At 37.8% G+C, this 142976-nt stretch overlaps 6 protein-coding genes and 1 long non-coding RNA gene across 12 annotated transcripts; 5 read left to right on the top strand and 2 right to left on the bottom strand.

The window, feature by feature from the left end:
• Positions 1–14816: 14816 nt before the first annotated feature.
• LOC120478268 (uncharacterized) lies at positions 14817–18824 on the top strand. The gene is made up of 4 exons (XR_016146697.1): positions 14817–14945; positions 15731–15877; positions 16326–16448; positions 18596–18824. It is a non-coding gene; the product is annotated as an uncharacterized LOC120478268 (long non-coding RNA).
• Positions 18825–29991: 11167 nt separating this feature from the next.
• Positions 29992–39712, top strand: ywhaqb (tyrosine 3-monooxygenase/tryptophan 5-monooxygenase activation protein, theta polypeptide b). The gene is made up of 6 exons (XM_039668185.2): positions 29992–30116; positions 31450–31841; positions 37389–37512; positions 38448–38611; positions 38702–38797; positions 39425–39712. The coding sequence occupies exons 2-6, from the start codon at positions 31548–31550 to the stop codon at positions 39482–39484; spliced, it is 738 nt and encodes a 245-aa protein (XP_039524119.1). The 5' UTR covers positions 29992–30116; positions 31450–31547; the 3' UTR covers positions 39485–39712.
• A 2556-nt stretch (positions 39713–42268) lies between these two features.
• Positions 42269–53411, top strand: gcfc2 (GC-rich sequence DNA-binding factor 2). 4 transcript variants are annotated; one of them, XM_039668147.2, is made up of 18 exons: positions 42269–42622; positions 42704–42802; positions 42899–43051; positions 43463–43693; positions 43781–43878; positions 43988–44121; positions 45287–45470; positions 45892–46015; positions 46178–46238; positions 46440–46522; positions 46825–47024; positions 51515–51659; positions 51928–52049; positions 52151–52227; positions 52348–52414; positions 52679–52825; positions 52904–53043; positions 53200–53411. In XM_039668147.2, exons 1-18 carry the CDS (start codon positions 42343–42345, stop codon positions 53309–53311), a joined length of 2457 nt encoding a protein of 818 aa, XP_039524081.2. In that variant the 5' UTR covers positions 42269–42342; the 3' UTR covers positions 53312–53411. The 4 variants fall into 4 exon arrangements, with proteins under 4 accessions (XP_039524081.2, XP_039524089.2, XP_039524099.2 ...); XM_039668155.2 differs by having other exon boundaries at positions 42710–42802; XM_039668165.2 differs by having other exon boundaries at positions 42270–42622; positions 44018–44121.
• On the top strand, positions 53025–80087 carry eva1ab (eva-1 homolog A, regulator of programmed cell death b). 3 transcript variants are annotated; one of them, XM_089120440.1, is made up of 5 exons: positions 62358–62768; positions 65763–65874; positions 74254–74302; positions 76019–76149; positions 78235–80087. In XM_089120440.1, exons 4-5 carry the CDS (start codon positions 76059–76061, stop codon positions 78603–78605), a joined length of 462 nt encoding a protein of 153 aa, XP_088976566.1. In that variant the 5' UTR covers positions 62358–62768; positions 65763–65874; positions 74254–74302; positions 76019–76058; the 3' UTR covers positions 78606–80087. The 3 variants fall into 3 exon arrangements, with proteins under 3 accessions (XP_088976567.1, XP_088976566.1, XP_039524036.2); XM_089120441.1 differs by lacking the exons at positions 62358–62768; positions 65763–65874 and adding an exon at positions 53025–53043; XM_039668102.2 differs by lacking the exon at positions 65763–65874.
• A 365-nt stretch (positions 80088–80452) lies between these two features.
• xkr5b (XK related 5b) lies at positions 80453–86427 on the bottom strand. The gene is made up of 7 exons (XM_089120442.1): positions 86114–86427; positions 85597–85786; positions 84375–84547; positions 83276–83488; positions 82937–83106; positions 82267–82378; positions 80453–81775 (listed from the first exon to the last, which is right to left on the bottom strand). Exons 1-7 carry the CDS (start codon positions 86202–86204, stop codon positions 81027–81029), a joined length of 1698 nt encoding a protein of 565 aa, XP_088976568.1. The 5' UTR covers positions 86205–86427; the 3' UTR covers positions 80453–81026.
• A 973-nt stretch (positions 86428–87400) lies between these two features.
• On the top strand, positions 87401–91886 carry ctsba (cathepsin Ba). Its single transcript, XM_039668058.2, has 10 exons — positions 87401–87538; positions 88864–88987; positions 89128–89213; positions 89419–89533; positions 89627–89742; positions 90141–90226; positions 90304–90450; positions 90979–91095; positions 91175–91303; positions 91422–91886. Exons 2-10 carry the CDS (start codon positions 88865–88867, stop codon positions 91493–91495), a joined length of 993 nt encoding a protein of 330 aa, XP_039523992.1. The 5' UTR covers positions 87401–87538; position 88864; the 3' UTR covers positions 91496–91886.
• A 649-nt stretch (positions 91887–92535) lies between these two features.
• On the bottom strand, positions 92536–95212 carry cgref1 (cell growth regulator with EF-hand domain 1). Its single transcript, XM_039668080.2, has 6 exons — positions 95036–95212; positions 94637–94751; positions 94328–94387; positions 93812–93885; positions 93125–93249; positions 92536–93044 (listed from the first exon to the last, which is right to left on the bottom strand). The coding sequence occupies exons 1-6, from the start codon at positions 95064–95066 to the stop codon at positions 92670–92672; spliced, it is 780 nt and encodes a 259-aa protein (XP_039524014.2). The 5' UTR covers positions 95067–95212; the 3' UTR covers positions 92536–92669.
• Between the last annotated feature and the right edge of the window lie 47764 nt (positions 95213–142976).

Genomic DNA, 142976 nt, shown 5'->3' on the forward strand with positions numbered 1-142976 from the left:
TCATTCAAAAGGCAACTGTCAAACCTAATTTAGTTAGTGCTGCTTGTTCATTTTGAGATAGATAACATATTAATGTAAAATATTGTATTATTAAAATATTTGATGTTATTAACACAACATTAACATCTGCCCTCCTGTGGCTAGCGTTTATGGAAGCTTGTTACTGCCATGGAATAAAAAAAAGAAATAAGTGCTTAGCAATCGCCAAATAAAGTCAAAATCTCTAGATATAGACTCGCAATTCTGTGAAAAAAAGAATAGCAATTTTCTCAGAATTGCACATTATAGTATTAGAATTGTGAGAAATAAACTTGCAAGTGATTTTAAACCATTCAAGCGTAATAAGATAGTAGCCACTTTCGCACTTGAATTGACAAAAAACTGTCAAAATGCCCATTTTTGGTCAGTATATTCATAATCAAACTCTTAAATGAGTTAAAAAGTCTTAGATTAACGTAAAGAGTTGTGAGAAAATTGAATGCGTGTCCAATTCACGTCATGTGCGTCAGGTCTTAAAGGGGTAGTGTACCCCAAAATTAAAATTCTGTTATTGATTACACTCGTGTATTTTGGGGTCCAAAACCCATAAGACGTTCAATCGTCTTGGGAACACAAATAAAAGATCTTTCTGTCCCTCCACTGACAGCTACGCAACTACCACTTTGACAATTCAAAAACTTTGTAAAGAGATTGTACAATTAATCTACATGAATTGAGCGGTTTATTCCAAATTTATATTGTCACTTTATATGACGAACAGATTGAATTTAGTCTTTTATTCACATATAAATTAGAGCCCGACCGAAAAAGGCCGATACCGATACAAATATTTGTTGGTTTTAAAATCCGATATTCCGATATATCGGCCGATATTTTTTTTTTTTTCAGAAATGTATTTTAGTTTTAACTAAAATAATATGATAATACATTTTTAAAAGAAACTTGTTTCTTTTATTGTGACAACAGAACAGAGGAACATCAAAATATATTAAAGTTCTGAAAAATATAATAATAATTAGTCCCTACATTGCCTTATAAGCTAACTGCAACCTGGATCAGCCGGTTGCAGGATGTGTGTCGCGTTATACACGAGTATTGCCAACAGGGACGGTGTAGAGTCCCCTCTGGTGGATACAACTCCAACACTCATGACATGGTTGAAGCGTGTTTCGTCCATTTTTATTTTGTTTTTGAAATATTCATTTATCGGCCATTATAACTACCGATAGTTTGGAAAATGCCTAATATCGGCCGATAATATCGGCCTGCCGATAAATCGGTCTGCCTCTAATATAATTATTAATCAATTCACACATCAGTTATGGTAAACGGAAGTTCAAGTTTGCTTGACGTGTGAGAACCAATTTCATTTTCATGAGCCTCCTCATAACCAATGAGGTTTGTTCTCGCACGGCAAGCAAGTACGGTTGAGCTTTTGTTTATGTTCGCTGATCAGTGTTTATATGCGAATAAAAGACTAAATTAAATCTGTTCATATAATATAAAGCGATCAAGTCTCATTAGAAAATTTTGACTAAACTGCTAAATTATAGGATGTGCTATACCTGCCTGTCATATACCTCACGCAGACATCAATTCCTTTTTAATTGATTATTAATTTGTTTAATTAATTTTTTCTACGTTTCAAATGATTTTTAAACGGCAAGCACAAACTATGCAAAAGCGGCTGCCCTTCCAGCCCTACTGACTCAGTGTCAAAATTCGCTCACTGATTAATTATAATTATCGCAATTAATTACTATTTGCATTATGGTAATAATGTGTGTACTGTAGACATATTAAAATGCAATTTATAATTTGCTTTTAGTATAGATATATATACACTGTATATACGTTTTGTATTTGTATTTTATAAAAGTAGAGATTGTACTTGGCAGTTCTTTCATTAAGAGCAATCTCTAATGTCCTAAAATCCTGTTTGTACTCAATAAAGAGACGTGATTTTAGACATGAAACTAACTTAATAACGATTTATTGTCTTGCTCATAGAAAAACAACTGAACCAACACCCATTGAAGAACACCCTACAAAACTATGCATTCAAAGAAAATCCTTAAAAGCCTGGAGCAAAATTATAGTCAATCAGGTTTTTTGTTTTAAACACAATTATTTTTTTTATGTTGTTTCAAATAGATCTGCAAATGTGTAGTATTTATTTATATGTGATAGTATCTAACCATTTTTGTCAGATGGATTCCTTGTGTAAACATGTAATCTGTGAACTAAATGAATATTGTATGTGGAATAAACTATATTATATTGAAAGCATCAACAAGGAAGTACAGTAACAGCAGTCATAATACCCATCGCTAGAATTGAACAGAATTAGATCTGCTTGAATAAGAGTTCATTTGCATAGAGCTAAGTGACAAACAGAGTATGTAAACTTCAGCACAAGCTTATGTATCCCTCTAGATTTTGGTCACAAGTGAAAATGAGGACAGTAAAGATCATGCAGGAAGTGTTTGAAAAATAATAACAAAATAAATATATATTCTTGAGAATATATATATATATAGGATGACACAAAATATAAAACATGTACACAAATATTTTTAAATATAATACTTTGAAATTATACACTGAAATTATATTGATTAAGATCATGGATTTGCTTGAGTATATTTGTAGTTCCCTCAGGATGTGGTGCGTGATTCCTTTCTGTTTGTGTTCTCTCTCCTAACTCCTATACTCTTGACAGTTATTTGCCAACTTCAGTCATAAGTCTCAATAAAGAGCACCAGGATGTGAGGGTAATAAGATGCAAATGCAGACCACCTTTCAGACTTGCCAGGACTCATCCTGACTGCATTATCTAGAGTCTAGCGTTTCTCCGATAAAGTAGTTTACTGATCTTCATTACATCCAAGCCACATCCTATTTGCACACAGTAACGGCTGCTCTCCTCTTCATTCCCAATTGACCAGCTACTGCCTCGAGACAAAAGTGGAATGTTAAGTAAATAAAATAGAAATACTGAAGGATCTCCATGATGTGCTGAAATTGACATACCCAAACAACTAACTGCTTTTTGCGTTTTCCCAATAAACAGACTTGCGGTGAAGGTTGCTGGGATAAGCTCTGGTGTTTTGGAGAAACTATTAGGAAGATGTTATCAAGCTGTCTTTTGTGCTTACAGTGCAAACACAGCGAGAGGGTGAGGGTAGCGTAGGCCCGTATGATGAACCCACCAACCTCTATCCCAGTCCTTTCATTTCTGATATATATCCTTGAGGTCAGCAGAAAGGTCGGGTTTTGGGAAATCAGCAGACTTATTTTTGCGGATTTAAAAATGGCTTGCTAGCCTCAGTTCAATTGACATTATTATTTATATATATATATATATATATAACTTGCCTATTAGTGCTGTTAAATTGATTAATCATGATTAATGCATCTAACATAAAAGTTTGTGTTTATATGTTTGTGTGTGTAGGCTATTATCATATACAGTATGTTTTTGATATCCCAGAACTAAGATGATGCGGGCGGTTGACTTACGGAAGCCTGTAAGCTTTAAACTTGATGTTCTCACTTAAAACATTCCCTCTCCAAGCTCGCAAATACGTTACTGCTCGTGAAAGTAAATATTTGTCCGTTTGTTTCGCTTAATTTCAATAAGTGATAACCTTACGATATTCTGCAGTATTTTTATTGTCATATTAAATTATATGAAAATAATGTCTATGTGACATTCGTTTGTGTTTCTATGCTGTAGCCTATATTAAGTTTGAATTAGCCGCTACTTGGACGGTCACTATAGCAACACATCTCAATTCTCACAATTAAGCCTTTGTGCATTCCGCGTCCTCGTCGGTGGATTCGTATTTTAATTTATTTTTTTAATAATTTAGCTAACAGATCATCACTGACTAGTTGTTACAGCTGGACTTTCTATCTGGAGGCATACAAAACTCAAAACTTTTTTTTTTTCTCGAAGTAGGCCTAGGCTATTATTTGAAATCCAAATAATGACCAATAGGCCTATAATTTACATAGATAACTTCAGTTTCATGTCACAACATGCAGGCTGACAGTAAATGTTGACTTGTGGTTATATTCAAAGTTTTGTCCAGGTTTGGTAAAATAGCTAATTTGTGCAACAGGTGGGATGTTGTCCGTTGTGAAGATGTTGTAAGACACCTGATTGACTTGAGGTTGCAACTGTCAAGACTGAAAAACTGACCCTTTCCCCACAAGTTTCACTCACTTATCATTTTCTTTCCTTGTGTTTATTCTAGCAGTTAAAATATGCAGGTTGAAACATGCTTGAAGCACAGAGCAATGCTTCAGCATGCCCATCCTGAAAAAAAAAGAAAAAAAGAAAAAGAAAAAGACATCCGGGGCATTTGATAAGCAGAAACACAAAGCCTCAAAAAAAAAAATAATTCTCATAGGGAAACTGCAAACTGCATGACACTGTCCTTTATTTTTTCTTACCAAGGTAATTGCAGAGTGACAAAACTCATAACTAAAGCAAACAGCAGTCAGACTTGTGTAGTTTGTTTTAAAGTTGTATTTAATATGTTCATATATTTTGCATATTGTATATTGTCTCAGAAGACGCAATAGTTCTCAGTTGAAATATTAACTTTGTCTCATGAAAAGAAATCATTGGGATAAATATGACACAATTGTTTTCATGCAGTGAGAGTATATTAAATTGATTGAATTGAACATTGTTTGATCTGGGAAGAATTGGATGAGGAAAGTTTGAGTTCATGAAAACCTTTGAATACATGTCATGAGTGATCATAGTAAATATGCTGGGTCACTCAGGTTTGATGTTTACTGGTTGCTTCAACAGGAACCAAACAGGAATGCTGATTAACAAAACTGTCTGCATTCCAGTTAGTTCCAGCACTCAAACGAAGCCTCAGAAAAATCACTTTTAAGATGTTGAATTAGTTGGTATGCCACTTTCACCTGTGACATTGATAGTAGCTTAATTGAAATAAGACTTAGGGCCCTATTTTAACGATCTGAAACGCAAGTGTAAAAGCGCAAAGCGCAAGTAACTTTGTGGGCGGGTCCCGGCGCTGTTGCTATTTTCCCGGCGGGATAAATGCCTCTTGTGCCTGGCGCAAATCTAAAAGGGGTTGGTCTGGAGTAGTTTCATTATTCATAGGTGTGGTTTGGGCGTAACATGAAATCAGAGTGCCATCCAACATACCCTTTAAGAACAGGTGCGCATGTTGCATTACGGATTGTTATTATAACGGCGGGTTTGCCAGGCGTGCGTCAGGAGCGTTCACAGCCGATGAGACCGACGTTCTTGTCAGGGCAGTGAAAGACAGAGAAGTGACGGTGTATGGGGATGGGAGAAACCCTCGCACATCAGCGTCGGTTAAACATTAGCCTGTATGTATCTTGCCAACGCATTCTCACCCCAAGGCGTCACCTTTGATCATGCCATCAATATTTGACGTTTTAGGCGCCCTTTAGCGTCACTTACATTACGCGATCCTACGGCGTCCTCTAACTGACGCTAAAGGAAAGCGTCAGTTAGAGGACGCGGTTAGTTTTAGGTCTGGGGTGGGGGTAGGGTACACGCGATCCTAGGGCATCATCTAACTGACGTTAAAGGGCGCCTAAAGCGTCAGATATTGAAGCATGGTCAAATGCTTCCCAAGGCGTCAGTTAGGTGACGCCTTGGGGGTAAGAATGGGCTGATCTTGCCACTATTGGGCAAACAGGTCTGATCCTTTAGTACTACAATTAGCCTTAAAAATGGGTAACAAGTTTTTTTCATCTTCATGTACACCGCAATGATTTCCCTCATGTGTTAATATTTTTCCTTGTTATAATGTATGATTTGCAAAAATAAAAACTGCTGCATCTGTGTTGATGAGAGAATCAAAGCACGTTGTGCACCCGCTACATTATGACCAAGTATGCGCGCTTAAAATAGCCATTATGAACAACGCGCAACGTGCCACTGACTTTAGACCAGTTTTTTTTTTTGTTTTTTTTTTTTTGATCAGTGGCGCAATTGTTTTCTGGAACTGTAAAATAGCACTAGGGAATGTTTGCGCCGAAATACGCCTCCTTTTTGCGCCGATCCGCCCAGGGAGCGCAAGTTCATTTCCTAGTTTACCAAAAATCCTGTTTTGCGCACGTGCATTATAATGCATTATTCAGATGTTGTATTTCAAGACATGCATTTTTCAGGTTTGTGTATGCTTAAAACGATCTTGTGTAGGATAGAACTAATTTCTTACGCATCTCATCCCCCGCATCGGGTGCTAATTACAAAATGTAATTTTTGTGCTAGTAACAGAGGCTTGAGCCATTGATATTAATGCAGTTATTAGAGAGAGAGAGAAAGAGAGATTAAGTGTATGCGAGTGTGCGTTCTATAAAATATTTCAGATTCGGATGATTTTAAGCAAAATAGTTTAACAACTTAAGTGAAAAAATATTTACACTTAAGTTGACAAAACCACTTGAAGGCAAGCCTGCAAGGTTAGCAAAAAAGAAAAGTGTAACGACTACACTCATCGATGGATAGGCTACTTTTCTATACGTGCAGGAGGCCAGGGAATGGATACGTCATTATCGAAAATGGCGGAGAACAGTAACGCAAGTGTTTTCAAATGTGAGTATTAGAAACCAAAACATGGTTCCTTGTGTTAAAATCGCATTTGTTGAACTACAGTAAACTGTTGAATTGTTGAAGGTGTAAAGATGCTAGATAGTAGTATATTTGTGATCTTGCTGTGAAAACACGGTTTATTATGTATAGCTAACAGAGGAGCACCAAGCACATGTAGGCCTATGTCTCCAAAGTGGATTTACATACATTCTAAACCATATCTTAAAGACATTTACTAAAGACATTTACTCTATTTAACATCTGGTGTCTATATGTGTGCAGAATTCACTGTTGTCAACACTGCTTACATTTGATAACTGTAAGTCAAGTAAATAAACAAATGTACATTAAGACTCTTAAACATTCATTTTTGGATTTTACTGCAAAAAAAATTAATGCTGTTTTATAAGAGAAGCCTTGGTCAATCGCGCGCAACACATTCAGTTTACTGCACTTCTCATTCATGGTATCCGCAAACAGTGATTGACTGTTTTTGCACTTTAGCTGACAAATAAACACATTTTTAGGTCCAGGAATCACAAAAAACGAGAAAACATTGTTCATTGACATACACTACTACCAAGATTATACTAATACAATTGCAAAGTTTCACAGAATGTTGCATGGATGAATAATCCCTCTCACCTTTGTTTTCAGGTTATAAGACAGGGAAGCGTGACACACACACACACACACACACACACACCTATGGATAGTCACAGTAGTAGCATGCACGCACACACAAAACTGCACGTCCATGTCGAAACACACATAAATCTATGCTCCAGCAATAACAGATGACATGAGTGCAAAATGAGAAGAGCAAATTTCATGAGCCATGCTATGAAATGATCCCAGATCGTCAAGTAGCATTTCTCTTTCCTTCTTTACGACACGCTACTGCTTTTGACACGGCAAAGATTTTCACAAGATGACACCTGATGCTCACAGGTTCAGGGACAGGAGCTTGACACGAGAAGAACCTTTAAAAGAGCAAGTTAACACATGTGTATGTCACACCCAGAGCTTTCCACTCGAAACAACAGCGTTTAAACCTTCATTAGAGTGAAACGCATTGTGAATGTGGCCGTTATTAAGGGCGGTTTACACTTACATTGTGAACGACTGAGATTAGGACCTGTAGAACAACCTCGAACTACAGAGGTAAAACATGCTTCTCCGCCATACCCGGTTAGGCTTCTTTTACAGCACTGTCAAGTTTTCAGCTGTACAGAGATTTCAGATTTCAAAGTCAATCGTATAAGAAAGCACTTTTTTGACATTTTCGGGTTATTTAGTATTCGGTTCTGTAGACTACAACACAAATAAAGTGGCATTAAAACTTTTCTATTATACTATGAGCGATAGTGCAGAATGAGTTAAATACTCAGACAGGTGTGAAAGACAGATGGAAAGAAAAACAAACAGGAAGAAAAACGGTCGGTTTAGTGCACCGATAGGCCTACGCAGACAGTCAGTCAATCAGATGTTCAGTTTGTTTGTGTGATGGAGGTAACATTCACGCTCTGCAGCAGCAAGCACTGGGGCAGGTAGGAACAGGCAGGTTTCACTTGAGTCCAAGCCAAAGCCTTTACACTGAAATTATTAGTCACCTCAGTCTAAGAACCATGAACAGCCCTCACACACATCTGTCTCCCATTACAATGCGCTCTGCCGCCCGTGTTAGTGTCGCAAGTGTAAAGGTCTGTCAATGAGGTAATGACAGAAAACACGTTTTTATACAAAGCTTTGCAGAAAGCTGCTAACCCCTCATTTATCATATAATGAGAATTAAAAATGAGAATAAAAGCTGAAAAAAAAAATATATAAGAAAAACAAAATATTAAATTATCAAGATTATTATTATAGTACTAGTTGTATATAAATTATTTAATACAATAATTTATTCACTGTACTTTGCAACGTCAAAATGAAAAGAGTAAAAAATCTTGGGGAAAAAATCTTAAACTGACCCCAAAAAGTATTTGGACAATTTAGCCTTATTTTAAAAAATAAAAAGTAGTATCTTTGTGTTATAATAAAACAATTTTAAAAGGGTTTTTTTTAAATATATTTTTTGTTGTTGTTAATATTATTACAGTTTAAAATAAAGAAATACTGTTTAAAATCATAGATCATCAAAAGGCACAAGAAGATTTTTTCTCTCTCTCTTATTCTGTATATTTTGCCCTTTTCCTACACTTGTCACTGCACTCTAAACAATGCAGGGCTGTTTGAGCCTAAATTTGGGTAAAATATGGACAAACCCAAATGTTGGGTTAAAAATTTTAACCCAACTTCAACTTTCCGTTTCAACTATAATTTTTTTTAAATTGCATTTTAACACAACATTTGGGTTTGTCCATATTTGACCCAAATTTGGTTTTAAACAACCCTGCATTTTTTAGAGTGTGCTTTTCTGCCACCACAATGGTTTAGTGACGTAAATGTGACGTCTGTTCCCAAATAGTCTATTAAATTACACTGGATAAAACACTGCCCTTCAATCAAGACTGTTCATCCTGTCCTATGACTACTTGCTTTCATCATGTTGAAATGTTGATCTTCCCTCTGTCATTTCGCTGTGAAAACGAAGGCTGTTGGTTATTTCTACATTTGGCATCATTGATTTCCCTTTTATCCTGAAAAGTGGCTCAGTTTTGATGAAACACCACATGTTCCTGTTCCTTTAGATACCATTCTCCACCCACAATCAAATTTAGATTTGATCTGATCATGATAGCATCTCCCACATGATACTTGTTAATCCAAAAACAAAACCACATTTACTTTCAAAATATTGTTTTTGAACTATCTCAAGTGGGGGATTGTGTGGCTTGGAAGTGTCAGTTGTAGACTGGAACTATGTCTTGGCACACAAAAATTACAGCAAATTACTGGGAAATCTATTTCCATAACACTCCCATTCTGTTTTTTGTTTTTTTTTCTTTTTGTTTTTTAAACAATGGGCCTTAGTCATTATATAAATACTAGTTTACATTGTACAAAAAAAAAACATTTTAAATACTTCATTGTTTAGGATAATTTACTTACAAAGATGACCGTTTTACACGGAAATCTGCATGTTTGTTTCAGACTGATCTTCTGGGGAATAACCTAATTTAAGCTTTTCTTGAAATGACCAATAGATGCTTTGTGAGTCACCTTGAACAATAAACCACCTCATCATCTAATTTTTCCTCATGCTTTATTGAAATGACATGCTTTAATTTATTATCCAGGGGTTTGGCACAACTAATAAGCCTTGCAAGTGTGTCATCAATCAAAACATGAGAAATTGCACTCTTGACTCAAAGTTACTGGGAATTCCAGCTAGATTCTGGACTAAACCTGTATTTGTTCTTAGAGAGTTTTTAACCCAAACACAGATCATTTGCTCAAAACAGCTGCCAGAGGACCAGCTAATGTTCACTGAGTGAGTGAAGTGAGATATTGTGTTGTGATTAGGGTTGGGTATCGAGAATCGAGTATCGATTGGAACCGAGACTAACTTTTCGTTTTTCCCGGAATCGTTCAAAAGTAAAAATTTCGATTCCTAGTTTCGATATTCACAGTCCGCCGAGCGGAAGAAGAAACCGCTGAACAACACCAACGAAGAAGCGTCTACCGGAAGTGTTGGCATAACCACGCGAGTCGAACATGAGTACCTTACGTCGACGATCCAAAGTGTGGCTTCACTTTTCTAAAAATAACGAAATCTCGGAAAAATGCAAAATTTGTGACAAAAGGAGTATTTTTACAGAAGGAGTATTTCCTTCAGAAAGGCCGTTGGTTAGCAAGGTTAGCTAAACTTTTTTGACCGTGCCTCTTAAAAGAATCGGAATCGAGAATCGTTAGGAACCGGAATCGAAACAAGGAATCGGAATCTGAATCAGAATCGTTCAAATTCAAACGATACCCAACCCTAGTTGTGATTGTGGACTTGAAGAGGATTTCACAGTGTCAGATAAACTCAGAGCAAGACGACTCCCTATGAAAACCATTCCAGTTTCAGTTGAACCTTAGCCAGATCTTTTAGACAAAGGGGAAAAGGCAGCGTTCAGGGTATTACTGCAAGGCAAGAGTAGGCTAATCCAATGATTAACACCACTCACAGACACAATCATTCGAAGCAAATGCTGTAAATCCATATTGATTTGAAAGGCAAATGTGTATTCGGTTACGTTAAAAGCAAATTGTCCATTTAAATTAGACAGATTTAGACTCAAACTCTTTGCAGTAGGCCTACATATCAATTATCACATGTCTAAATGCCTTTAGATTGGCATTGTGATTTGGTGAAAATCTCTCTTGACACTATGACAACAAAAACTTGTTTTTGGATTCCACCAGCTTCACTCACTCCTCCCACTCGTTCACAGTCCCCATAGTTTTAATCACCATCACATGCACCTCCTCAGTTCACCTCCCTATATTCAACTCCTCTTCACACACTCATTGTCTCGTCTCGTCTCCACAGACTATCACGCTACCTAGGCTACCCGAGTTCCAGCCATCGATCACCTGCTAACCTTCACACGGATGTTCAGTCCAGGGCGAACTGGCCATCTGGAGCACTGGGTCCGGGACTTTTCCCGGTGGGCCGCTGTCCAATGTGTTCCGCTACACAAATATATTAAAAAAATGACAGAAATCATAACATTACATTTCTTTTCTACGCAAATCGATCACGCGGGCGAAGCCGATAAGGAATGTGTTTCGTGTGCATACATGTGAGTGTATTGCCCTCCTAGTCCAGTCATTTTAAGCCAAAATGGTGGTCAACCTTGAACAAACTGATTTTGTATCCTCAATATGTCCTGAGTAAGGGAACCAAACACCCCCCCCCCCCTCCCCCCGAAGAATCCAATTAGGGGAAGGTTTAGAAATATATCCCATTCATTTGTCTGCCCTATTCATTCTTTTTCTCACGTGAAAACGGTAAAAAAAAAATTACCTTTAGATATCATCTTGAAAATCAAGTTGATTACTTACATCAAGACAAACAAAAAATGTATTACAAGTTTTTTGCAATTGTTTGTTAACATGGGGAAATGGTGCAGAATCTAATTACATGTGCTAATTTGCATAAATAAGCAAACAGATCTAAACATTGGGTATATAGTGAAAATGTCTTTTATTGACATAGTAAACTATTTAATTTTAAGGTCTGAACAGAAGTCATTTAGGCTACCCATTAACATTAATGCAGGAAGAAGTACTTTAGAAAGCAGCCTTTGTGAATTATTATTGCAGAGATGGGGTTTGGGAATGGGGCAGTGGCAGGGGCGGGTCCACGTGGTGGCCAGGGGGGGCACCGGCCCCCCCTGAAATTCGATTGGCCACCCCAGGTGCCCCCCCTATAAGATGTCTTGTGATTTGTTCATTTTACGGCCAATCAGTTTATAGACTCTACGGAGGTTTGTGATTCAAAGAAGTGCAGCGCCAGAGAAACAACGGTCAACATATTACTAATGCTGCTGCGTTGCGTAGTGTGGGTGGAAAGTGAACGTGTTCCCCGGGCTGGTCATGTTAGCGCGGAGGTACCTGTGCATCCCGGCAACGTCAGTCCCCTCATCAGAGCGGCGTTTTCAGCGGCTGGACTGAAGCATTTGTTTACACTCGACGCATCCGCAAGCACGCGCAGTCTGCAGAGACTCGCGCTCACGCGCTGAAGTGGCAGGCGAAAGTGTAAACAAGGCTTGAGGGTCACCATACAGGTTGCGGTCGCGTCTGACCCCAGATCATGTCATCAACATGCTTATCTTTCTCAACAAAAATCAGTAGACTGGAGCAGAAGTTGTATGCGAGTTATTTTTTATGAAGCTTAAAGTAGCCCATAGAAAGTAGCCTAGCCTAATTGATTGTCAGGTAGGCTAATCTCTCTCACCCTTTCTCGACTCAGTGCCTTGATTGAGTTCATGTTGACAAAACCTGTCAGATCTAAATGTTATTATGTTTTTGGTTAAGTTATTTTTATTATTATTTATTATTTTGGAACAAACGAGGGTCTCACGAGGGCCAACTCGCAGCTGCAGGTTCAGTTGCCTTAGAGCACCGCCGCGCATATCTTCAAATTTAACCTAAACGAACGCCCAGTTTAACTGCCACAAGTTGATCATCTTGTAATAAAGATCTAATCGAGGAAAAACACGCTTTATTTTTGTATTTTCATGGCATTTTTAATTTATAAAAAGTGAAATATAATAAATTTGAATAAAAAAATATTAATGATTAATCGATAGTCGATCGTTAATTCTTCCGACGATCGACTAAGAAAATTTAATCGAATGGCCATCCCTAGTTCAGTCAAAGTTTAATAAAACACAATAAAAGTATAATACACTGGGCGCTATCAAACAAATTAATAAACACTGTCATGGTGATTTTGCATATTTTGTAACAGTTTATTTTGTGACAGTGAGTGACCACATTATAATAATTGTCTGGTGACACGTACGTTACTTGTTAATGCATGAGAGTAAGTCAGTTAGATAGTCAGTTAAATTGTCCTAACTTAGTAATTTATACGTGAAATGACATGGATGCATTCTGTACATTTCATTCACAATTTGAATTGTTTTTGTTGATATTGAGAATAACAGACAAACATAAGTGTTTTTTTTTAAGGCAGGGAAGAGAGCAGTGCCAAGCCATGAAAAGAAGTAAAGATATAGGGAGTTTCTTTCAAAGAAAAAACAAAAACAAAACAAGTGTAGAGGCAGAAGCAACTAAAGAAAATGTCAGGCAGCAAGAAAAAATTGTCACTGGAACAGAATCAGCCAGCAAGGAATCAACAGGCCAGGCAGACAGTGATTAATTATTATTATTATGTGAAAGAGATTGTGAATAAAACTACTGTATATTGTAATGGCAAAACTAATTAAAAGAAAATAGTTGACCTTGTTTCTGCTTCTGGGGTTTTAAAATTGCTCATTATTAAAATTGCTTTTATTTGATAAACTTATTAGTTTTATAAAAACACTAAAAATAATAAACACTGGCTCTCAAATTGAACTTAATGGATATATACAGGGATGCCAAAAAACTAAATTAATCAAAAATGTGCTTTATTACTACATTTGTTTACAAGTAACTTTATTCAAGTTAAAAAAAATAATACAATCAATAGGATTTACGTAATATACTGTAGAATTTAGCTTTTTTTTTTTTTGGTCACTGGTGGCCACCCCATTTGGAGGCAGTGCCCCAGCATGGCCCCCCCACTAAAAATGCTCTAGACACGCCCCTGGGCAGTGGGACTGTTTCTGGGGATGAGTTTGAGGGAAGAACAGGAGACATGGGTAAGGAGAATGCAGAAGACAAAAGGTAGGTAAAATAAAAAGTGTCTGGATCAAAAAGATCTAATTATAGCTACACAATGCACTCAATGCCCAAAGCCCATCTTTGCAATAATAATTAATAAAGGCTGGTTTCTAAAATACTTCTTTCTGTAGCCTATTAATGTTCATGGGTTGCCTAAATGGGTTCCATTCAGACCTTAACATTAAGTCCTTTACTGTTAGGCTATATGCGTTTAATAAAATAAGTACAGGAAAAATACACATCTTTACAAAAAAGACGCACGTCTGTGTGCGTATTGGCCACTTAAAAAATGACTTTTGTCTTGTCATTACTGGGTTAATCTCAGCACCTCTGTGGATGTGAATGTACGGTTTCTTAAAGAAAACCAGTCTGACCTGCCCTGTGTTAACCTCTAAACTAGTCTTACTGCCCATCCCATGCTCCTCAAGATCTAAATCAATGCAATTCAAAAGAGACCTGGATTGTTTCTTCAACTGTGAGATTGCTGAAACAACAACCTTTTTGCATTTATGATCACTCACCTATAAACGGGAACAACGGTGGCAAATTTATTCTCCTTCATGCTCATTAAATTTCACCGTATAAAACATATATAATATATTAAGCATGCATAAGTGGCCAAGAGTTTTACCTGCTACACTGTAAAAACGAACTTTTTGGTGTAGTAATATATATTAAATGAATCATCATAAATTTTACTTAATAAAATTAAAATTCAATGTGAACTAGAATTTTCTAAGTAAAATTTTAAATATCTACGCGTTTAATTCATGTAATAAATTAACTGGTTGGAAAGAGTAAATCTTATTATATATTTGCTTGTAATATTTAAACGTTTTATAGTCACTTCACATAAACATAGTAATTTTAAGTAAATTTTAATCGAAAAGCATAGCGCGTTTGAATCCGCACATGCGTGTTTGGACAAGACAGTCTAACTGCGCACTTTGGATCTGAGACGAATTGGCGGGCTGCTGCGTGGCTGCTTTCTGTCGTGTTTGAGGTAAGTTTGTCTTTCTGTTTTACATTTAATACATGGGTCTGTGTGGGTTTTGATTGATGATTCTTGTTTATTTGACTCAATAAACATTAATGCTCATCTTATAACATGGCCTCATCATAGTGCAACGCGTGTCGGTTATCCACGTTAACCCTTTCACTTCCTACATTTAATCGGAAAAGTTTTCAGTAGTTTTATAGATTCACAAAGCACTGTTTTTCATGTAAAAATGTCCAACTAAGTAGAAATTAGTAGACAATATTTACCGTTTTAACTGCTAACTAGCTAAAATTGGGCCTTAAATGAACAATTTAATGTCAACCGCTCTCCTGCTGAAGTAACGTTATACTGTTGACTGGAAAAGTTTGAATGCTCTTGCTGAAAATTGCTCAGGATGGAACGTAAAGCTATTTTTTTTTTTAAATCGCACTAAATCGTGCATTAATGAGGTCTCAAAATAAGCAGGGCTGCGTTTCTAAAAGCATCCTGCGGCTGCGTTAAGTTTATTGCAGAGAGTGGCAATCATGGGCAATATTAATATTGGCAACAGTAATTGATTTAGCACATGAAAAAATAAATAAACTTGAAATATACTAAACTCAAAGTTAAAATTGAATTGCCAAATTAGTGTTTCTCTTTTGGATTTGCACATTACAAAAGAAAGTACTGGATTGTTCACTCCACTGTTGATATCTACAGTCCTTGTACATAATTAACCCTTGCTCCCTGCATCAGTCTATTTAACCAAATTTCTGCTGTTGTTCTCTTGAATCATTTTGTCACATTAGATCAAGGAGGAATTCAGGAGAATCGATCATGGGGCAGAGATTCATGTTCAGACTTGACCAATGCACATCAAGACTTATTGCCCTGATGAAGGCCATGGGAGGTGTTGTGGGGACCAACTGAGGCCATTTCTGGACAAACTGAGTCAGGTGTGTTTGATCAAAAGTGTGCTTGTTCACATTTTTTTAAATAAGATATACTTAATTATACTTAATATACTTAATGTATTTCTCATACATGCATGTACATTTATTGTATAGCTTTTAATACAATATAGATTGCATTAAAGTAGCTTTACTGTATTAAACAGACAAAAGTCAAAAGTTCTGAAATTTCAGTAATTAGAATTTTAGTCATAAATTACAACTTAAATTTCAAATATTAAGAATCTGTAGTGAAGATGATAGAGTTTCAGCGACAGTTCTGCTTTGGCCAAAATGCAAGGCAGACAGGAACAGGAAGTAGAGTCACTTTGCTCTAAGTACTCAAATCAGTGTTCCTTGCGCATTAATGCTTTTGTGTTCTCACTTGATTTAATTGAGTTCATTGTGTATGAATAAAAGGTTGTGTAATGGTACAATATAAATCTGTTCACAGACACAAAGCCTTGAGATGGGAATCAGTTATCCGCAGCCTCATTCTCTACTTTGACGATAAAGAAGATGATAAACTGTGTTTTGAAGATGAACAGAGTTCTGACGGGCTCGGGACGACATGAGGGTGAGTCATTAATGACATCATTTTCATTTTCACAATCACGAAACGTCGCCATGGAAATAATAAGGAGATATATTTTAAAATGAAAGTCGCACACTGGGTGGTCAGCTAGAATATTTTAAAGTTGCGTGTGAAAGGTTAAACAGTCAAATTTATTTCACAGAAAACTGCACTCCAGTTTATAGCACCCTAAAAAGGATAGTTCACCCAAAAATAAAAATTGTCATTGTTTACATTGTGTAAACATTGTTTACACTCAAGTTGTTCCAAACCGTTGTGAGTTTATTTCTTCTGATGAACACAAACAAAGATATTTTAAAAGAATGTTGGTAATCAAATGACGGTAGCCATTGACTTCCATAGTAGATTTCTAATGGCTACAGTCAACTGTTTGATATCCCATTTTCTTCAAAATAAAATGTATGTATGATATACCGTCCTTGTCCAGAAAAGGTAATACAGACATCATCAAAGTAGTCATGCAGTGACTGCAGTGGCTCAATTTTAAGTTTATAAAGCGGCGAGAATACTTTTTGTGCGCAAACATAATGACTTTATTCCACTATTCATTTCCTTCTCTGTGGGCTTCTCTACAGAGTCTTTTTACGTAGTATAACTGCGTAGCACATCTGTGTTGTACGTCACATGACCAGTGTCGGCCAATAGTGAGTTAACGTGGTGACGTGCAGGACAGACACGCTGCGCTATTACACTACATGAAAAAACTCAAGGCCCAGAGAGAAGGAAATGAATAGTGGAATAAAGCCGTTATTTTATTTTAATTTTTGCACTCAAAAACTATTCTCGTCCATTGATAAATTTAAGATTGAGCCACTGTAGTCATTTGGACTATATTAACGGTGTCTTTAAAGGACAAGTTCGGTATTTTACAATTAAAGCCCTGTTTTAAGATCGTCCCTGATGAAATAGAATAGTTAAGATTGTTTTTTAGACAGATGCTCCGGTCACGAGAATTTTTGGATTCTGTGTTAGCACCCCCCCACCTTTATAATGAAAGCATAGGTGCACTCGAACAATCATTCATTAAAACGCATAAAACTTTAGTTTACAAAGACGTGAAACTCACCGAGTGGTCTGGGGTGTTCACTGATATGCTCACACAAAAATCGCTGCAAAAGATGCTTTCCAACAGGTTTTATCGTAGTTTTTGTCCAAGTCCATTTTCTTCCTGTTTTCGGTCGAACTAGATAACTAAGGATCGCGCACGCAAACTCGAACTAGATAACTAAGGATCGCGCACGCAAACTCGAACTAGATAACTAAGGATCGCGCACGCAAACTCGAACTAGATAACTAAGGATCGCGCACGCAAACTCGAACTAGATAACTAAGGATCGCGCACGCAAACTCGAACTAGATAACTAAGGATCGCGCACGCAAACTCGAACTAGATAACTAAGGATCGCGCACGCAAACTCGAACTAGATAACTAAGGATCGCGCACGCAAACTCGAACTAGATAACTAAGGATCGCGCACGCAAACTCGAACTAGATAACTAAGGATCGCGCACGCAAACTCGAACTAGATAACTAAGGATCGCGCACGCAAACTCGAACTAGATAACTAAGGATCGCGCACGCAAACTCGAACTAGATAACTAAGGATCGCGCACGCAAACTCGAACTAGATAACTAAGGATCGCGCACGCAAACTCGAACTAGATAACTAAGGATCGCGCACGCAAACTCGACAATTGACTACTGTGGATTTCGACCAAAAACAGGAAGAAAATGGACTTGGACAAAAACTACGATAAAACCTGTTGGAAAGCATCTTTTACAGCGATTTTTGTGCGAGCATATCAGTGAACACCCCAGACCACTCGGTGAGTTTCACGTCTTTGTAAACTAAAGTTTTATGCGTTTTAATGAATGATTGTTCGAGTGGACCTATGCTTTCATTATAAAGGTGGGGGGGTGCTAACACAGAATCCAAAAATTCTCGTGACAGAAACATCTGTCTAAAAAACAATCTTAACTATTCTATTTCATCAGGGACGATCTTAAAACAGGGCTTTAATTGTAAAATACCGAACTTGTCCTTTAATGCAAGTCAAATAAAATAATTTAAGCCATTATATTTTTGTTTCTCAAAAGAATTATATTTTTTCTTCTAAATTGTATGCAGGAGGACAGCGGCAGTGACATCACTCAGCACAGCATTAAAATACTGGTCGTTCGTGGTGCAGATGGAGAAGATCCAATCGATGTATCCATCCTTTTAGAAGGGAAGGAAATGCTGGAAGCAGCAATACCGTAAAGACAGTTTTACTGAATGCACCTGTGTCAAGAGATGACTGAATGTCCATTCTTGTATGAACATTTTTGATGACTGAAAAATAAACTGTTTAATTGAATTTTAGTTGTGTGATTTGTGAAAAATATTGAGAAAATGATTATTTATTTATGTTCATGATTATTTATAAAAAAAGAAATTATCAATGTTTAAATGTTTAAATATGTAGTAAATGAAAATCTCAACAAAAAAACTTAAGTAATATCTACTTATTTTACTTCATTAAATGGTAAGATTTACTTAAAAATTTCATAAAAGCAAGCTTCCTAATTTAAAAACAATAAATAAACTTTACTTAATTACTTTAAATAGATATAGCTTCTAAATGAAATGTAAATGGGTATTTTTTACTTAATTTCTTCATGAGAGTTTTGTTCAATACTAAGTAGATTTTACTTGATAATGGCACGCGAGTTGTACTTAATATTATAGCAGTAAAATTTACTTAAAATTTACTTGTGCAAATTGTTACGAGGATTTTATTAAGTAAATCTTACAAGTAGTTTTTTTCAGTGTATGTGACTACCGCATAGGAGAGATTGTTTGGTGCCAGTTGTGATTGTGATAATTGTCATTGCCATTAAAGTGAAATAACTAAACATAAACATGCAAGCTTGATAAAAAATTATCCTTCTAAGAAAATTTCAGATGGCACTTAGGCTTTTATTATCATAAAACGTATTAATACTTATTTTTATTTTCGGTTGTTACAAATGTTCTTATTATGTTTAAAATTGTAAAAAGGTAAAATGTAACATTTTTATTATGGATTATTTTGGAACATGATATGCTTAAGTAGGCTATCAGGTTTATTAGGCAAGGAATGATTTGAACTCTTGACCACAAGGGGGCAGCATTGACCTATTCCTGTTGTAATTGAGCGTCATCAAACGTACACGGAACTGCTTTCGTGACAATTTTTGTACTAAAATATCTAATGTTAGAACAACAATTCAAATATAGTATTGCTTACTCTTTAAAATATAAATTACATCACAGATTATAAATATCCTATGTTCACATTCTTAGTCAGTTAGCGTTTATGTGTGAATTTTATCTTCAGAAATTGGTCATTGACCTCAAAAAAACGTTAATGATTGAGGCAATGTTTTGACTATACAACACTAACACGACTTCAGTCTCGTCTAATGACCGTTGTTCCTCTTTACTCACAGCTATGTTTTATTCAAATGATCCCCTTCATCCAGTGTTTATGGAAATCACTGAGTGCTGAGGCTGTAGATGTGTGGTTTGATAAACTCTTACTCCCACCTCACCTTTACTTACAACGATTTTGCATGTTTTGAAGGCACATGACAAGATAAAAACATGAGCAGATTGTAAGCTACCTATGAATATGTTATGATAATAAGTCTCTAATTTGGTCTCTTCATGCTCTCTGTAGGTTTTCTCTCTGTATGGCCTTTTATCTTTCATGTGCATCTGCTTACATGTGTGTGTCAGGCACCTATTCACAAAAGAGACCTGCTCTTCTCCCGAAAAACTGCTATTGTGTTACTGTACTGTATGTATTTATATATCTACTCTCTACACTACAGTGTGTGTGTGGTTCATATATATCCATGTTATGATTACAAAACGTTCCTTGAAAGATGGCTGTATATCTGATATCCTTGTGGGGCCATTTTTTGGTCCTCAAGAGGAAAACAGTTTATAAATAATGAACAGAGCAATTCCAAAAGTGTCCTCGCACCATTGGTGCTTAATACTATTTAATTAATACTAAATAATGTTTTCTGTGAGGGTTGTGTTTATGGCTTAAGGTTAAAAGTACAGTATAAAAAATAAAATTATATAATAACAAGTTATAATAACAAGACCATTTTGCAAGATGTAAACAAAACTGGTCCAGAAGCACTTCCTGTTTCAGTTTTTTAACACTACATAAAAGATGGGATAAAATACAACCAACAGAACATATAAAACTGAATCAAAAAGTTAAACAAACGTCTTTAAGATTTTTTTCTTAACATGTGAAATAAGGAAAACAGTTACAAACTGAAACAGGAAGTGTTTCTGGACCAGTGTTGTTTACATCTTGCAAAATGGTATATAATATTTTGTTGTTTCCTCATGTGCTGTTGTAATCTTATTAGTTTTTTCATTTATTTATTTCTATTTGTTTAACTCCGTACTAGTTCCAGTGACTGTCGCTTTCCATAGGGACTCCGGATCTCGCACGTGGATTCATCATATTTAGGGATGCTTGGCATCAAAAATCACTGAAAAAAATATTTTAAAAGTTTAAAGGCTATCCTAACTATTCACAATTATAGAGTTAGTTGTATTTGATTATTTTAATTATGCATTATTCTTCCCTCTTTTTCAGAGAACAAATGTGCAAATGTTTTTTGGTTGTGACCCATCAGATAAGGACATTTATTCCATTCACCTTTTTCATCCGGACACCCATACACACACACTACATTTACCGAAACAGTTTTCCCATTTTTCCTCACTGATTTTCTCAGTGGACTTGTTATTAGTTTCAGCCCACATTCGGTCCCAGCATATTGGTAACCATGGAGACAAGCGAATCGTGTTAATAACAGAGGATTTGCTGTTTGAAATGCATTACTGTCTTCCATTATTGTAGTCGCAGTGTGTAACTTAATTACACTACGATGTCACAAATCTCAAACAGAGATTAAAGCAGCAGTTTAATAGCCATCACTAATATATTGCTGTCAAATGTATTCTTACCATAATGTCGAACTGATTTCAGCTTAAACAATTTGAATTTTACTACTCAGTTACTTTCAGTTAAACTGAAAAGATACAGCAGCCATCAGTGCATTTCATTTTTGTGGAAATCGTCTCATTCGCTGCATTACAAATAGATTCATGAAATGAATGATATATTGTAGGGATTTGTAACAGACGTAATGTAACCTCTGGTGTTAGAGAGAGACATACCGGTAGTCACAAATCATTCACTCGGTGTATTTATATGTGTGTGTGGAACAAGTGAACTCAACAGTGATTCATGGAAAGACATAAGTAACGTCTTCTTGAACCATGCTGTTTATTAAACCAAATCCCCATGACAACAGCAACATCCAAATGAGATGGACCTTTATAAAGTGTGCTTTATATCACAGAGCATTTGAGAGGATGAATATACAAATATGCTGTTGTTGTTGTTTTTTTTTTTTGTTTGTTTTTTCGTATCACCCCTGATATGACAAATTACGGTACCTTTTACTGAAACCATCTGCAAGGGCTTCACTTAAGTTTAGCTGAGTGAAATTTGTCCAGAGACCAAAAGCAACTTTCTTTAGGGTGTCAGTGTGCAAAGCATACCCTGGAGCATGTTTGCTTGATTATTTCATAATGTAATAAACAAACATGGTGGTTTTGTCCTGTGCATTAAATCTCTACATGTCACAACAAAAGGAAGTGTAGGTTGTCCTGGAGGATTGCTATAGAAACCACGAGGGTGGTGTTTTGCGCATAACAAGAAAAGCGTAGGGAGAAATGCAGAGAGGTGCGCAGGCCTTCAAAGAGTGAGATTATACACTCTAAAAAATGCTGGGTTGTTTTAACCCAACTTTGGGTCAAATATGGACTAACCCAGCCGTTGGGTTAAATTTTTACATTACATTTTTAACCCAACATTTCGGGTTTGTCCATATTTGACCCAAAATTGGGTTAAAACGACCCAGCATTTTTTAGAGTGTAGTGAGAAAGGACTCCGAGATGGCATATAGTCATTTCTTATTCTCTCATTTTTAAATATGAACTCAGCTCTGGCTAAATGTACGATTCAATAAAATGACAGAAATAATGCAATAAATAAAAACGCAACACTACACGATGAACAGAACCTGATTTCACTAAGTGTAACATCTTCCAGGATCAACATTTTTGTTGATGCTGGAACAGCTACATTCCAATTAACCAATCAGATTTGAAGTTTACAGTTTATGTTAAGTTTAGGCTTACAACCAGGGTTAAGGTGACGCATTAGTGTTTATCAGCTATCATTTCCCTCTAATTTTAGGGCGATATATAGGATGGGTTCGGTGTCAGTGTAATACTGCACACATCAAGAGGTTTACTTTTGGTTTGCTTTTCTCTATTCCATATAAAATCCTATATGAACCTGTACATTATGGAGGCATAATAACAATTTACAAAACTGTAAATTTTAGTATGATTGATTTACCATTACACTTTTTTTGCTATTTTTTTTATAGATTTTGTTTTTATACATGTACATTTTTAACTTAATTATGTTTTGTTTTAACTACTTTTTTATGCCTATATAATTTTAGTTTTATTGTAGTTTATAGTTTTAGTTTTAGCTAAGTGCTTCAACTTTAACTAAACAAAAATTAGCTAAATTGAAACAAACACAAATTGCCTTTATATATATATTCTTTATAATAATAGGCAATAATACTTTCCTTTTGATGAGGTTTGTCATGGAGATCAGTGATAATAATCAGCATCAAAGATACGAACTGAACCCTCAGAGGTCCAAGAATAAAACTCAAATTCAAAATAACCTTCATTCGCCTCTGTCCCTAAGTTTCATGAATAATACTGTAAAGCTTTTGTTCACCAAAAATAAATAAATAGTAAATACACACATAAATTCAACGCTTGGCCTAATTCAACTTTACCTGTGTGACCTCAGTGATCTTTCAGATCTGGAGGCAAAACAAAGTGACTCAGCAGAACTGTAATTACATTTGTCTTGCAGTCTGAGAGAGAGAGAGAAAGAGAGAGAGAGAGAGAGAGAGAGAGACCAATTCAATCAATCTAGGTTGAGAGCTCAGTGGCAGTGCATGATGTACAATTCCCAGCATGACATCACCCGTTGGTCAGAAGAGCAATTAATTAATTATAGAATAATTTTCAGGTAATCAGGGATGTAGGAAGTTTTGAAATATATATATATATTATATATATATATATATATATATATATATATATATATATATATATATATATGTATGTTTGGGATTGTACATACCAACATTGCTTAATAGACAAAATATATATGCTATATACTTAACAGACACTTTGATATATAAAATTCATTAACCACAATTTATTTTAGGATTTCAGAAATTGTAATCATTGTAGAGTTTGATAATTTTGTTATATTTATAATGATTAATTAAGATAACTTTTAAGTTGAGGCCGTCTAGCAGGGAGCAGAGTGAACAGAACAATTATAACAGACTTCTGAAAGGATCAAGGGAGGATTAAAAAAACATAAAGGAGTGTAACAGGGCTGTCTAGGGCCCCCCAATTTTATGTTAGGGGGACAAGCACCCCCAGAACGCTATTTCAACCGAGAGGGACACAAACACCCCCCTCAGCCCCTCCCTGGAATGAAAGTTCAACAGAGGGGGACCCCGACCCATTTCATACTCCGAAACCAACCCCCCACGCACCCAACCAAGTGGGACACAAACACACAGATACCCCAGCCAGTGTTGTAGTACTCAAGACTCGGACTCGGTCTCGAGACCATATTTTAATGGTCTTGGTCTCGTCATGGACTCGTGTCCATTTGGACTCGGAATTGACTCGTACTCGAACATTTTTTTTTTTAGGACTCGAAATTATTCCCGAGTCCACTCGAGTTCAATTAAAAATATTTTTCATGATTATTAATGTATGTTAATAAAATATTTCTTTAAATGGATTGACACCACCTACTATGTGGCCTTTTTACCCTAAACTGATCATATTTTTTAAACTAAGTAAATTCAGTAAAAAAAAAAAAAAAAAAAAAAAAAGGATTTCTCTAAGTAAATAAAAGTAAATTAGGTAATCAACCCTCACTGGTCTCGGTCTCGACTCGGACTCGACCGTCTCTGGTCTCGGACTCGACTCGGACTCGACTCTCTATGGACTCGGTCTTGACTCGGACTCGACTCTCTCTGGTCTCGGTGTCGACTCGGACTCGAGTGAGGTGGTCTCGACTACAACACTGACCCCAGCTACAGCCCTGGAGATTTTACAGCCACACCTGTTACCTTGCTGCTGTTCACCCTCACTGAAGCCAGCACAGAAGCCATCACTGAATCCCTTTAATGTGAATTTAATAGGTGGGTGTGCCCTCTCTTGCACTCCGAGTTCTCTTGAGTCAACGGCACCTCAGCCAGTGGCTCTCCGCCATAAGGCACACCCTAAATGTGCCACTCCTTTACTACAGTCAGTGCCCCGCATTCCCTCGCATGAAGTAGGTCACCTAAGGTTGCTATTCAGCAATGAGTGGACACAAGTTTTACAGATGACCCTAGAAAGCACACAGCAGCACACTAAAACTACTCAGAACACCATGCAGAAGACATTAGCAACAGCCTGGCAAGAACCACTCGCATACTTCATAAAATGACAAGAAAAAATTGTTTACTATATTTTTTCTCTTTATAGCAAAGAATGAACAAATGTTTTGATTTGCAAACAAAATCTCTCTAAAAAATAATGTAATGTGTTCTATATTTAGTATTTATGTTCTCAGATTAAACGAGTTGCTATGAAACCATGAAGTATATTGTCCTGCAGTTGCTTAGCATTGTTGCTGACACAGCAGTACAACAGTGTTTCCTCAGAGGAAGACATTCGCACAGCACGTACACGTGTGTAGTTTACGTAATTCAGTCGTGACCTTTGGCACGAGAGTTTGGAAGAAAGTAAGTATAATAAAGGAGGTGGGAAGGCTAAGGAGGAAGAGATAAAGTGAAAAGGGACAAAAGCACTTCGTCCCACACATGAGAGTTGTGCAGTGAAATCTACAGCAGCTAGTAGGAGGACACCCACTTCTTACATAACAGCTCTCCACCTCCACACTGCACAGAGAGCAGAGATTATTGCCTCACACAAGTTATACGTCCTCCTAACCGCTCTGTCTGTCTACGGCTTGGAAACAAGAACTTGCTTTGCTTTGCTTACAACAGCTGTGTTAATTAAGTTGTTTAGAGACACAATAATCTTAATTCAGGCATGACCATGTTCTCTCTTTATCCTGAATCACAGTGGGAAACTCTGAACCCCCTGGGGAATTTGATTAAAAATAACAATAATCTTATTTATTTCTCAAAATTCAAAGGGATTCTACTTAACATTGCTTAATAGAAAAAAAAAAAAAAACGTTGTGCTTACATGTTTCTCTTTAGTCTATTTCTCATGTCCTTCTCATCTCTTCATCCCAAATAGAGGTGATACACATCCATGGAAACAGTGCAAAAATATATCCATGATAAATAAGAGACTATAGTGAAGCCCTTGGTTGTGACTCAGTCTAAGCAGGTCTGAACAAGGCAAAAATACCACTGACGCTAATATCACACCTTAAACACCAAAACACCAACTTTCACAAAAACCTAGCTTGTGCAAGGCTGAGAAAGAGATTTCCTATCAATGGATAGGATCAGGGCTGCCAACTGAGTTCAGCTTGAAATGAGAATTAGGGCGGGGGTGGGGGTGGTATTGATGCATATTTCATGATTTAATTCATAAGCTTGCAATCCCATATCAATTGATTATAGTGTAATAGTGTATATTTTTAACAATATTTTATTGACATTGAATTACTTTTCTGAGGTTTGCAAGCAGTTTTATCCGTTGTCGAAACACTGATTGAGTGATACATTTCATTATGTTGTAGATAATGTAGGCTACTGGTTCTTTCAACATACCTTCTTGTGTTCATTCATGTTTATTTGGTGCTGAAACTCAGTAAAGAGGAAGATCAGTTCACGTGCTACTTGAACTGAGGCGATACATACAGCGATCTGTCTCGACACATTAGAGCGCCAAAATGGTATTGTTTACACTTAGTAGTAAAACTTTAAAAAAAATTGTAAGCTGAGGCTTTTACATCAAAAGTAACCTACTGTGTCTTGTCTGTCAGTGCATGTCCTCTTTGCCTCGCCAAGTATCGTAACAGAATCTCAAAACGATCGTATTTGGAAGAAAATGATCTTGCACGATGAATGTAGCTTTCATGAGGCTCACACTCTCGCTCTCTGCCATGCTCTCTCATCTTCACTTTTCACACAATGAGTATAGAAGCACTATGGTGACCTCCGATTGAAGCGTCACAAAATTCAGAAATTATCGTACATTATGGGTTTTTTTCATTATTCATCATACAGAAGTCAAAATGATCGTACAAATACGATAATTATAGAATATGGATGGCTAAATGCATGAGAGTTGGCAGGATTCGTAGGCTATAGTGTGCAGTAAATCCCAGGGAATGAAAGACCAGAATGACTTAAATGCAAAGGAACCATAAGGACTAAGCTTAAGACAGAGCAAACACACACCGACTGACACACACATGCATTTTACACATGTGATTGTGTGGTTAAGGTCCTTTGAGCATTCTGCACTTTAGTGTGTGAATTATTTATAGAGCAGGGCTCATTTCAAGAATGCAAGTGCAATGCAGAGAAATGCTTTTTTTTTTTTTTTTTTTTTGCATAGCAACACACAATCTTTAAATGTAATTAGCAATTAAAGGATAATCAGGGCTAGCTGCTAGCTTCAAAAGGAAAGTCATTTAAAACCAGGAAAATTGTTACAATTTGATAAGATATTAAGAGAAGCAAGAAAAAAACAAATAAATAAAAGAATATACATTTGAACTGTGCACAATTCAAAATAAGAAAAGTCAAATGCAAATTAAATAGTAAGAAAGTAGATACTGTAGACTCAATTTTGAATTGATTGTAGCATTAACAAATGACGCAAGAAAAAGAAAAGAAAGGATCTCTTTGTTTCTGTGTTAATGCTGTGTAGTAGTAGATCCAATGTTACATTCTCACTGACAATGATAACAATGGTGAAAGGACAGAAAATTAGAGTGCCAAGGGCCAATTACACCCCCCTCACTCCTACACACTCACACACAGCCATGCAGAGTACGAAATACACCCTCGTCTCATTCAATCAGGTTGCCTACACAACTCCCCGAGCCCACCCACCTACGTAACTGCTACATCCCCCCCAGTCTCCTCATTTACAGTGGGAAAGCAATAAGATAATCAGTTCTCCAGGTTTGAGCACTTTCAGCAAGGCCTTTGATGTATCCACTGAGACAAGGTTATTGTATTTTTCATATGGTAATTAGAACAGAATCTAATTTCAGTAAAGATGGATGAATGTGTTGAACCAGTGCCTGCTTGTTAAACGGATCATGTTGTTACTGTGAAAATGTTGTTTAATAGGGTTGGAGGGAATTTGGACAGGGTAAGCTCAACACTGACCATTTGTTTGAGCTTTTACTTGCAGCTAGGCGTTTTTGCTTATGGGTGGGCGGATTGTTCGCTTCATGTGAAACAGCTCTTTTAACACCTTCTTGCTACTGTACTGTGTATGGCTCTCTTAAGACCACAGGCTACATTGAAAGCCAGTCTCGATTTTAACTGAACACACCTTCTGCAGGCTGGACCAGTCCTCAACCACCATGGTCTTTGAGGGAATAGTCAGTACAGTCAGAAAATCTTTTTTGTCCATCTGTTTTCTTATTAGCGTTCTGTTTAGGACTTTTTTATATGTTGGCGAATGTCTTTGTTCCTCTCTGACAGACCTCTGACGCCACATATTGATTCCCTGCAGGCGGTGTGACCTGTGAGCCACAGTGACAGCACCATCCTGACAGACTGCTCAATGCTGCATTTTGACCCAATATCAAAACAGATTTCAGTCATATTCAAAATTTTAGTTTCTGGTAAAAATGAGTTGATGGTTTAATGCACACTTATACATATATAGTCCATGAAATAATATTTTAAAAAGTCAAACAAACATTAATAGCCCTTTTTTACACGTTACCAGGTTGTATCTAATTCTGCATGACATGACTTGCATGCTGGAGTTTAACACATCACCATTCAACTTAGATTAAACAAGCGTTCTCCTCTTTGAGCTGAGCCTGGTCTTCGCTTTGCAGATTCTGGTTTAAAGCCAAGTGGGGCGTGAGGTGTCTGAGTACATCTAAAATTCCTATGGTTTAAATATCTGATAAATTACCCGTTTCATTTAATTTTTGATTGTACTGAATTGGCTTTCATCAATTATTTCCTCATTTTGGCAAAAAAGAAGCATGTTTTACTAACTACAGACACTTATGGATTATTGAGTGCTTAAATGGATGACTATTTTAACCTGTTCAGACAAAGCTAAGATGTTAGAATTTGTCATTCATTCAGCCCCACCCTATTACACTGATTGTTACCTCACAGGAAATCGACTGTGGAGAATAAAACATGCTTCAACAAAGTTAGAATGCCCATTGCGGAAACTAAGGGAACTATTGGCCCTAGCCTATAAGTGACTTCTTTCAAAAACATAAAATAATTAACCCATCCCCCCCCCCCCCAGACCCCTTGTAACACAACAGCCCCCCCCCCCGCCCTCCATTTTTGAAATTTACGTATCCGTAATAATATGGTAACAGACAAAATATCTGTTTCAGACTGTTATTTTTTGTTATTTCATTGCAACGTTCTGTTATGTCAATGACTGTCTTGGTTTGAAGGATGTCACTTAATGAATTTGCTACCATTTTAATAAAACATTGCATCATTAATATTTTTTAAAAGTAGCCTACCAGTTTTATAGTAGCAAAAAATCACTCCTTGCTCTATTGTGATTAAAGCCGTAGTTAATGTTGCAATTATGACCTTGTAATGATGTCCTTTAGCCATGTCTGTATTCTCAATGTGCACTGGCTTCTTGTACCTTCTTGTTTATTTCTACATGCTATGCTTATTATTATTGTGTTCAGAAATATGTCCTTCTCTTTGAATCTGTGCTGGAATTTCAGCATCTTTTCTTATCATGGAGCTATACTACATTATTTCAAACCCCCAAACACACCTTGTTTCAACTCAACTGGCCCTTTGAAGAAGCAAAGCAATTATCTTTCCAATATGATTAATTAGAGAGATGGTATTTGGGTCTCAGTAGGTAGGCTAGATCTGCTGTTGATGCATCCAGTTCCCAATCATGATGCTGATGGTGATGCTGGGGATGAGTAGGAGGGGGGATCACCATAGCAATAGTGACGTCATCCCCCGTGCTCTAATTGGAGGAAACCCCGTGGCTACAAGTCAGAGTCTACGGGTCAACCGAACCTATTTGCTTCGGCCCGCCTCCATTCCCCGCGCTAAATTGCTATTGGATGATCATTTGAAGAATTACGCGTTATAGTGGCGAAGCGCGGCATCTGATTGGTTGACAGGCGGGATTAGCGACGTCCTACGGTAACACTTTCGATTGTCTTTCTCTACTACATTTTTTCCCTAACCATCCAAGCTCAAAGGCTATCAATCCGTTGGAGTCAACCGTTGATCGAGAGGTGAGATGCAATCTGATAGATTTAAGGTGTTATGTTTATTTAATATACAAGTTTAGATTCTTAAATATATTTTTTATTGTTGCATTAGACGGCGTAATCTGTATAACCGCGCTGCTCGGTTGATAGGCAGGAGGGGCTGCCAAACTGCGTCCATATCGATCAGGGGGGAAATGTTGATTTGCTTATTACTATGTAGTAAACATTTATTTCCCTTTGATGTGCGATACTTGTAGTCGCAGATTGAAAATTTGTTGTTCAAAATTATAACATGGATTGGACAAGATGAGACCCATCGCTGTTGAAGGCGGGTCGTCACATCGCTACAATGGATTTTCAACAAAAAAAAAAAATGTAGCTGATTTACATCATCTTTGAGATGATTTACATCGAGCTGTATTGGTAGTGTAAACTAATATTTATGTTGATATGATATGCATATCTGACGGTTGAAATTGTCAAAATAACGCTTTGTATAACGAGCAGTAACCTCATTGCTACGGAAATCAGCAGGCTGGATTTCATTGATTCATATTGACTCGGTATGATTGTGATCAGTAAGTTAGCCTATATTGAACTGCGATGTCCTACTTTGTGTATTTGAAATCGGGTCCACTTTCGAGATATGTATGGCATATATGCACGATATTTTAGTGAACAGGGCAGGGCTATACGGATCACACTGACACAGATGTGTTAAGTCGCATACACACACACACACACACACACCCTGCCCTTGTCTCCAAACCTAGTGAGCTGCCTATCTAGATAGCATCTGTCGGAACGCGCCTAGAAATGCTGTCTGTTTTCGTGGGCTGCTCACTTTTAAGACGCATCCATTAATCTCGGCTGATATCCGTGTTTTTAGTCGGTGTGTTGAGAATGAACGTGTAAAATTCCCACGGAAGATCATTGGTTGCGATTTTGTCTCATTTCAGTGATTTGAATCTTTTGAATCATTCATCAAAAAAAGATTTGTTCACTGATTCTTTCTATCAGTTGCATTGTATCGCCTGTAGGTGGCGAAAAAAAAATGGCGTGTTTTGACGTGATATGAACGAGAACCGATTCTGTTATTCAGTCATTCAGTTCATTGTTAGACATCTTCTGATCTCCTAACATGGACTTGTTCAGTAAAGGGTGTATTTGTTGATGATATGCTGCTACACTTCTTGTACTCAAATGCTATTTGCTTGTGCTACAGCTAAAGCACTCACACACTTCAAAGAGGGAGAGCTTTCAATGTATAGAAGTGAAAAGAATGACTCGTTCACGTAAATGATTCTCTAATCAATATATGGACTGGAGTGTGACTGTCATTATCTTTCCTCCTCAGCGCCTCTAGGGATTAAGCAGCGGTTCATTCCCCTCCTTTGATCAGTCGAGTGTCCCATAGACCTAGAAACACTCACAGACTTAAAGAAAAGCAGCAGGATGGACAGAACAGAGCTCATCCAAAAGGCGAAGCTGGCCGAGCAGGCCGAGCGCTATGACGATATGGCAGCCTGTATGAAGTTGGTGACTGAAGCTGGGACCGAGCTGTCTAACGAGGAGAGAAACCTGCTATCCGTCGCCTATAAGAACGTGGTGGGTGCCCGGAGGTCTGCCTGGAGGGTCATCTCCAGCATCGAGCAGAAGACTGAAGGAAACGACAAGAAACTGCAGATGGTGAAGGAATACCGGGAGAAAGTGGAGTCCGAATTGCGAGACATCTGCAACGATGTGTTGGTGAGTATGCATGTCCATACAATGCAAAAACATTGTGTGACGTTTTTAAATACAATAATTTGTGGTATCAATGGATGATGAAAGGAAACCCAACACACAATGAAGAATGCAAATGTCTATAATAGGGCTCAAGTCTCAAGCTCTATTGAGACTTGAGATTTATAGAGCCCATTACAACTACACTGTAGACCAAAGGACTGTAGAGACAGTATAATACAAATATATATAAAAAATACATAAAATATTAAAGCACAAAACGCTCGCTTAATCAAAATCAATCACGATATGGCTCACGATATGCAATTTTGCAGTTTAAATAATTAAATATATACCAATGATATACTCAACAAATGAGAGGGCTTCTTCAAAGGCTCCATTGCTGCTATTTAGAAATTTTACTTCACATTTTAACAGTGGATTATTGTTTCACTTTAATCTTCAATGTTATGGATATATTGCACTGCACACCAACGACCAAAATAATTTACAATTTTGAATAGAATCTGTACCACTAAGTAGTATTTGACGAATTAATCACACAAGCAAAGTGCCTTTGTTCTGAATATTAGCACTGCTGTGATTCAGTCATAGACATATCTGTATATATCAGAATATGTGTTCCTCTGTAGACCACATATGTGCAATACACACAACATGTCAGAGAATATGTCCTCTTTTCTGAAGGAACAGCAGCCCAGTTTTGGCTCTCGCTGGAGACGATGGTTTCTATATTAAGGGGAGCATGCACAGTCTTGCACGACGAGAGTCACTATCTCGTTATTTTTATATCTAGCTTATGTAGTGTTAAGTCCAATTAGAAGGTGTGCAGTTTGTATTTTAATACCTTTTTGTAAAGCAAACCTCTCTTGATGTAATTGACATGAATATAATAACAAGTGTTTCCTGCTAGACACTTCCCACAGAGGGAAGCGTTTATTTATACATTCAAATCATATGCCTGGCTTTGTCTTTGCCTTGTCCACAGAGAAATGAGATGATCAAAGGTCAGAGGTGGGTGTGTGTGAAGGTGTGTTCAGGTGCAGTTTAGTAACGCTGTCTGCTGGGTAATAGTGATTTGTGCAGTTCCTCATTCTCAATGCTTGTGCTTCTGGTAGAACAATTCAGCCTCATCCTCTCAGACACTTTGTTTCTTTAAATAAATACAATGTTTAACATTGCCTGAAGGAGGTTTGTTCTAAAAATGGAAGCTGTGGTTTATTTTCTCATTGCCTGTGCTGAAATGGTAGGACGAGGCTGCTATTGTGCAACAGAAAAAGTGGTGTATTCATTAAAAAGACCCTGTTTTATATATGCAGTGGTCAACCAAAATGTGTTGTTTTTTTGTTTTCAATGGCAGATGCTAAAACTAGAGGCGGGGGTTTATAAATACATGATCTAGGGGGTTTATAAATACATGATAAAATTTAGTGACAACATGTAAGATATAGACAAATTAGCGGATTTTAATTATATTTGATGTGTTAGATAAATATTGGTCAATATTGGCTATTAATGTGATTAACCGAGCACGTTGTGTCCGAGCCCAGCCCGGCTCGACACATTAACTGTAATTATGAGCCTGAGCTGGATTTAAACTTGGCCATTTTTTAATACGTGGGTCATTATTATAACTGACGCTCTTAACTACTTTCTATGCTATTTTCTTCCACCCGCAACATGTATGTTTTGGCTCCCGCTCCCGCCCGTCCATTTCTGTACCTTCAAATACTTTCAAGTTAGCCTATGTGTCGCCACCATACACATCAGCGTAAATGCTCCCGATAAATGATTTGTTATTAAAGCATTAACACACAAACCACACTGTTATAACATAAAAACTAGCAGGCTAACTTACGGTCATGCATGGTTTGGCAGAACTGATGTCAGCTGCTAAAAAGCTGACATCAGTTCATTGTAATCTCACACACCTCTGTTATTATCAATTAATCTTTTATGATTTCTACACTTTGTTTGTTATAATTAGAGGATTTGCCAGCATACAGAATTCATCACTGAACAAAAAGTCCGTTTTGAGCGAGCGGGGAAGTCTATCGTAATGCTTCTGATTGGCCATTGCGTTCTAGAAATCAACACATGTCTCTGATTGGCTACATCGTGCAACGCTGCAAACATGTTGTAAATAGAAACTCTGGCCTGTAAATTATTTCGGTTTTGTTTTAGTTGTTCTTGTTGCTTTTCTGCAACAGATGAATAAAAATGTATTAGTTTTTATGTTTTATTCATAGATATTTCTATATTTAGTTTGCGTGAGTCCCGCGAATCGTTTTAATCTCCCTCAACCCGCACACACAGAGTGAGTGCATTACCGCCCGCGCTTCCTCGTATGACATCATCACCCAGTTACTTTAAAAAAACTATTATTTTAACACATTTTAAGACAGAAAATTTAAAATAAATACATATTGAGCACTTTAATTTTGACATGAATTGTTTAACCTGCAATTTACAGCTTAAGGTTAAACTTTTAAAACTTTAATTGTATAATAACACATTTTAATGAATGCTTCAGCCAATCTAAAAATGAATAACCATGCTTCTTACTCTTCTGAATGTTGTGATGGCTAAATTCACTTGTAGATTTTAAAGGGCTCCTATTTATGCCCTTTTATGAAGCCCTTTTTTGGGGTTTACTAGAATATATTTTCATGCTTTATTGTTCAAAAATGTATTATTTTTCACATATTTTACATTATTACAGCTCCTCTCTCCGCAGTCTGGTTGAACTCATAATTTTCGATGAAGCCCCTCCTTCCAAAATATGAAATGTGCTGTGATTGGTTAGCTGGCCCGTGTGTTGTGATTGGCAGCGCTTAGGGCGTGTTCAGAAATTGTCACGCCTTTTTATAATCGCTAGCTCTAATCCTAAATATTAATGATGGTGGTCAATTTCAAACTATTTCAAGCCTCGATTCAGACCCTGACCATTTTAACTAACAACAGATTTCACTGGACGTTTCAGAGTTGTATGTTTTTTTTATTGTTGGAAAACTATGGTAATACAAACAGTAATCAATAACAAAATCATGGATTATTTTCCTAAGGGATGGTGAACAACAGTCTTACACAAACAAGAGCTTGCAAAAGCTAAAGTAACCTACATCAGTACTGTAGTCTTGGTTAACAGGCTAGCAGAGGCAAAGCTTTGCCCTTCGTTTACATCATAACTAGTGGTCAAACCGATATTGTTTTTTTTAATAGCCAATGCTGTAATGAAGCCGGTATATATTTATTTGAATTAATATTTCATAAATTAGTTAAATATTTTACATTAAAATACTAAAGTTAAGTATTGCTCAATAACATGTATTTATAAAATAGGGTGAATTTCCATTTTATTCCTACATTTTAATATCAGCCAATTATCAATTTTCTTTTAATATCTAAAAAAAAAATTGAAGATTGTGCTCCCTGAAAGCGAAAGTAGCCGGTCACTGTAGTTTCCTTCTAGTAAGTCAGTGGGGCTGTTATCAGTGTTTTTTTCTGTAGTCAAGTCTAAATCCATGTGATTGGTGAACTGTGTTTGTGTAGTGAGTCATGGCCAGTTTCTGTGCATGATTTAGTGAGAACTCAAGCTTAATTTCCCAGCTTGTCTGAGATGGCTAAGGGTGTGTCTGTGACTCATCTCACTGTTGAATCTGCTCTGGGATCAAGGATGTTCCACACCCCCACCTGTCCAGACAGCCTGCCACATGCTGCCAGCTCTCGTACTCCCAGTAGGGTGAACTAGGCTCAATGAACAAGTGCTTCCAGCATTTATCATTCATTTATATTTGTCACAACATCAGGGGAATGTTATAAAGATGTTCACCTGTGTGTGGACATGATCAACAATTAAAAATATTTGGAGTCTGACAGTAAATTTGTAACAATAAGCATGCAGACTGTAGCAGGGATGGATTTAGAAACAATTTCTCAGAAAGAGTTTTTTAGATTCCTGACCGTTACTGTTTCCACACTAAAACACAGCATGCTAAATGATAAGAGACGTGTGTTCCGTGTGCAGTCTGTGCACGTGTGATATATAAAATCGGCATGTCGATTGTGTGAAAATCGTCCGATTCCGATCACCAGCCGATCAATCGGTGGCGGTGCATCTCTAATTCTAATATGTCGTTTCTAATGTAGAAACCGGATGAATGGAAATTAAAAAACAAACAGAAAATAAATATTTTGTAAGTTTTTACTGTCTTTTAATCAACTTTATTTAGTCCTCGCTGAATACGTTTTTAATGATTTATCTTCCTAAAAAAACCAAGCCCAAAATTTTAAACTAATTTAAGTCCATACGTATAAATTAGTCTCAAAATGAGATTTCAAGTCTGGATGCTCAGCTTTGTGCTATTTTGTGACATCTGTTTGTAGTCTTTTCAAATGCTGTTATATTTTAGGTCAGAAACAGGATTCTAGGATAGCACTGACCTTGTTTCTCTGGATTGGTCATCAAGACTGCCGTCTCTTTGCTGAGAATCCTTGACAAGTGTGAAGAATGAAAAAAATGCTCTGGCAGGCCTTTCACCTCAGGCAAGCATGAAGAAACAGGCCCTCATGCCGGAGAATGTTTCTTACGCTATTGGTTTTGTCTGTTTTTACATTTTAGGGTGCAGTTTGTACTATTTAAAGCCAAAAAAAATGATTTGCATGCCTTCAGTTTAAAGGGATAGTTCATCCACAAAAAAATGTCGTTCTGCACCTGTGTGACTTTTTGTTCAGTGGAACATAAAAGAAGCAATGAAAAACTACAATAGAAGTCAATGGGGTCCAAAATGCTGGACTTTCATTGTATGGCCAAAAACATGTTTACTTGTTACCATAGAAGAAATTAATTCAAGTTTAGCATGACATGAGGGTGAGTAAATGATGGCTTTTTATTTTTGAGTGTGCTATCCCTTTGATCACTAAGAGAGCAATGAAATGTTGGACTATCCTAGATTTAATCAAACCTCCTAGCAGTTTCACTGTGTGCTGATCTGAAGCTGGGCTGATATGTTTCCTAATGATTTCTGTGTTGTAACACTGTCTGTGAGGGACAGAAGTGTGGGAGGAAGCAGAGAAAAAATAAGCTCTCGTTGCATTTTCTGACCTGATCTTACCATAGCGTGGTAAGGCGTGGGTCATACCTCATGATGTTGTGTTGGCCTTTCTGTGGTAATCTGTCTCATCCTTGCTATGGTGGTTAATCTGGTATTTACCCGTGCCTTAAGCTGTTGCTTTCACTGACACAGATTACTTCTGAAGCAGTCTAAGATGGATGGGAAGATCCAGCAGAAGTGCTAGCCTCTGAGACTCAGATTAAGTTTAAATCTGGACTAAAATTGTTTGGAGTGAAATCCCTTAAAACTGTGTTAACGGTACTAACAGGACGATGAGCTGATACTTAGCCTGTATTTGGTGGTTTGTGGATGTTTATTGGGGTCTTGGAGAAATGACAGAAATAAACGACATGAAGAAAGTGTCTAAACATGGTCTCTAGCTAAGCCTTCATGCCTTTCCATAGGTTCATTTCTTTCATTTACTCTTCTTCTTCAGGAGCTGCTGAACAAATATTTAATTGAGAATTCCACAAATCCCGAGAGCAAAGTCTTCTACCTGAAGATGAAGGGCGACTACTACAGATACCTTGCTGAAGTCGCCTCAGGAGATGACAAGAAAGGTAAGAATGCATGGCTGTTAGTTTTGTGGATTTTACAAACATGTTTGCAGAAAATGTAGGACTGGACTTTCCTTGGTATGACGCAACTGGAAACATCGAAACAAGGGGAAGTTTGTCTCGTGTCTTGAGTCATCCGCTCAATACAAATGCTCATTTCTTTCCTTTTTTTTCTTTTCTTCTTTAAATTTCATATATTATAATTTTTTGGATGGCCTGGTTTTAGGCTTCTTTTTGCAGCTTTGTAGGCCTGAACGGTAAAATATATATGTATGTATATATATATATATATATATTAGGGCTGTGCAAAAGTTCATTGCGATTAAAATCCAAAATAAAAGTCTGTGTTTACATAATATATTTGTGTGTGCTGTATATAATTATGCTGTATATATAAATACACACACATGCATGTATATATTTAAGAAAATGTGTTATTCATATATAAAATATTTATATAATATAGATTATGTATTTATAAATGTATACAGAATTTAAGCGCAAATAATTCTTAAATATATACATGCATGCATAGGTATTTATATATACAAAATAATTATATACAGCACACACAAATATATTATGTAAACAGACTTTTATTTTGGATGCGATTAATCACAATGAACTTTTGCACAGCCCTAATATATATATATATATATATATATATATATATACATTTACAATATTTGTAGTAATATGTAATAAATTAGCAATGTTGTTTTAGTTTGTTAAAAAGGTAGAATTTATGAAGCTAACGTAACTCCATGAATTGATAATATGCAAAATACTGCAGATTTTACACTGAAGCCATTCAAAAATGGTAAAAGCAGCACTGGCCTGAAACTTCATATTATTGTTGAGCCCTACTTTGACATTATTGTATCCAATATGCATTGCATGACTAACCATTTACTTTTTTTTCTTTCTTTTTTTTACAGCAACCATAGAAAACTCTCAGGATGCTTACCAGAAAGCATTTGATATAAGCAAGACAGAGATGCAGCCAACACACCCCATTCGTCTGGGTCTGGCCCTAAACTTTTCTGTCTTTTTCTACGAGATCCTTAACTCTCCAGATAAGGCCTGCGCCCTTGCTAAACAGGTACGTTTTTAAATTACAACGTTCACTGTATATCCATTACAGATGTGGATATTTTGTCATCTTTAACAATGTGTTTTTGTACATATTTAGGCATTTGATGAGGCCATAGCAGAGCTTGATACGCTGAACGAAGAGTCTTACAAAGACAGCACTCTTATCATGCAGCTACTGAGAGACAACCTCACAGTAAGTAACAGCAGAGCCATTTTATTTCCTCACAGGTGTGGGATAGTGAGCATAGAGGCATCGCAAATAGTTTTTAAAATGTATAGAGGCTTTGAAATTGCTTATTTGTTTTAATAGAGTTGAGAAATACCGTAAAATGTCAAAACGGAGAGAGATGTGATTTAAGAGATCAAAATAAATCCCTCTGTTCACAATCCTGTAAACTGACCGAGTCTCTTCAGAACATTTACTAAACCACTCAATTCATAAAGATTAATTTTACGATCTCTTTATGAACTCTTTGAAGTGTCAAAGTGGTAGTTGAATAGACAGTCAATGGAGGGACAGAAAGCTCTTGGATTTCATCAAAAAGATCTTCACTTGTGTTCCAAAAATGAACAAAATGTCTGGAATGACATGAGGGAGAGTAATTAATGCCAGAATTTTAATTTTTGAAAGTTTTGCACTACAATCGGTTGCTTTTCATGCCTTCAGTCAACAAAACACATAGATGAAACTGGTTGATGCAAATGTGATACAACAGTTAAAAGAACTTGAAGTAAATATAAACTATTGTAGTATATAAGTAATACTAAAATAACATGGATTGTGTTCTGACCCTGGTATATAATTATTTTCTTCCACCAGTTATGGACATCTGACAACGCACCAGATGAGGGAGAAGGAGGCGAGGGAGGAGAGAACTAATCTACACACTCCTTCAGCAAAGAAAACAACCTTTTTACACATCTCCTTTCCTTTATCACTCCATGTCAGAATTCCTCCAGTAAAGATCAAACCCATGATTAATGAAGAGCTGTTTATGAAAAAAAAAAAGAGAAAAAATCATTTAGTCTTTTCACAAGTGCAGCTTTTGGACAAGAAAAGAAAGATATTTGGGGAGAAACCCTGTTCCCTTAGTTTGTTTGTCTTGGCCTTCCATAATGTGCAGTTTCTGCTGTAGAAAAGTATGACTAGTGTCATTTTATACAAACATAATCTTAAAGTAATAGTTAACGGAAAATAAATTAATGAATAAATTAAAAATAAGGACATGCATTTCATCACAGCTAAGTCTGAGACTAAAAAGTAATTGCAGGGATATTAAAAGCATTTAGATAACTGTTGTCATATACACCTACTGTATCTTGTACTTTAACACTCTTACCTGTTTCACCTCAGCACTACCACGGGTTGTGCACTTCCACTGAAAGCGGTGGTCAGTCACGCTTTAGATAGTTCAATATGGAAATGTAACAACAACAAAAAAAAAAAGACGTTTGTTGAAATGGCGTGCAGTTCAGATTTTACTTGGAAATATTAGCATCTGCAGTGGTATGTAGTATCTGACGGTCCTCAGTTTATAAACTGTTTAATTATATATTTACAGTTTTTCACTTGATTTTGGTCTGTTTAGTGTTCCCTTTGCTTTTTATGGAAATCGAAATCATCCATAGAAATTAAAACCATTTGTAAGATGACTTAGGGCATATTTTATTTTATTTTATTTGTTTAGTAATGCTATGTTAAAAGTGAAACTGTGCATTTAGCAGTACTCAACTAGCATGCAGACCAGTTCTGACACGATCTGTGGCACAATGTGGTAATATGGTCTTGATGGTTTGATGCACGTATTAATGGCCCACTCTAGAAATTGATTTCACGTAACGCATGTTAAGAACGATAGAAGTCCAGAAACGAGTATCTTTCTTCTGACTGCTAGCGTTGAATTTGTGTTGTTGGCAAATAACATTGCCTGTGTATGTCCGGAACACTGGACTGGGAATCAATGCCATATTGCCAATATTAAAGTTCTGTTTAGTACTTTTCAATGCATTGTGCACAGGTGTGTGTGGTTGTCCGGAGAGTGTCATTATAGTTTGGACCACTATTACCTTGTTTCTCCTTTTTGTCTTTTTTTTTTTATTGTGTATGTGATTGATTTTTTTTTCTCTCTCTCTCTCCCATGGATTTTAGTCTCACAAAAGCCTTGTGAAAATGTTTTATGCCCTATGTATGTTATGTAACATGCTTAAAAATTACATTTTATAAACCAATTTGCTGTCCTGTGTTTTTTTTTAATTTTATTTTCTATAATTACTTTATCTTAAATAGTGGATAATCTTCACTTTGGAGATTTATAATCGAGAATTAAACTACTGTATCTCCAATTATTAGGTTTTGAGTCAAAAGTGTATCTACATGTGTTTTGCTTGTTCTGGGTTTGAATGTTGGTTTCAAACATATTCTAGTGCCCATGTGTTACGCTGTATTGTGCTGGGGCACTGGAATTAAAGCTGGAGATGCTGGATAAGCTTATTAAGAAGGCAGGCTTTGTTGTTGGAATGGATCTGGATATTATTGAGGCTGTTGTTGAGAGAAGAATAACGTCCAAACTGCTGGCCATTACGAACAATACCTCACACCACTTCCAAGACATCCATGTTGGAATGAAGTTCATTCAGCAATCGATTGATCCAGCCCTGGTGCATCAGAGACTGCTACAGGAGGTCATTTATGCTTACTGTTGTGAGACTTTACAATTCATCTATCATATGTAACCTTTTACGCTAGGAACTGGTATCTGCTCATCTCATACTTAATGCAGTAAATTCAATTTATTACATTTTACTGTTATTTTTTCAATACTTCCAACAAATATGTGCAATAATGATTGTTTCTTAAATCATGAATATTGTTTTATAGGGTCTTAGCATAATTACAATACACAATAATATATATTTAATTTAAATACCTCATATTTAAATAATTTATATTTTTAAATTGTATAGGGTATTTATTTGTTTTGGGTTTATATTGTAGTCTGTTGTCCTGGTTTTTTTTTTTTATATATACAAAAGTCAGTGAAGGCTTGATCTGAACTTTTCGATTGATGGTTTTTTTTCGATTGAAAGTTGTCAGACATTTTAGATTTTCTATAGTTTGTTTAATTACATTTATTTTTTAATTTTTTTTTTTTGGGGGGGGGGGCTATGTTTCACATTTTCTGATTGGGTTTATGAATTGTTTTTCTGTTTAAAATTTTATAGAGAGCAAGCTATTTACCTCATATAGTCACGACGATATAGTCATAAAGAACTTAAAGAATCTGGAAAAAAATACAGAATGTTAATTCCTAGTTCATTTAAGCTAAAGTTTTAATCAAATAACACTACAGTAGGATGACCTATTTGTTAGTATAAAGCCTAGTTTCAATACAGTGACACACAGTAACGTAATTAGGCCTATTACACAAAGAATCCTCAGTTGGTTATCTAAGTTTTTTGATCCCAAATAAGGCAGCAAAGTTTTCCAGTTTTGGGTGAGCAGCGGCTTATAGGCTGAAGAAAACAGCCTATGAAATTCTATTTCAAATAGAAACAATCAAAAATCAGGTCAGAGACATTTACCATGTATGTGCCAACTTTTACAACACAAATTAAATATGGCTTTCTTTATACAGATACATGACTTTTATTATGTAATGTTTTTAAACGTTGACCAGGAAGTACAAAATACGTCACTACAAAACGGTGATTTCACGTTCACGTTGGATTGTATTTAAAATGTTTAATAAAAAGCCGCGCAGAAATTTCAGGCAAAGAAAAAATGAATCCAGTGATGAAGATGAGAATGAAAAGCTCGGCGGTGTTGACGATAGAATGGAAACGGAGAAAGCAGATTCAAAAGCAAATTTACCGCGAGGAAGGATTTCAGGTAGTTCAAAGGCTCGCGAGTGTGACTCCAGTGATGGTGAGGAGCCCTCTGTCACCGGACTCCAGTCCAGAGACATAAAACACCAGTCGAAGAGCAAAAAAACACTCAGCTTCTTTGACGATAAAGACGGTGAACATTTTACTATAACCAGTCATATGCTCTTATATGGTAAATAGATTCGTTTTAACGAATAAACCTTACTCTCTTAAGTTACAGCCACTGAGGGAAGTTTTAAAGTAAAACGGTCAGTCAATAGAGAAGTTGTGTTCCAGGCGCGGAATAAAGAGGATGCTCCTGTACCATTACAAGGTACTGTAACTGAAATAACTACTTAGGTCTGATCTGAAGACATAATTTTCATCTGCCAGTGAATGTTATGGTCCATAACACTTTATCTGTTTTCAGTTAAGAAGAATAAGGATGTCAGTTTGCAATCTGACAGTGATGCCGATTCTTCTGTGGAAGAAATACCCCCTGACAGTGATGATGATGATGATGATGATGATGCAAGCTCTTCTGCCATGTCAAGTTCATCTTGTTCTTCAAAACCACAAAGAGGTTCTGTCTTCACCTAAATCATTTGCCTAAGGAACCAGTTAACTATCTGAACAAAACAGATTAAATACAATAAGCATAACGTTTTGTTTTTTTAATTAAATTAATGCACTATATTATTTCATTAATATTTTGAGAGGATCTCATGGTATCTCTGAATTAGCCACCATTTATTTCTATATAAATTCAACACAATATTAAGGAGATAATATTTTCCCCATTTACTTCATATTGTGGCCTTTTTGGGGCCATTTAGCCTTAAAGGAGTAGTTCACTTTAAAATTTCACTTTCTATTGCAATTGTCTACAGGGGAACTTTAAAACCCTGAGGACCACCCGAGGTTTAAAGCGATGGTTTACCAAACTATGAAAAATCTGTTATTGTTTACTCATTGTTAATTTGTATTGTTGCAGTCATCATTCCTGATGCTAGAAATATCCGTGCTGCCAAAGAGAAAAGGAGAAATGCCAGAGGCCAGCAAGATTACATCTCACTGGATTCACCCCACACTCCTGGAAGCCTACAGGAAGAAGATCCGAGCAATGAAGAACAAGACAGTGACAATGATCTAGATGATCATGAGCGCAGAATCGAGTTTGCACCCAAACCCAAGACTCTCAGAGAGCGAATGGCTGAGAAGATGGGTGAGAATCTTGTGTTACTTGTGTATATTAAATCACTGCTAAAGTAGTTTGGAGAGAGATGAAATGTTCTGGGTTTGTGCTCTGTAGGAAGTGATAGTGACGAGAGTTTTTCTGATAGCCAGGAGGAGGAAGACCAGCAGATGTGGGAAGAGCAACAGATTGGAAAAGGAGTCAAAAGACACCAAGTGAGACCTGACACTGTGACAGATTTTAATAATCTTAAGCCTTTTTGGATAGTATTTAACTTAATATTAATAGTGTGGATAATATTTAACTTAATATTAACTTCCATAGTGTTTCAAGGACCTTTCCTTGTATTCTCAGAAGGATTGGCAGGCTCCTAGACCAGCCCGACAGAAGAAAATGGACATCCCTGAAAAGCTACCACCAATCAGAATTGATGTCATTAAGAAGAGAATCATTGGAAAGTAAGCTGCTGTTATGCATTCCTTATAGATGTTTTTAATTAATAATATATAAAAACATTTAACATTCATAAAACATTCTTAAAATATGAATATTAACTATACTACTGTTTTGGTCAGTAAGATTTATTTATTTTTGAAGAATAAATTAAAACTTTTGAGCAAGGATGCACTGATCAAAATTGAGAGTAAAAATGTAGCGTTAAAAAAGTTTTATATTTCAAATGAATGCTTTTCTTTTAAACTTTCTATTCATGAAAAATCTTGGGGGGAAAATTTATCATGGTTTCCAGAAGAAATCAAGCAGTATAACTGTTTTCAACATTGATAATACTACGAGATATTTCTTGAGTAGCAAATCAGCATATTAGAATAATTTCAGAATGAAGTATCAAGTGACACTGAAGACTGTAGTAATAACTAACTGCTGAAAATTCAGCTTTACCATCACAGGAATAATTTCAAATAGAAATGTCTTTTTTTTTTCTTTTTTTTTTTGGTGCATTCACACCGGGCATGAATACCGTGTCAAATTTGGCGCCTACCGTAGTTATACGCTTGAACACTTTGGCGCGCATAAAAAAACAAAAGTTTGAAGCAAAATTTACGCGAGCATCTTTTTACATTTGGCGTTTGGCATTTGGCGGGCATCTTTTTACAAGACGGCTGATGTTGATCGACCATTCATCAAGAGAGTCACTGCTCTGTATTTGAAATGGAGAGTAGAACAGTGGCGTAGGGATCATCGTTGCCGTATTTGGGTACACCGAATCCTTCTAAGGCGAATCGAGTTTGGAGAGTTTCACCATTTGCTCCAGGAGCTGCGCCTGGATGAGGGGCCGCTTTTAGCCGTACTTCTGTCAGTCCCGCGGCCAGTTTGATGACTTGTTGTCGCGCATCGGAGCAACCATCACCCTCACCCACCTAATCTGTCATTTATTTTGTTTTGATGATAAATGGAGCCAGCCTCTAAAAGTGATTAACCTGTCCTGTGTTTTTTTTTTTTTTTGATTTTTAAAAAAAAAAAAATTCTCTCTCGCACAACACTGTCCTGACACGATCTAAATGCAGCCTCTAGAACATTAGAAAAAATCATACTAACTTACTAATCTTACTAACTTGAATGGCAGTATACAGTATATAATTGATATAAAAAATCTCACTGCAGGTTGGAATCGCTTAAGGAGGTGCACAGGGCGCGAGAGGCAGAGCTGAGGAGGATGCAGCTGGATGTGGAAATGGCCAAGAGCACTTTAGAGAGCCTCGAAAACCACCCCGCAGATGAGCAGCTCCGATTCTACCGTACCATGAACGCTTTCTCACAGAACCTACTGGAATGCCTGTCTGAGAAGGTAGGCAAAGTTTATTGTTACTAAATGAAGTATGTATGTAATACAGAATAGTTATATACAATTTAGATGCTCCACGGATTTAATGGTGAAAGGGCTATGACACACCAAGCCAATGGTCAGCCAACGTTGGGCCATTGGTGGGCGTCCTTCGGGCTAGTTTTTGCTGTGTGCAAAAAGTGAGTGCAGCTAGTGAGTGCAGTTCACTTCGTGTATACATGCAGGAGCCATCTTTGGACAAGCCGAACCACGAATGCCATTCATACAATTCGCTGAACTTCATTGAGTTCAGCTCACTTGGCACGTCGTTCGTGGCTCCTGCTCCATGCGAGGGCAACAACAAAATCAGCTTTCGTCACCTCTAGGTCTTTGATGCCGACTTGGGGTGTGTCAGAGCCTTTAAGTAGATTGTTTTATTTTTCAGATGGCTTTAATAAACTCTGTTGAGCTGGACATGCACAGTCTCTATATTGACCAGGCGGAGGCGCTGTTGAGTCAGAGAAGAGAAGCACTACTGGAGGAATCCTCACAGATTCAAAAATTAACCTGTAAGATTACAACTGTTTTTTAGTTTCATTGCGAAATTATTATGTAGAGGAGGCCTCACATCTTATACCCTCCTTTATTTTTATAATGATCATAACTTCCATCAATCACAGCACTGAATGCACATTCATTCAATAATATTGTGTATTGTGGATGTCTCGTAGATAACACTGATTCACACAGCAATGGTGACGCAACTGCAGACTCTAGCACCACTCAGCAGAGGTGAGATGGATTATAATGTATGCACTTTCACCATTACTGAATGTTATTGCTGTAAACACTGGATATACTTAGCCTGACATTATGAGTCTTTATAGATTACAGCCTTTCGAGGCTTTCTGAGATGCTTATAATCTTTAAATTACCGTTGTCAAAGTCATTTATCATTGGGTTTTCTATTCTCTATGTGTTTTCATGTCTAAGCTTGTCCTATGAAGACATTGGGTGCGTACCTTGTGACTGGGAACCAACAGTAGAGCAGGAGGCAGAGCTACAAAGTAAAAGAGGTGTGAGAAGCTTTATTGAAGCACAAATAAAATCATTTTTAGTCACCATGAAATGAAAATGGACAATTCTTTTTTTTTATTGTTATTCCTGTATTTATTATAAATTATATATCCATGCACATGTAATTTTTATTCAAAATAGCTAATTCACCCCACCTACTCCCCCCAACACAGGAGGAAAGTCTATCCGTTTAATGCTGACTTTGAACAGTGGTGTCAGAGCCTAGAAATGCAGAGATCACATCCAATACTTGTGTTTATATGAAATATGTACGCCATCTATAACTTTGATTCAATTTCAGATGATCTACTGAAAAAGGCCCAGGAAGTGTTTGCAGATGTTCAGACAGACTTCTGGGACGTGAAAAAAATCCTCTCCAGATTTAATGAGTGGCGCGTCTCCTTCCAAGAGTCTTACAGTAATGCCTACATTGGCCTGTGCCTCCCTAAGCTCCTGGCACCCCTGATCCGACACCAGCTCATTGGCTGGAATCCTCTTCAGGTGAGCTATGGTTATTTTGACTTTCCACCTGATTATTTTGTGCTACATTCAAATCAGCTTGAAATGATATGCTGTGTTTGGATCTGAAACAACCGGTTTTTCATCCATAAGAAATTGTGGATCAGGACAAACTCAGCATTTGACAGTATGAGTAGTGATTAAGTATGCTGCTTATTGTCAAATATTGCATTTTTACAGCTTACAGCACATATCATGTGTATTTGTATCAGCACGTATTTTTAGTTATTATTTTACAAGACAGATTTCTCAGACTGCATTGTAGATTTGAAGGTGTGTATTCAGCAACTTGTACGTCAAACAAATTAAATTATGGTACTGAATAAAATTGAATTTGTCCTTACAAATTGAATTTGTTCTTACAATTGAAATTGATTTTGTTCTTACATATATTTCTTCATTAAATTACTAGTTTATTAGGGCCCGAGCACTAACAGTGCGAGGACCCTATTGAAACTGTTAGAATTATTTTTTTTTTTCTTTTTTCTGCAAAGTAAGCGCCATTTTCGGGGCCGCAACATGCTCAAAAACTCACCAAATTTGGCACGCATGTCAGGAGTGGTGAAAAATTTCGTATTTTGTGGGTTTCGCGGATGGGCGTGGCAAAATGGCACGCTAGCGCCACCTAGAAAATTGGAAAAAACTAGCCCCTCGTCCACGTTCAACCTACATGCACGAAATTTGGTGGGGACATGTATCATATCAAGACGCACAAAAAAGCCTCAAGAACCCATACCATAAACTCGACAGGAAGTCTGCCATTTTGAATTTGGCGGCCATTTTTGGACGATTTACACACTCCGTACTTTATCGAACTCCTCCTAGGGATTTAGTCGGATCGACTTCAAATTTCTGCTGTGCCTTCTAAAGGCATTGACGATGTAAAGTTGTGCTCTCTGCGCGTTTTCATCGATGGCCGTGTCCATGGCGTCGATGATTCGCCATGAAACAGGAAGTTGTAGTAACTTGGCTGTAAATGCCCAGATCTGCACGAAATTTAACACATTTGACAAGTTTCCCGCCCTGAACAAATCTACATGCCGATATTCACCCACAGTCATAGCGCCACCTAGTGGCAACAGGAAGTGACCTTTAACGAAGCAGCCCCCGCCACACTTTTGACCGACATGTACGCAAATTCTGTGGTACATCTACCATGTCCAGACGCACAGAAAAGTCTCTTGGAGCAATGCCCTAAACTCAACAGGAAGTCAGCCATTTCTATTTTTACCACCATTTTTGGATGATTTACTCATTACGTACTTTAACGAACTCCTCCTAGGGATTTAGTCGGACCGACTTGACATTTCTGCTGTGCCTTCTAAAGGCATTGACGATGTAAAGTTGTGCTATTTGCGCATTTTCGTCGATGGGCGTGTCCGTGGCGTTGATGATTTGACATGAAACAGGAAGTTGTATTAACTTGGCTGTAAATGCCCCGATCTGCACGAAATTTTACTCATTTCACAAGAGTCCCGCTCTGAACAAATCTAAATGCAGACATTCACCCACAGTCATAGCGCCACCTGCTGGCAACAGGAAGTGACCTTTAACGAAGCAGCCCCCACCACATGTTTGACCGACATGTACGAAATTTATGTGGTACATCTACCGTGTCCAGACGCACAGAAAAGTCTCTTACAGCGATGCACTAAACTCAACAGGAAGTCGGCCATTTCTAATTTTACAGCCATTTTTGGATGATTTACTCATTACGTACTTTAAATAACTCCTCCTTGGGATTTAGTCGGATTGACTTCACATTTCTGCTGTGCGTTCTAAAGGTATTGACGATGTAAAGTTGTGCTATCTGCGCGTTTTCGTCCATGGGCGTGTTCGTGCCGTCGATGATTCGCCATGAAACAGGAAGTTCTAGTAACTTGGCTGTAAATGCCCAGATCTGCACAAAATTTTACACATTTGACAAGAGTCCCGCTCTGAACAAATCTACATGCCGACATTCACCCACAATCATAGTGCCACCTGCTGGCAACAGGAAGTGACCTTTAATGAAGCAGCGTAGCAAATTCACAGCCGCACTGGCTGAGCTGCAAAATATGCAACGCGGCCGCCTCACACCCCGACGTGCTACAGGTGCGAGGGCCCGCCCATCGCTGCTTGCAGCTTTATTTTTTTTTTCTTTTTTCTGCAAAGTAAGCGCCATTTTCGGGGCCGCAACATGCTCAAAAACTCACCAAATTTGGCACGCATGTCAGGACTGGTGAAAAATTTTGTATTTTGTGGGTTTCGCGGATGGGCGTGGCAAAATGGCACGCTAGCGCCACCTAGAAAATTGGAAAAAATTAGCCTCTCGTCCACGTTCAACCTACATGCATAAAATTTGGTGGGGACGTGTATCATATCAAGACGCACAAAAAAGCCTCAAGAACCCATACCATAAACTCGACAGGAAGTCCGCCATTTTGAATTTGGCGGCCATTTTTGGACGATTTACACACTCCGTACTTTAACGAACTCCTCCTAGGGATTTAGTCGGATCGACTTCAAATTTCTGCTGTGCCTTCTAAAGGCATTGACGATGTAAAGTTGTGCTCTCTGCGCGTTTTCATCGATGGGCATGTCAGTGGCGTCGATGATTCGCCATGAAACAGGAAGTTGTAATAACTTGGCTGTTAATGCCCAGATCTGCACGAAATTTGACACATTTGACAAGAGTTCCGCCCTGAACAAATCTACATGCCGACATTCACCCACAGTCATAGCGCCACCTAGTGGCAACAGGAAGTGTCCTTTAACGAAGCAGCCCCCGCCGCTTGTTTGACCGACATGTACGAAATTTCTGTGGTACATCTACCATGACCAGACGTACAAAAAAGCGTCAAGAACCCATACCCTAAACTTGACAGGAAGTCCGCCATTTTGAATTTGGCGACCGATTTGGGACGATTTACACACTCCGTACTTTAACGAACTCCTCCTAGGGATTTAGTCGGATCGACTTCAAATTTCTGCTGTACCTTTTCTAAAGGCATTGACGATGTAAAGTTGTGCTATCTGCATGTTTTCGCCGATGGGCGTGTCCGTGGCGTCGATGATTCGCCATGGAACAGGAAGTTGTAGTAACTTGGCTGTAAATGCCCAGATCTACACGAAATTTTACACATTTGACAAGAGTCCCGCCCTGAACAAATCTACATGCCGACATTCACCCACAGTCATAGCGCCACCTAGTGGCAACAGGAAGTGTCCTTTAACGAAGCAGCCGCCGTCGCATGTTTGAGCGACATGTACGAAATTTCTGTGGTCCATCTACCGTGTCCAGACGCACAAAAAAGTCTCTTGGAGCAATGCCCTAAACTCAACAGGAAGTCGGCCATTTCGAATTTTACCGCCATTTTTGGATGATTTACTCATTACGTACTTTAACTAACTCCTCCTAGGGATTTAGTCAGATCGATTTCAATTTTCTGCTGTGCCTTTTAAAGGCATTGACGATGTAAAGTTGTGCTATCTGCGGGTTTCGACCATGGGCGTGTCTGTAGCGTCGAAGATTCACCATGAAACAGGAAGTTGTAGTAACTTGGCTGTAAATGCCCAGATCTGCACGAAATTGTACACATTTGACAAGAGTCCCGCCCTGAACAAATCTACATGCCGACATTCACCCACAGTCATAGCGCCACCTAGTGGCAACAGGAAGTGACCTTTAACGAAGCAGCGAAAAATTTCACAGCTGCACCGGCTGAGCCGCAGAATATGCAACGCGGCCGCCTCACACCCCAACGCGCTACAGGTGCGAGGGCCCGCCCATCGCTGCTTGCAGCTTTAATTATATTAGCTTTTTAACATTAACATACAAAATTACATTACAGATTATTAGAACTGCAGTGCTGTGCAATGTCAACACTAAAAGCTGTGTCACCAATTATACTGGAATTGACGATAACCATGATAGTAAAAAAATGAAATCCTGATATTGTGTTAATAACACTATATTACTGTACTGTACAAAAATATTATAAATAATCCAGCATCAGTAACTATCTGACTGACAATATAGCAGATGGAGGTATTGCAACTTAACGTTGGTTTCTAGCCGTCACAAACTGTAGCTACAATATCCGCACAGAATCATGTTTGAGGAGAGGACACGGAAAAGCAGGACACTCTACCTGCATTTATTTCAAAGTTTCTATAGATAATTTGATAATATTATTATGAATTCTTGTGGCTATGGTAATCGCCTAGTGAAAATCTGCTATTGTGATAGCCCTAATACCAACTGACCATTTAAATCAACGAATGTTTACACATGCAAAAATTGTTTAATGAAATGACACTTATTTCCAGAACTCTATTCCGTCCTAAGATTTGATTTAGATTGTCGATTGGCAAAGATTGACATTTCTTTTAATGACCTTTAAATGTTCACTATTTTTATATATGTCTCTCGTTGACGTCTTGCTACTCATGTTATACCTAACATATTTTAAAAAATTTTTGTAATGTAGGCAGATGGTGATGACTTTGAGGCATTGCCGTGGTATTCTGCTGTGGAGAAATTCTGTCACGGTCTGGGTTTTGAGGAATCTGAGAACATGGATAAGACGACACTGCCCACCATAATTGAGAAGACGATCCTCTCTAAAGTTCAAGGCGAGTCATTTGCACATATTTACGCCAACATTTTTATAATTCCCACCAATCTGCATGCATTTACATTGAGTTTGAAAACAGAATATTTCAGAGAATATTTTAATATCAAGCTTTTGATTATAATTTACTATTAAAGGGTTACTTTTGCTGACAAATAAATGTGACGTTGCACTTTAAGCAGATTAGAATGTCTTGCTTTCACTGTACGATTCGTTTGGAAGATCAGAACTAATTATCTCATTAAAATATTGCTTGATGTTCTTGGCAGGTTTCGTGGAGCTGGTCTGGGACCCTTTGTCAACGCAGCAGTCTCAAACCCTCACGACATTGTGCAAGAGAATACAGGATGATTATTCTGTATTTGATGGTGAACAAAGCAAACCTGTCAAGGTGTTGAGCTATGATGCATTAACACTCTGTATGGATCAAAACGAATATAACTATGGATGTCATGTCAGTAAGTATAATGAACCTGTGATTTCATCCTGCAGGCCTTTGTTGAAGCAGTTATTCAAAGGTTAAGGAGTTCAGTTGATAATGACGTCTTTGTCCCACTGTACCCAAAAAAGTAAGTTCTATCTTGATTTGTTTGTTTTTTATATTTTATTTGATCATAATTTAAAAGGTTGATGTGTTTTTTAAGATTACATTACATTTGTGTGTGAAAGACATGGTGACTTTGTGTTAGGTTTTTAGATGATAAGAGGTCACCACAGTTCCAGTTTCAGAACAAGCAGTTTTGGTCAGCAGTGAAGGTTTGACATTTCACTTCTGGTCTTGATGAATGTTCATATCATCTTTTTGTACATTAAAGTTCAAATGTTTGGGGCAGGTAAGATCTTGAATGTGTCCTTGCTGAAAAAAAAAAAAACTATTCATTTCTTTTCTTTTTTTCTTACTGACCCCAAACTTTTGAATGGTAGAGTATGTGGTCATGTTAATTAAACTAATATTTAGAGTAAATTGTTTCATTGTGACATGCTGATTGTTTGAAGATTTATTTATTTATTTTTTTTCAGTTGCTTGGTAACATGGCATTATGGGATGGTTTGATTCCTGAACATTTTCTAAAAGAGCTAATGTTGGAGAAACTTCTTGGCCGTTACTTGATGATAACCATTCTTAACATATCTGATCCGAAACACACCATCCAGAAATGCAAAAAGGTGCATAAAGTTACATCAATCTAATTTTATGGTTACTTCTTAGGTAGTTATAAAACTAACTTCTATCTTTCGAAAAAGATTGCAGATGGTTTTCCAAACTCATGGTTTATTGATGTGAACGCTGGATCGTCACTACCTCAGCTGCAGAACTTCAGCAAACATCTTCTTCAGACCGCTCATGCGATATTCAGGGACAACAGTGACTCCAGCAACACACGGTATGTAATGTACAGTAGTGTGTGTGCAGTTATTTACACTTCTTCTCACTATATTTATGCTATTAAATACTAAATCATAATTTGTAGTAAAATGACTCCAATTATTCTTATTTTATAATAGATCTAATACTAGTTTCCCCTCTTTTTTTTTTTTAGAGCACTTTTATCTGATGTGCTGTTTGTCCTTAAGAACATTAAGGCACATGACGGTATTAGGACAATAACAGAAAAATATCAATGTGAGGATCTGTTAAAAGCTCTCCATTAGCAGCCATCTTGTGTCTGCAGAAGGTTTTATATGTTTTTAATTTGCAAAGTCAGTTTTGATATGTGTATGTATAGTGAATAAAATGTTTTATTTTGGCCCACATGGTTTTGATTTTCCTTACCTTGGTTGGAACTGTCATTTACTTCTGTCCAAATAATGAACTATTATTGTTTTTACTATTCCACAATAGTTATTTTTCTGAAACAATAGGCCTATATGGTACTCATTGTACATAGATCCCAATAGAGGTGTTTAAGCCAGCATTTTTAGATCCAAGACTATTTTAAAGACTTAGTCAAAGACGTACCATGCAGAGTCACCATGAACGGTGATTTAGGTTCCATTAATATGATTCTTTTTAAAAGATTTCCTGTTGTGAAGTAACTCCAAAAAAAAATACTCTCGCAGATTTCTGAATCTGAGAAGCTATCCAACTGATGTTTCCCCAATTGCAAACCTATTTTTCCACCAGTTTATTTGCATCTGTACAGAGGTCCATGTTTCAGTGATGTAATTAGTGGTGCTATATCAGTTTTACATTTTCCTGGTTGGAGAAGCCGTTTGACTTGGATGTACGTCACAATAGGGAAGAAAAGACTATCATGTCTTCCATTTCATACCGAATTTTAACAAATTGATAATACGCTGGCATTGATGCAAGTTTTGCATGGGCAAGTATCCAGAAAATATATAAGCCTGGTTGTATTTTATAGTTGTTGTTTTTTTTTTTTATTTCTCAGTAGAGACTCAATAAATAGGCTTATTCTTTTGTTGTGGCTTGTTTTCCCCTGTGCATGTTTCAGTTTATGAGGATGACAGATGATGAGCATTACTGGTAAACCAAACAATGACATTTATTTTATTAATGAATGGATCCTCAGAGACAACTTGCATATCCAGTAGACACACATGACCAGAACGTAGCTGCCCCTTAAATTGTTTATGTGTAGTGATTTCATCTCTCGACTAGTCCGTCACTGTTTGTTTTAATTTCTTTTTGATTCTTTTATGTTGAGATATTTTGTGAAACAGTTTCACTACTGTCGCTATGTCAACCAGAAGCCTCTTGAGAAAGTGTATTTTGTCCAAGGATTTTCCATGCTGTGAAACATTTACTGTTCTATCCTTTGACCCCTCAAGTGGGGCTTTGCTAACTTAACAATAGGATTAAAAACCTTGTAGGAAAGAATAAATGTAGGAACAGAACTACTGTAGGGATCAGACATCCTCACTGAAAATCTGGGATTTAAAGTTTAGCCCTGGAAATAAACAAAAGGTACACCAAAACCAAGCATTCAGAAACAACATAAGGTGCTCTTTGTGAAACTTTCAAATCATGCTGGATATCATTATAATCAGGTTTTGCTGTCAGGATGGATGTTCTATAATGGGCCTGGGAAACAGTGGAATAGTGGTGTGTGGCAACAAAAAAAACTGTGTGACCGAAAGCTAAAATAATTTGTCTTATTTACTCTGAGTAGTCTGTTCAAAGTGATCAGCGTCATGCGATATATCAGTTTTTTTTTCCAATTCTTTGAAGTGCTGATTCACATCTAATATAGCAGAATCAATATGATCATGAGTTCTAGATCAATGGAAGTGTGTCATCATGCACATCACATGAGCTCTACACCAGCCACATGAACGATGAGATCTCAATTGTTTTTTGTTTTTTTACAGATAGACATGTTTTGTTTGCTGTCTTCTATCTTAACCTTATCAGTTACAGTTCTGGGGCCTTGTTCATAAAACGTGTACAGATTTTATCTTCGAGTGTACTTACACTAATATCCATGCTAACGTTTATTTTTTTTAAACTCGGAAAAGTGTTTAGCGTCATGTCAGGGTCTAAGCAGACGTACGCACTTTTCCTTGTGGCGGAGTCGGAGTAAAGCAGGTATTTGGAAATCTAAGTGATTCTTTATGCTCGCTGTTCTCGAGGAAAGGATTTAGACTCTGACTGTTAATGAGATTAATTAGGGGGAGTTTACAAATGCTGAGATCTGAGACCATTCGGCAGCGCACAATTTCAAGATCATTTGAGATTTATAAGTTTCAAACATTTTCTGTGCTTGCATTCATTTTCTGAAATAATTGTTCGCAAATGACCGTAAGATGTAGGACGGTTTATACTGATGGTTTTAGATCTCACTATATGCTTCGATATCAAATCAACTCTGTATTAATTTGTAGACTGCAACTTCACATTTTGAGTTATGTAGCTTTTAGTTCACATTAAAAAATATTGATGACTCATCCTGCACTCGTTCATTTTGTCCAATCAAATTCTCTCTATAGTGAAAATATCCCCACTCCTTGAACTAGCAATAGCAAGCTATTTGGTATTTAAATACACGGAATCTAAAGTTTCACTATAAATGAACTCAACTGAATTGTACCTCCTTTCCTCAAAGGTCTTATCTCTGAAGTTTTGCTTGGCAATTCAAAAGCTGATCCAGGATTTGCAGTGGCATTAATGTTATATGCCAACTATGGATTTAGACTAAGTCTTAATGGTCTAAAAATTTCATGAAAAGCAGATTTGGGGCAAAGGCTAGGATTTGGCTTGCATTCGCAGCTTGAATTAAGTGATGGGGGTCTCGTACAATATTCTTTTCCTTTTGTCTTCCCTTAGGCATAGGTATTCAATCCTTGTTGTGTCTTTCTTGATTCATTCATGTCTTTTTGGTTACACAATATACCTACAGAGGTTATTCCAGGGGTAGAGTTTGATGGGGATTCAATTTCTCGTCTCGGTTAGGACTCGGAGGGGGTGGTAATCCTTCCAAATGACTTTAACAGACAGTTCAACTTCTGTGAAAACAAAGGCTGAACATTTGAATGGGAGTTGCTGAATACATTTATTTTGCCTCATCCTGAACTTTTGCTTTCCTATTAGATTTCTCCATCTTAAGAGTCACAAGGTAGAATCATTATCAGCCCCTTTTCTACGCACACAGTGAGCCTTTTACGTCAGTTCTGAAGATGACTCACAAAGAATCCAATAAGCATTTCACAGCAAACAGGACATTTACGAGTAAAACGAATCAACACAGATATTTTAGTACACATAAAAACGATTTATCATTTTTATTAGGAGTAAAAAGCTTTACTATGTTCCAAAGTGCATCATAGCACTAATTTTTTTTAATATTTAAAACTCTTAAATGCTCTGTTTATTTGCAGGTTTAAAATAGATTCTGAATCCCAGCTCTTCAATGTGTCCTTTGAATTCCAATATACACTAAGGTAATATTTGTCTGCAAGCTTCATATTTTTGTGCCGATAACACACACTATCAGGAGGCAGCAAGGGCAGGACTTCAAATGTCAAGCACTGTTAAAGTAACTCTAGATTTAACCACGTCTAGTGCTGCGGCCATGCTCTGAATTCGAATTCTGTTGCTTTTGATTAGCTATATATAAAGATATTGTTTTATTTCAATGAAATTATGCTAATCCATCTTTTATTTATATTCACAGATTTCAATAAAATATGATAAAATACATTTCATTAAAATACATGTATGCATACACCGTGTTACTCCTCATTAAGAATGCATTCTGTGGTCTCTAAAAGTGAGAGATTGTTTAAGATGTTCAGCTAATGTAATATCAAAAAGACGACCATTATCAAAACATTTCATGTGAAAGCAGACATAGCCAGGAGGATAAGTAGGAACTAGGGCATATAAATGCTTGGGTGGGCATTGTTCAGACAGCCTGTCAAGAGACCAGAATAGCATCATCTCTATGTACTCCATTAGCAACATTTTGTTTTTCACATTTTGTAATTTATTATTATTTTATTTATGATTATTATTATTACTATTAATCAGTATTGGCACTGAATACTGATCTTTGTTATTATTAATTAGTGCCATTGCTGTCAAATCGATTAATCATGATTGATTGATTTTAAAATAAAAGTTTGTGATATATATATATATATATATATATATATATATATATATATAAATATAGCCATTTTTGGCTCTTTTTTGGATTAATCGATTTGACGGCAATTAGTGCCATTGCTGTCAAATCGATTAATCATGATTAATTGATTCTAAAATAAAAGTTTGTTATATATATATATAATGTATATATATATAATATATAATATATATAGCCATTTTTGGCTCTTTTTTTAGTTTTTTTTGCCCAAGAGTGTATTTTATACTTGAAATGTAATAATCTTGGAAGAATTAAAATTATCCTATAATCCACACACTTGAACTGAATACTGTTGAATGTCCTAAAGTGTATGCAATGTATCAGTGTCATTTTTCCAGTGCTGACTCTGTGTGAAATGTGTTGACTGTGGGCAGCAGGGCAGTAAAAGCCAGCACATGGGGCAGCTGATGGCTGATGCTGAATTGTGCTGTTTCAGCAGACACTTATGCCTGTTCAACAGGAAAACAAATGAGGGATGGGGTGTTGTTAAGGATGTGGTTTATACTTATATATCCAGGATCCAGATTATCAAAATTAAAGCAGTAACATTTTGAATCGCAAAGCTGGTAAATCATACCCCTGGTTTTACAGACAAAGCTTAAGCCTAGTCCCAAGCAACTTGCACAAAAATTTCTTAAAGCTGCAGTCCTGCATTTTTCATCTTTGTCGCCATCTCTGTTTGAAATCTGCAATTGCAGTCATTTGCGGAATTATCAACTTTACGTGAGTTTGTTCAACACCCTTGAAAAATGTGTTCTGACGATTCATGCTACCCATTGAGATTTGCTACTTACTGGTTATGCGCATGTGCAGATTCATTTTTTTTTTAACAAAAGTGTTCTAAAGTAATTTCCCTTTAAAAAATGCTAACTAGCATATGAATATTTGTCCGGTCAGCCAGCTGAACAAGAATAACTGAAAGTTTCAGTTACTATGGAAAGGTGTGCTTCGACAAGTCAAAAATGAATATTTGATGATAATATTTCACTTGTAATGTAATCTTTTAAAAAAATAAAAACAGTAGTCTAGCTACTCACAACTTAGAATTGTATTATACTTGTATTTCATATTATATTAATCGACATTCTGTGATCGATTCGTGCTACGGGAAACATTTTTCGACAAGGCAGCACAAATCGTCAGAACAACTGCACAGCATGGATGAACACAATGTTTGAGGACAGTGTGCAGCTGTCAGTCACCGTGCCGGTGTGGATACTGGCATTCAGAATCACAGATTATTGTTTTTGAAAGTATGACCAACCTAATAATTTTCACCGGAAAATGTCATCTGAACAAGAAAGAAACATCCACTTTTGTTCTGGTTCTGACATTGCAGTAAATCGCGCTGATTAAATCCAACAATCACTTATGCCGAGTTCAGACTGCATGATTTTAGCCACGATTTTGGCTCGCCGACAGGTTTTGAGAAATCGCCGACAAATGCCCGAAATCACAGGCAAATCGGCGCTCGTTCACGCGAGTGACAATCACGCAGTGTGAATGAACAAAGACGCGAACTGAGAGAATCACCGACGAGTCGCCGACGCCCGTGAGATATTTGGCATGCTAAATATCTGGACCTGTCGGCGATTCAAAATCCTGCTGTGTGAAAAGTGTTTTGACTGAAAACTACATCGGCGATCACCGGCAGCCAGTGAGAGAGCAAGATACAGAGCAGCAGGGAGTTCGGGGAGGAGTTATAGATCACATATCAACATGATATGGCATTGTTTCAACAAAAAAAAGCTTCTTCTCGGTCTATTTGGACACAATAAATGGAAGAAAAATTAGTAGAAATTTGGCAGGAGCACTCGTGTCTGTTTCACCAGCTGTACCACAACCGGGTCGAAAAAAAAAAGTCTCACGTGAGAACTCCGGTCTTGCACGTGTGGTGTCGCGCGTTGTTTCCTTTTCATATCTCACGCGTGTTTGTTGTGAAATGTAGTTTGCGTGCAGCGTGCTAGGCAGAGTCTGTCGGCGATTTTTCTAAAGTCATGCAGTGTGAAACCTTCTGTCGCCGATCCATCGTCCAGTGTGAACACAGCAGCGACTGAATGCTGGCCAAGATAGTCATGCAGTGTGAAAAGAGCAGCGACCTGACTACTTTGAAAATCGTGCAGTCTGAAAGAGCCAAGTTATTATATCACGCAAAACCGTGCAAATTATACTTTGTTCTCAGATTGTTAATGTTAACAACAGCATCATTGTGTGACTACATGTAATGCCCTTCAGATATTGTCCTTGTTTTCGCATGGGTCTGGTTGCAGTCGCGTTTTTTCTGTAGCCACTCCGAAATCCGAACAAAGTCTTTTGCATTTTACAGCGGGTGAATCTGTTGTCACTGGTGATTGTCGTTCAAACCTTTCTGGATCCGCCCTCAAATTGACAAGTTTAATTATATCAAGTGCCATGAGAAAAGGCTATAAATCTCCTCCTCAAACATCCTCACACGCAATATAGCCTACTAGCCGAAACTCCTCCTTTATGTGTACAGATGTGACGTAATGACGCAAAGAAATGCTCGAATCTCCCGCGGAAATCCACCTCTAACATTTTTTTTTTCTTTCATTTTCTAAAGCATGTTTATAACAGCTATTAAATTTCCTAATTGAACTAAGGCCTAATCCTGGCTTAATCTAAGCCCTGTCTGTGAAACCAGACCTTATTGTTGTACCTGTCTATACAAAGTTTAGTTGAATGCATTGTTTTTCACTTGTGTGCGTCATCAATATGGTTTTTGCTGTAGATGTAATCTTTGGCCAGGAAAAGATTTCCTCATTATTTTTTCCCCTAGGGATGCTCCAACGTTACGTAAAGCTTTTGAACAATCACGCTAATCTAATCATCTCCATGAGTGAGTTTGGACTTCAGTAGCTCTGCAATCTGCTACATAATGTTCCTTCAGAATCTGTGGATCTCATCTGGCAGAGCACGGCTCTGTCTCTCTGCTTTTATTCGCTCACATGGTCTCGTGTGCTTTTGACATGCCCATTCCCTGGGAAAAGAGGTTTTCTTAATCATCACAGCCCCATTGCATTTATCTGGTTAGTGACAGTGTTTTTCAGCCATTTGAGAATTGAAAATAGAAGACAGACAAGACAACAAATGTACAGAGCTCATTGTTTGCCACTGTTTGTTTATCGTGGGCTGTCTCTGCTCAAACAGCTTTTATTACCAGCCATTATCTAGTAAGGTTACATGAGGTATGTCAACGTCAGCGCTGGGGTACTCTTTGATCGTGCACTCTCATGCAATATGCACTATTTCTGCGACTACTAAATTCTCATATGGCACTTCATTGTTTAGAATGATAGTAATGTAAGCTGCAGCAAATCTAACCAAACTGTTTAGCCCCTTCCTTATCTTTTCATTGATTTAGAGCAGATTTAAATCATTAAAACACTGTTCGTTAGTGATTTTAAAGCATTTGCTTGATATTTAACCACAGTTCCTTCCGTTCACATTTAACTAACTTTGATCATTTCATGGATGGTGATAATGGAGTTGTTAGAAGATCAGGCTGAGCGATCAAAAGCTCAGGTCTCAGTCGCAGACAGACATCTATAGTGGTTCCTATCAGATTAGAGGAAGATGGCCACATTGGGTGGGCAGGTCAAAGACTATCTAAGGCTTTTATGGCCTATAAAAGCCACCGAAACTCAGCTTAATGAGTGTGCTCAAAGTTCATGGGAATGCTCGTTGTTTATATGGACAAACTAAGGTTAAACGCATTAAACCGTCATTGTTTTTTTGTTTTTGTTTTTATCTTTTGTCAAATACGAGCCAAAAGAATTTCGCCATATGAATTTTATTGCATTCTATAACACTTCAAGTGGCAGCTTCAAACAAATGATGCTAGAACTAAATTCAGCTTTGCCGCCTTTTTTTCTGGTTCTAAAGTCTCTTATGCTCAGCAAGGCTGCAATTATTTGATCAACAATACAGGAGAAACAGAATTATTTTGAAATATTATTACAATTTAAAATAACTTTTCTATTTTGATATGTATGGAAATGTCTGTAATTGTGGACAAATGTGGGCACAGAGGACTCAGGTGTGATCCTAATTTTTATTTATTATAATTGTTATATCACTGTCTTCGATTAAAGTTTTGTCTATCCATTTATGGTGGGTTTTTTTATTTTGGGGGTATTTTTGAATTTATTTACTTCAAAAAGTACCATATTTTCTATGTAAATTATGCTTATTTTTATGTTTTATTTTTTTAACTACATTAAAATATCATTCCAATAAGTTCCTAGAGCTAAAACCTAAAGATGAAGTGACTTTGCTGTCACCTGGTGCCTTATTTTGGCTTATTTTAGAATGCTCTAAATTACAGTTTTTCCCATTCATTTCTATAGGTGCCAATTTTTGACCCAAATACAAGATCAAGGAGTTTTTTTTCACCCGCTTAACATTGTAGAATTGAGTCAAAAAAATGGTGTGTGTTCAGGAGGCAAACTTAGGAAAAGTAGCCAAGTCTTGTACCGCTCAGATTAAGGGAAGTATTTTTTAAAAAAATAAATCAAAACTATTTTGCCCACATTTGTCCAGAATACGGTTTTAGGGTTAATTCCTGTGATTTCAGATTTGATTCTAACATTCTGATTCGCTACTCAAGAAACATTTCTTATTATTATCAATGTTGAAAACTGTTCCTTTTCACACAGATATCCTACAGGTCACTAGGTATTTAGCTGTCCGTCTTTAAAACAAAGGCCACTTTGTGTGATGTTTTGTTATATTTGGCTACTGCAAAGAAATGCATACATTATTACGTGTGGCTTACGTTACATATATATTCTCGTACCACTGTGTATTTCTCATTGTTATTTGATGGTAGGCTAATGCATTTTAAAGAAGATGCATTTTTTATGAATGTCACTCCTGTACACGTGCACACATATATGTACAAAAATGCTTTTTTTTCCCCAGAGAGCCTCGCAGCAGAATTCCCAGCACAAGTTAAAAGGCAAATTCCAAGTACAGGCTGAATGAAATTCCCATGTCATGTCCTGTTCTCTACTTGTAGTCCAACCATCCCCCTCGTTCTCCTCCTTTTCCAGACTCCCTCTCTCTCTCTTTCTCACTCAGTCTTCCAGACCTCCCTCTTTCCCTTTCTTTCATACTCACTGCTCTCCAGAGTTTCATTCTGACTGGTCTGTGTCTGTCAGTGGTGAATATTTCTGCCTCCTGCCTTCTCCGTGTCACATTCCAGCTTCTAGGGCACAGCGTCCTCCTGACATGGGTTATAAAGAGAAGCACAGCTCTAGTATGCATCTGCACTCGGCGCTATGACCACCTTTTGCCATCAGTGAATTTTTTGAATTGTTTTGAATAGGCAAACAGACACTCCAGGAGAGTTTACCTTCCCTTCTTTGAGACCTTTTGGACTTGTATGGATTCTCATTTGTACAGAAAGCTCACTTATGCACAGCGGAATACTCAAATGAAACGGCTTCAGCTCAGATGTGTGCATGGACAGAATACAATGGGTGAGTTTGAGTGGAACTGTGTGATGATCATATTGCAATTGTGGGTTTGGCAGTTACTGATTAAACAAAATTGAACAGTCACACTTATTGAATGCTTATTAAATCATTTAATTTGATATACTAATAAAAATTCATTCATATACTAATTTAATATATTCAAAATAATTATATTTAAAATATTATAATAAAATATTTAAGATATTAAATATATAATATTATACTGTTTTTATCAATTATACTGAAATGTTTTACAATTATAGTAAATAATTATAAATTATAATTTTATAGCTTATTTATAGGTGTTTCACTGCCCTTTAACTTTAATGTTTTTATTTAATGTTCAACTGTAACATGAATAAACAGATCACGTTGAGGTCATAATCCCCCTGTCTATGGCCATACAGATATGATCTATAGGCCTATCCTTTTTTTCTGCTAAATTAATATACTCTGCTAAAGCTATGAATTATCAAGGTTTGTATAACGTGGTTCAGAGCTCACTATAAGGAAGATATAATACCACGACGCACCATTGCAAATGAATTGACTATGCAATTAGTTTATCCACACCTTCAACAACCAAAACAAGAAAAGAAAAGGGGAACACCTTTGCTCTCTGTGTTAAATAAAAGCTGTTGAATGACTCTCAGGGGTTATGGACTCTGTTTGAACAACAGCACGCTCGCAGGATTTCCCTTACAACTTCACATTAGATTGATGTCTTTTCTCTGCTCAGGAGGGCCAAATAGGGTCAACATCATCCCTCAAGCACAACCAGACATCCATGAGCCATGAAACAAAACCCAAATGGTGATTATGGCTGTTTGACACAATTAAAGCAAGTTTAAGATTAACAATAAGGTTCGGTTTGTTACCATTAGTTAATGCATACCATGCATTTACATCACTTATTAATCCAGGTTAATAAAAAAACAAAATATTGTTCTTGTAATTCATGATTGTTCATAATATTTTAACCAATGTTGATTTACACAACTTCAAATGTTAAGAATTTATAAGTATAAGTAAAAATTAAAATGCTATTGCAATTTCATGTTAGCTAATGCAGTAACTAAACTGAACCCAACTGTAAGGTGTTGACGCTTTTTGCTACTTAGAAGTGTACGCACAATTTCAGGGCCCAGATATATCCTCAATCAGGTTTTTAGCATTATATTATAACTAATGACATCACTAACAGGAGTTTCTCTGTGTGTGCCAGCGGAGTCAGTGAGGAGGAAGTGTCCTTTAGTCAAACCTCTTATTTTATACGTCCACGTCCACCCTCAAATACACAAAGACCTCAATGTCTAGACCATAATTGAACTATTAGCTAATAGCTACCTAGCCAATTGTTAGAGTGTGATATCCTTGTGGCCATAGACCTCATGACTAGAAACAATACTTTCCCTCACCTTAAGAGTTTGTCTCACTTTTAGAGCCTGCTGTCGCCTGCTCTGGTTCTCGAAGGTCTCTAATAGAAGGACCAGATGTTGGCAGGACTTCCTGCAAATCAAGTGGTCTCAGACAGCTGCTTTGTGTCAGCTCCTGTCCCTGTTCCCGCTCCTAGAGCAGTAACGGTGGGGCCGGTGGCCCTGAACACACACAGGGCGGCATTGTTCAGTGAGACAGGCTGAACACACAGGATTCATACAGGTCTGAGTTGAAGTAAGTGTAGTGGCCAGAGACTTCAAACTGAATGGCCATGTTGTTTCAAACCTGTGTGAATTTTATTTATCCTGTGGACACACAACACAAAAGCAGATATTTAGAAGAAGGTTCTCGTTGCTTTTTTCCATTCATTGGAAGCATACAACAACTTGCGGCTGTCAAGATCCATAAAGGACAAAAAGCACCATAAAATTACCATAAAAAATATATCATACTCGCATACTTGAAAAGTAGTGTCAATGAATAACATTTGATCATCAGCTTTTACATATTTCCTGAAATCTTTTAATGAGCCTGCTGTTGTTCATTATGTTCCCTATTTCACTCTTTTTTTTTTTTTTTTCTTAATTTAATATTTTCCTTGTTGGTTTGGCTGCTTGAAGTCACAATGCAGTGTTATAATGTAATTCCACAAAGCCTTCTATTGGAAAAAAAAGCCTTCTGTCAGTATGAATTAAGCTCAAAAATACACAGGACCCTGGCAAGGGAGCATGTGGTATTTCATGAGCCCCTGTACCATTATACTCAGGGATTTGCCTGTTTTGTATGAGATATGTGTTTTGTGCAGCATTACGACCAGCCTATCACATGCATGCTTTCATGATTCAGCATATATCAGCACTGCCAATGGGGTGCAGTTAAGCAATTAAAAAGAGAACAAGTGGCTATGGTTAAAATGAAAACATGAGGGAAACAAACTAAAAACAATGGGCCATTGTGTTGTCTGTTTTAGGGTTACGTCATTTAAAAGCAAGCCTGCCATATTTACCATTTTCAAATTTAAAGTTATACCCTATATGGTAATAAGGGGCCATTCACACAGAACACGTTTTGCATTAGTTTTTTCATTGTGTAAACATATATATTTTTTTAATCTTGCCGTTTCTTTTTCAGATACACTGCCCTTCATCTTGTATACTTAAACTCATTGTATTTTGTGTTAAATAGCCATAGCCCCCTATTGTTTATATTTGTGTTTTTGAATGCAAAACACAGATGGACGCAGTTGTGAATCTCATGTCATACTTAGAATGCGGAGTCATGTTAAAGGGATAGTTCACTTTGAAATTAATTTTTGATATGTTTTAGCTTAACGTTACCTCAAGGGCATCCAAGATGTAGGTGTCTTTGTTTCCACTGTATTTTCAATTATGGTATTTTTCGGTCAAAGCGTTGTTGTTTATCAGTCATGTTTGTCAGTCATGTTGTTTATCAGTTCTCACACAAACCGCTCGTTTCGTGTCTTGGGCCATCAATGTGTACTTACATTCCCGAGTCATTAAATCATGTTTAATTTGGACTTCTCTGTGCATGCTCTTTTAGGTGGGCCCCGTAAATCTCCATTATATGACTGATAGACAACGGTTTTACCGAAAAATTTCAAAATTGAAAATACTGTGGAAACAAAGACGCCTACATCTTGGATGCCCTTGAGGTAAGCTAAAACACATAAAAAATTCATTTCAAAGTTAACTATCCCTTTAAAGGGATAGTTCACCCAAAAAATTAAAATTACTCTTCAAGCCATAGGTGTATATGATATGACTTTCATATTTTAGACAAACACAATCTGAGATAAAAATGTCCTGGTTCTTCCAAGGTTTAAATGGCAGTGTATGGAGGAGATTTTGAAAGTGCATCAATCCATCATAAAAGGGCTCCACACTTCACCGGGGGGTTAATAAAGGCCTTCTGAAGAAAAATATTCATATTTAACAATAAATATTCATATTTAACAATATTCATATTTAACAATTCCAACAGGCCGCCTTCTGAAGAAAAATATTCATATTTAACAATAAATATTCATATTTAACAATATTCATATTTAACAATTCCAACAGGCCGCCTTTATTAACCCCCCAGGAGCTGTGTGGAGTACTTTTATGGTGGATGGATGCACTTTTTTGGGCTTCAAAATCTCGTCCTCCATTCACTGCCATTATAAAGCTATAAAGAAGAATGTCATGTATAGAATGGCTTGAGGGTGAATACGTCATGGGGTAATTTTCATTTTTGGGTGAACTATCCCTTTAAACGAGGTTCCTTTAAAAAAAAACATTGGAGACCTTGCTTTTTTTTTATTCCACTGCCCTGAATCTCAAAAAGGACACAAAGGGACTATAAGTTGTACACAACAAAACAACAACACTGTGGATGCATTACAGCAAACATTCCAAATCCATCTGTCATGTTGCCAGAATTGGCAAAAGCACAGGGAGTACCTCACAAATAGAACGGAGCATCCCTTTACTGTTAGATACTCAATGCAGGATAAATGTGGACATCAGACAGTTTTTGACCCAATGCAACACGATTCTGTGCTTGTACGCAAATATATTATTACTTCTGACGCCATTTGATAGTTATGTGTTCCGTGAAAGAAAGAAATGTATACAGGTTTGGAACGACATAAGTGTGAGTAAATTAAAAAATTTTTCCTTTTTTGGATCAACTATCCCTTGAAACCTTTATACTGTATGCCTTTCATGAGCTTGTGTGGTGAACAAGTTCAGCATAATAAACCCAAAATACTTTTAACAGTTCTGTGGCAGCCATAAATTCTAATGTGCATTAGAAGCTTGATCTCGCATAAATATGGTAATACTTAGCATCTGTCTTCACAGACGGTCTCTTTCTTTTCAATTAAACTCTTGTACTGCAGATCACTTAATGTCTTGTGTTAATAGTGTTGACTCTTTGGCCTATAATTATGGAGTTGCTAACTGTTTCATTCTGAGCCAGGTGTGCGTGGCCTCTAGCAGATCAACTGAGCAGGCAACGTTTCAGCTGTTGCAGGCATGTAACCATTGCCACTACACAATGGCTTCCTTTTATGGTTGATATTGTTTTACACCCAGTGTAGCAAGTGACTTCGGCCAGCTGTTTTGATTTGTTGAGTCTTACAGGTTAAAATCAATATTTTTTGGAAGCAACTAAAATGTGAAGTGTATGATGCTTTATAAGACAGAATTGAAAATGAAACAAATGTTCTTCAAAATAGTCACATGGGCCTCTCAGGTCAAAGACGATACAGTGTACGGTACCATGCAAAAAGCCAGGCTGAATGTTTGTTTGTTTATCCTATGGGGTCTGCTCTGAATGTGTGTGTGCGTGTGCTTCCATGTGTGTTAGTGTGATCTGTCAGTAAGAGCATAATCTGGCCTCCGGCTTGCTTACGTGGTAAAGCTGTGTTCTGAGAGACGGGACCTTTGTGAAGGACGGTGGAATGGCACAAATTGTAATACTTCAGTGTTTTTAAACGACTGTTTCTCAAATGGAGTACAATATGTAAGAAGAGCCTCTGAATATACGTTTCTAGAAGTTGTACATTCCAAGAATAATTACCCATGACCCCAAGTTTAAAAGAAATGTTCAGTGGAGAAAAGGATTCAAATGGGAATGCCATGCCAGCCAGTTACACTCTTAAAAATAGAGGTTCCTTAGTGGCATTGATGGTTCCATGACCATGAAGAGAGTTTAACATCCATGGAACATTTCCATTGCACAAAAGGTTCTGGGTCCCCTGACATGGGATTATTTTATAATGTTTCCTGAGTTGCCCTTATAATGTTAGTATGCTTTTTAGATTAAAAAAAAAGTCATAATTTAGAAATAAAAGACATTTTTCCTAGCCTGATTTTAGCCTCTGATTTGAAGGGGCATGTCTGCTATGAGATTCAGTGTAACCGCCCACTGCTGTGATTGGCTGACATGCTTGCATATGAAATAGCTACATATTACATGTGAGACTCTCTCAAATACTTTTACTACAGCTGTTATACTTTTTTACTATTACAGCGATCGAGATTAACAAATTGTGAGAAGTTTATTAAGTATTTAGATCTATTCCCATTACATAAAATGTTGCTGAGCATTGAGCAAGCAGATGACAGTCTGTTGATTGCGAGAATCAAGATCTTATCATTGCAATGCATTTTCTGCACTCTCTCTAATGCTTTCACCAATGCAAACACGCTGTTGTACATACAGTAAGAGCTTTGTTGTGCAGTGTAACGTGCGTTATTGATTTCATAACGGGTTTGCCAGATAAACTTGCGCTGTGTGGAAAGATTGTTCTTTGATCGCTTTCTGTATATAATATGTCCCTAATTTAAATAAGATCATTTTCATCCTAAAAAGAAGTGATGTAAAGTTGATATTTTAGTCACTGGCTTGACTTACTGATGCATAAACAGTATTGAACGATTTTGAGAGAAAGATTACCTGTCTGAACTTGAAGACTTAGGCAACACATTAGAAATTGTTGCTTGGTAGAGTTGTGGAAACAGTCGTCTGTGAAATGTTTGGACCATACAAAACTTTGGGAAGTTGTGTCGGCACATGCAGAGAAAATAAAATTAACCCATTGTTTCTTCAGAGGCTCGGATAAATGAACTATTGCTCGTTTGCAAGCTATGATATCTCTCGAGGAAAAATTCAAATCACCCTAGCTCATTTTCTCATTGGCGAGCCAAATTTTCTGGGCAGGTAAAGCAGAGAAAGGGGGGGGTTACCTTTCCTCCGGATGACATCATGGGGAGGAGATTCAAGATCAGCCCGTCTGAACTTTCATTTTCTCAAATACAGAAAAAGATAGCCAAAGCTCGGTTTACACCGATTGAAATTTCTAGCCACTGGGGGACCATGTACAGGCCAGGTGAACTCATATTAATATAAAAAAATTTCATGTCATTGGACCTTTAAGATTATCAAAATGTTCTCCACACTAAGAAAAAAAGGTTATTCTTGGAACTGCTAAAAGAAAGGTTCTTCAGAGAACGCAAAATGGTTGTTTTTGGTATCGCTATGAAAACTGTCGCTAACTATCGCTGCTTTTCTCGAGGCGCCGTCCCCTTGCTGGCGACTCGGCCACCTGCGTGCAGAGTGTTTGTGCATCGTGTTTTATGAAAATTTTTCTTACTTATTTTACAAAAAGTCCTCTTTTGGCATCTTAATTTTTAATGCACACAGAGTCGTACAAAAACAGAACACCAACATTGACATCCCTTGGGGCTGGTTTGAACATAGTTCTCCACTAAAGCGCTCAAAAAAGGTGATTCTACTAAAACATTCTTTAGTTGAAAGCTTCGTTCCATTTCCAAGAAGCCAGACCTAAATAAACTCATCATGTTTTTCTTGCCGTTAAAGCAAAAACCAGCAGCATGTTAAACTGGTGCTGAATCAGTACAAAAGGGCAACATCCTTCAACAGCCCATTGTTTTTCATCCAAGTAAATCTCTCATCATGACAATAAATAGTTAAATATGGCATTATAAAAACATTTCTGGAAAAAAATGGCTATAGTGACGTTAAATAATAGCAGTCTTGACTTGAGGCAGCTGAGGTATATGGAAAAGCTTTAGTTTTCCCATCTGTGTGGGGTTAAGCACATTTAGGTCCTCCAGCTCCACTGTTCTGCTTCACTGAGCTAACTCTCACTGAGTCGGAGAGAGCCGAGACTGGCCCTGCATTCTGAAACCTAATATTAGAGAAGAAAAAAGCACGGGAGAAAAAAAAAGGGGAAGAAAAAAAAAACACAAGGGAGAGGAAGTGTAGCATTAAGGTTGGCAAATGAATCTGCCCAAAGTCATGTTTTGTGATTATAATGAGGGTGAAGCGGTGTGGTGCAGGCAAATGAGAGTCAAATAAATCATGGCTGTATTTAGGATCTCAGGCTCTAACATGAAATACTCAGTGATGCAAGATAATAGGCTATCTGTTCGATCCTGTGAAATCGTAACTGGAGTTTAGTGTAGTCTTTGGGTTTTTACTTTGGATATGTTAGTGTACTCCTGAAAGGTGACAAATGCTTTAGCAAACACATTTAAAGGGTTAGTTCACCCAAAAATGAAAATTAAGTCATTAATTACTCACCCCCATGCTGTACCAACCCCGTAAGACCTTCGTTCGTCTTCGGAACACAAATGAAGATATTTTTGATTAAATTTGAGAGCTGTATAACTACCACATTGGCTCCTAAGGGACTGCCTCTTGACGGCCCAGAAAGTCAATGAAGAAAATGTTTAAATATCCCAAGTGACTACCGTGGCTCAACTATAAGTTTATCAAGCGACAAGAATACTTTTTGTGCGAAAAAACAAACAAAAATTGACTTCTTCATTGACTTTCTGGGCCGTCAAGAGGCAGTCCCTTAGGAGCCAATGTGGTAGTTATACAGCTCTCAAATTTAATCAAAAATATCTTCATTTGTGTTCCGAAGACGAACGATGGTCTTACGGGGTTGGTACAGCATGGGGATGAGTAATTAATGACTTAATTTTCATTTTTGGGTGAACTAACCCTTTAATATCTGTCTATCTGTCAGTGGCAACAGTGGCAAGGAACCAAAACTCCATAAGATTGGATGGAGAAAAAAAACCTTGGGAGCACCCAGGCTCAGTCGGGGGCCAGTTCTCCTCTGGCTAACATTCATATTGTTTATATATAAATATTAAATATAAATATTGTTTATATATAAAACGGCGCCATAACATATCGCCGGCGTTGAGTCGTCTCTTCACAGGCGTTGGGGCATCCAAAATCCCCGTGAGAAGCTGGATACAAAACTGGACCTGACGAACGCCATTTTTCTCAAATGCCATTGAGATAACAGCAGAAAAGTGTAGTCTGTTATTCTGTATATTCAGTCTGTCTGTCTGTTAAAAGCTGCTCATTATGTTCTTTGTTTTGTACAGTGTGTAAATGTGCACTCAGTTATGTCTATAAACCATGCAGGCTTATGCTGAATTAAGTAAAATGAATTATTAGAAGAAGTCAAATGTGTATGTGGGATTATGTGATCAGACATGACATCTTGAGCATTCATTATGCCATCTCTCCTAATCTTCCTTTATGAGGTGTGAGGAGATTGAGTGGTTTGTGGTTCCAACAAACTCCGGATGGGATAAAAATCACATGATACAAAAATAAAACAGCCATTAGTAGAGGGAATTCAGTTTTCTTTGCGTTTGATCAAATGCTCACATGCTCTTTTAAATCTAGTAGAGGGATTCCATTGTTTTGCACTCTTTCCATTTTATATTCTGTATTGTCATGCATCTTCCTTATCTTTCTCTGAATATTCTTTGACCAGAGTTCCATTTTGCCATTCCTTCTGATCAGAAACAGCTGCGGGAAAACTGTGTGCAGTTCTCTATTTTTAAAACATTTCCTCTAAAAATAGAAAACTCCCCAATGAATCTTTTTCTGTGATGTCTAATCTCTCTCTCTTATGAAAACAATGATGAAGTCTGAATAATTCCCCCTGTTCTTTCGAGTTCATGATAAACAGACCCCTGTGAAAAGACATATTTTCATAAGGCCACTTGCAGTATCAGACTCCCTGTGATATTTAGTGACTTAAATGGTTTTTTGCTCTTATCCCAACCCTCTGACAAAAACGTTTATGTAATGTCCCCCAAAATATCTTCTTCCGAGGAAAACATTCAGATTTCCAATGACATGAAGGCGAGGAAATGTTGACTTATTATTATTATTATTATTTTTTTGAGTGAACTGTCCCTATAATCTTGACTAAAAAATGCACCTATTTACCATTTCACCTGTTTGTTTGTTCTTGAGGAACTTAATGGCACAGAAAAATGCCCGACCAGCTAAAAGTGACCTTCTTGGTCAACAATGCAGGCTTGTGGGAGGTCTAGTTGACATTGACTCACTCTGGCCCTGGCTGTGAATACTAATGACAGCAGATGTCCAGCCATTATTGTCTCAACCTAAATATCATGTTATAGTTGAGAAACAGGTGCTTGAATTCCTGTTCAAATTATGAGATCCTGGAAACATTATAGAAGTTTGTTGTTTGTGACTATGCGCTTAAAACAGGAGAACGGCCATGCTTCATGTTTCTTATTCAATGAGGAACAACTTCCTTTTAGAGTTACTCGTTTTCTGTACTTCTATTTGTGAAGTCAAATGAAAGGGTATTGGCTTGTGCCAGCTTTGAAGCTCAGGTTTGGGCTTAGCTTTGGCCCGGCGTCTGATTAAAGCCAGGCTCCATTGGTCCGGGCCTTCAAATACTACAGGCTTCTGGATTCAATAAAGCCAAAAATGAGCTGCCGCTTTCTTCTCTTGATTGCGGCGCATAACGGTGGTTTCATTTGGAGGATAACGCTGAAAACTCTCAAAATATTTGTAATAGTCTATTCCAGGGAACACAGTAAGCATAATTCATTCAAGAATGTTATGGGCCCTTTGACAAATCGGTTTTCTCGTGATTCGTGAATGTAAAACACCACATTTGACATTCTGTATTTTGCTTTTATATGTTAGTATACGTATTTCATTGTTATTATAGCATGATAGAATTACATATCTCATTATTTTGTTTAATGTTTTCATAAAATGATATGCTGTGCTTAACTTCAACTTAAATAAGAGTTTTGAGTTTTGATGGACGTCATATAAATGTTTTTGTTTTCTTTGAATCTGAACATATTTAAACCAAACCTGTCTGTCACAGGAAATGCTAAGATAACTGATTTCAATCATAACTTATTATTTATTTAAAGGATTAGTTCACCCAAAAAAATGAAATTCAGTCATTAATTACTCACCTGAGCCACTTCTGTAGACTCGGATTAGTTAAATGGATTAGTTTTACGATATCTCTTTTTGACGCTTCAAAGTGATAGTTGTGTAACAGTCTATGAAGGGACAGAAAACCCTCAGATTTTATGGTCTTCATTTGTGTCCCGAAGGTGAACGAAAGTCTTATGGGTTTGGAATGACATGAGGGTGAGTAATTGATGACAAATTTAATTTTTGGGTGTTCAAATATTTATTTATTTTTTTTATAATTATAACGAATTTAATGCTTTTTGCAATGTGTAGTTTGTATATTTTGCCTTGATGAATGATGGGATTAAATTGCTTTTCTGTGATCTCTCAAAATTTTGTCTATATTTTTTAAACGAAATCATCCTTTTCAAGCTTTTAAGATTAAATAACTGGCCTCTTTTAACCTTGTATTGATATTGGAAGAAGCTAAGTAATTTAGATCTATTTTAATATGATGACCGGTTACGACCCATGAGATTTCTGTGGGAAAAAAGGACTTGTCCTGCATGGGAAAAGTCAAGTGAAGTTTTCCAAAAACATGAAACGCTATCTACCACAAGAACAACAATTTACTGTTTTCCAAAAAATAGTCTGAAGTAAAGATATGAAAACATAATTTAAATTTTTATATTAATAATTTTTCAATCTGTTACATGCAAAATTGACTGAAAAATCTGAAAATGACTGAAAAATCACTGACTAGTCATTTACCAACTACTGTATGTCATATATATTGCTCTAACACAAATCCTGATATTCGCATTGTGACCAAGTTTCATTATTTAAAAAAACATGTCATAATTCAGTAAGCAGAATTTTATGTTTTAGCTACTCATTGTGGCTTTCAAATAGTAAGATAATTGGCTTGTCCCAAGCGAACTTTGTACAACTTCAACACACATTATTGTTTTTGTTTTTTTTGTCTAGTTAGGGAGGGTTTTTGTCCTGACTAATCACTGTGGTTAAATGGAGGAGTGTGTGTACAGGAAAAGGACTCATAGTGATACTGTGTGATGTATGAACTCTAAGTTTGGGGAAATAGCGTTTTTCCACTGAAGGTCTTATCATAGCACTGAGGGGGCTGCTCTGTTATATAGATCACTGTGACTCATACAGTAGCCCTGCATTTTTCTTTTTCTTTTGCTTTGTCCGTCAGTTTTGAAGAGCCAAAGGGAGGATGCTGAAGTTTCTTTCTCATTGTGTCTTGCTTGCTTTTGTTCTCTGTTCTTTGCAGTGTGACCTTAAAGTTCACAGATGGACCACTATGTATCGACACACTCCAGGTAAGACTCTACAATATTACAATTCTCATGCTATCCTGTGTTAAACAGGTAAAAAGAACCACAAACATGTCTCTGCAAAACAATAACATCAGCATCTCAGTATTAATAACAGTAATTAATTTGTGTTGCTGTAATTTTTCCAAAATTTTCACAGGCAGATGCAAAAGGTTATGTTATTGTCTTGCATGGAGGCTTCACATAGCATTTGAGTAGTTACAACTGAAAATAATGTTTAAACATCCAAATTATGGTGCAGAGCCTGGGAGATATTCATAATTATAAGATAGTAATGAGGGTGAATGAAGAGCCTCATCAGACTGCACAGACTGAAAGACTCAACAGTTACATGTTACATAATGAACAGTTGCTTAGGAGTGCGGGGTATTTTAAACAGGTATTTCCAAGTAAATGGATACCAATTAGGGCTTTAAAAACATGCAGTTAAAAATCTGATTCCCAAGAAGTTAAATGCACTTTCATACATGCTGTTTTATTGTGTATTTATTTTATTTTACTAAGACAATATTACTGAATTCTAAATTTTCGGTCTAAAAACTGATTTTTTGTTTTTGTAATTTTCTAGCAATAGATTTTTACACAAAATGTTTAGATCTTTAAATGCTCTATAGGTGCATTTTAGTTAATTTAACATAGGGGTGTCCTGACTTATGCACACTGTATTTTAAAGAAGAATGTTTATTTATTTATGATGCATTTTTCATACACAAAGAAAATTGGTGTCCTTAAAGGTTGGATTTTTCCTCATTTTTCTAATCAAGGCATTAAGATCAATTTCCAAAGGATGATTTTTTTATTCCTCTTTTTAGGCAACTTTAGCATGGGTGTCCTAACTTATTCACATCACTGTATATAAAAACACAGCAAAAACACCAACATCCACCTATATCTGTGTAAAGTGTCAACAGTCTAATTCCTTATTTACGCTGAAAGAGCAGCCTGTCTTCCTCTAAATGAGACGGACCAAGACTCTACATTCCTTTACACCCACGTGAATGACTGGCTCTGAGTGCCGTCTACCTTCAGCCCAGCCCCAGACTATACTGAACAACATTTAGTAACCCAAGCTTTCTGTCCAACCATCCTGCCACACTGATTCTGTGTTGTTTGTGTTCAACCACCTTTGTTTCATTACATATTTCTTCATTTTGGGATGAAAGACAAAAACCAGCCAATAAGTCCTGGCAATAATTTACGGGTAAATTTTCCCCGATGCCTAGAAATAGTTTTACAAGAGAGAATGAGGGAATGTCAAGGGTAGGATGCTGGCATAAATAATTCTTTATTTGTGAAAGGTTATAATTTCTATCATGATTGTCTCAAATGCAGTCATCAATCACCTTGTCAGTGAATAATAATGCATTAGATCAGAATGTCTTTTTTGTCTGATCTTGTGTGACAGTTTGATGAGGAGAAATTACATTTTAGGTTGTTACAATGTCTGTGGTTGCTCAGAAATATAGCATGATTCTGGTGTTCGGAAATTTCCAGCCTGTCTGTAAAAATAGTTTTCTCTGCACATGAGGTTATGGTACAGCCTAAATGTAGGGAGAAATCCCAATATAATTACACTCTTTAAAACAACATCATTATAAGCTATGGTTCAGTGCTTCCCTTTATGGGGATTTTAAAAAACGAAGGTGGGTTCAGACTGGTTTTAACTTGCGGTATATCTCCCTCTCTTTTTCTCTCTTTCAGTACCACACAATAACTGATCCATAGTCTGTTCGTGTATGAAATGGTTACAGCTTTCCTCAATGAAAGGCAAGCCACTACCGAGGAGATGGCTTTAGTGAGCAATGCACTGGCTGCTTACTCCTTCATAGCAGGTAAAAACAAGTTTGGGACACTACTACTACACTCACATCCCCACTAATCTATAGCCTGCGCAAAAACTGGCCGATTATCATAGATAATCATGTGCATAATTGCAATTCTGCAATTTTTGCAATGGACCCCCTTCTTTTGTCATGTTTTAAATAGACCCTTTTCCTTTATAGGCACGTTTTTTGCCCCGTCCCTAAATGGACTTTTTTAATACTTTATATGCCCAACATATTTTTTATATTGAATACATGTTTAGTAGCCTACTTTTCAATGAAAACTGCTAATAATTCATTCTATATATAAAAATTAATTATACAAAATAAGCTCAAGGACTAAGGAAGTGCAATATAAGAATGTATAGGTCTATTTAAATCTAATTTCTTTTCATTTATTATTATTATATTGTTTATTTTCACCCATTTTAATTATTCAATTATTAGTTTTTCAATTACATTTAAAATTCAACTGTTAAAAAAATATGAGTTTAATTACTGCATGATGTTTCCAAAGTCAGTGAGTAATGGTGTTAAATAATCTAAAACTGCTGTATTATGCAGCCAGGAAACACTACACACCTATAGACTGAACATGTAATAGAGTGTTCACTTTGTAGGCAAGTTAGCATCACACTTCAAGAAAAACCCAATAGGATTTTCCCATAGGCTTTTGAATTATCGCTAAAAACAAGGTCTGTGATCAACAAAAAGTTTATGATACTTGCATGTTTTGTCCATTTGACTTCAATGTCACCTTCACTAAGCTTCCGACAACTCTCTGTTTTATCTAAAAACATTTTCCCAGATAGTTTGAGTTGGAATAGTTTATAAGAGCATAAGCATAATGAGGCTGTAAAAGAGGGCTGTGTTTACCTGTTCAGTGCGAGGACATTTAATGATGCCGACTGCCTCTGTTCCCATTTAGCCACTTTTTCAAGACACTTAACAGCTTAAAAAATAATAATAAGTGGGGTAATATTGATGTATTTTATGTCGTAGAATAAAACGTGAAAATTCTCTTGTGCTTGTGTTAACCGCAGACCTTATTTCAGACATTTAACCAAAACCCCATTCAAAAAAACCCATTGACTTTGGGACAATGGAACCATAGACAGTAAAAGAAATGGACACAGCGACCCCATTGATTTCACCTGAGAAAATTGAAGGGCGTTAAACTGATCGCCAGGCGTACTGTGAGCAAACTGAATGTCTTCTAGTAGCCGTGGCGAGTGAAATCTGAATAATTCTCTTCTGAATATCACAGAGATGGAGAGAGTGAGTATTAGCTGTCCATAGCAGGAGCAACTTTATGACTCTCTATGGGCTTCTCCCTCGACTTTATCGGACTTTATGCCTCCACGTCCCCCTGATTGCCTGCGAGCTTCTCTTCCTGTCTAATCGGCAATTTCTCAACTGTGCGACGGAGACTCGATTCGTTATGACATAATCGTTAACCTATTTTTAAAAACTGCTTCTACAGGGCCATAACAGAAGATACAAGGTAATAGAGGCTTTTATACTTTGTTGTGTTTGTTTAGAAATAATGGACAAGTTAAGTCTTTGGACGCCTCAGATGTAAAGTTATTCGCTGTCAAAATGATGCCAAAATGAATGGGAGACAATGGGATGCTAACAGCAGGTGAAGTTCTGCTACAATGGCGGCTCCCACGAGGCTTTGACTTACGGCTGATGGATAACCCCCTTGGATGGAACCGCTAAAATGTTAACTTGCTTCCGCAATTTATGCGCATACAAACGTTTCCAAACACATGTAAAGTTATTCGCTGTCAAAGTGACGCCAAAATGAATGGGAGTCAATGGGAATGCTAATGCAAGTGAAGTTCTGTTACAAGATGGCAGCTCCCGCGAGGCTTCAACTTCCGGTCGATGGATTACCCCCTTGGGTAAAACAGATAAAACACACTGACATGTTTTACTTCATGCTTTCAAAAATATAAAAATATAATTTTATTTAGAAATGAAAAAAATCACCAGAAGCATACACATATCTATTTTATTCTAATTTATCCGGACACAATCCGTAACACCTAACGAATGCAAACCTTCCTAACCTTCTGACCTTTTCTGCAGATCACCCGGAACGGGCGGCACTGTATTTTGTGTGTGGAGTGTGTTTGGGACTGGTTCTCACTCTCATCGCGTTAGTGGTGCAGATCTCCTGTCGAACCGACTGCAAAAGGGAGCAAGCGCCCAGGAAAACAGGTAAGACTACGGAGAGCACCAGTGACACGAGCGACAGCGATTCAGACTGGGACAATGCCTCCGACCTGTCAGCACGCCGCCACCGGCGCTTTGAACGGACGCTCGGTAACGTGTTTACCTCCGCCGAAGAGCTGGAGCGCGCGCAGAGATTGGAAGAACGCGAGCGGATTATACGGGAGATCTGGATGAACGGACAGCCTGACATGCCGGGCACACGCAGCCTGAACCGCTACTATTGAACTCGTTGCAGGATACAACATAGGGATACAATTGCTATTATACTTTTTTGGGGATACTGTAAGGGACTGAGACATGAGGGTCGCCAACATTTACAAGACGTCTAGGAACATCTCCTCTGGTGGCTGGCACTGGCACTCGTGTTTTCAGGTGCACTATGTTGCGCTGTTATACTGACCATACTGACGCCTAGTGGCGTGGATGAAAGATGAAAAAACCATAGACATAATATGAAAAACATTCAAAAGTAATGTTTTTAGTTACTGATGACAATGAAAAAAATTCCACACTTGGTAATGAGAAATTAGGATAGAGAATTTGGTAATTACCCATTTATGGTTTGAAGTATTCAAATAATAATCATGTGATATTATTTTAAAACTCTTCAAATAACAAGCAGGCATTATAATTATTTTAACACAATAAAAATACATCCAAGGCGCATACATTGATAAAAAAAAAAATATAGTTTTAAATGCCACAAACTTTGAGCAACTTCAACAAATCTACATTTTGCCCTGCTCCAAGAAAAAATGAACAGATAATAATTTCATAATGAGGGAAATTACCGAGTGCACATTTTAATGAAAACTTGTTTTAATGAATAATTCACCATGAAATATAAAAGAGGTGGAGGAAAAATAATATGCTTGAGCTTTGACAATGCTTGCCTTGAAATACTGTATTTCTAATTGTAATGAATTGTGTCTGAAATTAGTTGTAGTCACTGTAACAATTTGACAATTCAGACAGATCTTAACCTTTAGTTGGCTGTAATATTATTTTTTTATTTAAACAAAATGACTTTCTGTTACAAACACTTTTAATATACAAAAGCTTTGTCTTGGATCTCAGGGTTTTCATGACCTCTGTGAAGGATTTCTTCTCATTTGTGAGATATTTTGTCAACTGACAAAACAAAATGATTGTCTAAGCCTTCATTTCCGAAAGAAATCGCTGTAAAAATAAAAAGATATTAAGGTGGAGGACTTACAGACATCATAATCTCTCATTTTTACAGTGTAGGATTTTTCAAGCAAGTATTAATTGCATGGAAGGCAATCACCTCTATTTGTATTATTTTTCACAGGAATCAGGAGGATAGTATGAATTTTCAACATGGTGCTATAGTTAAAATCCATCCATGCATGAGCACAGTTGAGCAGTATGGTCCAGAAATGTCAGATACGTCCTCAAATATGTCCCTGTCCTTATTTTACCCATTGGTGTTCAACACATGCAACATTTTAATAATGTAACAAAGAGGCTCGTCTCATTCCACACTGATTTAGTATGCGTTTCAAAAATATTTTAATTTCATATGCTTCATATTTGAAAATTATTTTGTGAGGAATTTACATCTGGTTGTCTTTTTTTTTTCATTGTTGTTTTTAATGTGTTTGAGGGGGAGTAATGTGCCAAAAGTTTGTCTGTGGATCCAGTCAATACTTTCCATAAAATAAAAACCGAAGCTTTTAAAGCGATTTGTTCATGCCAATACTTCTGTAAGTTAATTACATTCTGAATATCTCTTTGCACAAACTTTTACTGAATGTATTAGTGCCCTCTGTTGTCTGATGAGAGCAGGTGTTATGACAAAATCCAATATAGGCTACATTTGAAAGATTTTTATTAGGCCATGTAAATGAGGAGACGGACAAAAAGAACGAAGAAAGAGTAGTACCTACCTAAATAACCTTTTATAGCAGTTTAGATGACTGAACAAAGAAACAATATGCAAATCTATGAAGTAGCATGGTAAAAGACCATATTATTACAAATGAAAACAAGATAGGAAGTTCTGAAAAGCAACGTTTTAGACCTATACACTGTAACTTTTAACTTTTTTCCCGCCAAAACATCCCGTCAGGTCAATTAATTAAACACTTATATTAAATGCCTATTAGCATAGAATCAGACTGAGACAAAAACATGTTTTGAAAGAAGTATTGATAATGTATTGACTCATTTAAATGTTAATCTTGAAGAAAACAAAAAAGTTACAAATAGTACCAATTTTATAAATACTTATTTTGACACTGAACTATAAAATTATATTAAAACAATTTTTTCTCCACAGATTAATAAAAAACAATCTATATTATACCTGATAAAATATAGATATAGAAATGAGACAAAATATAAAATATACATGAAATATAAAATTAGATGGTAAAAAAAAAAAAAATAGAAATGTATCAAACATTACGGTACAAAAGAGCAGCAAGTAAAATATGTCCATGTAACTTAATAGTAATCAATGTAAACTGATTTTAATTCACTAAGCTTATAACTAATGGTAACAAACTGCAGATAAAGATAACCTGCAGCTTATAGTGGTTATGTGCTAATAATAAACAGATAATGTTTATTCGCCTTATCCCAAATAATTCACATATTTTTATGGTATGCCAGTTTTAATATTAAAACTGTACTTGTCTTCGAGCCCCTGCTAATCGAGGACTTGTACTGTGCATAGTTTTGAGGTCTTGCATTGGAGTTGAGGTATAACATGGGTTCCTGTTTAACAGCTGTTTAGCAGTCAGGATCAGTTCAGCTCCATTCATAATGGGACTGATCACAGTCATATTCTCTTTATCTAAGGTAGAATCGCTGACATTATAGGAGGAGTGGGGTTCCGCACTAAAGTAAACAGTACTACTGCAGTCTGCGGGACAGGTGTTATACACCGCAGCCTTCTCTGGAGACTGCAGTCCGACTTCATCACCAGAAAATCCCTCTCTGTTTTCAACCGGACATCTTTCAGATCGTTCACCTCCTTCCACTGATGGCTGGTTACAAGGGTTCCCTTCAGCATCTGTGTCGGGTGCATCATCATTCCCCAGGAAGAATGAAAGCCCTCTGTCTCCATACAGGCAGTTGATCTTGTCTGCGTTTCCAGTTTTGAGAGCCAGGTGTATTAACATACAATGATGGTGCCAACCGCCCTCTAGAGGCTGAACAGAACAGTCTCCTGCATGCCTCACAGGAGCAAAATCGGTCACTGAGAAAGTACCATGATTGTGTGTGGACGATTCAACTGTTGTGTCTTTGCAGTGTCCATCCACTGTTCGGTCAATAGTTGTCAAGCTCATTTGGAGTCTCAGACTCTGGAGGATCTCAGTGGATTTTGGATGAAGAAATCGGTAGTAGAGAACCACAAAAATGACACCTAGAAAAATAGAGACCAGAGAACATTATAATAGTAATTTGCTTTAATGTTACATTACACTATGTGGGCTTTTTATGTTTTTATAAGAAAAAGTGATTTCAAGGAATGCACAATATACACCAAAGAAAGTGGCAAATGTAAAAAAAATAAAATAAAAAAATAAGTATAAAATGACCCCTTTATCATTATCTGGATATTTAATTGTACGTGCTCATTTCCCCTATTTTTCTATCCAGATCACCTTGCTGTAATCTAACGGTAATCTTTAAAAACACTAATAATAATTTAATAACAATGTTAAATATAATCTTCAGTAAATCTCAAAATTAAAAAAAAAAAAATCATACTGTACATTTTATGGTTGTGATGCCTGTAGCATTTTAAACAACTGATTTTAGTTGTTTAAGTGTTTTATTTTTAATTGAATTAGACAAAATAGTATGACATTTGAATAATGGAATGAAAATAATCAGTGAATCCATAATGTTTACCGATAAAGAAGCTGCATAAGACAGCCACAGGAATACTCATGCTGTCCCATGTAGGCCCACTGAGCGAGTCTGACGCCAGAAGCAGAAGGAAAGTGTTCTCCAGCAACATTAACTGTAAAATCAATCAAAAACAAAGATGTTAACAAAGCTATTATTCTTGAGAGAAGATTCACTATATCTTAAATAGTCATCAGCATAAAAGTCAACACAACCGTGCAGCATTTCACACAATCTGGACACAAACAGTCCAGACAGTTTTCCAAATATTTTGCACAAAGTTAAAATTTTCTGCTGATTTTCCCATTTACATTTAATACTGACAGAGGAGCAGTGTTTTATTGTTACTAAAATTACAACTATTAAAAATGTATTAATTAAAAATGATAATATTTTTTTTATTTTTAATATCCTTTTATTTATTTTTTAGTGAACAAAATATTAATGAAATTAAATACATTTTTATATATTAGATGAAAAACAATCAAAAGTTCTAAAATGACAAACTAAAACTGAAAAAATAGAATAAATTTACAAAAGCACTTAAGATTACTAAAAGTAAAATCCAGACTAAATATTTATAAATAAAAGTTAATTAAAATTATATTTAATAAATATTATAAGTCGATATAAAAATAATAGTAAAACAACACTGCTGTGCAGAGAAACCTACCAAATAGAACCCAGTCATGCGGTACCGCGAGGGACCGTCTTTAACGTTGAAAAACAGGAAAATGTGCAGCGCCCCTAAGATGAAGTTGAAGAGACGCCAGGAACTCCGGTTAATGCAGATGTCTGTCTGCTGGGACACTTGCCAGAATGTCATAATGAGCCAGTGGAAACCTGAGCAGGGATTTTAAAAGACAATCACAAAGCAGCCATTTATTAACAAATCATCCTTTTCCAGGTAAGAGTTGGGCAATGACAAATTACCTTAAAGCCCTCAAAACTGTCACGCAAACTAACTGCGAAGACTTTTATGTGTAAGGATTTGACACAAGGCTTGACTCACCCAAGACTCCAGAGAACCACCAGTGAAACGTACTGCAGAAGAACATGAGGCTGGCCACCCTGGCACCCAACATGCCCCCTCTCCATACGAGCTGGCACAGCATTGCAGCCGGAGTCATGTGCAGGTGACCAGGACGAAGCAGAAGGCATGAACGGCTGAACAGGACCAGAAACCAGGACACATTCAGTAGGTTCAGCCCGACACATAAGACCACTGTAGAAAGAGGTTCAGGGAATAAACAGTTTACGTATACACTTGGCAGGTTTGATTCGATTAAAACGAACTCTGGTGTGATTGTTCTGTTATTACGTTTGAATAAATGTGCATGTGATGCATTGATACTGTGGTAAATTTCCCTCTCCACTTCAAGTGAAGAATCGATCAGTCCCGATTATGACGTTTGTTGTTGGTTTCGTTTTGTTTTGTCTTTTTTTTTTCATTTATTTTTTACATTTTTTTATTTTATTTCACTTTACGAATTTGTTTTTTGATCAATCGTTTTAGTCTTTAGTTTCAGATAACAAATAGTATGTTATCTGAACCACATACATGATCTAAGCTGATTTGAAAAACGAAAAAATGTTGTGATAACAAAACATGAAAATAATTTTTTATTATATGCGCTGTCATCATTACAGTTTGGTACTGGTGTCAGAATCAGTACTTGTTTAAGGTCTTTACATGTCTTTGTTTGTGTGCAATTAGGAATTCCTGGCACTGTTTTGATTACACATATATACACACATACAACAAGCACAGCACACAGTATTGTTTTATATGGTATGTTTGATAGGTTCCATCTCAAATATACAGTATGTTGTCATAAAAGCTGTCCAATCAGGTTGTGACCTTATCCCTTTTGTTTTGTGTCTTTAGGTTCTTTGTTAGAAATTATAGTTTGCTAAGCGAACCAGGACTAAATGTATAATTTTCTTTTTTTGGTAGTGTACACTGTGTCTCATTTCGAAGGCTGCGTCCCCCGTAGGTCACATATGTCATTGAGGCTGCTTCATTTCATTAAGCTGACTTATTTCATTACTTCCACAGAAAACTGTTGACGTTGAGCTAGTTCTGTTCGTAACAATGGGAAGTCACATACCTGGTGACAGAAAGCCGGGGTGAAGGGTGAATAAACTGTAGGTCTGCAGTAGACTTTGAGGCAGGCTGAGCGTCAGGGCCTCGATCAGACACAGAGCAGAAACATCAGCCTCCTTCATTAGTAATGCAACAAACTTCAGCTGCTCACCTTGAGACTTCATGCAGCTCCATAATCTGTAAATATAAAACATACACACACATCTTAGACATCAACAGCAGCCTTTTGTGTGATAAATAATATCATTGGATGAATCCACCTGAATCATGAACATGCAAAAGTCATATTTCACTAAATTAAAACTGTACAAAATTTTTAGATTAAAAATACAGCAAGAACAGTAATACTGTGAAATATTATTACAATTTATAATTCTATTTTATTTAAAAATGTTAATCCTGTGATGGTAAAGCTACATTTTCAGCATCATTACTCCAGTCTTCAGTGTCAGTGTCTTAAAATATCATTGTATTAATGTAATATAGTACAACAATACTGTATTACGGTATGGAAAATCAAAGTTGAGAATAAAGGAAATTACAAAAGAAAATGTTAAAAACTAAACAATTTGAGGATGTGGGGGGGAAATGTGTTTAAAGGGTTAGTTCACCCAAATTGACAATTTTATTATTACTATTATAATAGTAATTTGCTTTAATGTTTAATGACAATTTTGTCATTAATCACTCACCCTCATGTTGTTCCAAACATGTAAGACTTTAGTTTATCTTCAGTAAACATATTAAAATCTTTTTTATGAGAGCTTTTGTCCCTCCATTGACAGTCCACACAACTATAAAACAGATTTAATTTATATAAATAATTATAATTAATAAATTATATTAATAATTTATTCACATATTCATTTGTGTTCCAAAGATGAATGAAAGTCTTACAGGTTTGGAACGACATGAGTGTGAATAATTGACATAATTGTATTATATCTATATTATATTGTAATAATCTATATTATATTTATTAAATATCCCTTTAAATGTGTCACAAAGTATTTTGGCACAATACAACAAAAACAAAACAAAACATTTAATGGTCCTAAAAATAGGCTTAATTGTATTCATGCAAAGTACAACCTAGACAGTTTTTTATGAATTCGCTAGATTATACAGTATGTTACTGTATGGTACAGTAATTTACTACAGTTTTCACCTCACTCTTTATAACTGAATGAATGCAGTTATGAATCTAAACGATTTAGTGTTTTGACCTGTGATAGATGCCCAGATGCAGGCAGTGCACAAAGATGAGTGAGGGCTTGGATCTGTCTGCATCATCAGTGATGTACCACCTCAGACTGAGCAGCTGCACAGCAGTGACAGAAGGCAAGCACAGACCCAGTGTCAACCAGGCCAGCAGCTCTTCTCCCATCCAGAGGTAGTGTGTGAAGCACAGTACAACTGATGACAGAAGAAACGACAAAAAAGTCAAACAACAGAGTCCATTTCGATTTTGATTTGTTGGTGCTCTCGTTCTCTTCTTCTCGGGCTCTGTCTCTAATATAAAGCAGCTGTGTGACAGAACACGCCCCCTGCTCGCCATTCATGAAAAAGGCGCTCAAATGCAGTAAAGAAACCATAGCAGCATTGTAGTAATAATGTGCAGTAACAAAACTGAACTCATAATAAAACAAGTACAAACTGGCAGAACCCACATCCGCTGTCAAATACGGTTAGTAAGCACATATAGCGATTTGGGAAGGAATGATTAGAGGGAAAATAACTTACGTGCCGCTTTCTCCAATAAAACAATGACTCCTGAAAAAGAGTAGAGACATACGTGACTCCATGTGACTGCACTTCCCTTTCGATTCTGCATCGTTGCAATTCTGTCTTTCTTTCAAAGTTTGTGGTATTCCGTTATTCAAGGACTCTTCTGCGCTTTGTGTAGTTCTTTCTGAGTCGAGTCTGTCTCATAGACAGGGGGGTCTGACTCTGGTCAGTTTTTTGGAGGCTGCCGCTCAATGTGACGTCACCTACAAAGCAAATATGAAATGGTTCAAAACCATAGCCATAATAAATCTTCCAAACGGATACGTCATGTAACTAACACAAAATACTACTTATTCAATTGTAAAACACAACTGGAAAAACATCAGACATAAAAAACTATTTCATAAATGATCTAAATCTCAAAAAGGTTTCGTAGGACTATTTATGGAAGCTTATTTCCGCCATAAAATAAATAAATAAATAAAAGGTAATTGTGAATTTTTATTTCACAATTATGACTTTATTCTTGTAATTGCGAGTTCACTAATTCAGAATTGTATAGCTGTTATAAAGTTGCGAGTTAAAGTCAGAATTGTGTGGTGTGTAAACTTGCAATTGCAAGTTTTAAAGTTAGTTTATCTCACAGTTTATATCCCACAATTCTTTTCCCAGAACGGTGAGATGAACTGTTAAGGGTTTAAGGTTAAAAGGTTAAGTCAGAATTGTGTGATAAACTTGCAATTGCAAGTTTTAAAGTCGGTTTATCTCACAGTTTATATCTCACAATACTTTTCTTTATGTTATGTCCTATTCTGAGGATTTTTTTCTTTTCTTTTCCCCCCCTCAGAATAGCGAGTTTATTTTTCAATTGCCATTGCCAGTTTATATCATACAACTCTGAGAAGAAAAAAAAAGTCAGAATTGCGAGATGTAAACTCACTAATTGCGAGAAAAAAAATCAGAATTGTGAGACAAAAAGTTGCTTTTTTATCCTGTGGCCTGAAAGAAGCTTCCTTCAAAATAGCCTAATGAGAGAAAGAAAATTATTATTAGATATAAGTAGCATGAATAATTATGAGATCATAAATCGAAAAATTATTACATAAAAGTTTGAAATTATGATATAAAAAATCATATGTTAGGACTTTTGTGTCATAATAATTATGACTTTTTATCTCATAATTTACCAAGCATGTTTTTCTTCTTATGTGGTGGAAATTAGCTTCCATTCTATTCATCACATTTACATATAAAAGAAATTAACAAACAGTGCCGTGATCAGTCAGCAGACTCACGAGCACATGACTTATCATCACGTGATCGGTCTTTGCTTTATATAGCCATCGGCGTGTTCTTTGCTTGTTGTTTGTTTCCGCTCAGTGTAACTTTTGGGGAGCGAGACACTTTGAAACAGCACAACTGCCAGTAGACAGACGACAGGTAAGACTGCTACTCAAACCTGCATTTAAATCATGAGACTGTTGATGTTTTTTCTTTCATTTGAATTTCAAAGAGATATTCAAAAAGGTCGTGGTGATATAGGAGCGTAAGATAACTTATCAAACGAAAATGATTGTCCTAGACCTAGACATTTATCAGGGAATGCATCTTTATTTGTGCAACGGCACTTCCTGTTATCAAATGTAAGCTCAAAGGATTTCAGACGTCTTCATTTGACCTTAAAATATGGATTAACTGTTGGTTTATGTAAACAAGGCCTGCAGTTAAAAACGAAAGTATGAGGAATGGAAACCAGAGCTTGTCTTTAAACGCATGATGCTTCAGTAGCTCAAGTTGACATTACACAGCTAGTTTACTTAAAGAGACACTAGCGTTATTGTGTTTCAAACACGATCAGCCTCAGACAATTAATGGTCTTGCCATCTTACATGACCTCCCCCAAATGCAGCGAACAATATTTCATATTTGCATTCTTCTCTATAGTTGGTTTCTGACTGCGTTCGTATATATTTTTTTTCAATAGTTACTAGTAATGGTCCAGATTCCCCCTGGGTTTGGGGTCGAAGTAGGCTGGCTTTCTGTTAATAAGCAAGTTGTTCCTGTAAAATGCGCTGACTCACGCACACTTGATGTCGTCATATGCCCTTTGGAGGAAGTGCAACCCAACATGAGGATATTTGTGATGACCTTTTACTAAGACAACTACAATTGCATCTACAGATTTTTTCGAAATTGCGTCTTAATAATTTGGTGTGGTGGTTTTAAAACAAAATTAGTTCCTCGACTACCGCTAAACCACTGAGGTGGATGTCCCTTTTATAAAGATGCCTAAAACCTAAACCTCTTACCTGAGTAGCCTAGTTGATCAAGGCTTGTCTTGTTCCATAACCACTAAGAAGTTGAGCATGTACATCTTAAATGTCTAGAGCTTTCACTTTTGCATGACTGCAGCTTAAAGATGACACTACTGTAGGCAGTCAGTGAGCTGTTTCACTTGAAGATTGAAGTGACCGTGATGTGCCGCTTGACTCTTTTTGGTGTTTCAGACCATGGCCTGGTTTCACAGACAGGGCTTAGATTAACCCAAAATTAGGTCTTAGTTAAAATAGGACATTTTAAGTAGTTTTTATAAATGTGCCTTAGAAAAAAAAAAAACATTACTTGTGTATCTTGAGACAAAACGATGGCACTAACACATTAAGATGAAAGTTGCTTTCAGTTAAAACTGCTCAAACATGTATTTTAGTCTTGGTCTAGGCTTAAACCTTGTCTAAGTGGTATTGATTGAGTTTTCTTGTTTTCAGAATGTGGCGCCTGCCTTTCCTATGTGTGATCTCAGCCCTTTCAGTTAGCTGGGCTCGACCTCGCCTCGCTCCCCTGTCCCATGAGATGGTCAATTTCATCAATAAAGCAAACACTACTTGGAAGGTAAGATGGTTTTCTACTCTGATGCTCTAAATTGCATTCTAGCGAGGATGACTGAACCGGTATTGAGAAACTATTTGTAATGCTGCTTGATTACTCTTAATTTAAAATTGAATTCAAGAGTCTGGTGTTCTCCCCTGTAGGCTGGACACAACTTCCCTGATGTTGACTATAGCTATGTGAAGAGGTTGTGTGGGACTTTTCTGAAAGGACCCAAACTCCCTGTCATGTGAGTGCAATTGAATGGTGTGAGAAGAAATGAGTGGGGAATCTAGTAGAGGAAGTGCAACTTGTTAACTTGTGCAGTCATGATGTACATGCTGTGTGACTACTTTGTCATGTGATTTCGTTCTTTATGTAGGTTTCCACATACCTATTTTTCAGTTCTGCTTCTAGGTTTAGTATACAACAGAGTTTGTTTTGTCTTTAACCAGGGTACAGTATACTGGTAACCTCAGGCTCCCCACTAACTTTGATGCCAGAGAGCAGTGGCCCAACTGCCCCACTCTTAAAGAGATCCGAGACCAGGGTTCTTGTGGTTCATGCTGGGTGAGGTCTTCTCTTTGGTGCACACAGTATAAGTTTGGATTGCAATTTGCATTTGTTTCATGTTTTTACTCCTGGTTTCATGGTTTTACACAGGCATTTGGGGCTGCTGAAGCCATCTCTGACAGAGTATGTATCCACAGCAATGCTAAAGTGAGTGTGGAGATCTCTTCTCAGGACCTGCTGACCTGCTGTGACAGCTGTGGCATGGGGTAAGTTAAGTGTGTGCTAGTGCCATCTATTTGTCAAGAACAAGACTTCACAAACAATGTTTAATTTCATCCTGTAGTGACTCTGATCTTTTTAGTTGAGTTAAGTCTGGAATGCACGGCATGTTTTGGCATCATGCGCTTGCTGACTTTCGTAATGGTTTTAAAGCTGGGTATCATAGGCTAAATGATAGACTAACTACACTAAACCAGACTTTCCAGTTATAAAAACTCTCGACAAAAGCATTTATTCTAAAATTAGATCATTTCAAAAATAGCCTTGATTTGTTGATCAGGGCAAAAAGTTGTTTAGCGGTTGTGTATTCCAGCCTTGATGTTTGCATTTTGATGCGGTTTTTAGATATTACACTAGATGCTAAGTCAGTGTGTTTTGATCTCAGATGTAATGGTGGATACCCCTCTGCTGCTTGGCAATACTGGAACACAGAGGGTCTGGTTACCGGTGGACTCTATAACTCCCATGTTGGTTCGTATCTACCTTGATTTTTGATGAGCATTTTAAGCGTTGAGCTTCAACTGTGTATTAACAAGATTTATTTTTAGGCTGCCGACCATACACCATTGAACCCTGTGAGCATCATGTGAATGGCAGTCGCCCTCCTTGTACTGGAGAGGGTGGTGACACTCCTAACTGTGAGATGTCCTGTGAAACTGGCTACAGTCCTTCTTACAAGGAGGACAAACACTTTGGTAAGAACTCTGGGGAAACAAATTGGTTCAGGTCACATTTCAACGTTTTTATAGATCTTATGTTAAAGTAATTTTTTTTTTTTTCATAACTCCTTGTTCTTCAGTGATCTCGCTTTTAACCAATGAATTTACTTGTCTTCATTATTGTGACTTCAGAATAAGGACTGTTTCAAACCTGATCAAATATTTGGCATAAGTTTAGCACAACTTAAAGTACATTCCTTACAAAAATGGACAGTATTTGAAGATAAATTTTCATGACCCTTTTCAGGTCTAGAAATCCCCTTAATCAGATTTACAGTTCTGCCAAGATCTTGGAAACCCTGGTTATTTAAAGAAAACCCATTATTGGAGTGAATTAAGACCTCATCTTTTAGTTTGTTTAAATGATCAGCCCCCCTTGGAAGTTTGCTTAGCTGCTCTAGTGGGCCTCTGCCTCATGGGTGAGAACGGGATGGTTTAGAGTTGGGATGATTTGAATGCTGCAAGATGTTAATTCATGAATTGAACCGTTCTTTGTCGTTCTAGGAAAGACGTCGTATAGTGTCCCATCAAATCAGAAAGCCATTATGCAAGAACTCTTTAAGAACGGCCCAGTCGAGGCAGCCTTCACGGTGTATGACGACTTCCTGCTGTATAAATCTGGTTGGTTTCAGTCTATTCATGTGTCTGTCTAGAGTACTAATGCAGCATGGAACAGTTATAATTCTTTTCTTTTAAATAGGTGTATATCAGCACGTGAGTGGAGCTCCACTAGGTGGTCATGCTATTAAGATCCTGGGCTGGGGAGAGGAGAATAGTGTCCCGTACTGGCTTGCTGCTAACTCCTGGAACACTGACTGGGGTGACAATGGTGAGTCATTTATTTAATATCAATTAATTTTGTCTGCAGTTTGTAACTCAAAAGCTGATTTTACACAACATGCAGGCATTTGCTTCATCTGCTTTATTTTCTTTTGTCGCCAATTCAGGATTTTTCAAGATTCTCCGAGGTGAGGACCACTGTGGCATTGAATCTGAAATTGTTGCTGGAATCCCATTGTAACCACAAAAATTGCAAAAGCTGAAATGAGTGCAGAGTTCAGAGCGTGGACATTGACTGTCTTCAACTTAAGCTGACTGCCATCTTCCATGCCCATGGTACAATAAGCATTTTAAGCAATGATTGAATTTTATCAAGTCTTTTAGACCGAGACCCCCAACTGATGTTTTAGCGTTTTATTTTGATTTGGGGAGTGACTTTTATGCACAGTGTAGTCCTGTTAATTGGAGTCAGGTTTGGACCAGTGTCTAAAGTTTTACGGTAGCACGTCTTGATGCCGTCGCCACATTTTCAGTATGTTTGACTTTTTAAAGTTGCTTTTTAGATTGAATGATTTTTACTTGATTGTGTTTTAATGCATTTTGTCTAAAGTGTAATAAATATTAAAACCAAACTGTTGTCATGACTGCTTTTCATTTGCAACATCTCTATCCTTATATGGGTTTCTTTCCACCTTGGAAGAAAGTGTAACTGTGGTATCAGACACATTGTATAGAAATTCTCAATGGGTTTTAAGAGATCGCTACTAGAAATTTAGTACAAGTGCGCTTTTTGTCTCTGGAAGTGCAATATAGCACTTCACTGTTTTAGAAAAGTACTTAAAGTTAGTTTTCACATAACTACTTTCACAAAAGTAAAGCACCAAAAAGTTGTTGACTTATGGCAAATTAAGACGTCTATATTCTGATCCAAATCCTCTTGCATGGAGGCAGAAATGAAAGTAGCTCCCTTTTGAATGATTTAATTCAAAGGTATTTAACCCCCAGAAAAGTGCAGTATAGAAATATGGCAAGAGTTGGATACAAACCGTAATAATGGTTATTGGATCTTGGTTGTGACCAGATTTTTGCATTACATTTTCAGTAAATTAAAGGTTTGCTTTGAGTTTGCATAGTTTAAATGGTGCAAAAAAAGATGACCAGATACTAATTCAGATGGTTGTGTGCCTGGATTCCACAACACTGGAAATTTCTGTAGTTTAGCAATTTCACAAACTGTACAATGATGCTAATATCATTCACATGTTTGGACCTTCAAAACATCCTTTACTATCCAGCAATAAATTACGTGTTGGTCATAGTACTGTGTATACAGCAGGAGAGGGGTTTCCTATGTATGGCTGATTTGTATCTGTTTGAAAGATGTCTTTAAAAGTCACTTCATGCTTAATTTGGCATCACATCTCTGGTTGCTCCTGATGGACTGGCATGTTCTTCTGCTCCTGATGATCATCTTGCAGCTCATCCTGTTCTTCAAGCTGTTCAGGTATCTGGTGATCTACAGGCTTCTCTTCTTGTGTGTATTCTTCTTTAGCTGGGTCTTGTGTCTCATTCTCATGTTCAGACTCTTTTTTGACTTCTGTGTCTCCATCCTCTGATTTCGCATGTGTTTGCTCTTGTTTTAAGGCCTCGTCAGCTGGTGAATCAGGGAGAACAATATTGCTTTCTTGCTGTTGGTCAATCGTGGATGGTGATAAAAGCTCTGAAGGAGCCAGTAGTCCATCCAGGTTCAGATCCTGAGCTTGTAGCAGGTAATCCACCAAAGATACAACCTAAAACGTAAATGAGTTTAAGTCGTAAAAGAACTCGAGAGATGACTTAGAATGTTATGACACAACGAAACAGCACTCACAGAATCTGTTGACTTTGGCATAACTTCATGATAAGTCAGGAAATCTGTTAGAAGTTGCATCAGTTCAAGGCCATCCATCTGCCCACTTCTATCATAGTCATACAAGGAGAAAAGGAAGAACACTTCTGCGACAAGAGAACAAATCATTAATAAGCTTATCAAAACCTAAGAGTAAAATACACACATGAATGCACATGATTTATTATATATTGTCTATATGCTTTTTATACATTTCACAGCAAGGCATATACATTTAAAAATGGATCAAAAAAGTGAAATCAAAGTTGTCCTAATACAAGAATGAGTCCTGTTGAAAATTTATGTATTCTGTAGCTTTGATGAACGGTTTTGATCCACTTCAAATGTTTACTACTTTTATAATATATATATATATATATATATATATATATATAAAGAAAAAGTACTCTGTGCCTGTAATGGATAAATAAATGCTATTATGTACATAGGAAAATAAATATACTGTACTTTTAGTATACTACTGTACTTGAAGTATTTTTAATGGAACTGTAACTGTTTAAGATCATAGGCCTTAAAATGTGTTCACATTCAACATCAGGACCCAGGAACTAGGTAGTGGAAATAGCTTAATAGAAAATCCATGCAAAGCACAAAGGAGTGAAATAAAAGCAGGTCATTGAGAGATCATGTTCATAATGATCCATTAACCTTGTTCCCTGGTGTTCAGCTCTGGACTGCTCTGTCCTTCCTTTAGGCTGCTCTTGATGTAGCTTTGCAGGAGCCTGTAATACAGAATCAAAGATCATCATCGCCCACTTTAGTTCTGCCTTATATGATTCCAGTAGGTACGTTTATATAGGGATATAAGCATGGGTCTGAATTCATTCAGGATTTTTTCCATTTAGACTTTAAATGTACACTTTAAAGATAAATACTGGCATATTTGTGCTAAAAATGCACTGTATAGAAAACTGAATAGCATTTCTCTAAAATATGTTACTTTTTTTTTTAAATAAGCAGGAAAGCACAACAAAGCATTTTGTTTGTATTGCTTTTTTTATAGCTATTGCTTGTTCAGCATGTGTGTCAGCTGTGGGTATCTCAGCATTATCTCTAATGTGAAAATGGACTCTGAACCTTGGAGCAACTGTGCTACCTTGTTTGATCAGGTAGGTTTACAGACAGTAAAGGTAAGATCAGGGAAATGTATTCAAAAGAGATAACCTCCGGTTTTCTTCGCTGGACCCAAAAGGATTAGCCAGGTCTGGTGCAATAAGACCATCACTAGAAAAACAGAACAAACCAACAATAAAAACAGAACAAAACATCGACATCAGAAGAAAAAAAATCTTTTTTTTTTAACAAATGTTTCACACCATCTTTGATGCCAACACTGCATCTTAGCATATTTTACAATTGGATAACTGTCTATCTATCCTAATAACAATTATGTGGGTTAATAGTGTAGTACTGTATAGTACAGTCATAATACAGAACAGTAGCATATACAAGCACGGCGTTATTGCGGCCTACCTGAGTGTTTTCTGGGCTTGTTGTGGAGCACACAGACTCAGTGAAGGGAGGATGAGCAAGAACAGAAACCGTGTTGTGATCATATTAACTGCTCCACTGGATCGCTTTGGCACACCTGTCACCATAATCAGTCCAGACGGTCAAAGAAATGACCCACGAATCGTAGGAATCGATCATTCAAGAATGATATAATTATAGAGCAATTTATTGCAACTGTTTGAATCAAACACGGATATGAAGAATCTGACTGTTGAACCAACATCTTACACTGCGACAAAGTCTGTTCTTCTTTTGCCTTTTTTTTTTTAAATGCATCGTACTAATAGATGCTAAATGAATGACTAGCAAGGCAAACAGTAAGGATGTAACAGCAATGCTAGAAGTGAAATGCGACTGTACCTCTCGCAGCGGCTGCCAGCGGTCGCTCCATGATGAAACTCAGAAGGAGAGCAGCACTGCCCCGTGTGTTTGCACCAGTGACGGGCTACACGTGGATTCGTGGACGTGTCGTGGCCCGGATAAAATCAGCTCCTCCTCGAGCTCTCCACGTTCCGCCAATCTAATCCGCCTTCCTCCGGCTTCCATCGTCGCCACGTAGAGTCGCTGACACTGCGTTTAAAACGTGCAATTGCTTCGCATGCAACGCCTCTTATGTGCAGATCTTATCCGTTTACTGGGAAGATTTTATAAGAACATGTCTATAGTATAGGCTGAAAAATGTGCCACCAGAAACTAAATTTGAACCATTTATATTTGAATTTGAATGGCTATTTCATGATCCTAGCCTAACGAAGATGCGACGCGAAGTGGCTGTTTTTGCGAAGTTCTAGCTGTTTACAATGAAATAAAGGCAATCAAATATTATTGTATTGTTGTACTGTTTTTTCTTGGGTTAAAAATAAATATGTGTTTATTTAGCATGTTTTTTTATGTGTTTAATTACAATTGAATTTATTCAAAAACAGAATCTGAATTGTATAATTTGATATTGAATTTTTTTTTTGGAACTGAAGTCCAATAAAATTTGATCCTCACTGAAAATTAAACTCTCCCAGAGCCCGTCTTGGTTGCAGTTCCATTACAATTCCACTGGAGGTGATCGCGGGCGAGAGCAGAATGAATGGGAGTCTATGGGGCTAAACGGCTAAATGTGTCTCTTTCACCTGCTTGTCGTTAAATTAACATAGATTTTATTGTTGATTCCGCAAGTTCAATATAGATTATAGGCCAAAAGTTGAATGAACGAGTACTTATGTCCTTTTGATTTCTTACAGGTTAGGCCGTTGTTGGCAGGAACAGGCTAGCATTCTGCTATTGTGTGACGTCATCACATGTTTGAATGGATTTTTAGAACAGATAAGTGAACTTAAAAATGCATTTTTCAGCTGAGTGTATTATCTTAGCCTTCCCTTTTGAATTCAACTTTCAAATTACTTGACAAAAAAATACATCCTGAGAAAAGAGGATTTCTGGGGGTGAAACCCCATTGACTCCCATTCATTCTGCACTCGACCGCGAGCGCCCCCGCATGGACAGAGACGTGTTACTGCAGCCAGTCCAGAACCCGGAAGTAACCAGCCAGTGCCAATTCTCTTCAATTAGACTTTCTCCTAGACATTCTCTGCTTTCTCTGACTCTCCACATTTAGTTCTCAAATTCAATTTCAAGTTACTGAGACAGACATCTGGGTAGTTGGAGGATGAAGGAAGAGCAATCGAGCGCAGATCGATAGATTGCGTTCATTGGCGCACAGGACTCCTCTTGGGCCAATCAGCACCAATGTTTTGGAGCACAGTACACTGTAAAAAACAAGCAAAACATTTTTTCTTTTTTCACATCAACTTAAATAATTTATATAGTTCAGATAACATAATATTTTGAGTTTCTGATGATTAAATCAATCTCCTTCATTGTATTAACTCAATTTTTCCATTTCAATGAACTTAAAATTTTAAGGCAGCCAGGTTACTTAATTTTTTAAGTTAAACCAACAATATTTGTTTAACAGTGTATGTTACCCGCCATGAAACAAAGAAGAAGTGCTTGCCTGACTTGCCGACTGGCGTGACCAGTGACCACCACCATGGATTCGGCTTGGACAAATACGGTAATGACATTCTTTTTATGATCTAACAATCTTTTGTTTAACGTTGTTAATGTTATAGCTATTTTAGAAATGGGGGAAATTAAATCTTTATCCCGACGTTGCTAATGCAAACACAGTCCGGAAACTGTAGAGCATCCTTGCGTCAAATGCGGAACTTATGCGTGCATATAGCCCATAGGTACGGTGGCCGAGAGAGCTCACCGCGCTGCAACCTGATGAAGACGAATGCAAATACAAAAAAACGTGTGCAACTATATACGTGTTGTGAGTACTTGGAGCACACGTGTGTTGTGGAACTGATGAAGATGTTTTTCTTAATTTGCGGATGTCTTTTTGTATTTGCACGCGTTTTTATAGTTGCACACGTTTTTTTGTATTTGCATTCGTCTTCATCAGGTTGCAGCCCGGTGCTCTCTCGGCCACCGTACATAGTGGTCTGTAAATATATTGCCTATTTTATTAATATTTTTGTTTATATTGATATAGCTAGCCATATAACTTTGAATAACTTTTTGCAATATATTTTCTTTGGAATAAGGAAAACATCCCACTTTGTAATTTTTGATTTGGTAATATTTAAGTTATTTATATTGTTTTATGGGTTATTAAGTTGATGTATTGTATAGCTTTTCCAACCTACTGCTGAATTTGTATATTTTGACAGGGAGACAACTCAGAAGTAGTCAATTCAGCAAGGCACCTCCTAAATTTGCTCACAAATGCAACACCTTCCCCTGGTCCTGTTGGGTCCATTGCCCAACACAGAGCTACCCCTGTTGGGCCCAGTGCCCAACATCAAATTGGCCCAGAGACTCCAAGGTGTTGTCTGGTTTCGCAACAAATAAGATAACACACACACACACACACACCCAGATTAACATGCATAAAATAATTTTATGCATCTCCTGAACACGGCATGTCATTCTAGCAGACAGGGAAGGAGTCAGGAAAGAGTTTCTTTTTCAGTTCACAATTTCTTTTTCAGTTTTGTTATTCCTCCTGACAGCCTATGTGTTTTTTGTGTCCTCAAAGACAGAGGTATGTTGTGATGTGGAGTGTTTATTTTTGATGTATTATTGTCTCCACCTTTCAATGTTAAACATTTAAGTGATTCCAGTTGCAGACCGTGTGTCCAGTCTGTGGCCATAATTTTCCTCCCGATGACCTGGAGGAACATGCAAGCGAGTGTGGAGAGAGGTAACAGAATCTTAGCACAATTTAGTCAATATAAAAATGTCAAGATTTTGTAGTATTTTAGTGAGATATTTGTGATATCCCTCCAAGCATCTGTCTTCCCACCAATGGATTAATGTATTGACCAGTTTTTTGACTGAGCTGTTATTATCATAAAGGCTGACTGTGCTGTGTGTGATATACATTTACTTTCAGTACACAAGTGTTTTTTTTTTTCTTTGGTTGTCACTGTTGCCATATGATTTTTATTGAAATTAAAAAAGTTTAAATTAAACTTTCATTTCAACTTTTCTATAAAGTAAACTTTTATATGTGGCTTCTGTACTGAGTTTATTGTACACATTTTTACAGTTAAGGTCAGAGGATATGGGTTTCACTCTTAAATTCATACTCGTTTTGTCATTTCAGCAAAGCTGACTTCATTCCTTCAACTTCATCTTCAGAACAAAAGATGAGCATTTCTAGGTTTGTACGCTTCTATAGTCTCCTTCAACAGTGAATAACCTAAGGCTCTCAAGCTTTTGGGGCCAAGTACCTCATATCATGTCAAAGAATCCAGGGATTACCTGTAACCTATGACTCTACAGAAGCAACGAAAAAGTAAATGACACAAATATGCAAATACTAACACACAATAGAGAAAGAATAAATGACATACACAGTTTGACAACCTCCAACCTAAAGGAATTATACAGACAATATACGCTTTCCAGAATCACACTGCCTGACAGGCATTTATTTCTTTTTCAGCCTTGATGATGTCCTGCAGGCCATCTCTGCTGCTGTTAACAATGAGGAAGAATTTCCTCTCACTGTATCAAGATCCCATGTGGTGGAGCAGGACCTTGCTCGATGGAAGGGACAAAAGAAGATACCACGTAGCATTTATGCCATTATAAATATCTCAATATCTCAGCTCTGGAAGGGTCTTGAGCCTCCATTTTTGCACTCAGGTGTAAGTCCCATGACCCTCTATCAGAATCCAGAGTTTCAAGAAGATTGGAGAAACTTTTTTTTTGCTCCCCCCCCAAAAAAAACGACAGGGGTAACACTGTCGTTTTTTTTTTTTTTTGGGTCGAAATTTTGAGTTTCTCTGATCTTCTTGAAACTCTGGATTCTGATAGAGGGCCATGGGACTTAAACCTGAGTGCAAAAATGGAGGCTCTCTAGACCCTTCCAGTGCTGAGATATTGAGATACCACGTAGCATTTATGTCATTATAAATATCTCAATATCTCAGCTCTGGAAGGGTCTAGATCCTCCATTTTTGCACTCAGGTCAAAGTCTCACAGCCCTCTATCATAATCCAGAGTTTTGAGAAGATTGGAGAAACTTAATTTTTCGCCCGAAAATGAAAAAAAAAAACGAAAGGGACGCTGTCGTTTTTTTTTCGGGTCGAAATTTTGAATTTTGATATCTCAGCTCTGGAAGGGTCTAGAGCCTCCATTTTTGCACTCAGGTCAAAGTCTTACAGCCCTCTATCATAATCCAGAGTTTTGGGAAGATTGGAGAAACTCAATTTTTCGCCCGAAAACGAAAAAAAAAAAACGAAGACCTCTATCAGAATCCAGAGTTTTGAGAAGATTGGAGAAACTTAATTTTTCGCTCGAAAATGAAAAAAAAACGAAAGGGGTAACACTGTCGTTTTTTTTTCGGGTCGAAATTTTGAATTTTGATATCTCAGCTCTGGAAGGGTCTAGAGCCTCCATTTTTGCACTCAGGTCAAAGTTTCGTGGCCCTCTATCAGAATCCAGAGTTTTGAGAAGATTGGAGAAACGTAATTTTTCGCCCGAAAACGAAAAAAAAACGAAAGGGGTAACACTGTCATTTTTTTTTCGGGTCGAAATTTTGAATTTCGATATCTCAGCTCTGGAAGGGTCTAGAGCCTCCATTTTTGCACTCAGGTCAAAGTCGAACAGCCCTCTATCATAATCCAGAGTTTTGAGAAGATTGGAGACACGTAATTTTTCGCCCGAAAACGAAAAAAAAAACCGAAGACCTCTATCAGAATCCAGAGTTTTGAGAAGATTGGAGAAACTTAATTTTTCGCTCGAAAATGAAAAAAAAAAACGAAAGGGGTAACACTGTCGTTTTTTTTTCGGGTCGAAATTTTGAATTTTGATATCTCAGCTCTGGAAGGGTCTAGAGCCTCCATTTTTGCACTCAGGTCAAAGTTTCGTGGCCCTCTATCAGAATCCAGAGTTTTGAGAAGATTGGAGAAACGTAATTTTTCGCCCGAAAACGAAAAAAAACGAAAGGGGTAACACTGTCATTTTTTTTTCGGGTCGAAATTTTGAATTTCGATATCTCAGCTCTGGAAGGGTCTAGAGCCTCCATTTTTGCACTCAGGTCAAAGTTTCGTGGCCCTCTATCAGAATCCAGAGTTTTGAGAAGATTGGAGACACGTAATTTTTCGCCCGAAAACGAAAAAAAAAAACGAAGACCTCTATCAGAATCCAGAGTTTTGAGAAGATTGGAGAAACTTAATTTTTCGCTCGAAAATGAAAAAAAAAACCAAAGGGGTAACACTGTCATTTTTTTTTCGGGTCGAAATTTTGAATTTCGATATCTCAGCTCTGGAAGGGTCTAGAGCCTCCATTTTTGCACTCAGGTCAAAGTCTCACAGCCCTCTATCATAATCCAGAGTTTTGAGAAGATTGGAGACACGTAATTTTTCGCCCGAAAACGAAAAAAAACGAAAGGGGTAACACTGTCGTTTTTTTTTCGGGTCAAAATTTTGAATTTCGATATCTCAGCTCTGGAAGGGTCTAGAGCCTCCATTTTTGCACTCAGGTCAAAGTTTCGTGGCCCCCTATCAGAATCCAGAGTTTTGAGAAGATTGGAGAAACTTAATTTTTCGCCCGAAAATGAAAAAAAAAACGAAAGGGGTAACACTGTCGTTTTTTTTCGGGTCGAAATTTTGAATTTCGATATCTCAGCTCTGGAAGGGTCTAGAGCCTCCATTTTTGCACTCAGGTCAAAGTTTCGTGGCCCTCTATCAGAATCCAGAGTTTTGAGAAGATTGGAGAAACTAAATTTTTCGCCCGAAAATGAAAAAAAACGAAAGGGGTAACACTGTCGTTTTTTTTTCGGGTCGAAATTTTGAATTTCGATATCTCAGCTCTGGAAGGGTCTAGAGCCTCCATTTTTGCACTCAGGTCAAAGTTTCGTGGCCCTCTATCAGAATCCAGAGTTTTGAGAAGATTGGAAAACTTAATTTTTCGCCCGAAAATGAAAAAAAAAACGAAAGGGGTAACACTGTCGTTTTTTTTTCGGGTCGAAATTTTGAATTTCGATATCTCAGCTCTGGAAGGGTCTAGAGCCTCCATTTTTGCACTCAGGTCAAAGTCTCACAGCCCTCTATCAGAATCCAGAGTTTTGAGAAGATTGGAGAAACTCAATTTTTCGCCCGAAAATGAAAAAAAACGAAAGGGGTAACACTGTCGTTTTTTTTTCGGGTCGAAATTTTGAATTTCGATATCTCAGCTCTGGAAGGGTCTAGAGCCTCCATTTTTGCACTCAGGTCAAAGTTTCGTGGCCCTCTATCAGAATCCAGAGTTTTGAGAAGATTGGAAAACTTAATTTTTCGCCCGAAAATGAAAAAAAAAACGAAAGGGGTAACACTGTCGTTTTTTGTTTGGGTCGAAATTTTGAATTTCGATATCTCAGCTCTGGAAGGGTCTAGAGCCTCCATTTTTGCACTCAGGTCAAAGTTTCGTGGCCCTCTATCAGAATCCAGAGTTTTGAGAAGATTGGAGAAACTCAATTTTTCACCTGAAAATGAAAAAAAAACGAAAGGGGTAACACTGTCGTTTTTTTTTCGGGTCGAAATTTTGAATTTCGATATCTCAGCTCTGGAAGGGTCTAGAGCCTCCATTTTTGCACTCAGGTCAAAGTCTCACAGCCCTCTATCATAATCCAGAGTTTTGAGAAGATTGAAGAAACTTAATTTTTCGCCCGAAAACGAAAAAAAACGAGAGGGGTAACACTGTCGTTTTTTTTTTCGGGTCGAAATTTTGAATTTCGATATCTCAGCTCTGGAAGGGTCTAGAGCCTCCATTTTTGCACTCAGGTCAAAGTTTCGTGGCCCTCTATCAGAATCCAGAGTTTTGAGAAGATTGGAGAAACTTAATTTTTCGCCCGAAAATGAAAAAAAACGAAAGGGGTAACACTGTCGTTTTTTTTTCGGGTCGAAATTTTGAATTTCGATATCTCAGCTCTGGAAGGGTCTAGAGCCTCCATTTTTGCACTCAGGTCAAAGTTTCGTGGCCCTCTATCAGAATCCAGAGTTTTGAGAAGATTGGAGAAACTTAATTTTTCGCCCGAAAATGAAAAAAAACGAAAGGGGTAACACTGTCGTTTTTTTTTCGGGTCGAAATTTTGAATTTCGATATCTCAGCTCTGGAAGGGTCTAGAGCCTCCATTTTTTGCACTCAGGTCAAAGTTTCGTGGCCCTCTATCAGAATCCAGAGTTTTGAGAAGATTGGAGAAACTCAATTTTTCGCCCGAAAATGAAAAAAAACGAAAGGGGTAACACTGTCGTTTTTTTTTTCGGGTCGAAATTTTGAATTTCGATATCTCAGCTCTGGAAGGGTCTAGAGCCTCCATTTTTGCACTCAGGTCAAAGTTTTGTGGCCCTCTATCAGAATCCAGAGTTTTGAGAAGATTGGGGAAACTCAATTTTTCGCCCGAAAATGAAAAAAAACGAAAGGGGTAACACTGTCGTTTTTTTTTCGGGTCGAAATTTTGAATTTCGATATCTCAGCTCTGGAAGGGTCTAGAGCCTCCATTTTTGCACTCAGGTCAAAGTTTCGTGGCCCTCTATCAGAATCCAGAGTTTTGAGAAGATTGGAGAAACTTAATTTTTCGCCCAAAAATGAAAAAAACGAAAGGGGTAACACTGTCGTTTTTTTTTCGGGTCAAAATTTTGAATTTCGATATCTCAGCTCTGGAAGGGTCTAGAGCCTCCATTTTTGCACTCAGGTCAAAGTCTTACAGCCCTCTATCATAATCCAGAGTTTTGAGAAGATTGGAGAAACTCAATTTTTCGCCCGTAAATGAAAAAAAACGAAAGGGGTAACACTGTCGTTTTTTTTCGGGTCGAAATTTTGAATTTCGATATCTCAGCTCTGGAAGGGTCTAGAGCCTCCATTTTTGCACTCAGGTCAAAGTTTCGCGGCCCTCTATCAGATTCCAGAGTTTTGAGAAGATTGGAGAAACTTAATTTTTCGCCCGAAAATGAAAAAAAACGAAAGGGGTAACACTGTCGTTTTTTTTTCGGGTCGAAATTTTGAATTTCGATATCTCAGCTCTGGAAGGGTCTAGAGCCTCCATTTTTGCACTCAGGTCAAAGTTTCGTGGCCCTCTATCAGAATCCATAGTTTTGAGAAGATTGGAGAAACTTAATTTTTCGCCCGAAAATGAAAAAAAACGAAAGGGGTAACACTGTCGTTTTTTTTTCGGGTCGAAATTTTGAATTTCGATATCTCAGCTCTGGAAGGGTCTAGAGCCTCCATTTTTGCACTCAGGTCAAAGTTTCGTGGCCCTCTATCAGAATCCAGAGTTTTGAGAAGATTGGAGAAACTTAATTTTTCGCCCGAAAATGAAAAAAAACGAAAGGGGTAACACTGTCGTTTTTTTTTCGGGTCGAAATTTTGAATTTCTATATCTTAGCTCTGGAAGGGTCTAGAGCCTCCATTTTTGCACTCAGGTCAAAGTTTCGTGGCCCTCTATCAGAATCCAGAGTTTTGAGAAGATTGGAGAAACTTAATTTTTCGCCCGAAAATGAAAAAAAACGAAAGGGGTAACACTGTCGTTTTTTTTTCGGGTCGATATTTTGAATTTCGATATCTCAGCTCTGGAAGGGTCTAGAGCCTCCATTTTTGCACTCAGGTCAAAGTCTCACAGCCCTCTATCAGAATCCAGAGTTTTGAGAAGATTGGAGAAACTTAATTTTTCGCCCGAAAATGAAAAAAAACGAAAGGGGTAACACTGTCGTTTTTTTTTCGGGTCGAAATTTTGAATTTCGATATCTCAGCTCTGGAAGGGTCTAGAGCCTCCATTTTTGCACTCAGGTCAAAGTTTCGTGGCCCTCTATCAGAATCCAGAGTTTTGAGAAGATTGGAGAAACTTAATTTTTCGCCCGAAAATGAAAAAAAAACGAAAGGGGTAACACTGTCGTTTTTTTTTCGGGTCGAAATTTTGAATTTCGATATCTCAGCTCTGGAAGGGTCTAGAGCCTCCATTTTTTGCACTAAGGTCAAAGTTTCGTGGCCCTCTATCAGAATCCAGAGTTTTGAGAAGATTGGAGAAACTCAATTTTTCGCCCGAAAATGAAAAAAAACGAAAGGGGTAACACTGTCGTTTTTTTTTTCGGGTCGAAATTTTGAATTTCGATATCTCAGCTCTGGAAGGGTCTAGAGCCTCCATTTTTGCACTCAGGTCAAAGTTTTGTGGCCCTCTATCAGAATCCAGAGTTTTGAGAAGATTGGGGAAACTCAATTTTTCCCCCGAAAATGAAAAAAAACGAAAGGGGTAACACTGTCGTTTTTTTTTCGGGTCGAAATTTTGAATTTCGATATCTCAGCTCTGGAAGGGTCTAGAGCCTCCATTTTTGCACTCAGGTCAAAGTTTCGTGGCCCTCTATCAGAATCCAGAGTTTTGAGAAGATTGGAGAAACTTAATTTTTCGCCCGAAAATGAAAAAAACGAAAGGGGTAACACTGTCGTTTTTTTTTCGGGTCAAAATTTTGAATTTCGATATCTCAGCTCTGGAAGGGTCTAGAGCCTCCATTTTTGCACTCAGGTCAAAGTCTTACAGCCCTCTATCATAATCCAGAGTTTTGAGAAGATTGGAGAAACTCAATTTTTCGCCCGAAAATGAAAAAAACGAAAGGGGTAACACTGTCGTTTTTTTTCGGGTCGAAATTTTGAATTTCGATATCTCAGCTCTGGAAGGGTCTAGAGCCTCCATTTTTGCACTCAGGTCAAAGTTTCGCGGCCCTCTATCAGATTCCAGAGTTTTGAGAAGATTGGAGAAACTTAATTTTTCGCCCGGAAATGAAAAAAAACGAAAGGGTCGTTTTTTGTCGTTTTTTTTTCGGGTCGAAATTTTGAATTTCTATATCTTAGCTCTGGAAGGGTCTAGAGCCTCCATTTTTGCACTCAGGTCAAAGTTTCGCGGCCCTCTATCAGATTCCAGAGTTTTGAGAAGATTGGAGAAACTTAATTTTTCGCCCGAAAATGAAAAAAAAACGAAAGGGGTAACACTGTCGTTTTTTTTTCGGGTCGAAATTTTGAATTTCGATATCTCAGCTCTGGAAGGGTCTAGAGCCTCCATTTTTGCACTCAGGTCAAAGTTTCGTGGCCCTCTATCAGAATCCATAGTTTTGAGAAGATTGGAGAAACTTAATTTTTCGCCCGAAAATGAAAAAAAACGAAAGGGGTAACACTGTCGTTTTTTTTTCGGGTCGAAATTTTGAATTTCGATATCTCAGCTCTGGAAGGGTCTAGAGCCTCCATTTTTGCACTCAGGTCAAAGTTTCGTGGCCCTCTATCAGAATCCAGAGTTTTGAGAAGATTGGAGAAACTTAATTTTTCGCCCGAAAATGAAAAAAAACGAAAGGGGTAACACTGTCGTTTTTTTTTCGGGTCGAAATTTTGAATTTCGATATCTCAGCTCTGGAAGGGTCTAGAGCCTCCATTTTTGCACTCAGGTCAAAGTTTCGTGGCCCTCTATCAGAATCCAGAGTTTTGAGAATATTGGAGAAACTTACTTTTTCGCCCGAAAATGAAAAAAAACGAAAGGGGTAACACTGTCGTTTTTTTTTCGGGTCGAAATTTTGAATTTCGATATCTCAGCTCTGGAAGGGTCTAGAGCCTCCATTTTTGCACTCAGGTCAAAGTTTCGTGGCCCTCTATCAGAATCCAGAGTTTTGAGAAGATTGGAGAAACTTAATTTTTCGCCCGAAAATGAAAAAAAACGAAAGGGGTAACACTGTCGTTTTTTTTTTCGGGTCGAAATTTTGAATTTCGATATCTCAGCTCTGGAAGGGTCTAGAGCCTCCATTTTTGCACTCAGGTCAAAGTCTTACAGCCCTCTATCATAATCCAGAGTTTTGAGAAGATTGGAGAAACTCAATTTTTCGCCCGAAAATGAAAAAAACGAAAGGGGTAACACTGTCGTTTTTTTTTCGGGTCGAAATTTTGAATTTCGATATCTCAGCTCTGGAAGGGTCTAGAGCCTCCATTTTTGCACTCAGGTCAAAGTTTCGCGGCCCTCTATCAGATTCCAGAGTTTTGAGAAGATTGGAGAAACTTAATTTTTCGCCCGAAAATGAAAAAAAACGAAAGGGGTAACACTGTCGTTTTTTTTTCGGGTCGAAATTTTGAATTTCGATATCTCAGCTCTGGAAGGGTCTAGAGCCTCCATTTTTGCACTCAGGTCAAAGTTTCGTGGCCCTCTATCATAATCCAGAGTTTTGAGAAGATTGGAGAAACTTACTTTTTCGCCCGAAAATGAAAAAAAACGAAAGGGGTAACACTGTCGTTTTTTTTTCGGGTCGAAATTTTGAATTTCGATATCTCAGCTCTGGAAGGGTCTAGAGCCTCCATTTTTGCACTCAGGTCAAAGTTTCGTGGCCCTCTATCAGAATCCAGAGTTTTGAGAAGATTGGAGAAACTTAATTTTTCGCCCGAAAATGAAAAAAAACGAAAGGGGTAACACTGTCGTTTTTTTTTTCGGGTCGAAATTTTGAATTTCGATATCTCAGCTCTGGAAGGGTCTAGAGCCTCCATTTTTGCACTCAGGTCAAAGTCTTACAGCCCTCTATCATAATCCAGAGTTTTGAGAAGATTGGAGAAACTCAATTTTTCGCCCGAAAATGAAAAAAACGAAAGGGGTAACACTGTCGTTTTTTTTTCGGGTCGAAATTTTGAATTTCGATATCTCAGCTCTGGAAGGGTCTAGAGCCTCCATTTTTGCACTCAGGTCAAAGTTTCGCGGCCCTCTATCAGATTCCAGAGTTTTGAGAAGATTGGAGAAACTTAATTTTTCGCCCGAAAATGAAAAAAAACGAAAGGGGTAACACTGTCGTTTTTTTTTCGGGTCGAAATTTTGAATTTCGATATCTCAGCTCTGGAAGGGTCTAGAGCCTCCATTTTTGCACTCAGGTCAAAGTTTCGTGGCCCTCTATCAGAATCCATAGTTTTGAGAAGATTGGAGAAACTTAATTTTTCGCCCGAAAATGAAAAAAAACGAAAGGGGTAACACTGTCGTTTTTTTTTCGGGTCGAAATTTTGAATTTCGATATCTCAGCTCTGGAAGGGTCTAGAGCCTCCATTTTTGCACTCAGGTCAAAGTTTCGTGGCCCTCTATCAGAATCCAGAGTTTTGAGAAGATTGGAGAAACTTAATTTTTCGCCCGAAAATGAAAAAAAACGAAAGGGGTAACACTGTCGTTTTTTTTTCGGGTCGAAATTTTGAATTTCGATATCTCAGCTCTGGAAGGGTCTAGAGCCTCCATTTTTGCACTCAGGTCAAAGTCTCACAGCCCTCTATCATAATCCAGAGTTTTGAGAAGATTGGAGAAACTTAATTTTTCGCCCGAAAATGAAAAAAACGAAAGGGGTAACACTGTCGTTTTTTTTTTCGGGTCAAAATTTTAAATTTCGATATCTCAGCTCTGGAAGGGTCTAGAGCCTCCATTTTTGCACTCAGGTCAAAGTCTCACAGCCCTCTATCAGAATCCAGAGTTTTGAGAAGATTGGAGAAACTCAATTTTTCGCCCGAAAATGAAAAAAAAACGAAAGGGGTAACACTGTCGTTTTTTGTTTGGGTCGAAATTTTGAATTTCGATATCTCAGCTCTGGAAGGGTCTAGAGCCTCCATTTTTGCACTCAGGTCAAAGTTTCGTGGCCCTTTATCAGAATCCAGAGTTTTGAGAAGATTGGAGAAACTCAATTTTTCGCCTGAAAATGAAAAAAAAACGAAAGGGGTAACACTGTCGTTTTTTTTTCGGGTCGAAATTTTGAATTTCGATATCTCAGCTCTGGAAGGGTCTAGAGCCTCCATTTTTGCACTCAGGTCAAAGTCTTACAGCCCTCTATCATAATCCAGAGTTTTGAGAAGATTGGAGAAACTCAATTTTTCGCCCGAAAATGAAAAAAAACGAAAGGGGTAACACTGTCGTTTTTTTTTTTCGGGTCGAAATTTTTAATTTCGATATCTCAGCACTGGAAGGGTCTAGAGCCTCCATTTTTGCACTCAGGTCAAAGTCTTACAGCCCTCTATCATAATCCAGAGTTTTGAGAAGATTGGAGAAACTCAATTTTTCGCCCGAAAATGAAAAAAAAACAAAAGGGGTAACACTGTCGTTTTTTTTTCGGGTCGAAATTTTGAATTTCGATATCTCAGCTCTGGAAAGGTCTAGAGCCTCCATTTTTGCACTCAGGTCAAAGTTTCGTGGCCCTCTATCAGAATCCAGAGTTTTGAGAAGATTGGAGAAACTCAATTTTTTGCCCGAAAATGAAAAACAACGAAAGGGGTAACACTGTCGTTTTTTTTTTCGGGTCGAAATTTTGAATTTCGATATCTCAGCTCTGGAAGGGTCTAGAGCCTCCATTTTTGCACTCAGGTCAAAGTTTTGTGGCCCTCTATCAGAATCCAGAGTTTTGAGAAGATTGGAGAAACTCAATTTTTCGCCCGAAAATGAAAAAAAACGAAAGGGGTAACACTGTCGTTTTTTTTTCGGGTCGAAATTTTGAATTTCGATATCTCAGCTCTGGAAGGGTCTAGAGCCTCCATTTTTGCACTCAGGTCAAAGTTTCGTGGCCCTCTATCAGAATCCAGAGTTTTGAGAAGATTGGAGAAACTTAATTTTTCGCCCGAAAATGAAAAAAACGAAAGGGGTAACACTGTCGGGTTTTTTTTCGGGTCGAAATTTTGAATTTCGATATCTCAGCTCTGGAAGGGTCTAGAGCCTTCATTTTTGCACTCAGGTCAAAGTTTCGTGGCCCTCTATCAGAATCCAGAGTTTTGAGAAGATTGGAGAAACTTAATTTTTCGCCCGAAAATGAAAAAAAACGAAAGGGGTAACACTGTCGTTTTTTGTTTGGGTCGAAATTTTGAATTTCGATATCTCAGCTCTGGAAGGGTCTAGAGCCTCCATTTTTGCACTCAGGTCAAAGTCTTACAGCCCTCTATCATAATCCAGAGTTTTGAGAAGATTGGAGAAACTCAATTTTTCGCCCGAAAATGAAAAAAACGAAAGGGGTAACACTGTCGGGTTTTTTTTCGGGTCGAAATTTTGAATTTCGATATCTCAGCTCTGGAAGGGTCTAGAGCCTTCATTTTTGCACTCAGGTCAAAGTTTCGTGGCCCTCTATCATAATCCAGAGTTTTGAGAAGATTAGAGAAACTTAATTTTTCGCCCGAAAATGAAAAAAAACGAAAGGGGTAACACTGTCGTTTTTTTTTCGGGTCGAAATTTTGAATTTCGATATCTCAGCTCTGGAAGGGTCTAGAGCCTCTATTTTTGCACTCAGGTCAAAGTCTCACAGCCCTCTATCAGAATCCAGAGTTTTGAGAAGATTGGAGAAACTCAATTTTTCGCCCGAAAATGAAAAAAAACGAAAGGGGTAACACTGTCGTTTTTTGTTTGGGTCGAAATTTTGAATTTCGATATCTCAGCTCTGGAAGGGTCTAGAGCCTCCATTTTTGCACTCAGGTCAAAGTTTCGTGGCCCTTTATCAGAATCCAGAGTTTTGAGAAGATTGGAGAAACTCAATTTTTCGCCTGAAAATGAAAAAAAAACGAAAGGGGTAACACTGTCGTTTTTTTTTCGGGTCGAAATTTTGAATTTCGATATCTCAGCTCTGGAAGGGTCTAGAGCCTCCATTTTTGCACTCAGGTCAAAGTCTTACAGCCCTCTATCATAATCCAGAGTTTTGAGAAGATTGGAGAAACTCAATTTTTCGCCCGAAAATGAAAAAAAACGAAAGGGGTAACACTGTCGTTTTTTTTTCGGGTCGAAATTTTGAATTTCGATATCTCAGCTCTGGAAGGGTCTAGAGCCTCCATTTTTGCACTCAGGTCAAAGTTTCGTGGCCCTCTATCAGAATCCAGAGTTTTGAGAAGATTGGAGAAACTTAATTTTTCGCCCGAAAATGAAAAAAAACGAAAGGGGTAACACTGTCGTTTTTTTTTTCGGGTCGAAATTTTGAATTTCGATATCTCAGCTCTGGAAGGGTCTAGAGCCTCCATTTTTGCACTCAGGTCAAAGTCTTACAGCCCTCTATCATAATCCAGAGTTTTGAGAAGATTGGAGAAACTCAATTTTTCGCCCGAAAATGAAAAAAAAAACGAAAGGGGTAACACTGTCGTTTTTTGTTTGGGTCGAAATTTTGAATTTCGATATCTCAGCTCTGGAAGGGTCTAGAGCCTCCATTTTTGCACTCAGGTCAAAGTTTCGTGGCCCTTTATCAGAATCCAGAGTTTTGAGAAGATTGGAGAAACTCAATTTTTCGCCTGAAAATGAAAAAAAAACGAAAGGGGTAACACTGTCGTTTTTTTTTCGGGTCGAAATTTTGAATTTCGATATCTCAGCTCTGGAAGGGTCTAGAGCCTCCATTTTTGCACTCAGGTCAAAGTCTTACAGCCCTCTATCATAATCCAGAGTTTTGAGAAGATTGGAGAAACTCAATTTTTCGCCCGAAAATGAAAAAAAACGAAAGGGGTAACACTGTCGTTTTTTTTTTCGGGTCGAAATTTTTAATTTCGATATCTCAGCACTGGAAGGGTCTAGAGCCTCCATTTTTGCACTCAGGTCAAAGTCTTACAGCCCTCTATCATAATCCAGAGTTTTGAGAAGATTGGAGAAACTCAATTTTTCGCCCGAAAATGAAAAAAAACGAAAGGGGTAACACTGTCGTTTTTTTTTTCGGGTCGAAATTTTTAATTTCGATATCTCAGCACTGGAAGGGTCTAGAGCCTCCATTTTTGCACTCAGGTCAAAGTCTTACAGCCCTCTATCATAATCCAGAGTTTTGAGAAGATTGGAGAAACTCAATTTTTCGCCCGAAAATGAAAAAAAAAACAAAAGGGGTAACACTGTCGTTTTTTTTTCGGGTCGAAATTTTGAATTTCGATATCTCAGCTCTGGAAAGGTCTAGAGCCTCCATTTTTGCACTCAGGTCAAAGTTTCGTGGCCCTCTATCAGAATCCAGAGTTTTGAGAAGATTGGAGAAACTCAATTTTTTGCCCGAAAATGAAAAACAACGAAAGGGGTAACACTGTCGTTTTTTTTTCCGGTCGAAATTTTGAATTTCGATATCTCAGCTCTGGAAGGGTCTAGAGCCTCCATTTTTGCACTCAGGTCAAAGTTTTGTGGCCCTCTATCAGAATCCAGAGTTTTGAGAAGATTGGAGAAACTCAATTTTTCATCCGAAAATGAAAAAAAACGAAAGGGGTAACACTGTCGTTTTTTTTTCGGGTCGAAATTTTGAATTTCGATATCTCAGCTCTGGAAGGGTCTAGAGCCTCCATTTTTGCACTCAGGTCAAAGTTTCGTGGCCCTCTATCAGAATCCAGAGTTTTGAGAAGATTGGAGAAACTTAATTTTTCGCCCGAAAATGAAAAAAAAAAAGGGGTAACACTGTCGTTTTTTTTTCGGGTCAAAATTTTGAATGTCGATATCTCAGCTCTGGAAGGGTCTAGAGCCTCCATTTTTGCACTCAGGTCAAAGTCTTACAGCCCTCTATCATAATCCAGAGTTTTGAGAAGATTGGAGAAACTCAATTTTTCGCCCGAAAATGAAAAAAAACGAAAGGGGTAACACTGTCGTTTTTTTTTTCGGGTCAAAATTTTGAATTTCGATATCTCAGCTCTGGAAGGGTCTAGAGCCTTCATTTTTGCACTCAGGTCAAAGTTTCGTGGCCCTCTATCATAATCCAGAGTTTTGAGAAGATTGGAGAAACTTAATTTTTCGCCCGAAAATGAAAAAAAAACGAAAGGGGTAACACTGTCGTTTTTTTTTCGGGTCGAAATTTTGAATTTCGATATCTCAGCTCTGGAAGGGTCTAGAGCCTCTATTTTTGCACTCAGGTCAAAGTCTCACAGCCCTCTATCAGAATCCAGAGTTTTGAGAAGATGGGAGAAACTCAATTTTTCGCCCGAAAATGAAAAAAAACGAAAGGGGTAACACTGTCGTTTTTTTTTCGGGTCGAAATTTTGAATTTCGATATCTCAGCTCTGGAAGGGTCTAGAGCCTCCATTTTTGCACTCAGGTCAAAGTTTCGTGGCCCTCTATCAGAATCCAGAGTTTTGAGAAGATTGGAGAAACTTAATTTTTCGCCCGAAAATGAAAAAAACGAAAGGGGTAACACTGTCGTTTTTTTTTCGGGTCAAAATTTTGAATTTCGATATCTCAGCTCTGGAAGGGTCTAGAGCCTCCATTTTTGCACTCAGGTCAAAGTCTTACAGCCCTCTATCATAATCCAGAGTTTTGAGAAGATTGGAGAAACTCAATTTTTCGCCCGAAAATGAAAAAAAAAACGAAAGGGGTAACACTGTCGTTTTTTTTTCGGGTCGAAATTTTGAATTTCGATATCTCAGCTCTGGAAGGGTCTAGAGCCTCCATTTTTGCACTCAGGTCAAAGTTTCGTGGCCCTCTATCAGAATCCAGAGTTTTGAGAAGATTGGAGAAACTTAATTTTTCGCCCGAAAATGAAAAAAAACGAAAGGGGTAACACTGTCGTTTTTTTTTCGGGTCGAAATTTTGAATTTCGATATCTCAGCTCTGGAAGGGTCTAGAGCCTCCATTTTTGCACTCAGGTCAAAGTTTCGTGGCCCTCTATCAGAATCCAGAGTTTTGAGAAGATTGGAGAAACTTAATTTTTCGCCCTAAAATGAAAAAAAACGAAAGGGGTAACACTGTCGTTTTTTTTTTCGGGTCGAAATTTTGAATTTCGATATCTCAGCTCTGGAAGGGTCTAGAGCCTCCATTTTTGCACTCAGGTCAAAGTCTTACAGCCCTCTATCATAATCCAGAGTTTTGAGAAGATTGGAGAAACTCAATTTTTCGCCCGAAAATGAAAAAAAAACGAAAGGGGTAACACTGTCGTTTTTTGTTTGGGTCGAAATTTTGAATTTCGATATCTCAGCTCTGGAAGGGTCTAGAGCCTCCATTTTTGCACTCAGGTCAAAGTTTCGTGGCCCTTTATCAGAATCCAGAGTTTTGAGAAGATTGGAGAAACTAAATTTTTCGCCTGAAAATGAAAAAAAACGAAAGGGGTAACACTGTCGTTTTTTTTTCGGGTCGAAATTTTGAATTTCGATATCTCAGCTCTGGAAGGGTCTAGAGCCTCCATTTTTGCACTCAGGTCAAAGTCTTACAGCCCTCTATCATAATCCAGAGTTTTGAGAAGATTGGAGAAACTCAATTTTTCGCCCGAAAATGAAAAAAAACGAAAGGGGTAACACTGTCGTTTTTTTTTTTCGGGTCGAAATTTTTTATTTCGATATCTCAGCACTGGAAGGGTCTAGAGCCTCCATTTTTGCACTCAGGTCAAAGTCTTACAGCCCTCTATGATAATCCAGAGTTTTGAGAAGATTGGAGAAACTCAATTTTTCGCCCGAAAATGAAAAAAAAAACAAAAGGGGTAACACTGTCGTTTTTTTTTCGGGTCGAAATTTTGAATTTCGATATCTCAGCTCTGGAAAGGTCTAGAGCCTCCATTTTTGCACTCAGGTCAAAGTTTCGTGGCCCTCTATCAGAATCCAGAGTTTTGAGAAGATTGGAGAAACTCAATTTTTTGCCCGAAAATGAAAAACAACGAAAGGGGTAACACTGTCGTTTTTTTTTTCGGGTCGAAATTTTGAATTTCGATATCTCAGCTCTGGAAGGGTCTAGAGCCTCCATTTTTGCACTCAGGTCAAAGTTTTGTGGCCCTCTATCAGAATCCAGAGTTTTGAGAAGATTGGAGAAACTCAATTTTTCGCCCGAAAATGAAAAAAAACGAAAGGGGTAACACTGTCGTTTTTTTTTCGGGTCGAAATTTTGAATTTCGATATCTCAGCTCTGGAAGGGTCTAGAGCCTCCATTTTTGCACTCAGGTCAAAGTTTCGTGGCCCTCTATCAGAATCCAGAGTTTTGAGAAGATTGGAGAAACTTAATTTTTCGCCCGAAAATGAAAAAAACGAAAGGGGTAACACTGTCGTTTTTTTTTCGGGTCAAAATTTTGAATTTCGATATCTCAGCTCTGGAAGGGTCTAGAGCCTCCATTTTTGCACTCAGGTCAAAGTTTCGTGGCCCTCTATCAGAATCCAGAGTTTTGAGAAGATTGGAGAAACTTAATTTTTCGCCCGAAAATGAAAAAAACGAAAGGGGTAACACTGTCGTTTTTTTTTCGGGTCAAAATTTTGAATTTCGATATCTCAGCTCTGGAAGGGTCTAGAGCCTCCATTTTTGCACTCAGGTCAAAGTCTTACAGCCCTCTATCATAATCCAGAGTTTTGAGAAGATTGGAGAAACTCAATTTTTCGCCCGAAAATGAAAAAAAAACGAAAGGGGTAACACTGTCGTTTTTTTTTCGGGTCGAAATTTTGAATTTCGATATCTCAGCTCTGGAAGGGTCTAGAGCCTCCATTTTTGCACTCAGGTCAAAGTTTCGTGGCCCTCTATCAGAATCCAGAGTTTTGAGAAGATTGGAGAAACTTAATTTTTCGCCCGAAAATGAAAAAAAACGAAAGGGGTAACACTGTCGTTTTTTTTTCGGGTCGAAATTTTGAATTTCGATATCGCAGCTCTGGAAGGGTCTAGAGCCTCCATTTTTGCACTCAGGTCAAAGTTTCGTGGCCCTCTATCAGAATCCAGAGTTTTGAGAAGATTGGAGAAACTTAATTTTTCGCCCGAAAATGAAAAAAAACGAAAGGGGTAACACTGTCGTTTTTTTTTCGGGTCGAAATTTTGAATTTCGATATCTCAGCTCTGGAAGGGTCTAGAGCCTCCATTTTTGCACTCAGGTCAAAGTCTTACAGCCCTCTATCATAATCCAGAGTTTTGAGAAGATTGGAGAAACTCAATTTTTCGCCCGAAAATGAAAAAAAAAACGAAAGGGGTAACACTGTTGTTTTTTGTTTGGGTCGAAATTTTGAATTTCGATATCTCAGCTCTGGAAGGGTCTAGAGCCTCCATTTTTGCACTCAGGTCAAAGTTTCGTGGCCCTTTATCAGAATCCAGAGTTTTGAGAAGATTGGAGAAACTCAATTTTTCGCCTGAAAATGAAAAAAAACGAAAGGGGTAACACTGTCGTTTTTTTTTCGGGTCGAAATTTTGAATTTCGATATCTCAGCTCTGGAAGGGTCTAGAGCCTCCATTTTTGCACTCAGGTCAAAGTCTTACAGCCCTCTATCATAATCCAGAGTTTTGAGAAGATTGGAGAAACTCAATTTTTCGCCCGAAAATGAAAAAAAACGAAAGGGGTAACACTGTCGTTTTTTTTTTTCGGGTCGAAATTTTTAATTTCGATATCTCAGCACTGGAAGGGTCTAGAGCCTCCATTTTTGCACTCAGGTCAAAGTCTTACAGCCCTCTATCATAATCCAGAGTTTTGAGAAGATTGGAGAAACTCAATTTTTCGCCCGAAAATGAAAAAAAACGAAAGGGGTAACACTGTCGTTTTTTGTTTGGGTCGAAATTTTTAATTTCGATATCTCAGCACTGGAAGGGTCTAGAGCCTCCATTTTTGCACTCAGGTCAAAGTCTTACAGCCCTCTATCATAATCCAGAGTTTTGAGAAGATTGGAGAAACTCAATTTTTCGCCTGAAAATGAAAAAAAACGAAAGGGGTAACACTGTCGTTTTTTTTTCGGGTCGAAATTTTGAATTTCGATATCTCAGCTCTGGAAGGGTCTAGAGCCTCCATTTTTGCACTCAGGTCAAAGTCTTACAGCCCTCTATCATAATCCAGAGTTTTGAGAAGATTGGAGAAACTCAATTTTTCGCCCGAAAATGAAAAAAAACGAAAGGGGTAACACTGTCGTTTTTTTTTTTCGGGTCGAAATTTTGAATTTCGATATCTCAGCACTGGAAGGGTCTAGAGCCTCCATTTTTGCACTCAGGTCAAAGTCTTACAGCCCTCTATCATAATCCAGAGTTTTGAGAAGATTGGAGAAACTCAATTTTTCGCCCGAAAATGAAAAAAAACGAAAGGGGTAACACTGTCGTTTTTTTTTTTCGGGTCGAAATTTTTAATTTCGATATCTCAGCACTGGAAGGGTCTAGAGCCTCCATTTTTGCACTCAGGTCAAAGTCTTACAGCCCTCTATCATAATCCAGAGTTTTGAGAAGATTGGAGAAACTCAATTTTTCGCCCGAAAATGAAAAAAAAACAAAAGGGGTAACACTGTCGTTTTTTTTTCGGGTCGAAATTTTGAATTTCGATATCTCAGCTCTGGAAGGGTCTAGAGCCTCCATTTTTGCACTCAGGTCAAAGTTTCGTGGCCCTCTATCAGAATCCAGAGTTTTGAGAAGATTGGAGAAACTCAATTTTTTGCCCGAAAATGAAAAACAACGAAAGGGGTAACACTGTCGTTTTTTTTTTCGGGTCGAAATTTTGAATTTCGATATCTCAGCTCTGGAAGGGTCTAGAGCCTCCATTTTTGCACTCAGGTCAAAGTTTTGTGGCCCTCTATCAGAATCCAGAGTTTTGAGAAGATTGGAGAAACTCAATTTTTCGCCCGAAAATGAAAAAAAACGAAAGGGGTAACACTGTCGTTTTTTTTTCGGGTCGAAATTTTGAATTTCGATATCTCAGCTCTGGAAGGGTCTAGAGCCTCCATTTTTGCACTCAGGTCAAAGTTTCGTGGCCCTCTATCAGAATCCAGAGTTTTGAGAAGATTGGAGAAACTTAATTTTTCGCCCGAAAATGAAAAAAACGAAAGGGGTAACACTGTCGTTTTTTTTTCGGGTCAAAATTTTGAATGTCGATATCTCAGCTCTGGAAGGGTCTAGAGCCTCCATTTTTGCACTCAGGTCAAAGTCTTACAGCCCTCTATCATAATCCAGAGTTTTGAGAAGATTGGAGAAACTCAATTTTTCGCCCGAAAATGAAAAAAAACGAAAGGGGTAACACTGTCGTTTTTTTTTTCGGGTCAAAATTTTGAATTTCGATATCTCAGCTCTGGAAGGGTCTAGAGCCTTCATTTTTGCACTCAGGTCAAAGTTTCGTGGCCCTCTATCATAATCCAGAGTTTTGAGAAGATTGGAGAAACTTAATTTTTCGCCCGAAAATGAAAAAAAACGAAAGGGGTAACACTGTCGTTTTTTTTTCGGGTCGAAATTTTGAATTTCGATATCTCAGCTCTGGAAGGGTCTAGAGCCTCTATTTTTGCACTCAGGTCAAAGTCTCACAGCCCTCTATCAGAATCCAGAGTTTTGAGAAGATGGGAGAAACTCAATTTTTCGCCCGAAAATGAAAAAAAACGAAAGGGGTAACACTGTCGTTTTTTTTTCGGGTCGAAATTTTGAATTTCGATATCTCAGCTCTGGAAGGGTCTAGAGCCTCCATTTTTGCACTCAGGTCAAAGTTTCGTGGCCCTCTATCAGAATCCACAGTTTTGAGAAGATTGGAGAAACTTAATTTTTCGCCCGAAAATGAAAAAAACGAAAGGGGTAACACTATCGTTTTTTTTTCGGGTCAAAATTTTGAATTTCGATATCTCAGCTCTGGAAGGGTCTAGAGCCTCCATTTTTGCACTCAGGTCAAAGTCTTACAGCCCTCTATCATAATCCAGAGTTTTGAGAAGATTGGAGAAACTCAATTTTTCGCCCGAAAATGAAAAAAAAAACGAAAGGGGTAACACTGTCGTTTTTTTTTCGGGTCGAAATTTTGAATTTCGATATCTCAGCTCTGGAAGGGTCTAGAGCCTCCATTTTTGCACTCAGGTCAAAGTTTCGTGGCCCTCTATCAGAATCCAGAGTTTTGAGAAGATTGGAGAAACTTAATTTTTCGCCCGAAAATGAAAAAAAACGAAAGGGGTAACACTGTCGTTTTTTTTTCGGGTCGAAATTTTGAATTTCGATATCTCAGCTCTGGAAGGGTCTAGAGCCTCCATTTTTGCACTCAGGTCAAAGTTTCGTGGCCCTCTATCAGAATCCAGAGTTTTGAGAAGATTGGAGAAACTCAATTTTTCGCCCGAAAATGAAAAAAAACGAAAGGGGTAACACTGTCGTTTTTTTTTTCGGGTCGAAATTTTTAATTTCGATATCTCAGCACTGGAAGGGTCTAGAGCCTCCATTTTTGCACTCAGGTCAAAGTCTTACAGCCCTCTATCATAATCCAGAGTTTTGAGAAGATTGGAGAAACTCAATTTTTCGCCCGAAAATGAAAAAAAAAACAAAAGGGGTAACACTGTCGTTTTTTTTTCGGGTCGAAATTTTGAATTTCGATATCTCAGCTCTGGAAAGGTCTAGAGCCTCCATTTTTGCACTCAGGTCAAAGTTTCGTGGCCCTCTATCAGAATCCAGAGTTTTGAGAAGATTGGAGAAACTCAATTTTTTGCCCGAAAATGAAAAACAACGAAAGGGGTAACACTGTCGTTTTTTTTTCCGGTCGAAATTTTGAATTTCGATATCTCAGCTCTGGAAGGGTCTAGAGCCTCCATTTTTGCACTCAGGTCAAAGTTTTGTGGCCCTCTATCAGAATCCAGAGTTTTGAGAAGATTGGAGAAACTCAATTTTTCATCCGAAAATGAAAAAAAACGAAAGGGGTAACACTGTCGTTTTTTTTTCGGGTCGAAATTTTGAATTTCGATATCTCAGCTCTGGAAGGGTCTAGAGCCTCCATTTTTGCACTCAGGTCAAAGTTTCGTGGCCCTCTATCAGAATCCAGAGTTTTGAGAAGATTGGAGAAACTTAATTTTTCGCCCGAAAATGAAAAAAAAAAAGGGGTAACACTGTCGTTTTTTTTTCGGGTCAAAATTTTGAATGTCGATATCTCAGCTCTGGAAGGGTCTAGAGCCTCCATTTTTGCACTCAGGTCAAAGTCTTACAGCCCTCTATCATAATCCAGAGTTTTGAGAAGATTGGAGAAACTCAATTTTTCGCCCGAAAATGAAAAAAAACGAAAGGGGTAACACTGTCGTTTTTTTTTTCGGGTCAAAATTTTGAATTTCGATATCTCAGCTCTGGAAGGGTCTAGAGCCTTCATTTTTGCACTCAGGTCAAAGTTTCGTGGCCCTCTATCATAATCCAGAGTTTTGAGAAGATTGGAGAAACTTAATTTTTCGCCCGAAAATGAAAAAAAAACGAAAGGGGTAACACTGTCGTTTTTTTTTCGGGTCGAAATTTTGAATTTCGATATCTCAGCTCTGGAAGGGTCTAGAGCCTCTATTTTTGCACTCAGGTCAAAGTCTCACAGCCCTCTATCAGAATCCAGAGTTTTGAGAAGATGGGAGAAACTCAATTTTTCGCCCGAAAATGAAAAAAAACGAAAGGGGTAACACTGTCGTTTTTTTTTCGGGTCGAAATTTTGAATTTCGATATCTCAGCTCTGGAAGGGTCTAGAGCCTCCATTTTTGCACTCAGGTCAAAGTTTCGTGGCCCTCTATCAGAATCCAGAGTTTTGAGAAGATTGGAGAAACTTAATTTTTCGCCCGAAAATGAAAAAAACGAAAGGGGTAACACTGTCGTTTTTTTTTCGGGTCAAAATTTTGAATTTCGATATCTCAGCTCTGGAAGGGTCTAGAGCCTCCATTTTTGCACTCAGGTCAAAGTCTTACAGCCCTCTATCATAATCCAGAGTTTTGAGAAGATTGGAGAAACTCAATTTTTCGCCCGAAAATGAAAAAAAAAACGAAAGGGGTAACACTGTCGTTTTTTTTTCGGGTCGAAATTTTGAATTTCGATATCTCAGCTCTGGAAGGGTCTAGAGCCTCCATTTTTGCACTCAGGTCAAAGTTTCGTGGCCCTCTATCAGAATCCAGAGTTTTGAGAAGATTGGAGAAACTTAATTTTTCGCCCGAAAATGAAAAAAAACGAAAGGGGTAACACTGTCGTTTTTTTTTCGGGTCGAAATTTTGAATTTCGATATCTCAGCTCTGGAAGGGTCTAGAGCCTCCATTTTTGCACTCAGGTCAAAGTTTCGTGGCCCTCTATCAGAATCCAGAGTTTTGAGAAGATTGGAGAAACTTAATTTTTCGCCCTAAAATGAAAAAAAACGAAAGGGGTAACACTGTCGTTTTTTTTTTCGGGTCGAAATTTTGAATTTCGATATCTCAGCTCTGGAAGGGTCTAGAGCCTCCATTTTTGCACTCAGGTCAAAGTCTTACAGCCCTCTATCATAATCCAGAGTTTTGAGAAGATTGGAGAAACTCAATTTTTCGCCCGAAAATGAAAAAAAAACGAAAGGGGTAACACTGTCGTTTTTTGTTTGGGTCGAAATTTTGAATTTCGATATCTCAGCTCTGGAAGGGTCTAGAGCCTCCATTTTTGCACTCAGGTCAAAGTTTCGTGGCCCTTTATCAGAATCCAGAGTTTTGAGAAGATTGGAGAAACTAAATTTTTCGCCTGAAAATGAAAAAAAACGAAAGGGGTAACACTGTCGTTTTTTTTTCGGGTCGAAATTTTGAATTTCGATATCTCAGCTCTGGAAGGGTCTAGAGCCTCCATTTTTGCACTCAGGTCAAAGTCTTACAGCCCTCTATCATAATCCAGAGTTTTGAGAAGATTGGAGAAACTCAATTTTTCGCCCGAAAATGAAAAAAAACGAAAGGGGTAACACTGTCGTTTTTTTTTTTCGGGTCGAAATTTTTTATTTCGATATCTCAGCACTGGAAGGGTCTAGAGCCTCCATTTTTGCACTCAGGTCAAAGTCTTACAGCCCTCTATGATAATCCAGAGTTTTGAGAAGATTGGAGAAACTCAATTTTTCGCCCGAAAATGAAAAAAAAAACAAAAGGGGTAACACTGTCGTTTTTTTTTCGGGTCGAAATTTTGAATTTCGATATCTCAGCTCTGGAAAGGTCTAGAGCCTCCATTTTTGCACTCAGGTCAAAGTTTCGTGGCCCTCTATCAGAATCCAGAGTTTTGAGAAGATTGGAGAAACTCAATTTTTTGCCCGAAAATGAAAAACAACGAAAGGGGTAACACTGTCGTTTTTTTTTTCGGGTCGAAATTTTGAATTTCGATATCTCAGCTCTGGAAGGGTCTAGAGCCTCCATTTTTGCACTCAGGTCAAAGTTTTGTGGCCCTCTATCAGAATCCAGAGTTTTGAGAAGATTGGAGAAACTCAATTTTTCGCCCGAAAATGAAAAAAAACGAAAGGGGTAACACTGTCGTTTTTTTTTCGGGTCGAAATTTTGAATTTCGATATCTCAGCTCTGGAAGGGTCTAGAGCCTCCATTTTTGCACTCAGGTCAAAGTTTCGTGGCCCTCTATCAGAATCCAGAGTTTTGAGAAGATTGGAGAAACTTAATTTTTCGCCCGAAAATGAAAAAAACGAAAGGGGTAACACTGTCGTTTTTTTTTCGGGTCAAAATTTTGAATTTCGATATCTCAGCTCTGGAAGGGTCTAGAGCCTCCATTTTTGCACTCAGGTCAAAGTTTCGTGGCCCTCTATCAGAATCCAGAGTTTTGAGAAGATTGGAGAAACTTAATTTTTCGCCCGAAAATGAAAAAAACGAAAGGGGTAACACTGTCGTTTTTTTTTCGGGTCAAAATTTTGAATTTCGATATCTCAGCTCTGGAAGGGTCTAGAGCCTCCATTTTTGCACTCAGGTCAAAGTCTTACAGCCCTCTATCATAATCCAGAGTTTTGAGAAGATTGGAGAAACTCAATTTTTCGCCCGAAAATGAAAAAAAAACGAAAGGGGTAACACTGTCGTTTTTTTTTCGGGTCGAAATTTTGAATTTCGATATCTCAGCTCTGGAAGGGTCTAGAGCCTCCATTTTTGCACTCAGGTCAAAGTTTCGTGGCCCTCTATCAGAATCCAGAGTTTTGAGAAGATTGGAGAAACTTAATTTTTCGCCCGAAAATGAAAAAAAACGAAAGGGGTAACACTGTCGTTTTTTTTTCGGGTCGAAATTTTGAATTTCGATATCGCAGCTCTGGAAGGGTCTAGAGCCTCCATTTTTGCACTCAGGTCAAAGTTTCGTGGCCCTCTATCAGAATCCAGAGTTTTGAGAAGATTGGAGAAACTTAATTTTTCGCCCGAAAATGAAAAAAAACGAAAGGGGTAACACTGTCGTTTTTTTTTCGGGTCGAAATTTTGAATTTCGATATCTCAGCTCTGGAAGGGTCTAGAGCCTCCATTTTTGCACTCAGGTCAAAGTCTTACAGCCCTCTATCATAATCCAGAGTTTTGAGAAGATTGGAGAAACTCAATTTTTCGCCCGAAAATGAAAAAAAAAACGAAAGGGGTAACACTGTCGTTTTTTGTTTGGGTCGAAATTTTGAATTTCGATATCTCAGCTCTGGAAGGGTCTAGAGCCTCCATTTTTGCACTCAGGTCAAAGTTTCGTGGCCCTTTATCAGAATCCAGAGTTTTGAGAAGATTGGAGAAACTCAATTTTTCGCCTGAAAATGAAAAAAAACGAAAGGGGTAACACTGTCGTTTTTTTTTCGGGTCGAAATTTTGAATTTCGATATCTCAGCTCTGGAAGGGTCTAGAGCCTCCATTTTTGCACTCAGGTCAAAGTCTTACAGCCCTCTATCATAATCCAGAGTTTTGAGAAGATTGGAGAAACTCAATTTTTCGCCCGAAAATGAAAAAAAACGAAAGGGGTAACACTGTCGTTTTTTTTTTTTCGGGTCGAAATTTTTAATTTCGATATCTCAGCACTGGAAGGGTCTAGAGCCTCCATTTTTGCACTCAGGTCAAAGTCTTACAGCCCTCTATCATAATCCAGAGTTTTGAGAAGATTGGAGAAACTCAATTTTTCGCCCGAAAATGAAAAAAAACGAAAGGGGTAACACTGTCGTTTTTTGTTTGGGTCGAAATTTTTAATTTCGATATCTCAGCACTGGAAGGGTCTAGAGCCTCCATTTTTGCACTCAGGTCAAAGTCTTACAGCCCTCTATCATAATCCAGAGTTTTGAGAAGATTGGAGAAACTCAATTTTTCGCCTGAAAATGAAAAAAAACGAAAGGGGTAACACTGTCGTTTTTTTTTCGGGTCGAAATTTTGAATTTCGATATCTCAGCTCTGGAAGGGTCTAGAGCCTCCATTTTTGCACTCAGGTCAAAGTCTTACAGCCCTCTATCATAATCCAGAGTTTTGAGAAGATTGGAGAAACTCAATTTTTCGCCCGAAAATGAAAAAAAACGAAAGGGGTAACACTGTCGTTTTTTTTTTTTCGGGTCGAAATTTTGAATTTCGATATCTCAGCACTGGAAGGGTCTAGAGCCTCCATTTTTGCACTCAGGTCAAAGTCTTACAGCCCTCTATCATAATCCAGAGTTTTGAGAAGATTGGAGAAACTCAATTTTTCGCCCGAAAATGAAAAAAAACGAAAGGGGTAACACTGTCGTTTTTTTTTTTCGGGTCGAAATTTTTAATTTCGATATCTCAGCACTGGAAGGGTCTAGAGCCTCCATTTTTGCACTCAGGTCAAAGTCTTACAGCCCTCTATCATAATCCAGAGTTTTGAGAAGATTGGAGAAACTCAATTTTTCGCCCGAAAATGAAAAAAAAACAAAAGGGGTAACACTGTCGTTTTTTTTTCGGGTCGAAATTTTGAATTTCGATATCTCAGCTCTGGAAGGGTCTAGAGCCTCCATTTTTGCACTCAGGTCAAAGTTTCGTGGCCCTCTATCAGAATCCAGAGTTTTGAGAAGATTGGAGAAACTCAATTTTTTGCCCGAAAATGAAAAACAACGAAAGGGGTAACACTGTCGTTTTTTTTTCGGGTCGAAATTTTGAATTTCGATATCTCAGCTCTGGAAGGGTCTAGAGCCTCCATTTTTGCACTCAGGTCAAAGTTTTGTGGCCCTCTATCAGAATCCAGAGTTTTGAGAAGATTGGAGAAACTCAATTTTTCGCCCGAAAATGAAAAAAAACGAAAGGGGTAACACTGTCGTTTTTTTTTCGGGTCGAAATTTTGAATTTCGATATCTCAGCTCTGGAAGGGTCTAGAGCCTCCATTTTTGCACTCAGGTCAAAGTTTCGTGGCCCTCTATCAGAATCCAGAGTTTTGAGAAGATTGGAGAAACTTAATTTTTCGCCCGAAAATGAAAAAAACGAAAGGGGTAACACTGTCGTTTTTTTTTCGGGTCAAAATTTTGAATGTCGATATCTCAGCTCTGGAAGGGTCTAGAGCCTCCATTTTTGCACTCAGGTCAAAGTCTTACAGCCCTCTATCATAATCCAGAGTTTTGAGAAGATTGGAGAAACTCAATTTTTCGCCCGAAAATGAAAAAAAACGAAAGGGGTAACACTGTCGTTTTTTTTTTCGGGTCAAAATTTTGAATTTCGATATCTCAGCTCTGGAAGGGTCTAGAGCCTTCATTTTTGCACTCAGGTCAAAGTTTCGTGGCCCTCTATCATAATCCAGAGTTTTGAGAAGATTGGAGAAACTTAATTTTTCGCCCGAAAATGAAAAAAAACGAAAGGGGTAACACTGTCGTTTTTTTTTCGGGTCGAAATTTTGAATTTCGATATCTCAGCTCTGGAAGGGTCTAGAGCCTCTATTTTTGCACTCAGGTCAAAGTCTCACAGCCCTCTATCAGAATCCAGAGTTTTGAGAAGATGGGAGAAACTCAATTTTTCGCCCGAAAATGAAAAAAAACGAAAGGGGTAACACTGTCGTTTTTTTTTCGGGTCGAAATTTTGAATTTCGATATCTCAGCTCTGGAAGGGTCTAGAGCCTCCATTTTTGCACTCAGGTCAAAGTTTCGTGGCCCTCTATCAGAATCCACAGTTTTGAGAAGATTGGAGAAACTTAATTTTTCGCCCGAAAATGAAAAAAACGAAAGGGGTAACACTATCGTTTTTTTTTCGGGTCAAAATTTTGAATTTCGATATCTCAGCTCTGGAAGGGTCTAGAGCCTCCATTTTTGCACTCAGGTCAAAGTCTTACAGCCCTCTATCATAATCCAGAGTTTTGAGAAGATTGGAGAAACTCAATTTTTCGCCCGAAAATGAAAAAAAAAACGAAAGGGGTAACACTGTCGTTTTTTTTTCGGGTCGAAATTTTGAATTTCGATATCTCAGCTCTGGAAGGGTCTAGAGCCTCCATTTTTGCACTCAGGTCAAAGTTTCGTGGCCCTCTATCAGAATCCAGAGTTTTGAGAAGATTGGAGAAACTTAATTTTTCGCCCGAAAATGAAAAAAAACGAAAGGGGTAACACTGTCGTTTTTTTTTCGGGTCGAAATTTTGAATTTCGATATCTCAGCTCTGGAAGGGTCTAGAGCCTCCATTTTTGCACTCAGGTCAAAGTTTCGTGGCCCTCTATCAGAATCCAGAGTTTTGAGAAGATTGGAGAAACTTAATTTTTCGCCCGAAAATGAAAAAAAACGAAAGGGGTAACACTGTCGTTTTTTTTTTCGGGTCGAAATTTTGAATTTCGATATCTCAGCTCTGGAAGGGTCTAGAGCCTCCATTTTTGCACTCAGGTCAAAGTCTTACAGCCCTCTATCATAATCCAGAGTTTTGAGAAGATTGGAGAAACTCAATTTTTCGCCCGAAAATGAAAAAAAAAACGAAAGGGGTAACACTGTCGTTTTTTGTTTGGGTCGAAATTTTGAATTTCGATATCTCAGCTCTGGAAGGGTCTAGAGCCTCCATTTTTGCACTCAGGTCAAAGTTTCGTGGCCCTTTATCAGAATCCAGAGTTTTGAGAAGATTGGAGAAACTCAATTTTTCGCCTGAAAATGAAAAAAAACGAAAGGGGTAACACTGTCGTTTTTTTTTCGGGTCGAAATTTTGAATTTCGATATCTCAGCTCTGGAAGGGTCTAGAGCCTCCATTTTTGCACTCAGGTCAAAGTCTTACAGCCCTCTATCATAATCCAGAGTTTTGAGAAGATTGGAGAAACTCAATTTTTCGCCCGAAAATGAAAAAAAACGAAAGGGGTAACACTGTCGTTTTTTTTTTTCGGGTCGAAATTTTTTATTTCGATATCTCAGCACTGGAAGGGTCTAGAGCCTCCATTTTTGCACTCAGGTCAAAGTCTTACAGCCCTCTATGATAATCCAGAGTTTTGAGAAGATTGGAGAAACTCAATTTTTCGCCCGAAAATGAAAAAAAAACAAAAGGGGTAACACTGTCGTTTTTTTTTCGGGTCGAAATTTTGAATTTCGATATCTCAGCTCTGGAAAGGTCTAGAGCCTCCATTTTTGCACTCAGGTCAAAGTTTCGTGGCCCTCTATCAGAATCCAGAGTTTTGAGAAGATTGGAGAAACTCAATTTTTTGCCCGAAAATGAAAAACAACGAAAGGGGTAACACTGTCGTTTTTTTTTCGGGTCGAAATTTTGAATTTCGATATCTCAGCTCTGGAAGGGTCTAGAGCCTCCATTTTTGCACTCAGGTCAAAGTTTTGTGGCCCTCTATCAGAATCCAGAGTTTTGAGAAGATTGGAGAAACTCAATTTTTCGCCCGAAAATGAAAAAAAACGAAAGGGGTAACACTGTCGTTTTTTTTTCGGGTCGAAATTTTGAATTTCGATATCTCAGCTCTGGAAGGGTCTAGAGCCTCCATTTTTGCACTCAGGTCAAAGTTTCGTGGCCCTCTATCAGAATCCAGAGTTTTGAGAAGATTGGAGAAACTTAATTTTTCGCCCGAAAATGAAAAAAACGAAAGGGGTAACACTGTCGTTTTTTTTTCGGGTCAAAATTTTGAATTTCGATATCTCAGCTCTGGAAGGGTCTAGAGCCTCCATTTTTGCACTCAGGTCAAAGTTTCGTGGCCCTCTATCAGAATCCAGAGTTTTGAGAAGATTGGAGAAACTTAATTTTTCGCCCGAAAATGAAAAAAACGAAAGGGGTAACACTGTCGTTTTTTTTTCGGGTCAAAATTTTGAATTTCGATATCTCAGCTCTGGAAGGGTCTAGAGCCTCCATTTTTGCACTCAGGTCAAAGTCTTACAGCCCTCTATCATAATCCAGAGTTTTGAGAAGATTGGAGAAACTCAATTTTTCGCCCGAAAATGAAAAAAAACGAAAGGGGTAACACTGTCGTTTTTTTTTCGGGTCGAAATTTTGAATTTCGATATGTCAGCTCTGGAAGGGTCTAGAGCCTCCATTTTTGCACTCAGGTCAAAGTTTCGTGGCCCTCTATCAGAATCCAGAGTTTTGAGAAGATTGGAGAAACTTAATTTTTCGCCCGAAAATGAAAAAAAACGAAAGGGGTAACACTGTCGTTTTTTTTTCGGGTCGAAATTTTGAATTTCGATATCTCAGCTCTGGAAGGGTCTAGAGCCTCCATTTTTGCACTCAGGTCAAAGTTTCGTGGCCCTCTATCAGAATCCAGAGTTTTGAGAAGATTGGAGAAACTCAATTTTTCGCCTGAAAATGAAAAAAAACTAAAGGGGTAACACTGTCGTTTTTTTTTCGGGTCGAAATTTTGAATTTCGATATCTCAGCTCTGGAAGGGTCTAGAGCCTCCATTTTTGCACTCAGGTCAAAGTCTTACAGCCCTCTATCATAATCCAGAGTTTTGAGAAGATTGGAGAAACTCAATTTTTCGCCCGAAAATGAAAAAAAACGAAAGGGGTAACACTGTCGTTTTTTTTTTTCGGGTCGAAATTTTTAATTTCGATATCTCAGCACTGGAAGGGTCTAGAGCCTCCATTTTTGCACTCAGGTCAAAGTCTTACAGCCCTCTATCATAATCCAGAGTTTTGAGAAGATTGGAGAAACTAAATTTTTCGCCCGAAAATGAAAAAAAAACAAAAGGGGTAACACTGTCGTTTTTTTTTCGGGTCGAAATTTTGAATTTCGATATCTCAGCTCTGGAAAGGTCTAGAGCCTCCATTTTTGCACTCAGGTCAAAGTTTCGTGGCCCTCTATCAGAAATCAAGAGTTTTGAGAAGATTGGAGAAACTCAATTTTTTGCCCGAAAATGAAAAACAACGAAAGGGGTAACACTGTCGTTTTTTTTTCGGGTCGAAATTTTGAATTTCGATATCTCAGCTCTGGAAGGGTCTAGAGCCTCCATTTTTGCACTCAGGTCAAAGTTTTGTGGCCCTCTATCAGAATCCAGAGTTTTGAGAAGATTGGAGAAACTCAATTTTTCGCCCGAAAATGAAAAAAAACGAAAGGGGTAACACTGTCGTTTTTTTTTCGGGTCGAAATTTTGAATTTCGATATCTCAGCTCTGGAAGGGTCTAGAGCCTCCATTTTTGCACTCAGGTCAAAGTTTCGTGGCCCTCTATCAGAATCCAGAGTTTTGAGAAGATTGGAGAAACTTAATTTTTCGCCCGAAAATGAAAAAAACGAAAGGGGTAACACTGTCGTTTTTTTTTCGGGTCAAAATTTTGAATTTCGATATCTCAGCTCTGGAAGGGTCTAGAGCCTCCATTTTTGCACTCAGGTCAAAGTCTTACAGCCCTCTATCATAATCCAGAGTTTTGAGAAGATTGGAGAAACTCAATTTTTCGCCCGAAAATGAAAAAAAACGAAAGGGGTAACACTGTCGTTTTTTTTTTCGGGTCGAAATTTTGAATTTCGATATCTCAGCTCTGGAAGGGTCTAGAGCCTTCATTTTTGCACTCAGGTCAAAGTTTCGTGGCCCTCTATCATAATCCAGAGTTTTGAGAAGATTGGAGAAACTTAATTTTTCGCCCGAAAATGAAAAAAAACGAAAGGGGTAACACTGTCGTTTTTTTTTCGGGTCGAAATTTTGAATTTCGATATCTCAGCTCTGGAAGGGTCTAGAGCCTCTATTTTTGCACTCAGGTCAAAGTCTCACAGCCCTCTATCAGAATCCAGAGTTTTGAGAAGATGGGAGAAACTCAATTTTTCGCCCGAAAATGAAAAAAAACGAAAGGGGTAACACTGTCGTTTTTTTTTCGGGTCGAAATTTTGAATTTCGATATCTCAGCTCTGGAAGGGTCTAGAGCCTCCATTTTTGCACTCAGGTCAAAGTTTCGTGGCCCTCTATCAGAATCCAGAGTTTTGAGAAGATTGGAGAAACTTAATTTTTCGCCCGAAAATGAAAAAAACGAAAGGGGTAACACTGTCGTTTTTTTTTTCGGGTCAAAATTTTGAATTTCGATATCTCAGCTCTGGAAGGGTCTAGAGCCTCCATTTTTGCACTCAGGTCAAAGTTTCGTGGCCCTCTATCAGAATCCAGAGTTTTGAGAAGATTGGAGAAACTTAATTTTTCGCCCGAAAATGAAAAAAACGAAAGGGGTAACACTGTCGTTTTTTTTTCGGGTCAAAATTTTGAATTTCGATATCTCAGCTCTGGAAGGGTCTAGAGCCTCCATTTTTGCACTCAGGTCAAAGTTTCGTGGCCCTCTATCAGAATCCAGAGTTTTGAGAAGATTGGAGAAACTTAATTTTTCGCCCGAAAATGAAAAAAACGAAAGGGGTAACACTGTCGTTTTTTTTTCGGGTCAAAATTTTGAATTTCGATATCTCAGCTCTGGAAGGGTCTAGAGCCTCCATTTTTGCACTCAGGTCAAAGTCTTACAGCCCTCTATCATAATCCAGAGTTTTGAGAAGATTGGAGAAACTCAATTTTTCGCCCGAAAATGAAAAAAAACGAAAGGGGTAACACTGTCGTTTTTTTTTCGGGTCGAAATTTTGAATTTCGATATGTCAGCTCTGGAAGGGTCTAGAGCCTCCATTTTTGCACTCAGGTCAAAGTTTCGTGGCCCTCTATCAGAATCCAGAGTTTTGAGAAGATTGGAGAAACTTAATTTTTCGCCCGAAAATGAAAAAAAACGAAAGGGGTAACACTGTCGTTTTTTTTTCGGGTCGAAATTTTGAATTTCGATATCTCAGCTCTGGAAGGGTCTAGAGCCTCCATTTTTGCACTCAGGTCAAAGTTTCGTGGCCCTCTATCAGAATCCAGAGTTTTGAGAAGATTGGAGAAACTCAATTTTTCGCCTGAAAATGAAAAAAAACGAAAGGGGTAACACTGTCGTTTTTTTTTCGGGTCGAAATTTTGAATTTCGATATCTCAGCTCTGGAAGGGTCTAGAGCCTCCATTTTTGCACTCAGGTCAAAGTCTTACAGCGCTCTATCATAATCCAGAGTTTTGAGAAGATTGGAGAAACTCAATTTTTCGCCCGAAAATGAAAAAAAACGAAAGGGGTAACACTGTCGTTTTTTTTTTTCGGGTCGAAATTTTTAATTTCGATATCTCAGCACTGGAAGGGTCTAGAGCCTCCATTTTTGCACTCAGGTCAAAGTCTTACAGCCCTCTATCATAATCCAGAGTTTTGAGAAGATTGGAGAAACTAAATTTTTCGCCCGAAAATGAAAAAAAAAACAAAAGGGGTAACACTGTCGTTTTTTTTTCGGGTCGAAATTTTGAATTTCGATATCTCAGCTCTGGAAAGGTCTAGAGCCTCCATTTTTGCACTCAGGTCAAAGTTTCGTGGCCCTCTATCAGAAATCAAGAGTTTTGAGAAGATTGGAGAAACTAAATTTTTTGCCCGAAAATGAAAAACAACGAAAGGGGTAACACTGTCGTTTTTTTTTCGGGTCGAAATTTTGAATTTCGATATCTCAGCTCTGGAAGGGTCTAGAGCCTCCATTTTTGCACTCAGGTCAAAGTTTTGTGGCCCTCTATCAGAATCCAGAGTTTTGAGAAGATTGGAGAAACTCAATTTTTCGCCCGAAAATGAAAAAAAACGAAAGGGGTAACACTGTCGTTTTTTTTTCGGGTCGAAATTTTGAATTTCGATATCTCAGCTCTGGAAGGGTCTAGAGCCTCCATTTTTGCACTCAGGTCAAAGTTTCGTGGCCCTCTATCAGAATCCAGAGTTTTGAGAAGATTGGAGAAACTTAATTTTTCGCCCGAAAATGAAAAAAACGAAAGGGGTAACACTGTCGTTTTTTTTTCGGGTCAAAATTTTGAATTTCGATATCTCAGCTCTGGAAGGGTCTAGAGCCTCCATTTTTGCACTCAGGTCAAAGTCTTACAGCCCTCTATCATAATCCAGAGTTTTGAGAAGATTGGAGAAACTCAATTTTTCGCCCGAAAATGAAAAAAAACGAAAGGGGTAACACTGTCGTTTTTTTTTTCGGGTCGAAATTTTGAATTTCGATATCTCAGCTCTGGAAGGGTCTAGAGCCTTCATTTTTGCACTCAGGTCAAAGTTTCGTGGCCCTCTATCATAATCCAGAGTTTTGAGAAGATTGGAGAAACTTAATTTTTCGCCCGAAAATGAAAAAAAACGAAAGGGGTAACACTGTCGTTTTTTTTTCGGGTCGAAATTTTGAATTTCGATATCTCAGCTCTGGAAGGGTCTAGAGCCTCTATTTTTGCACTCAGGTCAAAGTCTCACAGCCCTCTATCAGAATCCAGAGTTTTGAGAAGATGGGAGAAACTCAATTTTTCGCCCGAAAATGAAAAAAAACGAAAGGGGTAACACTGTCGTTTTTTTTTCGGGTCGAAATTTTGAATTTCGATATCTCAGCTCTGGAAGGGTCTAGAGCCTCCATTTTTGCACTCAGGTCAAAGTTTCGTGGCCCTCTATCAGAATCCAGAGTTTTGAGAAGATTGGAGAAACTTAATTTTTCGCCCGAAAATGAAAAAAACGAAAGGGGTAACACTGTCGTTTTTTTTTTCGGGTCAAAATTTTGAATTTCGATATCTCAGCTCTGGAAGGGTCTAGAGCCTCCATTTTTGCACTCAGGTCAAAGTCTTACAGCCCTCTATCATAATCCAGAGTTTTGAGAAGATTGGAGAAACTCAATTTTTCGCCCGAAAATGAAAAAAAAACGAAAGGGGTAACACTGTCGTTTTTTTTTCGGGTCGAAATTTTGAATTTCGATATCTCAGCTCTGGAAGGGTCTAGAGCCTCCATTTTTGCACTCAGGTCAAAGTTTCGTGGCCCTCTATCAGAATCCAGAGTTTTGAGAAGATTGGAGAAACTTAATTTTTCGCCCGAAAATGAAAAAAAACGAAAGGGGTAACACTGTCGTTTTTTTTTTCGGGTCGAAATTTTGAATTTCGATATCTCAGCTCTGGAAGGGTCTAGAGCCTCCATTTTTGCACTCAGGTCAAAGTTTCGTGGCCCTCTATCAGAATCCAGAGTTTTGAGAAGATTGGAGAAACTTAATTTTTCGCCCGAAAATGAAAAAAAACGAAAGGGGTAACACTGTCGTTTTTTTTTTCGGGTCGAAATTTTGAATTTCGATATCTCAGCTCTGGAAGGGTCTAGAGCCTCCATTTTTGCACTCAGGTCAAAGTTTTGTGGCCCTCTATCAGAATCCAGAGTTTTGAGAAGATTGGAGAAACTCAATTTTTCGCCCGAAAATGAAAAAAAACGAAAGGGGTAACACTGTCGTTTTTTTTTCGGGTCGAAATTTTGAATTTCGATATCTCAGCTCTGGAAGGGTCTAGAGCCTCCATTTTTGCACTCAGGTCAAAGTTTCGTGGCCCTCTATCAGAATCCAGAGTTTTGAGAAGATTGGAGAAACTTAATTTTTCGCCCGAAAATGAAAAAAACGAAAGGGGTAACACTGTCGTTTTTTTTTCGGGTCAAAATTTTGAATTTCGATATCTCAGCTCTGGAAGGGTCTAGAGCCTCCATTTTTGCACTCAGGTCAAAGTCTTACAGCCCTCTATCATAATCCAGAGTTTTGAGAAGATCAGAGAAACTCAATTTTTCGCCCGAAAATGAAAAAAAACGAAAGGGGTAACACTGTCGTTTTTTTTTTCGGGTCGAAATTTTGAATTTCGATATCTCAGCTCTGGAAGGGTCTAGAGCCTTCATTTTTGCACTCAGGTCAAAGTTTCGTGGCCCTCTATCATAATCCAGAGTTTTGAGAAGATTGGAGAAACTTAATTTTTCGCCCGAAAATGAAAAAAAACGAAAGGGGTAACACTGTCGTTTTTTTTTCGGGTCGAAATTTTGAATTTCGATATCTCAGCTCTGGAAGGGTCTAGAGCCTCTATTTTTGCACTCAGGTCAAAGTCTCACAGCCCTCTATCAGAATCCAGAGTTTTGAGAAGATGGGAGAAACTCAATTTTTCGCCCGAAAATGAAAAAAAACGAAAGGGGTAACACTGTCGTTTTTTTTTCGGGTCGAAATTTTGAATTTCGATATCTCAGCTCTGGAAGGGTCTAGAGCCTCCATTTTTGCACTCAGGTCAAAGTTTCGTGGCCCTCTATCAGAATCCAGAGTTTTGAGAAGATTGGAGAAACTTAATTTTTCGCCCGAAAATGAAAAAAACGAAAGGGGTAACACTGTCGTTTTTTTTTCGGGTCAAAATTTTGAATTTCGATATCTCAGCTCTGGAAGGGTCTAGAGCCTCCATTTTTGCACTCAGGTCAAAGTCTTACAGCCCTCTATCATAATCCAGAGTTTTGAGAAGATTGGAGAAACTCAATTTTTCGCCCGAAAATGAAAAAAAACGAAAGGGGTAACACTGTCGTTTTTTTTTCGGGTCGAAATTTTGAATTTCGATATCTCAGCTCTGGAAGGGTCTAGAGCCTCCATTTTTGCACTCAGGTCAAAGTTTCGTGGCCCTCTATCAGAATCCAGAGTTTTGAGAAGATTGGAGAAACTTAATTTTTCGCCCGAAAATGAAAAAAAACGAAAGGGGTAACACTGTCGTTTTTTTTTCGGGTCGAAATTTTGAATTTCGATATCGCAGCTCTGGAAGGGTCTAGAGCCTCCATTTTTGCACTCAGGTCAAAGTTTCGTGGCCCTCTATCAGAATCCAGAGTTTTGAGAAGATTGGAGAAACTTAATTTTTCTCCCGAAAATGAAAAAAAACGAAAGGGGTAACACTGTCGTTTTTTTTTCGGGTCGAAATTTTGAATTTCGATATCTCAGCTCTGGAAGGGTCTAGAGCCTCCATTTTTGCACTCAGGTCAAAGTCTTACAGCCCTCTATCATAATCCAGAGTTTTGAGAAGATTGGAGAAACTCAATTTTTCGCCCGAAAATGAAAAAAAAAACGAAAGGGGTAACACTGTCGTTTTTTGTTTGGGTCGAAATTTTGAATTTCGATATCTCAGCTCTGGAAGGGTCTAGAGCCTCCATTTTTGCACTCAGGTCAAAGTTTCGTGGCCCTTTATCAGAATCCAGAGTTTTGAGAAGATTGGAGAAACTCAATTTTTCGCCTGAAAATGAAAAAAAACGAAAGGGGTAACACTGTCGTTTTTTTTTCGGGTCGAAATTTTGAATTTCGATATCTCAGCTCTGGAAGGGTCTAGAGCCTCCATTTTTGCACTCAGGTCAAAGTCTTACAGCCCTCTATCATAATCCAGAGTTTTGAGAAGATTGGAGAAACTCAATTTTTCGCCCGAAAATGAAAAAAAACGAAAGGGGTAACACTGTCGTTTTTTTTTTTCGGGTCGAAATTTTTAATTTCGATATCTCAGCACTGGAAGGGTCTAGAGCCTCCATTTTTGCACTCAGGTCAAAGTCTTACAGCCCTCTATCATAATCCAGAGTTTTGAGAAGATTGGAGAAACTCAATTTTTCGCCCGAAAATGAAATAAAACGAAAGGGGTAACACTGTCGTTTTTTGTTTGGGTCGAAATTTTTAATTTCGATATCTCAGCACTGGAAGGGTCTAGAGCCTCCATTTTTGCACTCAGGTCAAAGTCTTACAGCCCTCTATCATAATCCAGAGTTTTGAGAAGATTGGAGAAACTCAATTTTTCGCCTGAAAATGAAAAAAAAACGAAAGGGGTAACACTGTCGTTTTTTTTTCGGGTCGAAATTTTGAATTTCGATATCTCAGCTCTGGAAGGGTCTAGAGCCTCCATTTTTGCACTCAGGTCAAAGTCTTACAGCCCTCTATCATAATCCAGAGTTTTGAGAAGATTGGAGAAACTCAATTTTTCGCCCGAAAATGAAAAAAAACGAAAGGGGTAACACTGTCGTTTTTTTTTTTCGGGTCGAAATTTTGAATTTCGATATCTCAGCACTGGAAGGGTCTAGAGCCTCCATTTTTGCACTCAGGTCAAAGTCTTACAGCCCTCTATCATAATCCAGAGTTTTGAGAAGATTGGAGAAACTCAATTTTTCGCCCGAAAATGAAAAAAACGAAAGGGGTAACACTGTCGTTTTTTTTTTTCGGGTCGAAATTTTTAATTTCGATATCTCAGCACTGGAAGGGTCTAGAGCCTCCATTTTTGCACTCAGGTCAAAGTCTTACAGCCCTCTATCATAATCCAGAGTTTTGAGAAGATTGGAGAAACTCAATTTTTCGCCCGAAAATGAAAAAAAAACAAAAGGGGTAACACTGTCGTTTTTTTTTCGGGTCGAAATTTTGAATTTCGATATCTCAGCTCTGGAAAGGTCTAGAGCCTCCATTTTTGCACTCAGGTCAAAGTTTCGTGGCCCTCTATCAGAATCCAGAGTTTTGAGAAGATTGGAGAAACTCAATTTTTTGCCCGAAAATGAAAAACAACGAAAGGGGTAACACTGTCGTTTTTTTTTTCGGGTCAAAATTTTGAATTTCGATATCTCAGCTCTGGAAGGGTCTAGAGCCTTCATTTTTGCACTCAGGTCAAAGTTTCGTGGCCCTCTATCATAATCCAGAGTTTTGAGAAGATTGGAGAAACTTAATTTTTCGCCCGAAAATGAAAAAAAACGAAAGGGGTAACACTGTCGTTTTTTTTTTTCGGGTCGAAATTTTGAATTTCGATATCTCAGCACTGGAAGGGTCTAGAGCCTCCATTTTTGCACTCAGGTCAAAGTCTTACAGCCCTCTATCATAATCCAGAGTTTTGAGAAGATTGGAGAAACTCAATTTTTCGCCCGAAAATGAAAAAAAACGAAAGGGGTAACACTGTCGTTTTTTTTTTTTCGGGTCGAAATTTTTAATTTCGATATCTCAGCACTGGAAGGGTCTAGAGCCTCCATTTTTGCACTCAGGTCAAAGTCTTACAGCCCTCTATCATAATCCAGAGTTTTGAGAAGATTGGAGAAACTCAATTTTTCGCCCGAAAATGAAAAAAAAACAAAAGGGGTAACACTGTCGTTTTTTTTTCGGGTCGAAATTTTGAATTTCGATATCTCAGCTCTGGAAAGGTCTAGAGCCTCCATTTTTGCACTCAGGTCAAAGTTTCGTGGCCCTCTATCAGAATCCAGAGTTTTGAGAAGATTGGAGAAACTCAATTTTTTGCCCGAAAATGAAAAACAACGAAAGGGGTAACACTGTCGTTTTTTTTTCGGGTCGAAATTTTGAATTTCGATATCTCAGCTCTGGAAGGGTCTAGAGCCTCCATTTTTGCACTCAGGTCAAAGTTTTGTGGCCCTCTATCAGAATCCAGAGTTTTGAGAAGATTGGAGAAACTCAATTTTTCGCCCGAAAATGAAAAAAAACGAAAGGGGTAACACTGTCGTTTTTTTTTCGGGTCGAAATTTTGAATTTCGATATCTCAGCTCTGGAAGGGTCTAGAGCCTCCATTTTTGCACTCAGGTCAAAGTTTCGTGGCCCTCTATCAGAATCCAGAGTTTTGAGAAGATTGGAGAAACTTAATTTTTCGCCCGAAAAATGAAAAAAACGAAAGGGGTAACACTGTCGTTTTTTTTTCGGGTCAAAATTTTGAATGTCGATATCTCAGCTCTGGAAGGGTCTAGAGCCTCCATTTTTGCACTCAGGTCAAAGTCTTACAGCCCTCTATCATAATCCAGAGTTTTGAGAAGATTGGAGAAACTCAATTTTTCGCCCGAAAATGAAAAAAAACGAAAGGGGTAACACTGTCGTTTTTTTTTTCGGGTCAAAATTTTGAATTTCGATATCTCAGCTCTGGAAGGGTCTAGAGCCTTCATTTTTGCACTCAGGTCAAAGTTTCGTGGCCCTCTATCATAATCCAGAGTTTTGAGAAGATTGGAGAAACTTAATTTTTCGCCCGAAAATGAAAAAAAACGAAAGGGGTAACACTGTCGTTTTTTTTTCGGGTCGAAATTTTGAATTTCGATATCTCAGCTCTGGAAGGGTCTAGAGCCTCTATTTTTGCACTCAGGTCAAAGTCTCACAGCCCTCTATCAGAATCCAGAGTTTTGAGAAGATGGGAGAAACTCAATTTTTCGCCCGAAAATGAAAAAAAACGAAAGGGGTAACACTGTCGTTTTTTTTTCGGGTCGAAATTTTGAATTTCGATATCTCAGCTCTGGAAGGGTCTAGAGCCTCCATTTTTGCACTCAGGTCAAAGTTTCGTGGCCCTCTATCAGAATCCAGAGTTTTGAGAAGATTGGAGAAACTTAATTTTTCGCCCGAAAATGAAAAAAACGAAAGGGGTAACACTGTCGTTTTTTTTTCGGGTCAAAATTTTGAATTTCGATATCTCAGCTCTGGAAGGGTCTAGAGCCTCCATTTTTGCACTCAGGTCAAAGTCTTACAGCCCTCTATCATAATCCAGAGTTTTGAGAAGATTGGAGAAACTCAATTTTTCGCCCGAAAATGAAAAAAAAAACGAAAGGGGTAACACTGTCGTTTTTTTTTCGGGTCGAAATTTTGAATTTCGATATCTCAGCTCTGGAAGGGTCTAGAGCCTCCATTTTTGCACTCAGGTCAAAGTTTCGTGGCCCTTTATCAGAATCCAGAGTTTTGAGAAGATTGGAGAAACTCAATTTTTCGCCTGAAAATGAAAAAAAACGAAAGGGGTTACACTGTCGTTTTTTTTTCGGGTCGAAATTTTGAATTTCGATATCTCAGCTCTGGAAGGGTCTAGAGCCTCCATTTTTGCACTCAGGTCAAAGTCTTACAGCCCTCTATGATAATCCAGAGTTTTGAGAAGATTGGAGAAACTCAATTTTTCGCCCGAAAATGAAAAAAAAACAAAAGGGGTAACACTGTCGTTTTTTTTTCGGGTCGAAATTTTGAATTTCGATATCTCAGCTCTGGAAAGGTCTAGAGCCTCCATTTTTGCACTCAGGTCAAAGTTTCGTGGCCCTCTATCAGAATCCAGAGTTTTGAGAAGATTGGAGAAACTCAATTTTTTGCCCGAAAATGAAAAACAACGAAAGGGGTAACACTGTCGTTTTTTTTTCGGGTCGAAATTTTGAATTTCGATATCTCAGCTCTGGAAGGGTCTAGAGCCTCCATTTTTGCACTCAGGTCAAAGTTTTGTGGCCCTCTATCAGAATCCAGAGTTTTGAGAAGATCGGAGAAACTCAATTTTTCGCCCGAAAATGAAAAAAAACGAAAGGGGTAACACTGTCGTTTTTTTTTCGGGTCGAAATTTTGAATTTCGATATCTCAGCTCTGGAAGGGTCTAGAGCCTCCATTTTTGCACTCAGGTCAAAGTTTCGTGGGCCTCTATCAGAATCCAGAGTTTTGAGAAGATTGGAGAAACTTAATTTTTCGCCCGAAAATGAAAAAAACGAAAGGGGTAACACTGTCGTTTTTTTTTCGGGTCAAAATTTTGAATTTCGATATCTCAGCTCTGGAAGGGTCTAGAGCCTCCATTTTTGCACTCAGGTCAAAGTTTCGTGGCCCTCTATCAGAATCCAGAGTTTTGAGAAGATTGGAGAAACTTAATTTTTCGCCCGAAAATGAAAAAAACGAAAGGGGTAACACTGTCGTTTTTTTTTCGGGTCAAAATTTTGAATTTCGATATCTCAGCTCTGGAAGGGTCTAGAGCCTCCATTTTTGCACTCAGGTCAAAGTCTTACAGCCCTCTATCATAATCCAGAGTTTTGAGAAGATTGGAGAAACTCAATTTTTCGCCCGAAAATGAAAAAAAACGAAAGGGGTAACACTGTCGTTTTTTTTTCGGGTCGAAATTTTGAATTTCGATATGTCAGCTCTGGAAGGGTCTAGAGCCTCCATTTTTGCACTCAGGTCAAAGTTTCGTGGCCCTCTATCAGAATCCAGAGTTTTGAGAAGATTGGAGAAACTTAATTTTTCGCCCGAAAATGAAAAAAAACGAAAGGGGTAACACTGTCGTTTTTTTTTCGGGTCGAAATTTTGAATTTCGATATCTCAGCTCTGGAAGGGTCTAGAGCCTCCATTTTTGCACTCAGGTCAAAGTTTCGTGGCCCTCTATCAGAATCCAGAGTTTTGAGAAGATTGGAGAAACTCAATTTTTCGCCTGAAAATGAAAAAAAACGAAAGGGGTAACACTGTCGTTTTTTTTTCGGGTCGAAATTTTGAATTTCGATATCTCAGCTCTGGAAGGGTCTAGAGCCTCCATTTTTGCACTCAGGTCAAAGTCTTACAGCCCTCTATCATAATCCAGAGTTTTGAGAAGATTGGAGAAACTCAATTTTTCGCCCGAAAATGAAAAAAAACGAAAGGGGTAACACTGTCGTTTTTTTTTTTCGGGTCGAAATTTTTAATTTCGATATCTCAGCACTGGAAGGGTCTAGAGCCTCCATTTTTGCACTCAGGTCAAAGTCTTACAGCCCTCTATCAAAATCCAGAGTTTTGAGAAGATTGGAGAAACTCAATTTTTCGCCCGAAAATGAAAAAAAAACAAAAGGGGTAACACTGTCGTTTTTTTTTCGGGTCGAAATTTTGAATTTCGATATCTCAGCTCTGGAAAGGTCTAGAGCCTCCATTTTTGCACTCAGGTCAAAGTTTCGTGGCCCTCTATCAGAAATCAAGAGTTTTGAGAAGATTGGAGAAACTCAATTTTTTGCCCGAAAATGAAAAACAACGAAAGGGGTAACACTGTCGTTTTTTTTTCGGGTCGAAATTTTGAATTTCGATATCTCAGCTCTGGAAGGGTCTAGAGCCTCCATTTTTGCACTCAGGTCAAAGTTTTGTGGCCCTCTATCAGAATCCAGAGTTTTGAGAAGATTGGAGAAACTCAATTTTTCGCCCGAAAATGAAAAAAAACGAAAGGGGTAACACTGTCGTTTTTTTTTCGGGTCGAAATTTTGAATTTCGATATCTCAGCTCTGGAAGGGTCTAGAGCCTCCATTTTTGCACTCAGGTCAAAGTTTCGTGGCCCTCTATCAGAATCCAGAGTTTTGAGAAGATTGGAGAAACTTAATTTTTCGCCCGAAAATGAAAAAAACGAAAGGGGTAACACTGTCGTTTTTTTTTCGGGTCAAAATTTTGAATTTCGATATCTCAGCTCTGGAAGGGTCTAGAGCCTCCATTTTTGCACTCAGGTCAAAGTCTTACAGCCCTCTATCATAATCCAGAGTTTTGAGAAGATTGGAGAAACTCAATTTTTCGCCCGAAAATGAAAAAAAACGAAAGGGGTAACACTGTCGTTTTTTTTTTCGGGTCGAAATTTTGAATTTCGATATCTCAGCTCTGGAAGGGTCTAGAGCCTTCATTTTTGCACTCAGGTCAAAGTTTCGTGGCCCTCTATCATAATCCAGAGTTTTAAGAAGATTGGAGAAACTTAATTTTTCGCCCGAAAATGAAAAAAAACGAAAGGGGTAACACTGTCGTTTTTTTTTCGGGTCGAAATTTTGAATTTCGATATCTCAGCTCTGGAAGGGTCTAGAGCCTCTATTTTTGCACTCAGGTCAAAGTCTCACAGCCCTCTATCAGAATCCAGAGTTTTGAGAAGATGGGAGAAACTCAATTTTTCGCCCGAAAATGAAAAAAAACGAAAGGGGTAACACTGTCGTTTTTTTTTCGGGTCGAAATTTTGAATTTCGATATCTCAGCTCTGGAAGGGTCTAGAGCCTCCATTTTTGCACTCAGGTCAAAGTTTCGTGGCCCTCTATCAGAATCCAGAGTTTTGAGAAGATTGGAGAAACTTAATTTTTCGCCCGAAAATGAAAAAAACGAAAGGGGTAACACTGTCGTTTTTTTTTTCGGGTCAAAATTTTGAATTTCGATATCTCAGCTCTGGAAGGGTCTAGAGCCTCCATTTTTGCACTCAGGTCAAAGTCTTACAGCCCTCTATCATAATCCAGAGTTTTGAGAAGATTGGAGAAACTCAATTTTTCGCCCGAAAATGAAAAAAAAACGAAAGGGGTAACACTGTCGTTTTTTTTTCGGGTCGAAATTTTGAATTTCGATATCTCAGCTCTGGAAGGGTCTAGAGCCTCCATTTTTGCACTCAGGTCAAAGTTTCGTGGCCCTCTATCAGAATCCAGAGTTTTGAGAAGATTGGAGAAACTTAATTTTTCGCCCGAAAATGAAAAAAAACGAAAGGGGTAACACTGTCGTTTTTTTTTCGGGTCGAAATTTTGAATTTCGATATCTCAGCTCTGGAAGGGTCTAGAGCCTCCATTTTTGCACTCAGGTCAAAGTTTCGTGGCCCTCTATCAGAATCCAGAGTTTTGAGAAGATTGGAGAAACTTAATTTTTCGCCCGAAAATGAAAAAAAACGAAAGGGGTAACACTGTCGTTTTTTTTTTCGGGTCGAAATTTTGAATTTCGATATCTCAGCTCTGGAAGGGTCTAGAGCCTCCATTTTTGCACTCAGGTCAAAGTTTTGTGGCCCTCTATCAGAATCCAGAGTTTTGAGAAGATTGGAGAAACTCAATTTTTCGCCCGAAAATGAAAAAAAACGAAAGGGGTAACACTGTCGTTTTTTTTTCGGGTCGAAATTTTGAATTTCGATATCTCAGCTCTGGAAGGGTCTAGAGCCTCCATTTTTGCACTCAGGTCAAAGTTTCGTGGCCCTCTATCAGAATCCAGAGTTTTGAGAAGATTGGAGAAACTTAATTTTTCGCCCGAAAATGAAAAAAACGAAAGGGGTAACACTGTCGTTTTTTTTTCGGGTCAAAATTTTGAATTTCGATATCTCAGCTCTGGAAGGGTCTAGAGCCTCCATTTTTGCACTCAGGTCAAAGTCTTACAGCCCTCTATCATAATCCAGAGTTTTGAGAAGATCAGAGAAACTCAATTTTTCGCCCGAAAATGAAAAAAAACGAAAGGGGTAACACTGTCGTTTTTTTTTTCGGGTCGAAATTTTGAATTTCGATATCTCAGCTCTGGAAGGGTCTAGAGCCTTCATTTTTGCACTCAGGTCAAAGTTTCGTGGCCCTCTATCATAATCCAGAGTTTTGAGAAGATTGGAGAAACTTAATTTTTCGCCCGAAAATGAAAAAAAACGAAAGGGGTAACACTGTCGTTTTTTTTTCGGGTCGAAATTTTGAATTTCGATATCTCAGCTCTGGAAGGGTCTAGAGCCTCTATTGTTGCACTCAGGTCAAAGTCTCACAGCCCTCTATCAGAATCCAGAGTTTTGAGAAGATGGGAGAAACTCAATTTTTCGCCCGAAAATGAAAAAAAACGAAAGGGGTAACACTGTCGTTTTTTTTTCGGGTCGAAATTTTGAATTTCGATATCTCAGCTCTAGAAGGGTCTAGAGCCTCCATTTTTGCACTCAGGTCAAAGTTTCGTGGCCCTCTATCAGAATCCAGAGTTTTGAGAAGATTGGAGAAACTTAATTTTTCGCCCGAAAATGAAAAAAAACGAAAGGGGTAACACTGTCGTTTTTTTTTCGGGCCGAAATTTTGAATTTCGATATCTCAGCTCTGGAAGGGTCTAGAGCCTCCATTTTTGCACTCAGGTCAAAGTCTCACAGCCCTCTATCATAATCCAGAGTTTTGAGAAGATTGGAGAAACTTAATTTTTCGCCCGAAAATGAAAAAAAACGAAAGGGGTAACACTGTCGTTTTTTTTTTCGGGTCAAAATTTTAAATTTCGATATCTCAGCTCTGGAAGGGTCTAGAGCCTCCATTTTTGCACTCAGGTCAAAGTCTCACAGCCCTCTATCAGAATCCAGAGTTTTGAGAAGATTGGAGAAACTCAATTTTTCGCCCGAAAATGAAAAAAAAACGAAAGGGGTAACACTGTCGTTTTTTGTTTGGGTCGAAATTTTGAATTTCGATATCTCAGCTCTGGAAGGGTCTAGAGCCTCCATTTTTGCACTCAGGTCAAAGTTTCGTGGCCCTTTATCAGAATCCAGAGTTTTGAGAAGATTGGAGAAACTCAATTTTTCGCCTGAAAATGAAAAAAAACGAAAGGGGTAACACTGTC

The sequence above is a fragment of the Pimephales promelas genome, chromosome 15 (genome assembly GCF_988280905.1).
Source record: "Pimephales promelas chromosome 15, fPimPro1.hap1.1, whole genome shotgun sequence".
In the NCBI taxonomy this organism is placed as follows: Eukaryota; Metazoa; Chordata; class Actinopteri; order Cypriniformes; family Leuciscidae; genus Pimephales; species Pimephales promelas.

What these genes read in the sequence shown, in the direction of transcription:
- ywhaqb (XM_039668185.2), top strand. Translation starts at nt 31,548, where the DNA reads ATGGACAGAACAGAGCTCATCCAAAAGGCGAAGCTGGCCGAGCAGGCC. An exon ending in CTCAGGAGATGACAAGAAAG is followed by an intron (nt 37,513 to 38,447) that starts GTAAGAATGCAT and finishes TTTTTTTTACAG; the next exon opens with CAACCATAGAAAACTCTCAG. An exon ending in CCTGCGCCCTTGCTAAACAG is followed by an intron (nt 38,612 to 38,701) that starts GTACGTTTTTAA and finishes GTACATATTTAG; the next exon opens with GCATTTGATGAGGCCATAGC.
- gcfc2 (XM_039668147.2), top strand. Translation starts at nt 42,343, where the DNA reads ATGTTTAATAAAAAGCCGCGCAGAAATTTCAGGCAAAGAAAAAATGAA. An exon ending in GCGAATGGCTGAGAAGATGG is followed by an intron (nt 43,694 to 43,780) that starts GTGAGAATCTTG and finishes TGTGCTCTGTAG; the next exon opens with GAAGTGATAGTGACGAGAGT. An exon ending in AAGAAGAGAATCATTGGAAA is followed by an intron (nt 44,122 to 45,286) that starts GTAAGCTGCTGT and finishes ATCTCACTGCAG; the next exon opens with GTTGGAATCGCTTAAGGAGG.
- eva1ab (XM_089120441.1), top strand. Translation starts at nt 76,059, where the DNA reads ATGGTTACAGCTTTCCTCAATGAAAGGCAAGCCACTACCGAGGAGATG. An exon ending in TGCTTACTCCTTCATAGCAG is followed by an intron (nt 76,150 to 78,234) that starts GTAAAAACAAGT and finishes CCTTTTCTGCAG; the next exon opens with ATCACCCGGAACGGGCGGCA.
- xkr5b (XM_089120442.1), bottom strand. Translation starts at nt 86,204, where the DNA reads ATGCAGAATCGAAAGGGAAGTGCAGTCACATGGAGTCACGTATGTCTC. An exon ending in TTTATTGGAGAAAGCGGCAC is followed by an intron (nt 85,787 to 86,113) that starts GTAAGTTATTTT and finishes TTCTGTCATCAG; the next exon opens with TTGTACTGTGCTTCACACAC. An exon ending in GTGGTTCTCTGGAGTCTTGG is followed by an intron (nt 83,107 to 83,275) that starts GTGAGTCAAGCC and finishes ATCCCTGCTCAG; the next exon opens with GTTTCCACTGGCTCATTATG.
- ctsba (XM_039668058.2), top strand. Translation starts at nt 88,865, where the DNA reads ATGTGGCGCCTGCCTTTCCTATGTGTGATCTCAGCCCTTTCAGTTAGC. An exon ending in GGACCCAAACTCCCTGTCAT is followed by an intron (nt 89,214 to 89,418) that starts GTGAGTGCAATT and finishes GTCTTTAACCAG; the next exon opens with GGTACAGTATACTGGTAACC. An exon ending in TGTGACAGCTGTGGCATGGG is followed by an intron (nt 89,743 to 90,140) that starts GTAAGTTAAGTG and finishes TTTTGATCTCAG; the next exon opens with ATGTAATGGTGGATACCCCT.
- cgref1 (XM_039668080.2), bottom strand. Translation starts at nt 95,066, where the DNA reads ATGGAGCGACCGCTGGCAGCCGCTGCGAGAG. An exon ending in GCTGAACACCAGGGAACAAG is followed by an intron (nt 93,250 to 93,811) that starts GTTAATGGATCA and finishes CTCTTGTCGCAG; the next exon opens with AAGTGTTCTTCCTTTTCTCC. An exon ending in TGCCAAAGTCAACAGATTCT is followed by an intron (nt 93,045 to 93,124) that starts GTGAGTGCTGTT and finishes TTTACGTTTTAG; the next exon opens with GTTGTATCTTTGGTGGATTA.